Below are 144179 nucleotides of genomic sequence, written 5' to 3' on the forward strand. Positions count from 1 at the left end.
CGTGCAAATGATGCAAGATTCTTCCCTAGGCTGGGTGTACCATTTTATTCCCACCCTTGCTATACCCTTCCTCTTGAGTGTTGACCTCGAGGTGCAGACTCAATCATGCATTTTGCATTGAAGCTGCTTTTGATTTTCGGACATTTCACTATCTGCCTTAAGCTTTTTATCGAGATAAACTAAATCTTCATTGTAAACGTGCAGGTCCGTCCTCGTTGCTGTCATGAAGATTATGAGTTATGTGTGCAACTTTTTCTCTGCAGGATTGCTTCATTAACGTTTGATCTTGTAATTTTCTATTGCCTATGGTTGCCACCAGTTGCAGTCTGCATAGCATTTTTAAATTATCTAGGTATATATATCTTTTGTAATATTGACGACACCTGTGTCTATATTGGAAATGGAGTCATTGCAATGATGGTCATACATTTGAAGCGAGGGTTTTTTCTTAAGGATTATCAAAAAGTGTGCTTGCACACTACACTGAGCAAGGTTAATAATAAACAAAACTTATGTTGAATGCGACCTTGAATGTGGATGGATGTCAAGGGATGGTGTCGAAAGTAGTTGACCTTCTTCCAGAACATACTTGTCATTACTTATTATAATGCCTCTTGAAAGGTTATTTTCCTCATAGCTTCTCCGTGTAATTTCTCTAAGCTTCAATGTTTGTGACCCTCATGGTGCGCAAACAAGAGAGTTACTCCTTGCAATGCTTGAGAGCTATTGTCTCTGGTCCTTGAGCCCATAGAAAATATTTGCATCTTCGTTTTTATCATGAGAGATATATGCTTTCTCTAGCTCTGTAATTAGCCAAGACTTGCACTTCAAAAGCAAAGGCCTTGTTTAAGTGGCAACCACTAAGATATCCTTTTGTTTGAGCACATTCTAAGAAAATTTAATTCTCTTTATTATTTTTGATAGCCTCGCATTTAAAGTCAAACATGAAGGTTGCCCCAAAGATCATAGACATTGTTAAAAAGATATTAAATAATATCTTTCCTTGTGATATTATGGTGATCTTTCTATCTAATAATTCCATTCATGTCGGGTATATAAGTCTCAGCAAATTGAACTATTGTATACTTGCATTTTATGGTCATGCCTCCGAGTTTTCTTGCATCATTTTTTCTTTGGTATCCCTTGTGCTCAATGCAAGCGCAGTTCTAAGCTGGCAATTTGGGGATTGTAGACAAAAAGATTGCTACACTCTTGAACTATTCTAGGAGTTGTCTTGGATTGTGGGCATACCCTTGAACTACGAGAGTGGTGCACTAACTCCACCTTAAAGCTGTTGGAGCCATCATGGAGCTATGGGTTATTGGCACAACGAGAGCCACACAAGTGCAATGTTCTCCATGTGTGTGAGGCCTTTGAGGAGGGGTGTTGTAGCCTTGCCAAAGCACAGAGGAGGCGTAGAGCTTCTTGTAATAGTCATGCTGGGCATATCTTGCAATCAAGGTGCTTCGAGAGTTGACATTGCAAATAGAAAGCTCATGAATGACTTTTTTACGCTTTGTAAGGGCACCACATTTGGCTTACATATTGACCAAAGCATTTTTTATCAATGTTAGAGAAAAACACGGGTATAGTGTATTCTTACCGCGGCTAAAATCATAAAATCCCGGTTAGATTTTATATAATTGTCATGTGATAGCATGGTAGATTTGCTTTTCTACATGGTAATGTAGCTCTTTCTATATGGTAAAGTAGCAGTTTGTATGTCTTTATTTCTCCAAGTACCATTATTACAAGTGGAGATACTTTTAGATCTGCATTGTCGCTATACTTTTATTAACATCATAGGCCTTGGGTCTAGCAAGCAGTTGGGAGATCTTTAACATACGGGGCTTGCCTCTGAGCTAAGATTATTTACACAGCAAGACAATAGTAGAGTCTAATGCACATAATTGGAGGAGTTTAAACTGTGATGGGTCTCAGTTGAGGGAAGTATGTACGGAAGTTGTTAAGTGACTTTCATAAGGCTTGACTGGTCAATCAGTTTCAAGTGAGTAAATTTTCACAACCTATTTTAGGAAAAGAATATATACATGGGAGTCGAGCCATGACAGTACAAGCTTGCTATGTTGGGAGAAGAGGGGCAGATCGACCACTTAAACTATTCAACACAAGCTTCCAAGCATCACCATCAACCTGTCCACCTCTTCTTCCAATTTCCAAGCACACACACACTCACACCTAGACTATGACACACACACACACACATACTCACACACACACACACACACACACACACAGTAAACATAGAATTGACATAGACATGCTTGTAAGAGAGTGTAAGAGATGTGTAAGAGATGGAGACTAGATTAGAGAGTATACAGCAAAATAACCATAGTATAAGAGAGTAGAGAAGAGAATCTGCAAGAGAAAGGCCTAAATTTAGCCCCAAACTCCACGGTACCTCTCTTGTGGAGTTGGTATTTAATATATTATTTTTGAGTTTCAGGTGCCCAAAATTGAGGCCCCTCTTTTTACAACCACTTCACTTTTGTAAATGAGTGAAGCTCATTAGTTCTTGCATGACCCATAAGGGGAGTTTCCCCTACAACTATTTACAGAGCCATAGTGGCTTATTGAAATGATGTTTTAAGATACTGTGCAAATATAAAATGGCCAAGAGTAATTGCCGTTGCCTCTTCATCAACTCCCCGCATTCCACTCTACAAAATCATCATCAACTCAATTAGTAAAATAAATAGACAGCACATAATTAACCATTACGCAAGCTATCCCAATTGCAGCTAACCACTACAATAGGAGGGTGCCCAGTCTCGTAACATCCCTCCCACCAGGGATAGCAAATGTCCTCAGTTGCTCAATAGAGAAATCAACTGGACCGTGAGTGATGGAAAGTGTGGAGAAGGTCGGGGAAGTTGCAAAAAAACTTTTCAGGCATCCATTTGGCATCCTCTTTAGGGTGGCCCTTGAAAGTCAAAAGGTAAGCGTTATAAACCATTCCAGTGCGTGTAGTGGTGGTCTCATGGTCAACTATTTTATCAGGGATGAGTTGCTCTTCTTGGTCTACAAGTGAAGGGGTCTTCATAAATGTGGTGTGTAGGTAGGGGTCCTCGGAATGGGCGTAGAAGACTAATATTAAAGGCATTGTGAATGTGCCAATGTGCAGATAGGTGTAAACGGAAAGAAACATCATTAATGATAGCTGAAATTTTGAAAAGTCCATAAAAACGAGGAGCAAGCTTAACAAAGACATTAGTATTAACACTTTTGATCCTTCGTTTTTTGATGTGAAGTAAAACATGATCACCTTCTTTGAAGTGGTGTGCCTTGCGATGCTTGTTAGCATGCTTGGTGTAAATTTCTTGTGAATGTTTAATGGCAGAATGCACACTTGCATAAATATCATGAAAGTCAGTACTGGAATCATCAGCGGCAGGCACAACATTAGAAATACGTGAAGCAGGAGTAAGAAGAGAGTGACCATATACAAATTCAAATGGAGACTTACCCGTGGCAGTGTGAGTGGTGTTGTTGTATGCAAATTGCAAAATATGTAGGTAATCATCCCATTTCTTAGGTTGAGAAGAAACATAAGCCTTTAACAAGTCAATAATAGTACGGTTGGTGACTTCGATTTGACCATTAGATTCAGGATGAAATGCAGAAGTGAAGTCAAGTGTAGTGCCAAGATTTTCAAACACAGTAGTCCAAAAAGCACTACAAAATTTTGAATATCGACCCGAAATAAACATTTTAGGCAAACCATGATGTGAAAAATAGTCTTAAGAAGCAAAAGTGCAGCTTGATGTGCTATGAGTGTTTTCTTACAAGGAATGAAATATGCTTGTTTAGAGAAACGGTCAATAATAGTCCATATCATGTCATGTTTGTGCATTGTGAGTGGGAAACTAGTAACAAAATCCATTGAAATATGTTCCCAAGGTCTTTCAGGAATGGGGAGAGGATGTAAAAGTCCCAATTTCTTACCTGTAGCTGCTTTGATTTTTTGACAAAACAAACAAGTTGAAACATACTGTTTAACATCCAATCTCATAGTAGGCCAATAGAAATCACGATATAAATTTTGAAAAGTTGCAGCAAATCCTCTATGTCCAGCATAAGGTGGTTTGTGCAATTCTTCAATAATTAATGTAGGGAAATTTTTGTTTGAAATAAAGGAATAGTGTATTCGAGAAATGTGTGTACAGAATTGCCAAGCATGTGCAACCATGTCGTTTTGAAGTCATCATCATGTGCATAAGTGTCAGGCATAGTGTCAAATGAAGTTCCCGTAATGGTTGATAGATGATTAAGTGAGGGTCTTCTACTCAAAGCATTAGCTACAACCTTTTCTTTACCCAGGTTGGTATTGAATGTTGGGCTGAAAACTTTGAATAAAAGCGGCCCACTTAATATTTCTATCATCTATTAAGGGCTGAGAAAGTAAATATTTGATACTTTGTTGATTAGTTTTAATGATCAAGTCAGTACCCATTACATAGTGTTTCCAAATTTTCAATGCATGTACCACAGCAGTCAACTCTTTATCATAAGTACTGAACTTTGCTTCAGACGGTTTGAATTTACGACTTTCGAAAGCAATTGCATGGTTATCTTGCATAAGGACTGCACCGATACCTTTTCCACTAGCATCAGTGACTACCACAAAGAATGGTCTTTCAAAATCAGGCAATTGCAATACAGGTGCATTAGTCAAAGCATGTTTAAGTGCATTAAATGAGCTTTCTTGCAAATCAGTCCATTCATAAGGCGTCTTTTTTCTTCAACAAGAGAGTCAAATAATGTGATTTGTAAGCAAAATTACAAACAAATTTCCTGTAGTAGCTACAAAGACCGATGAAAGATCGTAGCTCATGCGAGTTTTTGGGTCTAGGCCATGATTGAATGGCTTCAATTTTCTTTGGATCGACATGTATTCCCTTATCCGATACAATGTGTCCCAAATATTCAATTTCAGATTGAAAAAATGAACTCTTTTCAGGGTTCAAATACAAGTGATTGTGTGCAAGCAGATCGAATACACGTGTTAAATGTTGTTTATGCTCTTCTTCAGATTTATTGAATACCAAAATGTCATCAAAAAATACAATCACAAAGTCTTGATGGTCAATGAAAATTCTATTCATCATGCTTGTGAAGGTAGCTCGTGCATTTGTCAAACCAAATGGCATGACAAGGAATTCATAGTGTCCAGTTTGGGTTCTAAAAGCAGTTTTGTAAACATCATGTTCAAACATTTTAACTTCATGATACCCTGATTTGAGGTCGATTTTGCTAAAGATGTTTGCCCCTTTCAGTTTCTCTAATAGATCATCCACTCGAGGAATAGGAAAACTGGTGATCTTGTTTAAAGCCCTGTAGTCGATACACATACGAAAGGTTCCATTTTTCTTCTTGACAAGAAGTATTGGAGCGTCGTATGGTGAACTACTAGGTCGGATTAGGCCTCGGTCAAGTAAATCAGTGATTTGAGTTTGTATCTCCCTGTGTGTAGTAGGATTTACACGATAAGGTGCTCTACAAGGAGGTTCACTACCCGGTATGATGTCAATTTTGTGGTCTTCTGGGCGTGATGTTGGAATTCCAAGTGGTAGACCATGCATGAAACAATCTTTAAATTGTGTGAAAATTTATCGTGTGTGGAGTTACGTGAAGTTTCAGTTTTAGTAGAAATTTGATTTACCAATACTAGATATGTTTTCTCCTGTTTTCGAATTGCTCTTTTTGCTTGAGTGTGAGAGAGGAGTGGAAATTTTTGATGTGCCAGTGTTTCTTGGATGGAGAGATTTTTGTTATTATGAGTGAGAGACATGTACGTGTTTTATAATTAATCAACGAGTCAAATTCATGACGAAATGGCATTCCCAAAATCATATCAAGACCATGCAATGGTGCTACCAAAAATGTACGTGCTTGTGTGAATTCACCAATGCAAACTTCAACAGTGACTTGAGTTTTACAATTGAAATGTTGATTATTAAAAATGGTTTTGACCTTGTGAGGTGATGAGATTTCAGAGAGTGATAGTTGATGTGCCAATCGTGTGTAAATGAAATCATGGATACTACCATCATCTAACAGAATGGTGACATTTTTACCCTTAACAGTGCCTTGCACTTTAAACAAAGTGTGAGGAGATATAGGAGTACCTGAGGATGGGTTGTCATCGTTATCATAATAAGGATCATATCCCTCACCGTAGTTAGCTTCCACTTCATTGTCGTCGGGTGTGGCATCTTCAATGAGGTTAAGAGTAGCTCCGTTGGGGCGGTTGTTGTTGAAGGGTTTTTTACTTGAATTTCTGTTGACTCCATTGGAATGGCCATTGGATTGACCATTGCCCTCAGCATGACCATTTGGGCACTTATCTGCATAGTGACCATACTGAAAGCATTTAAAACACTTCACCTTTTTGTTACCATTAGAATTTGGAGGAGAACGTTGGTTGAAAGAATTTTGGTTGCCTCATTGCTAGGTGTTGTTGTTGTTGTTGCTCGTATGAGGTTGAGCATTTGTAGGAGAATTGTCGAATCTACGTCTTTTGAAAAAAGCACGGCTTTGGTGTTTGTTTCTGTCAAAGTTAGTAGAGAAAGGAGGTCTCTTGTTGCGGTTATTGTTAGCAGGCTGATCAGTGTGAGAGGATTGTCCACCTTTCTTCTTTTCTGCGTTGAGAGCCAAATTAATAGCCTTTGACAGAGAATCTGGTTCGAACATATCTACCTCAGCACTAATTTGTAGTGCCAAGCCTGATATGTACTTTCGCTTCAACTTCCTGCGACTAACATGTTCAATAGCTTGCAATTGAATTAAACAATTCCAAAAACGATCAGTGTAACCCTGTACATCTTCATTTCGACCCTGTCGAATTAAATCCCATTGACGTCGTGCTTTAGCTTTGTACTGTGTGGGCAAAAATTGGGGTAAAAACACTTTTTTAAATGCATGCCAGGTGCGTGGTCTTCTTCCATGTTGTTTGGTGGCGTTCCACCACAATGCAGCGCTGCTAGTGAGATGATTTGATGCACATTTTACCATTTCACGCTCGGGAAAGTCTTCATCATGAAAATAGTCATCTAGTTGACTAACCCATGCTAGAACCGTGCTAGCATCTTTAGTGCCATCAAAATCCTTGAAAGTGAAGGCTTTTCTGCTAATTTTGTTTTTCTTGGGTGCCGGTGCAGATTCGGTGCGTGCAGAATGCAATAATTTATCTTCAAGTTCTTGCCTTCGCATGCGTTCATATGTGAGTGATTGTTGCAGATTTTGAAGTTGTTCCGCAATCGTGGGTGCCTGAGGAAGGTGTGCCATGATTGCGTGGTTTTTTTTTAAATATATATTTTAATAAATATTTAAATGGTAATGCTTAAAAAGGCTATTTGGTGATATTCACAGATGCAATATGTGGAATAAAGAATAAAATAAATAACAGAAATATAATGTACTTAGCTGAGAAATAGCGGTGGCATCCAGTCCGGAATGGAGATGCGCTAGGAAATTGCAAAGAAGTGGACGGTCTGATGGTGCGTCATCGAGCCAGTTGAATTTTGTACCATCCGGTCTCCCTTATCCTCCCGACAGAAGCCAACAATGTCAATTATAGAAGAGGAATCCGCAGGTTATTCAAGTGAATTGAGGAAATCTCCCGTGTCAGTACTAATCCATTGACTTGTAAGAGGGAGAAAGTCGAGCTTATTGATCTTACCCTCGGTGATTTTTGATATCTCTTGGAAAATGGTGACCGAATGGGGCATACCCGATTGGGTTGGTAAGTGGAGGCAGAGTGTGTGGCTCACTTGGTAAGGGACTTTGAGCAAACAGGGTGACTTGAAGTTAAGCAAGGTTTTTTTTTTTTTAAAGGCAAGGTGGATTTTGGGCGGCCGGCCAAAGGTTTTAAGCCACACCCTTTTTTTTTTGAAAGGTGTGTAAAGGCTTATTAAAGCCTTGCATGGCGTGCAAGCAGAACTGCCGACAGCGCGAGTAGAGAAAAGGACTCACAGAGCCGTGCAGGGTCACCTTCAGTCCGCGAGGAAGAACCGGTTATTACCCAGCAGTCCTAGGCAACCATGTTGGTGGCATCTGCAAGCGTTTTCGTGCAGGTCGATCTCATGGTTTGGCGGCCCTTCCCACGACAGCTTTGAGTCGGATATGGCAGAATTTCACCAAATCCTTTTGCATGCAAAGGAGGCTTCCCGCAATCGGCAGTGGCAGCCCTCCAAGAGAAATGAGTTCTTTTGTTCCTCAAATCACGGTTTGCAGGATTCGTTTGGTGGATTGCCAATGCAACTTCAAAAGCTCTCGCAAACTCTTCTTCTTTTAATCTTCTTCTTGATATTTAGTCTATTCCAAGATTTAGCCGTCCAAACTTCCTTCAGATTCCTCCGATGTTGGATTCGGCTCTTGTTTTGTCTCTTGCTATTCCTTTCCAACAATCCACAAGAGTTAACTAATATATTGAATTTTTTAAGCTTGCCATACCGAATTTGGATTGTCAGTAAGTGGAAATAACTAGCCGATTTGCCAATTAATCGTCACATAAGCCTTGATTTGCAAATTCGATGCTGCAAGTTTGAAAATTCCTCTTTAAAATTCGACAATCAGGTTGTCGGTTGCCACGAACCTTCGCTCTGATACCACTGCTGGGAGAAGAGGGGGAGATCGACCGCTTAAACTATTCAACACAAGCTTCCAAGCATCACCATCAACCTGTCCACCTCTTCTTCCAACTTCCAAGCACACACACTCACACCTAGACTATGACACACACATGCACAGTAAACATAGAATTGGCATAGACATGCTTGTAAGAGAGTGTAAGAGATGTGTAAGAGATGGAGACTAGATTAGAAAGTACACAGCAAAATAACCATAGTATAAGAGAGTAGAGAAGAGAATCTGCAAGAGAAAGGCCTAAATCTAGCCCCAAACTCCATGGCACCTCTCTTGTGGAGTTGGTATTTAATATATCATTTTTTAGTTTAAGGTGCCCAAAATTGAAGCCCCTCTTTTTACAACCACTTCACTTTTGTAAATGAGTGAAGCTCATTAGTTCTTGCATGACCCATAAGGGGAGTTTCCCCTACAACTATTTACAGAGCCATAGTGGCTTATTCAAATGATGTTTTAAGATACTGTGCAAATATAAAATGGCCAAGAGTAATTGTCGTTGCCTCTTCATCAACTCCCCGCATTCCACTCTACAAAATCATCATCAACTCAATTAGTAAAATAAATAGACAGCACATAATTAACCATTACGCCAGTTATCCCAATTGCAGCTAACCACTACAACAGGAGGGTGCCCAGTCTCGTAACATGATGGCTATAGCGTCTATCAATGCCACAAAGCTAAGAAGTCCTCTGCTTATTTCTCATCGGATGCACAATTATTACATGGTGTTTGTATGTTATTTTTCTAGAATTTTTATGTCAAATGTTTGTATGTTGCTTTTTGGAAGTTCTATAACAATGGTGGAATTCTTAGTCAGGCATGTCAAGATTCAACATTTACTTGGTACAGTTTAGGTGAAATCACTTTCATTTTGTGTGATATATGCGTAGAATTCCTTGTAATAAGCAAAAGTCTTGGATTGTAAAGTAGAGGTTGTTTAGCTGGTATAGCAGGCTCTAGGAAAAAGTTGATCTGTAAACTCGTGACATTGGCCATGGGTAAGTCTAAAGGAGGCCATTGGAAGTAGGATACATGGACACTTGGTTGTATCTATGAACCTTTAGCATATGTGATGTAGAAAACATCCCGTAGGTACTCATGAGCTATCCTATTAAATGCATTTGGATAGAAATTAGCAACAAAATTGTGCTTCTACACTCCGCCAATTTCTTGTTTTGTGGAAGCCTAGCAAGAAGCTGCATTATATGCAACACTTTGCACCCAAGCCAACACGGACACTTGGACGAGAAGCAAGACTTAGAGTGTCTATAGAAGAAAGGTGGACTCTTGAAAGGTGTAGTACAAAGGCTTAAAAGTTAAGAGCCATAGCCGTGTGGGAAACTCCAAAAGAGGGAGGGGTGGATCTACATCAATTATCGATGCCCATTCCTTTCCCCACACGCACAAAGTCTCTCTCTCTCTCTCTCTCTCTCTCTCTCTCTCTCTCTCTCTCTCTCTCCCCCCCCCCCTATATCCTCGCCTTTCTTTATCTCTTGTAAAATAAAATCTGCTAGCGGTAAGAAGCATGAGCTTTTCACTATTTGTAATTTTCAAGGCACACCAAAAGATTAAAAGAAGGAAGAGAGCGGAGCCTCCGGGCAGGTTCATACGAGCTCGTCGATAAAAGAGATACAAAAACTTTTCTTCCATCTTATTGTTCACATAAGGCGACACAGCACATCTATGCAGACCTCGCAAACAAGCTTTCAACTAATCAACGATAATGCAATGGTGAAGTGGATGGCATGATCAAGGCTTCCTACACTCAAGTTGCATGATTTTTCCATTCCTTTCCCCACACACACAAAGTCTCTCTCTCTCTCTCTCTCTCTCTCTCTCTCTCTCTCTCTCTCTCTCTCTCTCTCTCTCTCTCTCTCTCTCTCTCTCTCTCTCTCTCTCTCTCTCGCTCTCTCGCGCGCTGTTACCATATACATGTGGTAGTGATGTGTGTGAACACACTAGGACCGCCGGGGCATTTTTTCCCTGTTTAGGAGGTTTTTCCCCTCGTGCATTGTATATACGCCCATCACTCTATGGCTATCTATCTTTCCATTGCACACTAACTAACACACTCTCTATTGTGTGCCTTGAGCTTCCTTTGTCTTCTCCAAGCTGTGTGTGTTTCTCTGAAACCCTAATTCCAACAATTGGTATCAGAGCAGGTCATGTCCTCCGAGCTTAGTCGCCAGCTGCTCCAGCACACGCCTGTTCACTTCCTCCGATTCCACTACAGGCAGTACTGCACATGCTATTTTGTCATTTTGTGTAGAATTTCTATCAGTGCCGTTTTCTGCATAACAGGTGCCTTATAGTCTTCTACGGTTTGTGCTATATAGCACAGGTTGTTCCCGCTCCGTTTCTCCTATTTTCGGGCAGTTTTCACATCAGGTGCAACATTTACCATGATTGACAACAACAGTACAGATGTGTTCAAGATGTTTGCTGCTGAGGACAGGTTGGATGGGGACAACTACCCTATGTGGGCTTATATGATGCAACATGTTCTTGTGTCAAAGGGTGTCTAGAACATTGTGCAGGGCATTGATGTACATCGTGGTTCTGAGGATGTAGGCGATGTTGAGGATGTTGCAGGTCTTGTTGCAAGGATTGCAGCTGTTAGAGTTGTTTTGCCTACGGCAGAACAAGCTCGTTGGGATGTTAAGGATGCGCAGGCTCATGCATTGATTGCGTTGTCTGTGAAGCGCACCATTGTTCCTCACATCCGTTCAACAAAATCTGCAAAACAGGCTTGGGATATTCTAGCAGGTCTTTATGCAAGCCGCAATGAGGCTAAAATTGCTTTGCTGTGTAAAGAGCTGGAGTCAAAGATTATGCATGAGGAAGATGATATGGACACTTTCCGTGCCAGTGTCAAGGATATCAATGAGCAACTTATTTCTGCAGGTGAAGTTATTTCAGACAGTTCCCTTGTGCAGACTGTTCTTGATGCATTACCAGATTCTTACCAGACTTTTGCTAGTACTTGGAGACTTATGACCCAAGGAAATCCAGAAGTTGTCAAGTTTGATGCATTATGCACATTGTTGTTGCAAGAGTCACTTTCCAAAAAAAACAGGACTAGACAGCGTGCAGTTGAATAGGCTTTTATTGCTTCTCAAGAAAGGGTGGTAACATCAATGCAGCCACTTCTTATGGTTCTACTGCAAGTGGCAAAAATTATGTTCCTAATGCTTCTGCTGGTAGCAATTCGTCTGGAAATTCTGGTGATAAGGGCAAAAAGAAGATGCGTTGCCATTATCGTAAATCCAATGATCACTTGATCAAGTCGTGTCCTAAGTTCAAGGCCAAAGAGGCTAAGAAGAAAGACGGTGGTTCCACTGCAAATGCTGGTTCCACTACAAATGCAGCCATTGTTGAGTCTTCTGTGAAAGGAGACCGTGTTGCTGATGTTGATGCAGAATGGGCTTTTAGCAAAGAGTGCACTTACAATCCTGTTGTCCATGACGCTATCGTGCTGTGACACGTACATAGTGGGAACGCATGCTACAAAATCTATCTTGTATTTTTTTTAGATACATAATTATATTTCCTATAATGTACATATGCATATGTAAGTATAAAAATAAGCTTTCTATCTCATCTTATTATTTATCTCAAGGGTAATGTATTCTTACTTTACCATCAAAAAAATACTATGGGAAAAGTGTCAATAGCTCCGCCTCTTTAACTTGGGGCAAAAAGCATTGATTCTTTATTTCTACTATTTCATTATCATCTCACACCCTAGCTAGATCCTATATCTAGGGTAAACTCCAATATATATATATTCTATGTATTTTTTATACTTTTCTTATATTTCTTTTTAAATAGCTACTAGGAGAGAATCAAATCCTAGTGGGACACTAGGTGGCATGATTTCAAAGATACACTTATTTTAATGCATTATTGCAAGCATGATTACAAAACTTTGTCAAGGAGCAATGTCATGATTTCATATGGCATGAGGTGTCCTTTGGAATCAAATGAAAGTCTAAGCTAAGGGGACCACATGAAGACTTTTGCTGCCAGAAATGGACCCTATTTTGATGAATTTTTTACACAAGGTTCCAATCCGAATTGGAGAATGATTTTAAAATGAAAATCGTAGCTAATGAGCTGAAGTTTTTGCCCATATTTTTACTTTTTTATTTGGAGCTACGGTTGAGGAGATATGATCAAAATACTGGACCCCAGTCTGCCCACATCATGCAGGGACAGCTCATTTCCAACTTTTCCAATTCCTGTTCACACTGGCTCCTCTCTTCTTGTGTAAACCCTTGTGGGTTCCCTTCACCTATAAAAGGGGACCTCTTCTTCCTTGGAAGGAACTCAAGCATTCAAGCTATTGATGAGAGGAATTCTTGAGGGAGTGAGTAGTAATGCCTAATTGTACTTAGCCCCATTAACATAAGCCCAAGCCTACACTTTCTCCTAGAGGAAAACTAGCCATTCTTGTACGCCATCCTTGGAGGATCAACTCTAATCAAAGAAGGTGTTGTACTTGGCGTATCAATCAACGTTGAATTCTCCCCTCTTCTTCTCTCTCCCATCAATAATGGTGCCGAAGGGTTTCAAGTAAGATGTGTTCTACATTGATGTTTTCTTGATTTCTTGTTGTTTTCATTTTCATCTCTAATCCAACATACATATATGTATCTAATCTCATCTCCTTAACCAAACCTATCTCTCTCATTCTTAGTAATTCATCCTCTCTAGGTTCTCTTTGCTACAGGTACATCTCTCCCCGCAGTATCCTTATTGCCTACGGGCAAGAATAGGGCTTGGGAGGGAAACTTCTCATCTCTTCACTTCTCTCGTATCTACATTTCTCACATACTATCCTAGATGAATAACCCACATGATGATCATTTCTATCGCTTTCACTCTGTACGATCTATTAGAATTAACGTATGGATTAGCCGTAAAATACACTTTCAACAACGTATAGTGTTTCTCTTCGGCCCTGAAAGGCTCAATGAAATACTTCTATCACCGGATCCCATCATACTACCTCTCATAGACTATAATTTTTCTTTTGATGTAAGCGTAGTTATCTTGCTATGAACCAAGAGGATTTGTACACACAATTAATCCCAATCACTAGGCAAAATATATATATTATGGTAAGCACAAAACTACAATTCCAAAGAACAATTCGTAGCCTATTTGGTCAGCCAAGATTGAATGCCATTAACTCATCCATTAACCCTTTCATATTACCCATGATACGATATGACCATAGCCTTGATGTTTTCATCTTCGTATTGTTTTGACATTCTCTTTTGCGTTCTTTCTTTGTGTGTGTGTGAGTGCAAGAGAGAAAGAGTGAGTCTTCTTTAATTGCACTTCTTTCCAAACCCTAGTCTTCATGGCATCCATGGTTTAACTCCTTCATATAGTTTTTGTTGAGTTCTCTCACAAACTCTCACAGCCATAAGCCCGGTGCTTTCCTGGCAAGACCGCAAATTTCTCGACAACGCATGCTTGTCAATTGCTGCAGATTCACATGTGTGGTATTTCAACAGTGGTGCTACAAAGCACATTACCTCACATCGTGAATTGTTTACCTCTCTCGAGTCTGTCCCTCATGGGAATTCAGTCACTTGTGCCAACAACGCCTCTTATCCAGTTCAAGGAGTTGGAAAGATTGTGCTCACTGCTGCTAATGGCAGTTCCTTCACACTTGTTGATGCACTTTATGTACCTGGGATCAAGAAGAATATCTTGTCTGTATCCGAACTTGCTAGACTTGGACTTGTAGTCAAATTTGTGGATGACAGATGTACAGTCCATGATCTCAGTTTTGGTGATGCAATTGTTGCATCTGGGCTTTTGTGTCGTGGGCTATATAAGCTCACTTTGGATGACAAGTGTGGACAAAATTTTGCAAATGCTGTTGCAGATTCAAGGGCTATTTTAGATGCAAAACTTTGGCATGCACGTTTTGGTCATCTGAATTTTGCTAGTTTGCTGCGTTTGCAAAAATCTGATATGGTTGCTTCTTTGCTGCCTCTTGAAGCACCTGTCAAACATGTTTGTGAAGGCTGTATTTTGGGTAAGATGCAGCGTTCTAAATTTCCAAAGGATGGTTCAGTTCGGGCCACATGCAGGTTGCAGCTTGTGCATAGTGATGTTTGTGGGCCCATGCAAACTCCGTCCTTGGGCTACCTGTACTTCGTGACTTTCATTGATGATTACTCCGAGTATGCATGGGTATTTCCGCTTAAAAGCGAAGTCCGAAGTTTTTATGTGCTTCAAACAATTTCTGCCTATGGCTGAAAATGTCTCGAAATGTACTATGGGCACCCTCCGTTCCGATCGAGGGGGGGAGTATATGTCTCATGAATTTAATGCATTTTTGGCTAGTCGTGGGATAAAACACCAGTGTACACTGCCTTATACACCTCAGCAAAATGGTGTTGCTGAGAGGAAAAACAGGTCACTGACGGAAATGGCACGATGTATGGTCAAAAGTCAAGCGTTGCCGCATTCTTTTTGGCTTGAGGCCATCATGTGTGCCAATTATGTACTTAACAGGTGTCCTACGAAAGCTTTGCAATCTATTACTCCATATGAAGCATGGCATGATAGAAAGCCTTCTATTGAGCACATGCGTGTTTTTGGATGTTTGGCATATGCTTTGGTGCCACAAGTGCAATGCAGAAAATTGGATGATAGGGCTGTCAAATGTATTTTTGTTGGTTATAGTGCTGAAAGTAAAGGTTACATGTTGTATCATCCGCAAACAAAATGTATTCTGGTTTCTCGGGATGTAGTATTTGTGGAAGATTCTCTTCAGCCCTTGCTGTCATGTACTAGAGACAATAATGTAAGCTCACAGGACATTTATGACACTTTGTTGCCTCTTTTCAGTGGTGGAAATACGAATGTAAGTTCCAATGAGGCAAATGTACAGCCTATGGGGGTTTCTGAAAATGTTTTAGATCAGCCTATTACTGATGCGGATGTACATGATGTACTTGATGAGGAAAGGGTTGAAAATGAGTAGGCTAGAGGTATGCCAAAATGGTTGGTGCACACTTTGCGTGACAGTAAATTGGATGCACCTTTGTCTAGTCGTACTCGTTCAGGCTCTCGCCATGCATCTTATGCATCCGATTGTTATGCTTTGGCTGTGTCTAGTTTACATGATGTTGAGGAGCCTCTGTCTTTTGATGAAGCACAGAATTCAAAAAATTGGATGGCTGCCATGCAATCAGAATATGATGCACTTATAGAAAATGACACATGGACTTTATGTGATTTGCCTCCTGGCAAAAAGGTCATTGGTACGAAGTGGGTTTACAAGTTGAAACGTAAGCCAGATGGTGAGATCGATCGCCATAAGGCTCGACTTGTTGAAAAGGGTTATGCACAGCAAAAAGGCATAGATTATGAAGAGACTTTTGCTCCCACTTGTCGTATGACTACTGTGCATTTTCTATGTGCATTGGCAGCTCATTTTGGTTGGGATGTACATCAATCAAACATTGTTACTGCTTTCTTGAATGGTGACATATTTGAGGAAGTTTATGTAACGCAGCCTCGCGGTTTTGTCATAAAAGGACAAGAGGACAAAGTGTGCAGATGTAAGAAGGCTTTGTATGGGTTGAAGCAATCTCCTCGTGCTTGGTATGAGAAAGCTGACACTCATTTGGTGAAACGAGGCTTTCGTAACAGTCCAACAGAAAGCACATTGTATGTAAAGCGTGAGGATGATGTACTTCTCATTGTGGTTCTTTATGTCGATGATTTGCTGATCACTGGACCAAATGAGAGACATATTGCTGAATTTAAGGCTGATTTGAATGCTACTTTCAAGATGAAAGATTTGGGGCTGTGGCATCATTACTTGGGTATACAATTTAAGCAGTGTGATGGTGGTATTGCCTTGTGTCAAAAAAGTTACATAGAGACATTGCTATGCAAGTTTGGACTTGAGGATTGCAAACCTATTGCCACTCCCATGGAAACAGGTTTGAAGTTGAGTCTACATGATGCTAGCGATCCTGCTGATGTCACTCTTTATCAAATTGTTGTTGGCTGCCTCATTTATGTATGCAACACGAGGCCGGATATTCAGTTTTCAGTCTCACAGGTCAGCAGATTTATGCATAGCCCAGGGTCTAAGCATTGGCAGGCTGTCAAGAGGATTTTCCGCTACCTTAGTGGCACTTTACATCTTGGCTTGTTTTATCCCAAGGGGGGGTCATTGCCGCCGGATTTACATGCTTTTTCGGACTCAGATTGGGCTGGTTGTTTTGACACGCGAGTGTCCACGTGGTTTTTGTTTCATGCTTGGCAGTTCATGTATATCATGGTTGAGCAAGAAGCAACCTACTGTAGCCACTTCGAGTTGTGAGGCTGAGTACAGGGCAGTCTTCACAGCTACGGTTGAGTGTGTATGGCTCAGACGCCTTATGGCTGATTTGGGTGTTGGACAGGACACTGCCAACACTATCTACACTGACAGTCACAGCGCATTGGCAGTTGCGAGGAACCCAGTTTTTCATGCTCGCACAAAGCACATTGAGGTGCATTACCACTATGTCAGGGAGAGGCTCTCAGCAGGAGAGATCAACTTGGCTTATGTGCCAACACAGGACAACCTTGCAGATCCTTTCACAAAGGCATTGTCTCGTGAGAAGCTTGAAGCTTTCCGCAAAGCTTTGGGCTTACTCCCCTTTGTGGACTAATCCTGTCCTCAGGGCATGGCACTTCCCTTTACTCATGTGCCAGCTCTTGTTCACCGCATCACTCCAGGGGGGATTTGTTACCATATACATGTGGTAGTGATGTGTGTGAACACACTAGGACCCGGGGCATTTTTTCCCTCTTTAGGAGGTTTTTTCCCCCGTGCATTGTATATACGCCCATCACTCTAGGGCTATCTATCTTTCCATTGCACACTAAGTAACACACTCTCTATTGTGTGCCTTGAGCTTCCTTTGTCTTCTCCAAGCTGTGTGCGTTTCTCTGCAACCCTAATTCCAACACTCGCATCCTCGCCTATCTTTATCTCTTGTAAAATAATAACTGCTAACAGTAAGAAGTATAAGCTTTTCAGTACTTGTAATTTTCAAGGCACACCAAAAGATTAAAAGAAGGAAGAGAGTGACGTCTCGAGGCGGGTTCGTACAAGCTTGTTGGTAAAAGATATACAAAAACTTTTCTCCCATCTTATTGTTCACATAAGGCGACAACATCACATGTTTGCAGACCTCACAAACAAGCTTTCAACTAATCAACGATAATGCAATGGTGGATAGGATGGCATGATCAGGGCTTCTTACACTCAAGTTGCATGATGTTTTCATGCATGATGGCTTGCCACAATGTTAGATTACGTAAGCATAATGCCCCTGCTCTTGATATGTCATTATTTGTATATAGAGAACAATCCATTTTATGTGTGCTTTATATCCCATGTGGGAAGCCTACTGAGTAGGTAGCTAGTATCATTTGTTTTTGAGATTAACTTTTGTATCAGTTTACAAAGGAAATGTTGTTCGTTTTTTGACAAATTACATTGAATCAATTGGTTTATTTTAATCTAGTATTCATTTTATTTTGTTGTTTTTCATAGTGATTTGTTTTCTCAAATGAAAGAACACTACAATTTACACGTCTGATCATTTACAATTCAACATGTATTATTGCAAAGCATGTGCTGATAAAATTGTCATGTTACTAGTATACATAAAATAGTAGGTCATTACATTCCATACAAAATCCATATGGGGAAATGGCTCATTACAAGAACGTCCATATCTTGTTCGTATGTAGGGGAGTATGTTATAATTTTAGATACCGTGCATAGAGGGGGTTTCTCTAATTTGGATGAAAGTATGTGACATCCTCCCATTATTAATAGTGAATCCCCCGTGTCACTATGCTATACACTTTCTGACTAGTTTTACTCAGTTAGATCATGTGAGGCATAAATTTTATATGTAAGATACGGGTATGATAGTTTTCTTCATTGATTGTCGTATAAACATAGAAAGGGGGGTCATATTCCCTAGTATGAGTCATATATAAGGGTCTTATCAAAGTTGTCCACTCGAAGGTGGCGTCTCGTTTTGTACATAGAGTGAATCCTCCAGGACTTTTGATTACATTAGAAAAAGGGTAGGAGATTATAAACCTTATAACCAGATCTTGTCTTCCAATTAGGTGTAAATGACTACCCATTTCTTAGAAAGTTATGATTTAAAATTTTCCCTCTCACCCACCCTTTTGACTTATAATGCAAGAAGATTAATCTAATATATTGTCAACCATTTAATATAGGGTTTTTAATTTAACATGATGCAATAATCAATCATGTCTCCTAGAGGAAATGGAGTGGCGGATAATGCCAATGTCCCAATCACACCTACATGGATGATTACTTTGATTTGGCTCATTTCGTCAAGAACAAGACAATCATTGCTAAGTTCAAACTTGAAAAGATGGCCAAGGGTTGGTGGAGAGATCATTGTACTGAGAACAATGTCGACCCTAATGCATCAACTTGGGATTATCTTAAGGCACAATTAAAGAAGAATTATCAAAACAAGGTATATCATTCCGATCATACAATTGAGTTTCTTGATTGTAACCAAGGAAGCAGAGATATGGAATCATACTAACAACATTTATTGACCCTTGTTAAGTATGCTCTAGCGAGGATGACTCAGGAAGTCAAATTGGCACGATTTGTGTCAGGCCTACATAATCCTTTGAAGACTAAACCTCAAATGCAACAATCTCTACATCCCTTCCTTTAGCAAGTTGGCCATCAACATCCATTAGCAGGGCAAACCAACAACCAAAGCATATGCCTCAACAATTGGGAGCTTTAGTGTAATTACAATAGGACCTTCAATTTGATGGTCGAAGTGCGTGCATAGAGAGCAACAACGAGAGAGGAGAGAGAGGAGACATAGTTGAATGGATGTCCTACAATAGGATACATTATCCAACTCCCTTGTTCTTCATCTATTTGTGTGTATGAAGAATGAGTTAGTAAGTGAGCTAGTAAGGAAAGAGGACACATAGTTGAATGGATATTCTACAATAGAATACGTTATTTAGCTCCATCTATTTGTGTGTATGGATAATAAGTTAGTAAGTGAGTTAGTAGGCAAAAAGCACTGCATGTCCGACTAGGACACATTGGTGATTTAACCCCAATCATCTCCCGCTTAAATATTAATGTGCCTTGTATCAAGGTATGTAGAGTCTGAATATTTACTGATTGTCCATAAGCACTTGACACTATGCAAACTTCTCAAAGGATTGGCCTTTGGTTAGTAGAATAGTAGGATTATCATTTGTATGAATCTTGGCAAGCTCTATGTGCTTGTCCTCAAGTCTCTCCAGAATGAAGTGATACCTCACGCCAATGTGCTTTGTCTTTACATGAAACATTGGATTCTATGCTAGCTAAACAACACTCTATTTATTGCAATGTAAAATTCGGACCTGTAATGCCCAAATGTACCACTAGATGAGTAAGCCATATAACCTCGTTTTTGGCATTTCATCCTGCAACATACTTTGCTTATATGGTCGACTAAGACGTACAAACTTGTAAACAAGATCACGATAAATTTGTACGACCGATGAATGTAAAGACATAGCATATCTTAGACCTTCTAATGTCCACATTCCCTACATAATCTGCATTTGTGTAGCCAATTTCACATGAGTCTTTGCCTCCCAATGCTTCTTGCCAAGATTCTCCACATAATTGCCATTGCAACTACAATGTCTAATGAATCCCAATCATGGTGTACATTTAAGAACCAGATATAGATGCATAAATAATATTGGCCCTCAGCCTTTTCCTCATTATATTTGAGACATTTCTCCTAGCTTAATATCACATATGGAGGCAATGGAGTAGCTAACTGCTCCCCCCCCCCCCCCCCCCCCCCCCCCCCCCCCCTATTGAAAGACTTTAGTACACAACAAATATGTATTGTTGTGAAGTAATCCTCTTTAACATGTCTTGCTTAATGTGAATTTCAAGAATATAAATTGCTTGACCTAAATCTTCCATGTCAAAGTTCTCGAGCAAATTTGACTACAATGCCTCTACCTCAAGATTTTTCTTCCTAGCAATGAGTATATCATCCACATAAAGGATCAACAATTAAAAGACCACTATCTGCAGCTTCCTTTCTATAGAGGCAATGATCAATTTTTCTCTATCTATACCCTTGAGACTTTAGAAAAGCATCAAAATTATGTAACATTCTTATGGTGCCTCCTTCAAACCATAAAGGCTCCTCTTAAGCTTACACAACAACTTCTCTTTGTTGTTCTCCACAAAACCCTATGGTTATTGCATGTAAATGTCCTCATGAAGATCACCATGTAAAAATATTACCATCTATTTGTACCGAATTCAAGTCCTCTTTGGCAACCAAAGAAAGTACTTTTTGCAAGGTAGTCAGCTTGACAACTGACAAATCTATCCCTTTCTTTTGCTTGAAACTTTTGTCATCCCCTAACATAGCCTTGTCTTAACAAGAGGGCTCACCACAATCCATCATAATAATGTAATCTAAACTTGACAAAAATCTCTCAAGTGACGACGTAGAAACCCTTGTTGACCTTCTCAATGTAGGAGGTTTGTCATAAGGAGTAAGTTATACCCCTAGCATTTCACTACCACTCAATGTACCGCCATGCATGGTCAGAGCTCCTAGGAGCATCATTGTGCACACTTTGCTCACCTTGTGGTACATGGATACTTGTTGTCTTTGTTTATGAACAAGTGGCATAACATCTTGAAAAGATGAGTGAAAGTTATTAAAAGAAGCCAAAAGCTCTAAAAAGAGGGTCCAATGGTGTTTTTACATACAGAGGATTCTCTAGATCACAGACACAGGTTGCCACATGTGCATTCACAAAAACAGCCATAACTTGGAGCTCTAGTGGTCAAAATTGTGTAACTTAAGATCAAACGTAAGCTCTCTTTGAGCCCTATGCATCTATGGTATCACTTTTATGTTTTAACAATGTCTAATATTAATTGCCGTAGCATTCTTGCTCTCCATTTATTATCACTAGTTCAGCTACATGGACCAGTAGAAGTCGACAATGCAAAAGCGTACAATGAGAAGGGAGAGAATGCACAAAAGAGAGAGAGAGAGAGAGAGAGAGAGAGAGAGAGAGAGAGAGAGAGAGAGAGAGAGAGAGTTTTCTAAATCAACCAACTAGGCAATGAATCAATGATTATACAATGGGGGCTAGGTGTTTCTTGTATACTAGCCTGGGGGGCTTAAGTACCCCTCTCAAGAAATTGCCCTACCCAAGAATTTGACAAATAAGTAAAATAAATATCCAAATTGCCCTACCCAAGAATTTGACAAATAAGTAAAATAAATACCTAAAGGCAAAACAAATATTGGGATCACATTGGGCCATTCACTTGAGATGCTATAGCATTAACACCCTCTTTATAGCTTGGAAGACCAAGTCAATGAAGAAGCTAAAATGGACACCCCAACAGCCGATCACTCTATTGGATACACCTCAATTATGCTACCATTAACCTATTACATGAGAAAAATGCCATCTTAAGCACCGTTTGCCTTATAGAAATTGAATTGTCATAACATGTCCAAAACTTTCTAGACAATGAACTTTTGGAACACATCTTGTCCATAATCTGGCCAACAAAAATGTATTTTCTATAGCACATCCATAGTGTTTTGTATACGTTGCATTGGTTGAACTCCAACACATGGGTCCAAATAATTTGTAGGGAGCACTATTTTCCGCTCTCTTCCGCTCACAACCTCTCTCTGGCTTAAGCAAGTTGCACCAATGGCCATTGTGGCTACCACCACATGTGCCATGCCAATTTCCTCTATCAAATCTTTATCACCATTACCTCTATCAAGTGTCACATCTAAGGTAGGATTGGGTAGGCCAAGGGCCGAGACGCTCATGTGGTTCAATGGGCTATATTTAGCAAGCCAAGGGCCTATATATGGCATAGATCATTATAGAGATGCATGCATCCGTTTTGAGTCTCTCATATTGGTACTAGAGCCCATGGAGCAAGACATCCATGGAGGAATTCCCTGACGGGGGGTGATGCTTGCTCTCTTTCCTTCTCTCCTTATTGATCTCTCCCTCTTGCATGCAAGGCTATGGCTATGCCCAGGTAGAAAGGTCTTGGAGTTTTATGCTCTTAACCAAGTTGAACTAATTCATGGGACTTCATGAATCAACTAAAAGAGCTTCCAAGCAAGTAATCTCTTGTTTCAAACATCAAAGAAAATATACTATGATTATCTTTTTTGGGCTTTGGAAATCTTTCTCTTCTCTTCATGGGAAGATGTGATTATTCAAGATCCCAATTGTGAATAAGATTCTAGATTGAGAGGATCTGCTATTTAATTTATAACACTAATTGTGCCTATAGGAGTAGTATTTCCATGGGTATGACTTACCTAATGCCATATCAATCCAAGAGTGTTGATGGTGATTAATTGATCTCTTCACAGTTATACTTTTAAAAAAAGAGTCCTCAATGTGCCAAGAGATAGTGGATAAGTCCAACTTCACAAGTAGATTGCAATCACTATTGGACACAACAGACCGTGTTGGTCATCGTTAACTGATAGTTTAAGCAGTTTCCACGCAGATTCTAACCAAGGGGTTTGGATTGCCAAGGCAACACCCAAGGTTACTAGTTCAGTATTCGTTTATTTTCACTAATGCCTCATCTACTGTTTAAGAGGTCAAAGACATATTGGGTCTTTTGAGGCTGGATTTTTGGTAAGGTACCTTTTAGGTTTTGAAAGTGCACTTGACTCCGAGTAAGTGTAAGCTATTTTTCATTCCATGTAAGTATATGATTTGGTTTTGTTTATTTTTTAATATGCTTTGGTTGAGTTTTCCATGTGGGACGCATATGCTAGAAGACTTTCATCCATTTTGTTCTTCAGACACATGACAAGGTCATGAGTCTGGAGAACATGACAAGGTCATGTGAGAGCAAAGAATTTTGGACCAATAGTGTCCTAGATACATTTTTTCACCTTGCAGTTATCAACCTACATGGTAGGGTTTTGTTTGGCACATGTTGATAGTCACAAGGTGTGCAACATGGTCCAGGAACTCATGGAGTTCATTTTAGCTAGTGTGGAGCAAGATTTATGAGGGTCCCTCTCACTCATGTAGCTGAGTGTTTACAATTATCTCCACACACAAGTACATCTCATATTTATAGACATCATTATCTAAAACATATTCCACATGTGAAGCAAGGTTTATGAGTGTCCCTCTCACTTATGTCATTCAGTATTTACAATTATCTCCACACATAACTACATCTCATACTTGATGGGTGTCATATTTATACACATCATTATATGAGACATGTTCCACATGTGGAGAATATGAGTCTCTGGGACTGACATTGGAACATGTTATTTGAATTATGTGTCACAACAAAGTCCCTATGTGTTGGTCACATCTGTGTATTAGACCATTTTGAGCATGTTGTATTGGGAACAATTTCAGTGGCTAGAAATTGTCGGATACCTAGTAAGACTTGTCAAGCTTACAAAAGTAATGCTGAACAACATTCACAAATGGTTGTTTACGCATATAGCAAGGCTATGTATTGTTAATGAGCACACGCCTGCTCACTTTCTCCAATTTCAGTGAGGTTTGGCGAGCGTTCACAGGTCGACAAAAAATTCAGGAGTGAGCACACGCCTGCTCACTTTCTCCAATTTCAGTGAGGTTTGGCGAGCATTTGCAGGTCGAAAAAAATTTCGGGAGTGAGCACATGCCTGCTCACTTTCTCCGATTTCAATGAGGTCTGGCGAGCGTTCGCAGGTCGACAAAAAATTTCGGGAGTGAGCACACGTGTACTCACTTTCTTCGATTTTAGTGAGGTTTAGCGAGCGTTCACAGGTCGACAAAATTTTTGGGTATGCTCGTAGAGCTCAGTCTGCTCAGATTTCTAATTCGGGCTCATTTCGGCCTCCGTTTCCACTACAGGCAGGCATGCACATGCAATTTTGTCATTTTGTGCAGAATTTTTGTCAGTGACGTTTTCTGCATAACAGGTGCCTTACAATCTTCTATGGTTTGTGCTATATAGCACGTGTTGTTCCCACTTCGTTTCTCCTCTTTTTGGGCAGTTTTCACATCAGGTGGATCATTTACCATGGCTGACAACAACACAGATGTGTTCAAGATGTTTGTTGTTGAGGACAGGTTGGATGGGGACAATCACCCTATGTGGGCTTATATGATGCAACATGTTCTTGTGTCAAAGGGCGTCTGGAACATTGTGCAGGGCATTGATGTACGTCCTGGTTCTGAGGATGTAGGCGATGTTGAGGATGTTGCAGGTCTTGCTGCAAGGATTGCTGCCATTAGAGTTGTTTTGCCTACAACAGAACAAGCTCGTTGGGATGTAAAGGATGTGCATGCTCATGCATTGATTGTGTTGTTTGTGAAGCACACCATTGTTCCTCACATTCATTCAGCCAAATCTGCAAAACAGGCCTGGGATATTCTAGCAAGTCTTTATGCAAGCCGCAATGAGGCTAAAATTGCTTTGCTGCGTAAAGAGCTGGAATCGAAGATTATGCATGAGGAAGATGATAAGGACACTTTCCTTGCTGGTGTCAAGGATATCAATGAGAAACTTATTTTTGTAGGTGAAGTCATTTCAGACAGTTCCCTTGTGCAGACTGTTCTTGATGCCTTACCAGATTCATACTAGACTTTTTCTAGTACTTGGAGACTGATGACCCAAGGAAATCCTGAAGTTGTCAAGTTTGATGCATTATGCACATTGTTGTTGCAAGAGTCACTTTCCAGAAAAAACAGGACTAGGCAGCGTGCAGTTGAACAGGCTTTTATTGCTTCTCAAACAAAGGGTGGTAGCAACAATGCAGCCACTTCGTATGGTTCTGCTGCGAGTGGCAAAACTTCTGTTCCTAATGCTTCTGCTGGCAGCAATTCATCTGGAAAGTCTGGTAATAAGGGAAAAAAGAAGATGCGTTGCCATTATTGTAAAGCCAATGATCACTTGATCAAGCAGTGTCTTAAGTTGAAGGCCAAAGAGGCTAAGAAGAAAGAGGGTGGTTCCACTAAAAATGCAGCCATTGTTGAGTCTTCTGTGAAAGGAGACTATGTTGCTGATGTTGATGCAGAATGGCCTTTTAGCGCAGAGTGCACTTACAATCCTGCTGTCCATGATGCATGCTTGTCAGTTGCTGCAGATTCACATGTGTGGTATTTCAATAGTGGTGCTACAAAGCACATTACCTCACATCGTGAATTGTTCACCTCTCTCGAGTCTGTCCCTCATGGGAATTCAGTCACTTGTGCCAACAATGCCTCTTATCCGGTTCAAGGTGTTGGAAAGATTGTGCTTACTGCTGCAAATGGCAGTTCTTTCACACTTATTGATGCACTTTATGTACCTGGGATCAAAAAGAATCTTTTATCTATATCTGCACTTGCTAGACTTTGTTGCTTCTTTTTAGTGGTGGAAGTTTGAATGTAAATTCCAATGAGGCAAATGTGCAGCCTATGGGGGTTTCAAAAAATGTTATAGATCATCCTATTATTGATGCAGATGTACATGGTGTACTTGATGAGGAAAGGGCTGAAAATGAGCAGGCTAGAGGTATGCCAAAATGGCTGGTGCATACATTGTGTGATAGTAAATTGGATGCACCTTTGTCTAGTTGTACTCGTTCAGGCTCTCGCCATGCATCTTATGCATCAGATTGTTATGCTTTGGCTGTGTCTAGCTTACATGACGTTGAGGAACCTCTGACTTTTGATGAAGCACAAAATTCAAAAAATTGGATGGCTGCCATGCAATCAGAATATGATGCACTTATAGAAAATGACACATGGACTTTATGTGATTTGCCTCCTGGCAAAAAGGCCATTGGTACGAAGTGGGGATTATGAAGAGAATTTTCCTCCCACTTGTCGTATGAGTACTGTGTGTTTTCTATGTGCATTGGCAGCTCATCTTGGTTGGGATGTACATCAATCAGACATTGTTACCGCTTTCTTGAATGGTGACATATTTGAGGAAGTTTATGTAACGCAGCCTCGCGATTTTGTCATGAAAGGACAAGAGGACAAAGTGTGCAGATGTAAGAAGGCTTTGTATGGGTTGAAGCAATCTCCTCGTGCTTGGTATGAGAAAGTTGACACTCATTTGGTCAAACGAGGCTTTTGTAATAGTCCAACAGAAAGCACATTGTATGTAAAGCGTGAGGGTGATGTACTTCTCATTGTGGTTCTTTATGTAGATGATTTGCTGATCACTGGACCAAATGAGAGACATATTGTTGAATTTAAGGCTGATTTGAATGCTACTTTCAAGATGAAAGATTTGGGGCTGTTGCATCATTAGTTGGGCATACAGTTTAAGCAGTGTGATGGTGGTATTGCCTTGTGTCAGAAAAGTTACACAGAGACATTGCTATGTAAGTTTGGACTTGAGGATTGCAAACCTATTTCCACTCCCATGGAAACAGGTTTGAAGTTGAGTCTACATGAAAAGTTACACAGAGACATTGCTATGTAAGTTTGGACTTGAGGATTGCAAACCTATTTCCACTCCCATGGAAACAGGTTTGAAGTTGAGTCTACATGATGTTCCTGATCCTACTGATGTCACTCTTTACCAAACTGTTGTTGGCTACCTTATTTGTGTATGCAACACGAGGCAAGATATTCAGTTTGCAGTCTCATAGGTCAGTAGATTTATGCATAGCCCAGGGTCTAAGCATTGGCAGGCTGTCAAGAGGATTTTCCGCTCCCTTAGTGGCACTTTACATCTTGGCTTGTTTTATCCCAAAGGGGGATTTTCCGCTACCTTAGTGGCACTTTACATCTTGGCTTGTTTTATCCCAAGGGGGGATCATTGCCGCCAGACTTACATGCTTTTCCGGACTCAGATTGGGCTGGTTGTTTTGACACGCGAGTGTCCACAAGTGGTTTTTGTTTCATGCTTGGCAGTTCATGTATATCATGGTTGAGCAAGAAGAAACCTACTATGGCCAGTTCGAGTTGTGAGACTAAGTACAGGGCAGTCTTCACAGCTACAGTTGAGTGTGTATGGCCCAGACGCCTTATGGCTGATTTGGGTGTTGGACAGGACACTGCCAACACTATCTACACTGACAGTCAGAGCGCATTGGCAGTTGCGAGGAACCCAGTTTTTCATGCTCGCACAAAGCACATTGAGGTGCATTACCATTGTGTCAGGGAGAGGCTCTCAACATGAGAGATCAGTCTGGCTTATGTGCCAACACAGGACAACCTTGCAGATCTTTCACAAAGGCATTGTCTCATGAGAAGCTCAAAGCTTTCCGCAAAGCTTTGGGCTTACTCCCCTTTTTGGACTGATCATGTCCTCAGGGCATGGCACTTCCCTTTACTCATGTGCCATCTCTTGTTCACCGCATCACTCCAGGGGGGATTTGTTACCATATACATGTGGTAGTGAAGTGTGTGAACACACTAGGACCGCCGGGCCATTTTTTCTCTCTTTAGGAGTTTTTTTCCCACGTGCATTGTATATACGCCCATCACTCTAGGGCTATCTATCTTTCCATTACACACTAAGTAACACACTCTCAGTTGTGTGCCTTGAACTTCCTTCGTCTTCTACAAGTTGTGTGTGTTTCTCTGCAACCCTAATTCCAACAATCTCTCTAGTTGGATTTTGCTTACCATGAGGCAATGCATGTTGCGACTAGGTTTAGTCCCTTCATGATTAGCTCACGTTGTCAACCTCAATAACTAGTTGTGGTGAGGTTTTTTACTAATGAGAATTGATAGCAAGTCAAGGACTTAGGTTTTAGACTTTTTGAAGGTACTAGAATATCTCTTCTCAACTTTCCATTGGATTAAGCCCTTCGCCTAGTCATTCATTTAGAAACCTCTTAGTTGTGGTAACTCATTTAAAATATTCGAGTGAGCTATAAATAGAGCCTACACATTATGTTGGATATAGGCTGGTCACACCAAATGGTTGCAAAGGGACAACAATACGGAAAATCAAGATGTTTTTCTTGATTTCATTGAACCTCAAATTGAACCATGTATCGGTCAAATGGACAATTGGATCCTTGAGGGATGCCATCGTGGAACACATTAGTGTTCTTAAAAAGATATTATCACTTTTGTTTTTGAGGACGAAAACCATCTTCAAGGGGGGAGTAATGTTAGGCCTAAGGTAGGATTAAGTAGGCCAAGGATGGGGACGCTCATGCAGTTCAAGGGGCTATATTTAGTAGGCCAAGGGCCTATATATGGCATGAATGGGTGAAGAGATGCATGCGTCATTTCCTAGTCTCTCATATCGAGCTTGCCTTTGCCTTTGTCCTCTTGGGAGATCTTGCATTTGCCTTTGGCTTCACATTCCCAAGCCAAGCAAAATATCTTCATCTCCCTTGAGGACCTCCTAAGTGCGTTAGCTAAGTGAGTACTGGTCAATTCCATATCCATAGCCAAAGTTTTATATTGGTCTTGGTTCTTCGTTGATTGTGAGGCTATGCGGGGATAGCCCTCAAAGTTTAGCACAAGAGCGGCCTTCAAGACTACCCGAGGCCAAATGCCACAGCTACATGTCATAAAATCTAATATCTAGCTTTATCCAAATGATTTTCTCATATTAAACTAATCATTTAATATGGGGAAATAAAAGCAAAACAAGAGCTAGAACATAGATATGAGTTTTTAGGCCAAGCTCAACACGGGGCCAAAAGGGGATGGTTCCATCTCAACAAGGGCTCACAAGGAGTTGGTCTAATTGAAGAACAATGCTTGCATAATGGAGCTTGGAATACCTTAGGGTTAGCTTCATTAAAGACCTTCAATGGTTAGTGTAAAAGTCCTTAGACCTTAGGTTAAAGCTAGGACTATGCTTGAGGAGCTTGATAATTAAAAGTGCATGAGATGCTGGACAACTAAGGTGCAACTTAAGCTAGGCATGTGCTTGAAGGTCAAACTCAATCCCTACAAGGAGGGGGCGATCCCTTCAAGTTAGGGGGATGGTAGAGAGAGAGGCCATGCTTATGATATTTCCATGCATGATGACTAAGGTGCTTGAGGTGATTAAGCAACTAGGGGACCAAGCTGCTTAGGGGTAGAAAGTCAATACCTATGCCTACAAATAAATGGGCAAGCCCGATAAGGAGGGGATATGCATGGATGACCTTCCCCTGACCCAAAGGGCACCCCTTGCTCAAAGAGGCATATTGGACACATGTCAACCCCCTAGCTAAGTTGCCCCCATAGTGTGCTTAAATCCTATTGGTTGACCCTTAGAGAGGTCCAATGATAAATTAGTTAATTTAATTAATAGTTTAAAGCTTTTTCCAAGCCCTCTCTCTCAAAGGGGAAAGGAGGACACTTGTCCTAATGCTAGCATGGTTGCTTGATATACACTATGCATGTGATTGGCTAGAATTGCAGGGGTCCAATCAAATGCAAGCTTGCGCTGCAACGAGGGGTTGACCAAAGCAAGATGGGGGTGTGCTTGGGGGGTAATATACTCTCTCTCACACACACTCACAAGCTCATTCTCACTTGGTGAAAATGCAAGAGCTCTATCTCCTTCCCAAGCTTGTTGAGAAGTTGAGAGCCTACACCAACATCTTGGCTATGGAATGCAAATCCAACCAAGAGCCATGCTTCAATACTTAAGCTTTTCATCTTATTCATCATCATTATTATGCTATTATGCTATGCTATGCAACAAGAGTGATGATAAGTGAGGAACTATCTCATTCTCGTATGTACTTATTCTTCCTCTTCCCTACCCTCATTCCCTGCTAGCTCTCTCCACCTTCGAAGGTGTTTGAGGCCTTGGGACTGTGTCCGGGGATGGTTAATGCTTTTACAAAGGTTATGTTATGCTAGTGATGCATGAAGTTTTCCATCTTCATTGCATCACCTAGGTCTCAAGAAACCCAAAGATTGTATTGTATCTATAATACAAAAGCCTATCAGAGGGGGAACCGGCTCCACATAAATCCGATCCTCAATTGTTGTCAAGTTCTCTAAGTCTCTTTCTTGCAAAAATTATTGTTCATGCCAAGTTAATTAATTATAATGGTTATGTTGCTACCACTAATTAAGTTCACCCTCTATGTTCTCAAAGTAGTCTCATAAAAATGCTCACTATAGTTCTCTTAATTCCTCTATTCTCAATGTTCATAGGTCATTTCCATTACAACTACATATAAAAATGCTCATATCAAAGCTTGTCGTTGGCAAGGTGGCATCTCAAGATGCCCACTGAATGCCTCTCTTTAGAAATAGCGTTTAAAAATGGTTTCACAATGGGCAACATGTGTGTTGCAAGTGCCGTGGATAGTTTTCAAGCTTCAAGATTTTGCGTTTCAATGCAGACTAGTACTTGAATCCTTTGGCCACGTTGCACCATGCATTTCACAACATCATCAGTGCCAATGCCCCTCAAAGGTGCCTCCTTCGTGTTCCGTGTTTCAAAAGTCTATTGCCTTGAGATGTCGTCGTTGGGTAGCACTAGCAAATGCATGCCAAAAATGCCACGCCTAACGGCAAGAACTCCACCTCCCAGTGTTTCAAAATGACGCTAGTGAAGTCTCTAGGCATCACATTGAAAAACGCTCAAAGGAAGAAGGAACGCCTACTTGCTAGCATTTTTAAAGGCCATCGATGCAAGGTTCCTCTTCTTCATAGTGCCGATGGAGCCCTCCTTGTTGCCTTTGGATGCAACTCATCTGCTTCACATTGTACTTTTCTCATGCAATTTCTTCCAAGTCAAAGATGCGTGCATTCAGATACCATGTCAAAGTCGATGATGTAGAAGCGTACAATGAAAAGGGAGAGAATGCACAAAAGAGAGAAAAGGGAGGGAGGGATTCTGTTTGAACCAACCAATTGGGCAATGAATTAGTGATCATACAATGGGGGACTATGTGTTTCTTCTATATTAGCATGGGGGCCTTAAGTAGCCCTCTCATGAAATTGCCCTACCCATAACTTTGACAAACAAGTAAAATAGATACCTAAAGCCAAAAAAATATTGGGATCACATTTTGCCATTCACTTGAGATGCTATAAATTTAACAAGACCGTCCACGAAACTTTGTAAGTAAAACTCTTCTAACGAGAACCATACAAATGTTTTTCAAAGCTTTTTTGTATGTTTTTGTGATGCTTCTACACGATGAAGAAGAGATATTGAAGGAGGAAGAAGATGATGCATCTTCAATGAGATGAACCTTTGAGTAAATGTTTCTAATAAAAAAAGTCCATTATGTTGGCACGATGAAAAGATGACCATATTGGCAAGATGAGAGAACAAAGATCCCTTCTGAATCTTCATAGTGCATGTATGATAGCCACAATCATCTAGTTGTCCAACGGAAATCAAGGTCTTGATGAGATTAGGCACATGTGTCACATTCTAGTGCATCCATGTTTCACAACATCATAGGTAGAAAACCACTCTCTATGAGGTATAACATGAAAGGATGCACCAGAATCCAAGATCTAATTTTGGCTAAATGAGCCATCTTTGCTCGTCAAATAATATGCACATAAAGAAGAAGTAAATAGAATATCACTATCATGAAAGGATGCACTAGGATCCAAGATCTAATCTTGTCTAAATGAGCCATCTTTGCTCGTCAAATAACATGCAGGTAAAGAAGAAGTAAATAGAATATCATTATCATCGCTATTGATAACATGATTTTCTGTATCTTTGCTTTGTCCTTGTCCTCTTTCGTGCTGTCCTCACCCTTACTTTAGGGAACTATAGCCAGAGTAGAATTATTGACAAGAGTTACATATGTGTCCCATGACAAAGGCAATGAGCATAAAAGACACATGGCTTTTGACTTCCTTATCCAAATTCAACTTCATTGGTTAATGCCCAAAAATGCATCAAGCTTCACATAAAGAAAACCCGTCATAGTGGATGCTCACAATTTGACATTCATTGTTATAATCCAACAACATTGTCATAGCCATGTATAGGTCGTGTCCATAAATGCAAACTCGAGAAGAGGGAAAATCAACCCACCTTCATGCATCTAGATGCAGAGAAATCGCATCGAAAGAAAACGGCATCATATATACCTCACATGCCAAGATTGATCCAAAATAAGAGGCTAGTCAAGCACATTTAGTGCTTGTCAAAATCCCTACATTTGGCACACATATCAACAAACACATCTCATATATCATACACACCTCAAGAAAAGCAATATATCAACATCCATTGAAGACGGCATCACAAGTCGAAGCTGCCAAGATGACAAATTAAGACGCAAAACTTGTCAAGCATCCCTAATTGCTTCGAGTGATCCACCACAAAATGAGAGGAGAGGACACACAAGTTGTGGCTGCAACTTCACTGCCAGAACACGTCTTGCTATAGCTCCTTATTCTTCATCTATTTGTTTGTATAAATTATGAGTTAGTAACATGAGTGATCTAGTATGCGCTGACTCTTAACCCGCCTCCTAAAAAAAACATCAACATTCACTAAAGATAATATCTAGGTGTTATGTGATGGTTGACTAGGATCTTGAATTGATCAAATTTAAGATGACTCTTGAAGCACCTACTTAAACAAAGCAAACATCAACCCCTAGGGAATATATTTTTGATTGTTATGTGATGATTTAAGCTAGGCAGAGGTGCTATTTTGATGTCCCTCTACGACGGATTGATGTTAAAATGGGTAGTTAGAAATTGTTCTTTTTCAAACAAGGGAAGCTCTTCCTTGTCTAAATCCACCACAAAAACAACTTCTTGAGTTTTGGAGTACAAGGTGTGTCCTTTCTCATTGTTTATGTCTCCCCTGGTTAGTGTGTTGATTTAGTAGATGTGTTATACTCGAGCATTCAAAATAATCTATATTTTATGACATCAATTTTCTTTTTAGTAAATACGCTAAACAAAACAAAGATATTATTGAAAGTAATATTCCATAGTGCCATATGATTTTAACGATGTGCACGCACCTCCTCTCACATGCAAAGTATGCATAACATATATACAAGGATTGGGAATTACACCTTTGCACAAACAATACAATTTATTTAGTGTGCACATTTTATGTTAGGTAAAGGCGGTGTGCCTCACCGTGCTTTGTCGTGTACGTCGGCCAGTGTCCGACCGCCCACATTTATCTCCTTATTCTTTATACATACAAAGAATAAGGAGCTCTCACTCACACTCTCACATGGTGCTCACACTGTGAGATTTGGGAGCTCCACCCCACATCCTGTGTCATGCTCTCTCTCTCTCTCTCTCTCTCTCTCTCTCTCTCTCTCTCTCTCTCTCTCTCTCTCTCTCTCTCTCTCTCTCTCTCTCTCTCTCTCTCTCTCTCTCTCTCTCTCCCTCTCTCCCCTTTGCACTCTCTGCGCACGCGCACCGCATCCGCGCACTCACAACTGGTATCAGAGCTGGTTTCATTCCCGAAATCGCTTTCGCACGCGCGCACTTTCAAGAGTGCAAATAGGGTTTCGACTTCGGCATCGGCAAATTCAGCTTTCCGAGAGCGTTTCCACCAAGTGTCCTGGCGTTTAACCCCCCTTCGAAGCCATTCGAGCCATCAAAAACCTCATTCGAGCTACGGTTGAGGAGCTGCATTTTTCAGCCCTCTTTTGGCAGTTTATGCTGCGTTTTTGGGCCGAAACGAAGGTTTTTGGCATAGCTTTCACACCCGGACTCAGATACATGTGATCCAGGAGTCTACCTTGGGGTTTTGGCACACTCCGGACGCACTCGTCATATCAGAATTTTAAAATTATGAGCGCTGAATTTTCTACTGCAGCAGTTGTTTATTGTGTGTCGAGGATTCCACACATGGTTTGCTCTCAAATGTGAGAGTGATATTTGCTGCAAGTTTCCTCACAGGTGGGAGGATATGATGTATGCATTATGTGGTTTGATGCTCAGGGAGACTAATGTGATTGCATTTTGAGCTCGGCAATGTATGCCTCGAGCATGTTTTTTGGCAGTCACAGGTAGAGCAAGTGTTTGTGTACTAGATTTGCAGGTGTTTGCAATGATGTATGCAAAGTGTGGAGATTGGTGCATGCATTTGGAGTGCGGTTTGATGCGCTTTGGTTGCTCACGGTTTTGAGCGTGCAATCAGTTTGGTTACTGGTTTTGTAGCCGTTTTACTGATGAAACTCTGGTGAAATTTTCCCAGGAGTTTTATGCGCATTCTTGGTGCGATCGAGATTGCGATTGCTTATAGCGCTTAGGATTTGCATGCAGTGTTTTCCCTTTTGGGTGGTGCATTGCGAGCATGTTTTGCTCTGCTTTTTTGGTCTTGAGCTGTGTGTGCTCGGCCATTTGGAGCTTCCAGTTTTGACTACCAGCTACTACATGTTGAGTCTAGTACTCCCACAGGTGTTGCCATTTGCAGTTGAGGACATCTTCTGTAGTGTTTTGGCTTGCATACCGGTTTCGACACAACATGTGTCTTGAGCTTTTGCTTTGTGTATGCTTTTGTGGGATAGTGGTTGGCGATTACTCGCCATAGTTTATGATCGAGCTTGGCTCTCACATTGACATGTTTTGTCAGTTTGGACACAACTTGGTGTTCTTGTACCCACTCTCGTAGGAGTGAGGAGTTGTGTATGCTATGGTTATCTGGCACATTGGTCATTCATTGACACATTTTGGCAGCATTTTTTCACTCAGATATGTATGTCATTTGTAGCACCGTTGAGTGATACTCAAGCTAGAGCGGTTTGGCTCTGTGTATGACTTTGTGAGGTGATTCCGGATGAGTACATTCCCGGATTGGCCATTTGGGCATTTGTTGTTGTCTCCACTACGATTTACTGTTGAGTTTTTACTCCAGTTAGAGAGGAGACTTTGCCAAATTTGTATGCCTATTGTAGAGGCTAGTATGCTTGACCTCTTGGTCACCTTCTTTGCTTGAGACAATGGTTTGCTCTCGCGTGGGAGAGTCTTGTGATCTCGAGCATTGTTTGCCATAGTTTTGGCATGGATATAGAGACACTTCAGGTTAGAGGCGGTTCTCGTTTACGATTGCGACTGACATGTTGGCACTGCGGCCATGATGGGCATATTAGGCGTCGTTGCTTCATGCGTATGAGGCAGATGCATGGTGCTACTGGGAGGATAGATGCTAGAGTGTATGCATGTGACGGGCATGTCACTTTTGAGTCTAGCTTGCCTTCAGATTACTTTGTGTCTTGGGATAGCACATTGTCTATGTGTTTTCTACTAGACGAGCATGCAGTTTTCACGTGACGCCACGTCGTGATTTGTTTTGCTCTTTCTCTAGTGGGAGACTTAGTTGTGTGTAGTTTGCTGATGGTTCAGCATATGACATAGAGGGTGCTGGAGATGTATGCATGTCCTTACCTAGCTGTGCATTGCTTACGCTACGAGATGTACGTTATGTACCAGGACTCAGTCAGAGTCTCATTTCAATGCGTCTTGCAGAGTAATGGACATTGTGTACTGCTTAGAGAGCGGTCATTTCAGATGCATATGGGGATCACTGGTGATAGCCAGAGGTGCTAGGAGTGGTTTGGTATACACTTTGCATATTTCTGACACACGAGGCGGTGCAGTCTCTGTGTATTTGCAGCCATGTTTGGAGCGAGAGACGAGGCATGTCTCTTTTGCGGATGTGCTGCATGGAGAGGAGGTTGTGCATCTATCTTGTGGTGACATTCAATCAGACAGTGGTATCTCTGGGGATGCACACCTTGGTCAGTCATCCGTTGAGATGACATCAGTTGAGCCAGAGACCGATGCATTGTTCTATGATGCATCTGATACGTTTGAGGGCGACAGTGTCCTTCAGATAGCTGTGTGTGATTGTAGGGGTGCTGATTTTTCGGTTTTGCAGTCATTCTCAGCAGATATGCCTTTGCCAGATGATGCTGACATGGTGATGCATAGTCAGGTGGTTCCTGATGAGGATGCATATGGCAAGGAGGTTGCTGACAGGGATAGGTTGGCACACATAGTGCATGTTTCGTCAGCTTTCGGGTCTCTCATGTCTGACCTTTTGGTCTCGAGACGTGATCTTGCTTATACGGTTGGGGCATTTGCGGTGGGAGTTTTCAGTCGTGCGATGACTGACACTGGCATTGTGCATTGTGGAGCCATGTAGGTCATCACTCGATACCTGCATGAGGAGTGTCATCGTGGCTCTAGTCCTAGTAGTATGAGTGTTGCATCTACACTATAGCATGTTTGGAGTGAGCCAGTGGGCATATGTTGAGAGTCGTCTTCTCTCACCTCTTGTATATACTAGTTGTAGGCTAGTCTTCTCGCCACTTATCGGCACACAACCTTTAGTGGGAGATTGTTAGGTAAAGGCAGTGTGCCTCACCGTGCTTTGCCGTGTCCGACCGCCCACATTTATCTCCTTATTCTTTATGTGTATAAAGAATAAGAAGCTCTCACTCACACTCTCACATGGTGCTCACACTGTGAGATTTGGGAGCTCCACCTCACATCCTGTGTCGTGCTCTCTCTCTCCCTCTCTCCCCTTCACACTCTCTGCGCACGCGCACCGCATCCGCGCACTCACATTTTAAATTGACAAATGATAACTAGAGTAGTTTTTTAGTGTTGGTCCATGGACATTGAGGGGCATTTTTCTTGAGATTCCAAATTTTGTATAAAACTATGCCACCCTTCTCTAATTATCACAACCGTTGTAAAAGTAGCTGTTATGGAGCTTTATCATGTTAGCACATGCACCTGCACAATGAATTGTTACGTCCAAAGTTGCAAGCATTTTTTGTTCCAAAACCACCTTTACTTTTCATTTATCCCAATATGTAGTGCTACTTTTGAGAAATAAATTCTCTTTAAGAGTCGGGGGAGATTCTCTTGCAATAACTACAACAAGTGTATGATAGCCACAAAATCTCTTCCTCTAGTAAGGGACCCTCCAGTTTTCATTTGCTCCCCCCCATGTGGGGTTATTCCATTGCCACTTGGCACCATCCTCCCACCTCCCCAATTGAGCTAGTAAATTTCTTGTTTTGCTCCCAACACCGAGCAATCTTAGCGGAGGTGCTTGCATAGATATGGATTAGTGAATGATTTTCTTGAGAAGGAAACAATAGCAGGTTTGTGTGTTGTATAGAGGGGGGAGTAGTGTTTTTCACTTGCAATGTGTGCATGGTGTCAACATCCCTTATTACAAAAAACAAGAAACTAAAGTGTCATTTGGGGTTGGATAAGAAAATTAGTTATAATAACATTCTTTGTAGAGCCTTGAAATAGCAAAACATGCACACTTTTTAGTGGATGGTGGGGTATTGTTGAAAAGCTGAGGGAGAACCACACTTCTAGAAGCTCGTGCACAACATAATTGTAGACAACATAAGCGTGTCGAGCTATACAGTATGTATGGTGTTGACGGCCTCATGAACCGTGTTTGTCTCACACACAAAAATATATTGGATCGAGCCATTGTGTACTGGAACTTCAAGTTGCGAGATCTATTGAGGAACGACTTCTTGTCAACTTTCCATAGAATGATACGTAGTTGTAAGTACTATCTGTTGTCCTCTTGGACAACTCCATGCTAAGGTCGTTGAATGTACTTGAAGAAGATAAGAGCATTGTGAAGGGTGCATGGCTTTCCCATTGATAACAATGTACCACCATGTTGTATATATATGTATTCAACCACATGTATGTGACCACCACATCAATTGATTAAGGTCATGATAGAATGCCCTTGAGAGGTTGGTGGTTCATCTAAATCGTTTCTCATGCATATTCTCTATTTGTGTAAGAATGCTCTTCTGTGCATGCGAAGTAAGGAATTGATTGACACGACCATAAGGTGCAAAAATAAAATCGTCTATATCGATGGTGGGAACAATAAGATGGATGTTGTCATTAACAACAATAGTGATAAGCTTTGAGGAAGAGGGACCCAAGATAGTAGACGAGTACATGCCTCTTGTACACTATAGAGAGATCATTGTCTCTTTTTGAAATGTATAAGTGCAATGCCTCTTCTTTTGCATTTTCTTGGCCTCTCGTTTAACAATGCACCGCTCTATTTATTTGACTTTGCTATTTTGATAGGTGATAGTGGAGGAGGGGAGTCCATCCCACACCACACCAAATCTGGATGCAATTCTACGGTAGTGACAATGGAACCCTTAACTAATTCATTAAAAAATTAGTAGAATCAATAAAGTCCATAGTCCATGACTATCACATCAATGTCACAAACGCCCAGGGGTCTGAGTTGAAAGAGCGAATTTGATGCTTGTGCGAAAGAAGGTTACATCTTTAAAAGTGTAGCGAAATTAGATTAATGCTCTTGCAATTACATTACATAACATGTTGGGATGATTTAAGATGTATTTTATTTCATCAGTATTTTTTGGCACATAATCATGTCTATATTTGTGTTGCAATGTATTATTTTTTTGTCCCTCTCTTTTCCATGTATCTGTCCTCATATTTGTCTGTGTCTCTTGCTGTCTTCAGTCAATTCTCTCATTCTATAATGTTTATATGAGTTTTCAATAAGATTCCATGGAAACTTGAAAGATATGAATTTATTTTACATCTTACCAGGGTGGGACAATTCCCTCAGTGCTCTCGTCCATGCGCACATGTGTGTGTGTTCTTGCCTCATGTATTATGGACTGTAATGATCACACACACACACACACACACACACACACACACACATGAGCATGCACACTCAAAGATGACACACCCGATTGAAGGGGAGGATCAATCCATATATGTATTATGGAGTGTACTCCCTCAGTGTTCTCATCCATGTGCGCGTGTGCGTGCTCTCACCGCATGTATTATGGAGTGTAACAATCACACACACACACACACACACACACACACACATGCATGAACATGCACACTCAAAGATGACAGAATCCATTGAAAGTTCAAGGGGAGGATCATTTTTATGCATGGTAAGTCTCAAATCTTATTTCCTTGCGTAAAGAGAGCACACGCACCTATGCCTCGCACATGCACTTAGCTACGTGTACACATTGTAAGGCCATTGCATACCATGTGCCTATTTCATGTGTTGTGAAGGTAGGTGAGGCTAGGAGATAAAAAATGTGCCATGCCATGCCGGCATCCTTACAAAGCCCAGCCGGCATTTTCAGGCCGGCGAGACCGCTCCCCTCCGTCTACCGCTGTGCTCTCTCTCTCTCTCTCTCTCTCTCTCTCTCTCTCGTGTGTCGGCGCAACCTCGCAGAGGAGCACTCTTCCCTTCTTACACAGTTTTTGCCTCGCCATCGTTTCCTCACAAGGTCAGTTTCTTTCAGATCGCATTCCTCATCTCTCCATTCTGGTTTGGAGATGGAAACATTTATGTAAGCAGATATGGCTAGGGAAGGACGCGAGCAAAACGTGGCGATTTTCCTGCCGTAGGGTTTCTTCTGAATGTATCTTGTATCAGATCGCCTTCTCCCTTTTACCTCTCTAACCGATTGAGCTCTGTTTTCGGTTGGAGCTGCAAGCCCTTGGTTGCAAGTATTTGACTGCCGTCTGCTTCAACGTTTTGAACTTGATCAGCTGGAGATATTCCTCATTTGTCAGCATCTTGGCTCAGAAAGTCTTTGTTATCTAGCCATGCCCTTTTATGGCGTGTTCTGGCTAGGGCCGCCTGCTATAACGGTTGCAGATGCTTGAAAGCCGTTTTGGGTTTACGGTGTATGAAGAAGAGCAGGTATTTTCGGATGAGATGAGGTATGCCATCTCGGTTAACGAATCTTGTGGCATCTTGCTTGGGGTCAGTTCAACGGATCACAGATGTAGGTGATCACGAAGATTCACTGCTTTCATATGAAGACATTGGGCAGCATGCATATGGCAAGTTCTCGATGGCCATAGTGCAGGCCAACCAGCTACTTGAAGACCAGGGCCAGGTAGAATCTGGTCCCTTTGGCACTTTTATTGGTATCTACGATGGTCATAATGGTCCAGATGTTTCTAGGTACATCAGCCAGCATCTGTTCTCACATCTCTCAAGTAAGTGGCATGTCTCTCTGTTGGATTTGTAACTTCTAATTTCTCTAATTTGGCATTCCGAGGTGTTAATAATTAAGGACAGCAGTAACATTTGCATATATTCATTCTCTCTACTTGTAACTGTACATCTGTAGTGCTGATTACTAGTCAGTTTTTTTCATCCTCTCTCCTTTTTAATATTGTCCTTTGGGGATCATTTACCAGTTTTATGGACTTGTGGATTCTTCCCTAAGCACGTGTTGATCTCTCACTAATACATATTTTATCAAGAAGATTTAGGTTGTATGGCAAAGGGAGAGAAAAAATGAACAGAAAGAATTAGCAAGCATTGGCATGAATAGTGATACCTTTATATGTCTATCGACCGATTCATTATACATTATATGTACTCTGTCAAGTGCGCAGAACCTTGCGCTCTCAATCCCTGTGCCCCCCCTTTGCTTTCACCTAGCAACTTCCTTCACATTGTTTAATCCGTGCATTGCATAGCAGCCCCTTATGCCTCGGTCGCGTAGCAGCCCTTGTGTCAAACTTGAACCTGCGCCCTTCGCGTCTGAGGCCAAGTTGTCTTGCTACTACGCCCGTTGATATGAGTAGCAGCGGGGGCTGGGTGCGTGTTGCTAGAATAGTTGCAACAAGGGCACAACCTCTCTCTTCTCCGATGGTGGACAATAGCAACTTCTAAGGTCGAAGATCAATGGCAACATCCTGATAAGGATGCTCCTCCTCCTTCGCAACAAAAGAATCTGCTGATGCAACCGTTTTCTTGCCCAGCATGCAAAGATTTGGACTTACAAACACAAGATCACCGGCTTTTTTCACTCAGAGAGAATTCCTCTTCTTTGAGGCAGTGTGAGATTAAGAGCTCCATAGCTACCTCAAACAAGATGAACTCACCACGACTCAAAATTTGGATAGCCAGCTATTGAAGGTGTTAAAATTACGCATCTGAGGTGAATGCCCAATGCAATCCTATTTATTTATTTTGCCATGTCTGCCATATTTAGGCACTCACATAGGAATTGTCTCCCGTGGTACAGATTTAACAAACTGCCATTATGATGTGGCTGAGCTCGGAGATATGTTTGATCAAGTCTATGATGCAAGCGGTCACCCTTCTTGGACAATAAGTTTGAAGCTTGGACTTACTTCAGACAAAGGTCATTCATGATCAGCTCTCAGCTATGGACAATGCATTGACCAGTACTCAGGTAGTTGCTTTGGCACTCGAAGTTGCTTGAGGAGTATGAGATGGTTGCAAAGGCATTACGCTTGTAGATCACCGAAGGAAAAGCTGGATTTTGATGATCCTAGCTCTTTTCTCATTGGGGAGGAAGCCGTCTTAGTCTTCCAAGGCAAGGTTCTAGTTTTAAGAAGCGATGAATCGGCACACGCTACTTCAGAATCTAAAAGAAGGTCTCGAAGCCATTGTTACAACTGCGAAAAGAGTAGTCATTTGTCTCGGGATTGTAAATATTAAGGCAAAGATAAGAGCTTGCAAAAGGACAAAGGCAAGCTTGATGAGGACAATAGTCTACCAAGAGTTTGTTGGTACGGCACAGACTCCATTGGCAAAAGGTTCAACCTTCTAGTTCACTAGTGGGTGCGGCAACATGCTTCAATTAAAGAGGCAAGTGAGCGGTAGAAAGAGGTAAGTAGTGTTCCCGATACTTGATTTGGACATGTATGTTGGTCCGTCGGAGTTCAAAGCACATTGCATCTGGCAAGGAACCAACGTGACGAATACAAAACACTTCATGTTGTGCACACAAATCATTGTTGTTGGCAGGATTATGGAGAAGGTGTGTTCCAAAGTTCTTCGTCTTGAAAATCTTGGAGATGATGTACTCACAGTTCACGAATGGGGATTCTTAAACGCAGTGTGGTCTGCAGTTCAACGTTCTATGAGGCAACCGATGCTCAAGATGACATTCTTATCGGTGATAAGTAGGAGGTCGCAAATCGAAGTATATTTGGTAGTGAACGTACTACTGTGGTGTCCATTGTAGCTGCTTCTTCGACTTGCTCTTCCTACATAGCTTCACTATGAGCTGTAAAGTGGGTGTTACAATTATACATCTAAAGTGAATGTCCGATGTGATCCTATACATTTATTTTGTCAGTTTAGGAGTAAGAGAACTTAGCAAAGTATGGAAGGCTTTATGTACCCTCTTGAGATGTGAGGATAGTAAAACTCATCACAATTATATCCATAGCTCAGTTAATGAGAACTTTTCCCAAAAGATCTGTTATCACAGGCAAAATCAAACTCCATGTACAAAAACACAGACTTAATGGATGAAATTCAATATATTTTACAATATTTATTTATCTGTGGACTAGATAAATCAGCACAAATTTCGGTGTTCATATGTAAAAAACTCATTCAACTAGCAATAAGAAGAAGATTAGAAACCTCTGAATTTCGTCTTCTCTCCTCAAATGAAGAGAAAATTTGTCAAGCCATAAGGTCTTATACCCAAGAAAAGAACAGACTGAAGAGACTTTTAGCACTTCAATAACAACTGAACTGAGAGAGAGAGAGACGACACGCAACACGGAGTGGCGGAATTCCACCCCAGAGAGTATTGGCCCCAAACCTTGGTGCCCCTTTCAGTATTTCTTTATATTGCATCAACACTGTACAAGCCGGTACTCTAAACTTTGCACCTTCTCCAGGAAGCATGCCAGAGAATGAGCCCTTAGCACATATTTAAAGGCCCTAGGCCCCAAAAGCAGTTTACATGAAAAGCCTTCAAAACTCAAAAGCTTCTGGTCCAAAATCAATGCCAAAAAGCTGCCAGCGCAATTTGCGGAATTCCGTACAACTGCCACATCATCAGTAAGCGCAAAACGCGGAGCGTCTGTACAATTGTCACGTCATCAGTTTTGCGTGTGAAACCGGCCCGTGGGGCGGGGCGGTAGGCGTTGGCTTTCACCCGAAATTCTTTACTTTAATCACACACACAGAGCACTTTGCAAGAAGAACTTGCTACGGGAATTAACACTTAAGAACACACACGGCTCGGAAGCTAGAATGCTCCGAGCAGACAACGACAACCCGTTGGCCCCAAAGATTGGCGCCCCTTTCGGTATTTCTTTATTCTTATTATACTTGAGAAAAACCTGTAAACTTCCACAAGATGTTCCACTTTTATTGGGCTGAAATTCCTCTACTCCAACCCGATTTCGGCAACATAACCGCAGTAGAAGTCTCCACGGACAAAATCCCAAGCAAACATTGACTTTCCACGCACTTTAGAGCGCTTTGCAAAACCTGGCGAGAAAATGCAGCTCGCTGAATTCTCTGTTTTTGCGCTCCGATCTGCGTGCCGATCACTTTTATGGGTAGCCCTCGAGCTCTCGCACCTGTAGGGTCACTTGCCCCTTGAATTAGACAAGATTCCTCGTGGGAAATCTCTCCAAAATGGCCTGTACAAGCACCCAATGCTTTCCCGAGACTCCCTTGACAAATAAACGATCCGAACTCTTGCACCTAGCTCTCACCAAGCTGTCCAAACCTGTCCATGGCTGTAATTGCAGGTTTTTGACCCAATTTCGCCAGCATAACGGCGCAAATATCCCTGTAGGTCAAAAGTACACGTCAAGGACACTTTCCCTTGCGGTATGGAAGCTTTCCAGTGAGCTGTAGGTCAATTTCAGCGTGCTGTAATTTACTGTTTTGCCACTGTTTGGTGCCTACTATCCTGTACACGCATCACAAGGCCTTTCCGAGGCTACCCTGACAATTCCCAGCAGTTTAGGTGCGAAACCCTAAACCTGCTGAAAAACACAGCAGGCTGTAATTCTCTGTTTTGGACCGTTTCGAGCGGAGCGAGCATGCCTACGCGTGTCTCAAGTGCTCCCGCACGCAATGGGACAGTTCCCCTGTAAATCGGACGAGTTTTCACGCGAGAAAACTCTCCGTTTTCGCATTCCTTCGCGATGGAACTGTGCGTACTTGAAGGGGATTAGCTAATTGGGGATTAGCAATTAGCTAATCCGGTTCCTGTACAGAAGGCTCTTGCCTTGGCAAACGTGCATAAAACCCCCAAAACTGTACATGGTCATCTAAGAAGCCCAACTAGTGGGGCATTACCATATGTGCAAAGGGGAGAGAGAGATGCGCGAGAGCAAATCATCGCGCTACATAGAGCAAGGGAGAAGGCAAGCTTTCCATTAAATCTGTGATCACCTGCACCCACTACTCACACACACTGTAGCAACCTCTAATGGGCTGAAATCAGCCCCCTTTGTTGATATGCAGCTCGTTTTTGCCTCCCAGAGTGGCAGAATTGCTCACAGGTTGACACGTCGCCCAGTTTCCAAGTTTGGGCTTTCCCTGCTAAAAATATCTCAACTGGTGCGTCAGTTGACTTCGCGGTAGAGTTGTAAAGTGTTCCCCTAGTCATACCGAAGGTAATGACGCGAACACATTTCGTGGCCCAAAATAGCAGTTTCCTAAATTTTAGGAGATGCGCTCGTTGGGCTCCCTGTGGTCTTCTGACCATCTATCCTCATTGGGACCGTCTCTAAAAGTGCAATGTGGCCCAACTGTCGGATACTTTCTGTTGGTGATCCCACCTTGACTTTATGCCTTTATTGAGTTCACTTCCTAGTATCCACCAACTTGTTAAGTGCCACGGGGAACCTATATGATCTTGCTCTGAGCCTAGGCATCCTCTTACTATACGAATTCCAATGCCGACCACTTCCTGTCTGCGGGTGAAACTACCGTTCACATTGGCCATACAATGTCCGACCATTTGCAACTTCAAAAAGAGGGTCTCAAAAAGTAAACAAAAATCATTGGAAAGAAACCAACAACTAAGGTTAGCAGTTGCCACGTCCTCGTGACATACCCCCCTCTTGAAATCGCAATCGTCCTCGATTGCATACCATAAATACATGCCACTGATGATCTTGTGTTGTTAGCACTCATTTATCATCGCATGTATCCGCAAGAAAGACTGTCAAAACATGTGTGCAAATGACTTAATGAGACCTTCATACTTTTGTCAAACTGGACACTGCTATTGCACTGAATCCATGAGTACATTTGATGTGTTAGCTCTATCATTACCCCTCCTTTGCACACGTTGGGTTGGGGCATAAGTAGGCTGTAACCCAAAGGCCTCAAGGTAAAGCTGCAATACATTTGGTGACTATGACAGTTCATGCTCTTCCATCCACGTTGTATCCATAGGTGGATAGTTCTTGAACTTCACCACATAGCATCTTGCAACCTGTCCCTTAACTTTTTAACTTTGCAAGAGGCTCTTGCCTCTGCAAACGAGCATAATTCCACAACCTGTGACGTACCACCCATGACCAAGTAAGCTCAAATTTCAAGATGATTTACCAATGCGTCATAGAATCCAAGCAATCGCCTCAGAGAATCGGCGAGCAGCGTGTCACTTGGCAGACCCACATCACTCCCGTAGGAGATCAAGTGGCCAATCTACCACCATGAGACCTCTCCCTATCTCATCTTGGTTCATACTTGCAAACTCTAAAAACGCAGTAGAAAATCAGCCCTAATTTGACCACTTTTTGGCAGGGCGAACATGCGGAATTTCCAGTGCGTCCTGTGAAGAGGAACCCTCTTCCTTGGTGTCATCTGTCCTGTCAGCCATAGTCTAATTCCAAGTTCCTGTACTCTGTGTCTTTACCCAAAACAACCGAGGCTCACTTCTTGACGAAAAAGTGATTCAAATTCCGGCGATGGAACCATGAAACCGGCCCGTGGGGCGGGGCGGTAGGCGTTGGCTTTCACCCGAAATTCTTTACTTTAATCACACACACAGAGCACTTTGCAAGAAGAACCTGCTACGGGAATTAACACTTAAGAACACACACGGCTCGGAAGCTAGAATGCTCCGAGCAGACAATGACACCGTGTTGGCCCCAAAGATTGGCGCCCCTTTCGGTATTTCTTTATTCTTATTATACTTGAGAAAAACCTGTAAACTTCCACAAGATCTTCCACTTTTATTGGGCTGAAATTTCTCTACTCCAACCCGATTTCGGCAACATAACCGCAGTAGAAGTCTCCACGGACAAAATCCCAAGCAAACATTGACTTTCCACGCACTTTAGAGCGCTTTGCAAAACCTGGCGAGAAAATGCAGCTCGCTGAATTCTCTGTTTTTGCGCTCCGATCTGCGTGTCGATCACTTTTATGGGTAGCCCTCGAGCTCTCGCACCTGTGGGTCACTTGCCCCTTGAATTAGACGAGATTCCTCGTGGGAAATCTCTCCAAAATAGCATGTACAAGCACCCAATGCTTTCCCGAGACTCCCTTGACAAATAAACGATCCGAACTCTTGCACCTAGCTCTCACCAAGCTGTCCAAACCTGTCCATGGCTGTAATTGCAGGTTTTTGACCCAATTTCGCCAGCATAACGGCGCAAATATCCCTGTAGGTCAAAAGTACACGTCAAGGACACTTTCCCTTGCGGTATGGAAGCTTTCCAGTGAGCTGTAGGTCAATTTCAGCATGCTGTAATTTACTGTTTTGCCACTGTTTGGTGCCTACTATCCTGTACACGCATCACAAGGCCTTTCCGAGGCTACCCTGACAATTCCCAGCAGTTTAGGTGCGAAACCCTAAACCTGCAGAAAAACACAGCAGGCTGTAATTCTCTGTTTTGGACCGTTTCGAGGGGAGCGAGCACGCCTACGCGTGTCTCAAGTGCTCCCGCACGCAATGGGACAGTTCCCCTGTAAATCGGACGAGTTTTCACGCGAGAAAACTCTCCGTTTTCGCATTCCTTCGCGATGGAACTGTGCGTACTTGAAGGGGATTAGCAATTAGCTAATCCGGTTCCTGTACAGAAGGCTCTCGCCTTGGCAAACGTGCATAAAACCCCCAGAACTGTACATGGTCATCTGAGAAGCCCAACTAGTGGGGCATTACCATATGTGCAAAGGGGGGAGAGAGATGCGCGAGAGCAAATCATCGCGCTACATAGAGCACGGGAGAAGGCAAGCTTTCCATTAAAGCTGTGATCACCTGCACCCACTACTCACACACACTGTAGCAACCTCTAATGGGCTGAAATCAGTCCCCTTTGTTGATATGCAGCTCGTTTTTGCCTCCCAGAGTGACACAATCGCTCATAGGTTGACACGTCGCCCAGTTTCCGAGTTTGGGCTTTCCCTGCTAAAAATATCTCAACTGGTGCGTCAGTTGACTTCGCGGCACAATTGTAAAGTGTTCCCCTAGTCATACCGAAGGTAATGACGCGAACACATTTCGTGGCCCAAAATAGCAGTTCCCTAAATTTTAGGAGATGCTTTCGTTGGGCTCCCTGTGGTCTTCTGACCATCTATCCTCATTGGGACCGCATCCAAAAGTGCAATTTGGCCCAACTGTCGGATACTTTCTGTTGGTGATCCCACCTTGACTTTATGCCTTTATTGAGTTCACTTCCTAGTATCCACCAACTTGCTAAGTGCCACGGGGGAACCTATATGATCTTGCTCTGAGCCTAGACATCCTCTTACTATACGAATTCCAGTGCCGACCACTTCCTGTCTGCGGGTGAAACTACCGTTCACATTGGCCATACAATGTCCGACCATTTGCAACTTCAAAAAGAGGGTCTCAAAAAGTAAACAAAAATCATTGGAAAGAAACCAACAACTAAGGTTAGCAGTTGCCACGTCCTCGTGACAGCGTGAGTGTGAGTCCTGCTTTATTTTAATCCCTTGGTAGGACTTCTTGTTCTGCTACTTGTTCTTCATAGGGTTTAGACCCCTTGGCCGGCATCTACAAGTTGGCTCCATTCTTCAGGGCTTTGACACGTCAGCAGTTTGTTACATCGGAGCTCCACCCCGAGAGAGCATTGGCCCCAAACCTTGGCGCCCCTTTCAGTATTTCTTTATATTGCTTGAACAAGGTACAATACCGGTATTCTATCCTTTGCACCTCCATGCGGGAGCGTGCGAGAGAATGAGCGCTTGGCTCATATTTAAAGGCCCTTGGCCTCTCAAAAGTAGTTACATGAAAAGCTTCAAGTTCTAAATGGCCCTTGGTTCATATTTAAAGGCCCTTGGCCTCTCAAAAGCAGTGACATGAAAAGCTTCTAGTTCTAAAAGCATCTGGCATCTCAAAAGCAACTGGCACAAAACATGGAAAATCCGTACAGCCTACCACACCATTCGTCAGCAATGTAAAACGTGGAAGTCCGCACATGCTACCACGTTGCACTGTCAACGCAATTTGCAGGTGTTCGTACAATTGCCACGTCATGAGTTTCTATTGCTGTGTGTGTATTGGTCATGTTCTATTTTAGGGAAAATTACCAAAATCCGTACAGCCTACCACACCATTCGTCAGCAATGTAAAACGTGGAAGTCCGTACATGCTACCACATTGCACTGTCAACGCAATTTGCAGGTGTTCGTACAACTGCCACGTCATGAGTTTCTATTGCTGTGTGTGTATTGGTTATGTTCTATTTTAGGGAAAATTACCAAAATACCCCTCTTAATTTGTGGAAATTCCCAAAATACCCCTCAAATTTCAAAAATTACCAAAATACCCTTGTATCTATTGTGGTTGAATTGTTCAAGATTTTATAATCTCTATTCCTTTTGTGACAATTAAGATCCGTTTTTGAGTGCTTAGCATGTAAGTTGTCACAAATTACCTCGCAAAAAAGGGTAACTATGTGTAAAAATAGTGAAGAAATTCATCTCCAAAGCCTACGTGACAGGCCCAAATTGTAGTTTTAGCATCTTGTATTGATAGACAATTAGTCTTCTTATGAAACGCTACAAATTTTTTTGTCTTTCAAGAAATTTAATCTCACGACGAGGGGTATTTTGGGAATTTTGGAAAAATTGAAGGGCATTTTGGGAATTTGTGACAAAATATTGGGGGTGAATTGGGAATTTTTTAAATTTGAGTTGTATTTTGGGAATTTCCACAAATTAGAGTGGCATTTTGGTAATTTTCCCTTTATTTTAAGATCTTTAGGTCACTTGGGGCCATCGGACGGGGTCCCATAAGTTGGTGGGAACTCTTCTTTAAAAAATAGGCCACTCGGCAAGACTTTGCAAGTTGGTAAAACTTCTTCGGCTACTTCTTCTTCTTCTGCTACTTTTGCTTCTTCTAGGGTTTAGGCCCCTCAATTGGAATCTACAAGTTGGCTCCGTTCTCCGGTGGCGTGACACGTCAGCAGTTTGTGACATCCTGCCTTCTTGAAAAAAAGTAATGAGTCTGCGATTATAGAATATCTGCAAAACAACTCAAGTTAGCTCAAAAATTTCTGAGGGTCATTTCGACTCTCGAGGGACAATCAATTTTCTCATTCCAAATTCGAGCTCTTGATATCCTGGGTCGAAGAAAATTAGGGCTTTCAAGCCGTTGACTTTGCCATATGCTCAACACAATTCATTTGTACTTTCAAGGAGTATGCCATAAATGTCAGGTACAAGTCCAATGGCTGCTTTAGCTCGTTTGGCTGGAGATGGTCTCGGGGTTCTATCGATCGTCTGTGCGGGCGTCGGCTTTGTTGGTTTGTCAGTGCGTTGGGGACAACCAAAATAGTTATGCCCTATTTGAAAGCGTCCAAAGCATTGTCCTTGTAATAAGGTGTCTCGTTGTTGAGGCGTCAAACGAGGCAGTTGCTGTTGACTGTCATGAGAATCTCAAGAATTTGTTCGTTGTTGTTGGGAGTTCTGGTTATTGGCCGGAGTTACTTCTGTAGTAAACTCTAGCTTGCCTTTCATCAATTTGTAGCCGACTGCGGTATGGATTATAAGCTCTTGCATGGTTGACTTGCAGTTTGTGACATCCCCCCTTCTTGAAAAAAAGTAACTAGTGTGCGATTATAGCATATCTGCAAAACAACTCAAGTTAGCTCAAAAATTTCTGAGGGTCATTTCGAGGGACAATTAGTTTTCTCATTCCAAATTGGAGCTCTTGATATCTTGGGTCGAAGAAAATTAGGGCTTTCAAGCCGTTGACTTTGCCATGTGCTCAACACAATTCATTTGTACTTTCAAGGAGTATGCCATAAATGTCAGGTACAAGTCCAATGGCCGCTTTAGCTTGTGCGGTCTCGGGGTTCTATCGATCGTCTGTGCGGGCGTCGGCTCTGTTGGTCTGTCAGTGCGTTGGGGACAACCAAAATAGTTATGCCCTATTTGAAATTGTCCAAAGCATTGTCCTTGTAATAAGGTGTCTCGTTGTTGAGGTGTCAAACGAGGCTGTTGCGGTTGACTTTCATGAGAATCTCAAGAATTTGTTCATTGTTGTCGGGAGTTCTGGTTATTGGCCGGAGTTACTTCTGTAGTAAACTCTAGCTTGCTTTTCATCAATTTGTAGCCGACCGTGGTATGGTCCATAAGCTCTTTCATGGTTGAGACTTGCTTGTTTAGGCAATATTCTTGCAATGGTGATGGTAGTCCAATGGTGTATCGCTTGCACTGGTCCTCCAAGGAAATAAACTTAAAGGAAGACAACGCAAGGTAAATGTCGAGAAACCTTTGGTTATAGTAGAGAAGTCATAACTGTGTGCAAAGTGCAAATATTGTCTTGAAAGCTTGCTAGGTCCTTGGAGCATCTAGGTATATATATAAGTCATATTATTGCGTGCAAAGTGCAAATATTGTCTTGAAAGCTTGCTAGGTCCTTGGAGCACGCGGTTGTGTCTCGATTCAACTCCACCATTGCATGGCATTATCTTTAACAGTAGGGCTGTAACCGGCCTGTACAGCCACCGCCAAACATAGTGTGATAATCCTTCACATCTAGCTGCCCAACTGAAAGTAGACTTTTCTTGATTCCAGTATATACCTAACATCATGCAAAATCAGCTCTTGACCATTTTCAAGCGCCAAGTGTATAGTGCCAACGCCCTCAATCTCACATGCATGGTTATTGCCCAAGTAAACTTTACCCAGACTACCTGTAGTGTATGGAGCAAAAGACTCCAAAGATGGAGTAACATGAAACAAGGCACCACTGTCTACTATCCATGATTGTGACAAGCCATCCTGTGCTGAAAGTAATGCATCAATTACCTCTGGTTTTGTGATATACATATCATTGGCCATTGCCACACTATCATCATGAAGGCATGAGTGAACAACAAGTGCATCATCCGTATCAACAATTTCTTCAATGACAACACTCCAAGCAACTTTTGCCTTCGCAACTTCTTTGGAAGAAGAGTTATGATCATCACTTTTAGCATCACTAGAATCCTTCTTCTTCTTGCCCTGCTGCTTCTTTCTTTCAAGTTCTTGCTTGTAGTACCTGCAATCGGGCTTTTTATGCCCTTTGCGTCCACATTGATAGCATGTAACATCCTGGGACTTACCCCTGCTCTTACTCTTGTTCTTGTCTCTATTGTTCTTCTTTTGAGACCTGCCTCTTACGTTATACGATGACCCGTTGCTTTCATCGCTGGTCTTTCTTCTAATCTCTTCATTGAGAATAAAACCTCGTACACCATCAAATATCAAAGCAACATTGTTGCTCAAAGAGACAACCAAAGCTTCCCAACTGTCAGGCAAAGTAATCAATAAGAAGATAGCCTTGAGCTTATCACCAAAAGGCTGCAAAGCAGAGTCTTGCAATTGACTCAAGACACCTGTGCTTGCACTCAATTGTTCAAATGCAGGCTTGGACTCATCCAACTCCATGTTTACAAGCTTTCGCATAAGATGCACTTGATTCACAGGAGTTGAAACCGGCCCGAGGGGCGTAGGCTTTGGCTTTCACCCGAAATTCTTTACTTTATACACACATGGAGAGCACTTTACAAAGGTAACCTGCGAGCACTTAAGCGCACACATGGCTCGAAAGCTAGAATGCTCTGAGCAGACGCTGACAACCTGTAGGCCCCAAAATTGGCGCCCCTTTGGGTATTTATTTATTCTTTAAGAGGGTAATTACAAAGAAGAGTCCTGGGAATGGAATTCTTTGCCTATATCCAGCTAGATACCACCTATTCTGGCAAAATTTCGGCAGCATAACAGCCCCAAAACTTGTCGGAAACGAATTTCCTTGTTGGAACTCACTTCCACTGGCATAAACCCTTTGATTTCTGCCCAAAAACAGTAAAGTCAGCTCGCTGTATTTACTGGTTTTTTCCCTGTTTTCAGCCCTAAACAGTCCCGGAACTGTCCTCTATGAGTGGGGCACTGTTCCCAATGGTTCAGGCGTCCATATGGCTGAAAACCAGTCAAAATTCAGTGCATAACCAGCGCTAAAAACGCACCTGTACGGTGAGGTTATCACCCTCACAAGTGCGTGCTTTTGGAGTAGCAGTTAACTACTCTTGTTCCTGCTCAGAGAGGCTCTTGCCTCATCAAAAACGCATGTAACCACACAACTGTACATGAGTCAAATGAAGAGCCCTCTTGGGGGGCATCACATTACTGCACATAGGGAAGAGAGAGAGCAGTGTGAGGTGTGTGTGGCATGACTTCTTGCACCACACTGTACATGAGGGAAAGCTTGCAGTCAATAGTTCTTAATGTGTGACAGGAGCTTGCAAATGAAGCCTCACCACAATGTGCCACTTGGCACATTTATAAGCAATTTCCCATTTTGGGCTTCCCGGTTAAAAATCTCCCGATTGGTTGCCTAGTTGACTTTGCAGCAGAGTTCTAAAATGTTCCCCTTGTCATTCCGAAGGTGTAACAAACTTGGACACTCCAAGTCAAGATTCTACCGCAACACAACAGAGATTCACTTCAAAACAGTGCATAGTTCACAATTGATTCGACACGGCCCGACAGAGTTCCGTGCCTAGAGATATTGGCCCCAAAGACTGGCGTCCCTTTCAATATTTTTTTTTGTATTAATCTGTGTTCAAAGTACAAGAGAGTGGGAGGGGTCTCACTCTCAAACTTTGCGTCCAGATGCTCTGTAGAGTGGGAGTCCTACCCACACTTACAAAGGTTTACAAGGGATGCTAAAAGCAGAGCCACAAAAGCTGCCAATTAAAATTATTAAAAAAAAAAAGCAATTCATCAATCAAGCTTGCTTGGTAAAATAAAGCAACTTGCGTAGATTTTCAGCCAGCCTTGCATAGAAGAAAAAGCATCCGTACCGCTTCCGTAAAACGTGGAATTCTGTACAACCATGCCACATTAGCATTCCGGGTTTTCTGCCGCAAATTGCGGGCCTACCTTGTCAGCATTTTAGCGTGCATTTCTTTCCGGGACCGTCAAGTTTTGTGTGTGTGTATTGCTGGCTGCCACATCAGTGATTTGTGACATACCCCCCTCTTGAAAGCATTGTAATCGCCCTCGTTTACGCCTGCAAAACAGACAGAGGCCATAAAATGTCTTAGCAGACACTGACTGTTAGTACCGACGCATTACGAACACACATCTAGCACATGTACCGATCGACAGTCACATCACAGGACATCACTTGACATCACAGGACATCACATGACAAATCACATTCAAAAATGCATACGGATCTGAGACCATGATTAATCGGTAACGTATTTAGCAATCGCATCTAGATCCACTCAGGACCTCATAGATGTCTGATTAACTAATCCTTATTGCAATCACGTCTATCGAGATTTTTTTAATACGGAAATGGTGCAGTCATTTCGTCTATCAGTTCCTGCATTGTCAAGAACAAATCAGTATCATATTATCGGGAATTCCAGTTCATAAAGTCATACAACAGAATATTGTCAACTCGCAGTATCCCTGAAACTCAAAAGAGACATCAATGACTTTAGTATAAAAAATTAGGGCAATCTGTTGACAAAGGAGTGGAGCGACTCCCCTCTTGTGCATACCCGTTGCACCAAATTCCGCCCAGCTGAGTTCGTGGTTCAATTTGGAATGGACTATGCTAAACCAAATGCTTCAAGGTAAAGGTTCACAATCTGAGGAGTATCTGCCAGGTCCTCCTGCTCCATCCACTTCGCATCCAATGAGGGATAGTTCTTGAATTTAACCAAGAACCGCCTTATCATTGTACCTTTTATCTTTCTATCTTTATGTGCCAAAATCTGTTCTGGAACGAGTATCTCCTCGTTTTCCTCCACTTCGGGTTGCTCATTAGTCTCCCCATCATCGGACACATCGCCTTTAAAAGACTTCAATAAATCTAGTACCATTGAATTAGCAATCTCTGATTGCTCGTCAGTCTGCGGGTGGAACGATGACGAGAACTGCAACCGCGTGCCAGTGTTCTCCCAAATAGCCTTCCAAAACAAACTCGTGAATCTGGGCTCTCTGTCGGAGACAATCGTCTTAGGCATGCCATGTAATCTGAAGATCTGGGCCACAAACAGTCTCGCTAAGTGATCCGGCTTGAGTGTCTTCTTCACTGGAATGAAATGAGCTTGCTTGCTAAATTTGTCAATAACAGTCCAAATACCATCGTGCCCACTCTGTGTTCTCGGGAGATAAAAAATGAAATCCATTGCAATACTTTCCCAAGGGCGGGTGGGTATGGATAAAGGCTGTAATAATCCCTGTGCTTGCCTGTCAAAATTGACCTTCTGGCATACCAAGCAACTGCGTACAAAATCGTCCACGTCCTTCTTGAGTCTCGGCCAAAAGAAGTATCTCTCCACACCTTTCAAGGTGGTAGCAATGCTGCGGTGAATCGTAAAAGGTGGACAGTGGCATTCGGTTAAAACCTTTGCCCTCAACGGCTGTGTAACGCACAACATCGTTTTCTTTATCAAGTAGCCATCCCGAATAAAATATCCCGCTACTATCTCCCCATTCCGCATCCGAGTGAAAATATCTGCAAAATCTGTATCTGCGGCATAGTGATCGACCATATCCTCGAAGCTCCTATGATGAATTGTGGAAATAGCCAGAACCAACGGCTTCCGAGACAAAGCATCTGCCACCAAATTTTTCTGACCCTGTACATGGACAATCTGGAAGTGAAACTGTGACAAGATGTTCGCCCACCGCATCTGCTTTTCCGATAGTTGCTTCTGTGACATGAAATAGCGTAAACTCTGATGGTCTGTGAAGATAGTAAAAATCCGCTCCGAGTAGGTAACGTCGCCATTGAGTAAGAGCATGGATAACCGCCAAAAGCTCTTTCTCATAAATCTGTGCTGTCAATTCCGGCCTTGAGAACAATCAGCTCTCGTAGGCAATGACATGGCCTTCTTGCATTAAGACCGCACCCAGACTACGACCACAAGCATCACAATATACTTCGAATGACTTTTGCAAATATGGCAAAGTCAAAACGGGTCATGTAATCAATTTCTCTTTCAATGTCTGAAAGACAGTCACCGCTGTGGGTCCCTGCGAGAAATGGACTCCTTTCTGTGTCAAAATATGCAAAGGGGAAGCAACCTCTGCAAACTTTCTAATGAATCGTCGATAGTAAGAACATAAGCCCGAGAAGCTTCTAACTTCCGCGGACATTCTTCAAATCGGGCCAATCACGGATAGTCTCTATCTTGGCCGAGTCCATCTGCATTCATGCTGCTGAGAGGATGTGTCCCAAAAAAGTGTATCTCGGGTAGGAAAAATTCACTTTTCTTTGCATTCATCACCAACTTGTGATCTCGTAATGCTTGAAAGACCTGTAGTAGATGTTCTCTATGTTCTGCCTCATCCTTGGAGAAAACAATGATATCGTCAAAGAAAGTGCCAACTAAAAATCCTGTCCATCATTCGGTTAAATGTCGCTGGAGCATTGGTTAGGCCAAAAGGCATCACCAAAAACTCAAATAAACCAAAAGTCATCCGAAAAGTTGTCTTGTAGACATCTTCTGGCGCGATTTGGATCTAATGATATCCGCTCTTCAAATCGATCATGCTGAAACAAGAGGATCCCTGTAGTCGATCTAGAATATCATGGATCCTAGGAATCGAAAATCTGTTCTTGATGGTGATTTTGTTGAGAGCTCTACAGTCAATGCACATTCTCTAAGATCTGTCTTTCTTCAATACCAACAACATCGGAGAGCAGTAAGGTGAAGTACTCGGCTGGATAGGACCCTTTTCCAAGAGGTCTTTCACTTGGTTCATAATCTCTTCATTCTGAGCTCGACTCACACGGTAAGGTGGCCGGTTTGGTGGTGTGCTTCCAGGTATCAGATCAATGCTATGATTCTCAGGGACGAGCTGGTGACAACTCGCCTGACAGGCCCTCTGAAAAGCAATCGGCATGAGTGTGGAGAAAATCTTGGCATTTTGTATCAAATTTCAACATATTAGTCCTATGTTTATCATTCAACTCTTTCAAAAAGATCGAGTAAACAAAGAGACTGGATTTCATTAATTTTGAAACGGTTGAAGCCGATACAATAGGGATAGACTCGCACTTAAGTTTCACATCAAGTACAATGGTTCGGCCCTTTTTAGTAGTTAGTGTCGCTTTCTTCGCCTGATAATCGACCACGGCGTTGTTCTAATGGTACCAAGGGACTCCCAAGAGAACATCACAACCTTCCAAGGGCATTATGTAGAAGTCCTTGTGCCCCAAATGCCCCTGACAATGCAACCAAAGCTTGCCAATGACAGGTGTAATGGCCACGTCCTTGCCGGGTGCCGCTAGAACTGCCTCTGCTTGTGGTCCCATCCGATCGGGTGTAATCTCGAGCCGTGCCGCCAATTCAGGTGAAATGAAGTTGGCCTTGGCTCCTCCATCAAAGAAAATCAGGGCTTCTTGATCTTTCACTTTGCCCCAAGCTCGGCAAAGTTCTGTACTCTCATCAATCGTGCTTGGGTCAGTAACCATGCAATCGGGAAATAGTCCTGCTTTCATCTTGCCTTTCCGTCCACGTTCCTCAGCTGCTTTTGAACTTTTTGGCTTGTCTTCAGCTTGTTCTTTCTGTGCCGTTTTAGGGCACTTCGTGGAGATGTGTCCTTGTTCCCCGCATCCAAAACACTTCCCCTCTTTGATGGAGTTGGCTCTCTCCTGAGGAGTGAGCCGGGGTCGTGCATCCTTATCTTTCTGATCTTGGGGGCTCTTCTTCTTTCTACTTTCATTTTTAGAAGTCTGTTCTGTTTTCTGCGTCATGATCTCATCTGTAGGGTAAGCCAAACTGCTTGAGTGAATGGCAAAGCCCTGTTTTGCATGACTCATCAGTTCTTGAATAAAATTTGAATTTTGCTGTAAGTTGTGATCTCGGATCTCCGTAGGAAGACCCAAGGTAAACCGCTTAATCTGTTCTTTAAACGAGATCTTCTTAAATGAAGAAGCGGTAGAAAAGAGCTCCAAAATCTCTCGCAATATGCGATATCTTTCTTGGTCATCCGGAGATGGTTCCAAGCATTTCGTATGTCGGGTTCGTACTCTCGAGTCAACCAAGAAGAAATAAAAAGCCTTTTAAATTTCAGCCATTTAACTAGCGCTTTCTTGTTCAATAGAAGAGTGGACCACCATGTTCGAGCATTTCCCTCGAAGTAAGAGGTAGCCCTCCGAATCTCTGAGTAATGCCCTCCAAAGAAAGCTATGTCAAACTGTTGTATGAAGGCCAAAGCCCTCCAAGTGTCTCGGAATCGAGAAAAAGTGTCAAATTTTATTGACGGTCCACCTTCTTTAAATTCTCGAACTTTCTTGCTTTTATCCTCCAAAAAGTCACACTGGTTGGCTTTATAGAAGTTGTTCTTCTTTGCATAAAATCTGTGATCATCTATCTGAAGACGAGTCCTCTGTAGAACTGTCAGAAACTGGGTGAAACTTAGGCTTCTTTGCCTTTTTCTTGCCCTTTCCGAAGCTTTGTTTTTCCCCTTCGTGTCTTCTTCGCTCGAGTCAGAAGAGCTAGAAGAATTGTCAGAAGAAGAAGAAGAACTGGATACTCCTTCAAATTTCTCACGCTTCTTTTGTTTTCTTGCCGAGGCAGAAGCAGATTGACGACCCAAATAACCCAGGAAGTCAGTTCCTTTCTTTTGCTTTTTGTCGTGCTTTTTGGCTTTGTTGGTTGCGTCAAAAGCCTGTGTAATCCGTGTATCAACCACCTCTTCTAATTCTTACTCTGTAAGCATCCTCGGAGTGGGAGGTTTCTTGAGTGCCGGTTTGAGGGGTGGTTCTGTGGCCTGCCACCACTCAGAGTGCACTTCGTCGAAGAATGTCTGTGTCAAAAATTTTGCAAATTTGGGATCCTTCGCAATGTTGATCATCATGTTTGTCGCATCGTCAACCAATTGTCGACGCTTCATCTCTTCAATCTCCGCTTGAGTAGGCTGAGGCAGGCCATACTCCTCGTGAGAATCTTCTTCGTGATCTCTTCCCGCATCTATAAGTGTCACGAGAAAAAGGATCGGATATCTCGGTAGAAGAGAAATCGACCGCGCTCTGATACCACTGTAACAGACTTGGACACTCCAAGTCAAGATTCTACCGCAACACAACAGAGATTTCACTTCAAAACAGTTTACAGTTCACAATTGATGCGACACGGCCCGACGGAGTTCCGTGCCTAGAGATATTGGCCCCAAAGATTGGCGCCTCTTTCTGTATTTCTTTTTGTATTAATTTGCGTTCAAAGTACAAGAGAGTGGGAGGGGTCTCACTCTTAGACTTTGCATCCAGATGCTCTGCAGACTGGGAGCCTTGCCCATACTTACAAAGGTTTACAAGGGATGCTAAAAGCAGAGCCCCAAAAGCTGCCAATTAAAAGCATTAAAAAAAAAAAGCAATTCATCTCACAAGCTTGCTTGGTAAAATAAAGCAACTTGCGTAGATTTTCAGCCAGCCCTGTGTAGAAGAAAAAGCATCCGTATTGCTACCGTAAAATGCGGAATTCTATACAACCATGCCACGTCAGCATTTCGGGTTTTCTGTCGCAAATTGCGGGCCTGCCACGTCAGCATTTCAGTGTGCTTTTCTTTCCGGGACTGCCAGGGTGTGTGTGTGTGTGTGTCACGTCACTGGTTTGTGACAAAAGGTAATGACGCGAACAAATTTCATGGCTCAAAATAGCAATTCCCTACTTTTTAGAAGATGTTGCCGTTGGGCTCCCACTGGTCTTCTGACCACCATCTATCCCCATTGGGACCACATCCAAAAATGCAATGTGGCCCAACTGTCGGGTACTTTCGTTTGGTGACCCCACCTTGGCTTTATGCCTTTATTGAGTTCACTTCCTAGTATCCACCAACGTGCTAAGTGTGACGGGGGGACCTACATGATCTTGAACTCAGCCTAGACATCCTCTTACTATACAAATTCCAGTGCTGACCAACTTCCCGTCTGCAGGTGAAACTACCGTTCCCATTGGCCATACAATGTCCGACCATTTGCAACTTCAAAAAGAGGGTCTCAAAAATAAAACAGAAATCATTGGAAAAAAACCAACAACTAAGGTTAGGAGTTGCCATGTCCTCGTGACATAGTTAACAGTTGCCACGTCCTCGTGATATACCCCCCTCTTGAAATTGTATACATCCTCGATTGCATACCATAAATACATGCCATTGATGATCTTGTGTTGTTAGCAAGGTGGAACCAAACGTAAAAATACTGTACGTAAGGTACGCAGTCCTGTATGGATTGAGGTTTAAGGTACGTAAAAATACGCACCATTGGTAAAAAACCCTTAAAAATTAGAAAAAACATTTGAAATTTCACAAAAGAAGCCTACAAATATATAAACTATCAATCCATATGGCTAAATGAAAAGGCCTACCTGCATTAAACATCAATCAAGTGACCTACCATGGTCTATGATACGAACATGGGACACAATACCAAATTTCAGTAATAGTATGACAGACTCAATACCATAAACTTAAAAGTAACATAGCATTGTAAGGTAAGAGACAATGTACATCAATGATCATACAAGAGTGAAGATCCAAAGATTGACTACTAATGATTAAAATACTGCAAATACAAAACTCAACACTACAATCATCCCGGCATGAAAATGACATATCAATCATGACCAATGAGAATGACATATCAATCATGACCAATGTCTGATGCCAACTACAAAAGCTCATAAACCAGCAAGGTGCAAATGCCAAAAGTTAAAACTAATACATAGCATGAATAATACTAGAAAAAACCCAACGGAGTCCTCAGTCAAGAGACTCAAGTCTCTCTCTCTCTCTCTCTCTCTCTCTCTCTCTCTCTCTCTCTCTCTCTCTCTCTCTCCCAAGACAACTAGCCTAGAACTCATCATCGGATGAAGATGAGCTCTCTACAGAGGAGAGAATGTCTCCATGTGTCAAGACATTGCCCTCATTGTCGTACTCTGGCTCCGCAACCATAGACACATGTGGCTGCTCTGCAACATCCTCAAGATCCTCCTCCTCTGTAGCACGAATGAGACGAACAGCCTCATTTGCACGGCCTCATGCTTTGCGGACAGGAAGCTTTCCTTTGCGAATGCTCTCACGTCGTGCAATATCTAGATTTGGAACTCGCTCTAGGAGTGGAATGCTGTATGCCTGTGCTCGCGATTTGGTCACACGTCGATCCACAATCTCCAACTCTCTATGAAGGAGTCGAAGAATCTTCTCTTGCTCATCTCTCGTCTGCTCTCAATGTTCTCTATAGTGGGATCATGCACCATCTTGACCTGTGTGGGATCTACCCGCTCGTAGAAAAAACCGAACGTACGTTACATATCATAGAGTAAAATCGACGAGTTAACAAAACCACATATTTAATATTCCCTGCTTTGGTGTCCCCAAAGCATGGTAGGCTCGCACAAGCTTCATGTTGGCTCTACAGTAAACCAACCTCTCTAGTTGTGCAGTGGAACCAGCCTGTGGAGCAGTAGGCGTTGGCTTTCACCCGAAATTCTTTACTTTAGACACACATAGAGAGAATGTGCAAAGGAAACTTGCGACGGGAATTAACACTTCACACACGACTCGGAAGCTAGAATGCTCTGAGTAGATATGATAACCTGTAGGCACCCCAAAATTGGCGCCCCTTTCGGTATTTTTTTATTCTTTAGGAGGGTAAATTACAAAGAAGAGTCGTGGGAATCCTTTACGTTTATCCACCTAGATACCATCTGTTTTGGCCAAATTTCGGCAGCAAAGCAGCCCCAAAACTTGCGCGAAACCATTTCCCCTGCTAGAACTCACTTCTACTGGCATATACCCTCTGATTCCTGCCCAAAAACAGTAAAGTCAGCACGCTGTATTTACTGGTTTTTGCCCTGTTTTCAGCCCTAAACAGTCCCCTAGCTGTCTTCTGCCAATGGGGCACATTCCCAAGTGTTTTGGCCTCCGTATGGCTGAAAAACAGTCAATTTTCTGCGCATACACAGCGCTGAATTTGCACCTGTACGGTGAGGTTATGACCCTCACCGGTGCCTGCTTTGGAGTAGCAGTTAGCTACCCCTATTCCTACTCAAGGAGGCTCTTGCCTGAGCACAAAAGAATGAACCCACACAGATGTACATCAGTCAAATGAAGAGCCCTCTTGTGGGGCATCACATAACTGCACGTAGGGGGGAGAGAGAGTAGTGTGTAGTGTGTAGGGCATCACTCCTAGCACCACACTGTACATGAGAGGGAAAGAAAGCACTCCATAGCTCTTAACCTGTGACAAATTGCATAATGAAGCTTTTGCCCGTTTCGGGGTTACCGGTTGCTCAATTGACTTCGCGGCAGAGTTGTAAAATGTTCCCCTGGTCGTACCGGAGGTAATGATGCGAACACATTTCACGGCCCAAAATAGCAGTTCCCTAAATTTGAGGAGATGCTTTCGATGGGCTCCCACTGATCTTTTGACCATCTATCCTCATTGGGACCGCATCCAAAAGTGCAATGTGGCCCAAGTATCGGATACTTTTTGTTGGTAGTCCCACCTTGACTTCATGCCTTTATTGAGTTCACTTCCTAATATCCACCAACTTGCTAAGTGCGACGGGGGGACCTACATGATCTTGCTTTGAGCCTAGACATCCTCTTACTATACGAATTCCAGGCCGACCACTTCTCGTCTGCGGGTGAAACTACCGTTCACATTGGCCATACAATGTCCGACCGTTTGCTACTTCAAAAAGAGGATCTCAAAAATAAAACAAAAATCATTGGTAAGAAACCAACAACTAAGGTTGGCAGTTGCCACGTCCTCGTGACATAGTTAACAACTGCCACGTCCTCGTGACATACCCCCCTCTTGAAATCGCAAATGTCCTCGATTGCATACCATAAATACTCGCGACTGATGATTTTGTGTTGTTAGCACTCTTTTGTCATCGCGTGTATTCGCAAGAAAGGTCGTAAGACATAGATACAAATGACTTAATGAGACCTTCATACTTTTGTCATTTCCATCTATTACACTGAATTCATATGTACATTTGATGTACTAGCTCTATCATTACCCCTCTTTTGCACACGTTGGGTTGGGGCATAAGTAGGTTGTAACCCAAAGGCTTCAAGGTAAAGCTACAATACATTTGGTGACTCTGATAATTCATGCTCTTCCATCCACTTTGCATCCATAGCCTGCATCCATAGGCGGATAGCAGGCTAGTTTAGATTGATTGCATAGTTGGGCGGAGAAGTGGGGGATGAAGTTCGGCATAAAGAAATGCCAGGCGACCGTGTTCAACGGGGACCTTGAGGAACTTATTGCCTTCAAACCCCACATCGGACCTGAGGAGATTCAGGTAGCTTCGGAATATAGATACTTGGGCATCTTAATAGACAGCGAAGTCTCGATCGATACTATCCTTAAGGATAGGATTGAGAGCGCACGTAAGTCTTTATATGCCCATAAACATCTTCTATGCTCTAAGAAAATTCCGATGTGGTCAAGGTTGGCCTTTCTCAAGGCGTGCGTCTTCCCAGTGGCGACTTATGGAGCGGAGATTATGGGCTCACATGACATGAGGAAGTTGAACCCATTAGAGACGCTTATAGCAACTGGAATGAGGTGGGTAGTCGGTAAGGCCGCGAAGTCGAGTTCTGTGGCAGCAGCAACTCTTCACCGGGAGTTAGGGCTCCCCCCCGTACCAGCTTACTGTGCAGGACAGAGGGTACGAGCTTTTACCAAGTACGCAGGTCTAAAGACTTGGATTGCAGATTTGGTTAATAATATACCAGAATGGAACCAATTCAAGAAGTGGACCTGGTGTAAAAGGACAAAGTTTTGGGGGCAGAGGTATATCAACGGCGCTTCTGTTGAAACCGCAAGACAGGAGAGCTGGAAGCTCTGGGAACACTCACATCAATGTGTCTCCCTTGATCCTTATATCGAGAGGAAGTATGAGGACACGCGTGGATACCTCTATAGGCAGAGCATTGGGAAGAACCCCGGTGGGATGGAGGAGAAAGTCTTGTTACTAGCAAGAGTGGATGGCTTAAGGCTTAAGGATAAGATTGAACGGGCACAGTCGAGGACTTGCCCGTTATGCGGAATGGAAGAAGGTTCAAGGTCACTTACGCACTTGTTGGTACAGTGCCCTGAACTGGACAATCTCAAAAGCTCAATACGACCCTGTTTGGAGCATGCTAGACGGCTGTTAAACAATCCGAGCAGTGAAGATACCGAAGTGTTACTCCTGGGAGGGGAGATTAGCGGAAAGCGATTGCCAGGATGGGTTGTCCCCCGTGGGGCCCATAATGGTCGTCGTGGACCGCAGCTGAGGAGTGCCTATGCGGATAACGTTGCAGCATTCCTCTGCGGGGCCGTACCGCGATACTACAATGCTCTGGCCCGTGAGGGTGTTGAAAGCTCGTAGGGCTTGTAGTTATTGCGTACGGTGCGGTCCCGCCTAACATGGTCCTGGGGCTTTCCGAGCGGGCCTTGGTGACCATGGTTGGCCGGATCGGGATGCCTCCTTTGAGCCGACGCCCACCTTGGGTATGGCAGTCCTACCGGACATCCGCTGGACGGGGGCCTTTTTCTACCAGGCGAAAATCCTGGAGTACCTGGGCAAGATTCAGTACGGTCTGTGAGTTACAAGGGTTTGTCCCTCTCTCTCAGCCTTGGTCCTTAAATGCATCACTGAATTCGTTTGGTGATTTCCCGACGTTACCCTCGGGTGGCGTGACTAACAAGGGAACATGGACTGACTAACATGGCATGAAAAGACTTTTTACTCCCCCGAGGGGGAAACTTGCTTCCATTCCCCGTTGACATGCCACGATACGGCATGGAAGCGCTTTTTCCCTTTGTCGGCAAGTCCGCAAGGTAATTTGTCTTTGACTCGTTTGTGTGCACGCGAAGCAAAGGCAGTTCCTTGCTGGCTTGCCGGCTCTAGCCCAAAAAAGTAAAAAGTAAAAAAGTTCTTGAACTTCACCAAATAACGTCTTGCAACTTGTCCTTTAACTTTTCTGTCCTTATGTGCCAAAACTTGCTCAGGTACGAGGATCTCATTAAGTTCCTCAACTTCTGGCTGATCCTCATCTGGCATATCTTCCGGCACATCACCCACGAAGGGTCTTAGAAGACTCACGTGAAACGCATTATGAATCTTCCACGCATCAGGCAATTTCAGCTTGGAAGCCACATCGCTGATCTTGTCAAGCACTTGAAAAGGCTCATAGTAACGCATGCTGAGCGTAGGAAACAACCGTTCCTTGCTCTTCATTTTCTTTAACCTTGCCTTTTCGAACCTTAACAGAACCCAATCACCTGGTGATAACAACAATTCACGATAGTGATGATCAGCAGCCTTTTTCTGCTTTGCCTGAGTCTTCTCCAAGGCAACTTTAATTTTCTTATACATCTCATCCATGTTCTCAACATATCGATTTGCCTCAAAGATCTTGTCCTTTGTATGCAAAATGGGAGGAACTTTTTTGCTGCCTTCAACAATCTCAAAAGGTGCTTTGCCAGTCGACGAATGCACCGTATTATTGTACGCATACTCAAGCATAGGCAAATACTGTTCCCACTTGCCTTCATTATCTGACACATAACATTTCAGCAGATCTAAGACAATAGAATTAGCCTCTTCTGATTATCCATCCGTATGTGGATGAAACGAAGACAAGAACTTGAGCATAGTGCCCATGTTCTCAAACAATCCTCTCTAGAACAAACTGGTCATGCGAGGATCGTGATCACTGATAATCGATTGTGGCATACCATGGTACTTAAACACATTGTACACAGATAAGCGTGCCATCTGATCATATTTTATCTTCTTCTTGACAGGGATAAAATGGGCCTGCTTGCTGAACCTGCAGATAATGGCCCATATTTATCATTCCCTGTTGGCGTTCTTGGAAAATCAAATATAAAGTCTATAGCAATGCTTTCCCATGGCTTATGCGGAATCGGCAGTGGTTGTAACAACCCTGGTGCCTTTTGCCTATCAAAGTTGACCTTTTGGCAAATTATGCATGCTCGCACAAAGGCATCCACCTCTCTCCTCATGGTAGGCCAATAGAAGAATGTCTCTACCGCTTTAACTGTCGCATCAATACCACGATGCCCTGCACACGGTGGGACATGACTCTCTTCCATGACCTTATGTCTCAGTGGCCTTGTGACACAAAGTCTGCCATGCATCATCATAAAACCATCTCTGAGGAGGTAGTGCTCATGATGTTGCCCCTCTTGCAACTGTTCAAAGATCCTTGCAAAATCTTCATCAGTAGCATACTGTTCCTTCATGTCATCTAGCTCATGATGATAAGGAATTGACACAGCGGAAATTTTTGGCTTCCTTGATAACGCATCAGCCACAACATTGTTCTTGCCTTCCACATGCATAATCTGGAAGTGGAACATTGAAAGAATGTTTGCCCATCGCATATGCTTTTCGAATAACTTTGACCGTGTCAAGAAGTATCGCAAGGTCTGATGGTCTAATTGGACAACCAAATTAGCACCTAAGAGGTAGTGCTTCCAGCTAGAAAGCGCATGAATCACGGCCAAGAGCTCTTTCTCATAGACTTACATAGTCCTCTCTGGCCCTTGCAAAATTCGGCTTTCATAAGCTACTACCCGTCCATCTTGCATTAGCACTGCTCTGATGCTACTGCCACATGCGTCACACTGGACCACAAATGACTTCTTGAGATCTGACAAAACAATTATTGGATCTGAAGTCAACTTTTCCTTTAAGAGACTAAAAGTTGAAATCTCTTTTTGGGTCCATCTGAAAGTGACCTCTTTCTTTTGCAATGCGTGAAGAGGTGATGCTATCTTTGCAAAATTTCTGATGAACCTTTTATAGTAGGAACACAATCCCAAGAAGCTTCTGACATTGTGCACAGTCTTCAAGTCTGGCCACGTCTTAATAGCTTCGACCTTTGCGGGATCCATTCTAACACCATCCTTTGAGACTATGTGGCCAAGAAAGTGGATCTCTTTCAAGAAGAATTCACTTTTCTTAGGATTCACAAGTAGCCTGTGACTGCGCAGCTCTTCGAACACAATGGTCAAGTGACGCCTATACTCCTCTTCATTCTTCGAATACACTATCATGTCACCGAAGAACGTCCCAACAACCTATTGATGCGAACGGAAAACCCGGTCCATCATTCTGTTGAACATGGCAGGAGCATTATTTAGCCCAAATAGCATCACTAGAAACTCATAGAGACCAAATGTCGTTCTAAACGCAGTCTTGTGCACATCCTCTGGTCTTATACGAATCTGATGGTACCCACTCTTAAGGTCTATCCTGCTGAAAATTGCAGCACCCTCTAAACGATCGAGAATATCATCAATTCGAGGAATAGGAAACCTATTCTTGATGGTATTCTTATTCAACGCACGGTAATCAATACACATGCGCCATGAGCCATCCTTCTTCTGCACTAGGAGCACTGGGGAGCAAAAGGGTGAAGAACTAGGCTGAATCAGCCCTTTCTCTAATAACTCCTCAACGTGGCCCATAATCTCTTTCTGCTGCGCCGCACTAACCGTGTAGGGAGGTCTATTTGGTGGGCTACACCTTGGCACCAAATCTATCCGATGGTCCTCTAGCGGCAATTGCGACGGTAATGAATCAGAAAAACAGTCACTAAACTTTTGCAAAAATGTTGACTTTTCTTTATCTAACACAGATAAATTTGATTGATCATTATCTGAGACATCACGTGCAAAAATCAAGTACACAGAAAGATGATTCTTTATTACAGAAGTGATAGTATAAGCAGATACAATAGGGACAGACTCCTCTTTGAGCTTTACATCCAAAACATGAGTTTTGCCCCTATGCTGAGGGGTGATCGTCTTGCCGAAGACATCCAGCACACCATGCACTCTGAACATCCAGGGAATTCCAAGTAGCGCATCGCACCCTTCCAATGGCATGATATAGAACTCTTTTGTGTCCACATACGACTGAATATGCAGGCGCAACTTTCCAATAATGGGAGTAACACACTCTGAGTGGCCAGGGCATACCAACCCTGCCTCTGCGGTGTACCCCATCTCTTCAGCTCTGATGCCGAGCTTCATAGCTAACTCTGGTGAGATAAAGTTGGCCTTGGCACCTAGATCAAAGAAGATGAGTGCCGTCTGATCCCTAACTTTACCCCATGCCCTACATAACTCACTGGCATCTGTACTCGGCCTATCACCCACCATGTCTGGCACCAAACCTGCCTTGGGTTTAGGCTTCTTGCCTTTCTGGTCTTCTTTATCCTTTGAGTCAGTTGGTCTTTTCCTTTGTGGACAATTGGTAGTAAAGTGACCAGGCTGCTCGCATATAAAGCATTTGTTTTCAGCCATTAGGACCTTCTTTTCCTCGAGCGACTTACGCACAAAAGGCTTCCTTTTCTGTTTCTTTGCCTACGCTCCAGAAGTCTCGGCTGAGTCCTTGTCTTTAGTGGCCTTTTCCGACCCTTGTGACGCTTGAGGAGCCGTTTTCACAAAGGGCTTCTTCGCTGAATTTTTCTTTTGCTGCCCTCCTTTCTCGTTGCTCGAAAACCCACTGTCTTCTCCTTTCAACAAGGCAAGACCAGTGTTCACAACTTCCATAAGCTGAGTGAGGGTAGCCACTCTGTTCTTGGTACAGTAATCACGAAGCCGTTTAGGCAGCCCACAACAGTACTTCTCTATCTGCTCTGTCAATGGCACAAATCTGTAGGAGGTCACTGAGAGTAAGGCTTTACAAAACCTCCGATTGTACTCCAGCAAGCTCTTGCATGTAGCCGAAGTAAGCTGGTGCCAATCTGTCATGACGTTGGCTTCAAATTCATTTGACAGCCAAGCAGATGCAAACATTTGCTTGAAGTAAACCCAAGTGTCGGGTGCCTGTCCTTGCATTAACAATGTCGTCCACCATGTAAGCGTATCGTCCTTTAAGAAAGTGGCAGCTTTCCTGACCTTCGAGGCCCCTGTAAAATTCCCTCTTGCATAAGCTATATCAAACTACTGGAGGAAAGTGAGAGTCTTTGCTTTATCTTCGAAGCCATTGAAAGTACCAAACTTTACAGCTGCACCATCTTCTTTGTAAGCTTTCGGCTTCTCTAGTGCCCCCAAGTTGTCATAAGGAATGGTCTGCAACATGGGCACTGTAGTAGGCATGCTCGGCACATCTTGGCCATTCACATTTTGCGTCAAAGGTGCGATATTTGGCTGCTGTCCATAAAAACCAGCCATGCCAAAATGACCCTGTGGCACCCCAAACTGGCCCTGGTTGCACTGAAAACCCTGTTGCATGCCGATACTACCATACATGGGGTTTGGCATGATGCCTTGCATACCCCCAAACACTGTTCCTGGCATGTACGGTTGACTTCCAGGCGCATAACAAGCCATACTTTGGAACACTGATCCACCCCCGAAATACCCAGGATGTACTGTGGGTGGTGGAAAAACTGGGTGCGTAGCCTGGTATCCAGTTCCCTGTCCATTCAAGACAGCATGCGGCTCACTCTTTGAGGAAAAAGTGATTGATGTCCCGGCAATGGAACCTTGGAACCGGCCCGTGGGGCGGTAGTTGTTGGCTTTCACCCGAAATTCTTTACTTTAGACACACACAAAGAGAATGTGCAAAAAAAACCTGCTACGGAAATTAACACTTAAGTACACACACGACTTGGAAGCTAGAATGCTCCGACCAGACGCTGACAACATGTAGGCGTCCCAAAATTGGCGCCCCTTTCGGTATTTCTTTATTCTTTAGAAGGGTAAATTACAAAGAAGAGTCCTGGGAATCTTTTACGTGTAGCCACCTAGATACCATCTGTTTTGGCCAAATTTTGGCAGGATAGCAGCCCCAAAACTTGCGCGAAACCAATTCCCCTGCTAGAACTCACTTCTATTGACGTATACCCTTTGATTTTTGCCCAAAAACAGTAAATTCAGCCCGTCATATTTACTGGTTTTTGCCCTGTTTTCAGCCCCAAACAGTCCCTTAGCTGTCTTCTGCCAATGGGGCACGATTCCCAAGTGTTCTGGCGTCTGTATGGCTGAAAAACAGTCAATTTTTGCGCTTCATAGCGCTGAATTTGCACCTGTACGGTGAGGTTATGACCCTCACCGGTGCCTGCTTTGGAGTAGCAGTTAGCTACCCCTGTTCCTGTTGAAGGAGGCTCTTGCCTGAGCACAAAAGCATGAACCCACATAGCTGTATATCTTCAAATGAAGAGCCCTCTTGTGGGGCATCACATAATTGCACGTAGGGGGGAGAGAGCAGTGTGTAGCGTGTAGGACATCACTCCTAGCACCACACTGTACATGAGAGGGAAAGAAAGCACTCCATAGCTCTTAACCTGTGACAAATTGCATAATGAAGCCTGTCCCAACTTAAAAATCAGGGCCACTTTTCTTGAATGAGGCAAGTGCATAAAAAAGTGACACTTGGCGTGATTACAAGCTTTTGCCCATTTCGGGGTTGCCGCCTAAAAATCTCCCGATTGGTTGCTCAGTTGACTTCGCGGCAGAGTTGTAAAATGTTCCCCTAGTCATACCAGAGGTAATGACGCGAACACTTTTCACGGCCCAAAATAGCAGTTCCCTAAATTTTAGGAGATGATTTCGTTGGGCTCCCACTGATCTTCTGACCATATATCCTCATTGGGACCGCATCCAAAAGTGCAATGTGGCCCAACTGTCGGATACTTTCTGTTGGTAGTCCCACCTTGACTCTATGCCTTTATTGAGTTCACTTCCTAATATCCACCAACTTGCTAAGTGCGACGGGAGGACCTACATGATCTTGCTTTGAGCCTAGACATCCTCTTACTATACGAATTCCAGTGCCGACCACTTCCCGTCTGCGGGTGAAACTACCGTTCACATTTGCCATACAATGTCCGACCGCTGACTACTTCAAAAATAAAACAAAAATCATTGGTAAGAAACCAACAACTAAGGTTAGCAGTTGCCACGTCCTCGTGACATAGTTAACAGCTGCCACGTTGACGCGAACACTTTTCACGGCCCAAAATAGCAGTTCCCTAAATTTTAGGAGATGATTTCGTTGGGCTCCCACTGATCTTCTGACCATATATCCTTGTTGGGACCGCATCCAAAAGTGCAATGTGGCCCAACTGTCGGATACTTTCTGTTGGTAGTCCCACCTTGACTCTATGCCTTTATTGAGTTCACTTCCTAATATCCACCAACTTGCTAAGTGCGACGGGAGGACCTACATGATCTTGCTTTGAGCCTAGACATCCTCTTACTATACGAATTCCAGTGCCGACCACTTCCCGTCTGCGGGTGAAACTACCGTTCACATTTGCCATACAATGTCCGACCGTTTGCTACTTCAAAAATAAAACAAAAATCATTGGTAAGAAACCAACAACTAAGGTTAGCAGTTGCCACGTCCTCGTGACATAGTTAACAGCTGCCACGTCCTTGTGACATGCAGTGCTTAGCCTATTGCGTATTTTGGTGTGGATCAATGAGTAGGCACTCCAGTTGTGCTCATAAGCACCCGCAGAGCAATCGTTCAATTGAGAAATTACAATGATTCAGGGTTTAGTATTTACCTGCAAAAGTGGCAATGGTTTAGGTTTAGTATTTACCTGCGAAAGTAGACGTAATGCAAGATCTGTAAGCTTTGGAAGACCCTATCTCCCATAGCTCTGCCACCAAGTCAAAGGAAACTTTGTGGCCTCCTGTCTCAGTGTCACTGGCGGCACAAAGGAAGGGCCTAAGCGGTTGATGAAGCTCATTATCTCAGCATCAATCTCCAGTTGTGTGTCCTCGTCATACCTCAACGAGATGTATGAATCGCGCAGAGCAAGCAAATCTCTATCATGGAATAGTTCCGGCTTGTTGTAGAGAGGATGGAGACATGCAGCCATTCCATGTATAGGACGACTCATGAACGCCCACCGACTCCACACAATAGCCAGTATGTCATATGGTCTGCACACAGCCATATAAAAAGAAGCATCTGAGTGTAGCAAGCTGTAGCTCCGAGCTACCTAAAAAAAACAATTGCCAATAATTGTCAATGATGCAATCAAGGAAACATACCGCTGCTGAGACAAAGGACACTCTGCAATGTGGCTCTTCATCTGCAAGAACAAATGGTAAACCAGCACCAGTGTGGACCCCTCCATATCCGTGGCACGCAACAACACGTGAACAGACTGCAAAACCACTGTGAGAGACTGCACCTCTGTCCAAAAGCTCTCATCAAGAACATGCCTCTGGATGTACTTAGTGTTCTCCAGTTGGGAATTGTGCATGTCTCTCCATTTGGGATCCACCACTGCTTGCATCAGGGAATCCCTCAGCTTGAAGAGCCTATGGAGCACCAAATACATATAGGCAAACCTGGTTTTTGAAGGCCGTCGTACCATATCCAACTGGCTGTGGCTCCTGAAGATGGCAAGTGCTTGGTGCTTCTTGCGGAAGAAAGTGGTGATCTTTGTTGCATCAGACACAATAGGAAGCACCCAAGGGAGTTTCCTTATCCCCTCTATGAGTAAATCAAGGCAATGTGCAGCACAGGGGGTCCAAACTATGGATGGAAACTCTGCTGAAATCAAGTCACCCATTGCTTTGCAATTTGATGCATTATCAGTGACAACCTATACCACATTCTCTGCGCCAACGTCTTTAATGGCCTGCCGAATGTACGTGTAAATGAATTGACCTGTGATATGTTCCCCTGCCTTCCCTGCATCCACGGCTCGCAAAAAATAAGTGCCAAGGCAAGATGACACAAGAATGTTGATGATGTGTCGTCGACGTATGTCACTCCAACCATCTGAAATGATTGTGCACCCAAATTGTTTCCATCTTGCCTTCACTGGAACCAAAGCCCTGTCAATCAAAGCCTTTTGCTCATTAAGCATTGTCGTGCGCATTTTCTTGTACTCTAAGCCAGTCCATGTATCTGTGGGACCAACCTGAGCAATAGCCTTCACCATCCTTTTCCATTGGTCAGCCTCAATACATTGAAGGAGATGTTGCACTCAATAAGAGTGTGAGAAATCTCCATCTCCGCTACCTTTTCTCCATAGTCACAAGGGGACGCATTCCGGGACGGGGAACGGGGAACGGGGGACGGGTCTCAAATGGATTTTTAGTGTAAAAAGAGGGCGGGACTGCAAAAGGGGACGGAAAAGTGGGACGGGAAGCCCGAAAAAGGGAGTCCCCTGTGACTATGCTTTTCTCGCTCCTTGATCCAAGATTGAGTATGCACACGCGAGGGCAAGGTGGTCTGCCGAGGCCTTGTGACATCCTCCGTATCATTAATATCCTCAGAAAACACATCCTCAACATCTTGCATGACACGAGCCCTCTTCATGTTAGACTGAGCCTTTGCACTAGGTTCACTACTTCCCACCGTTTGATCTTGAGTGTCCGTGTCCCCAAGGTCTCCGAGAACGGCATCACGAAGAGCGTCTTGCGTAGATTGTTTTCCCCTACCTTTGTTTACTCCTGCCATTGCTGGGAATTTTTCTGCAATCAGCTGATCTTTTACAGTAGGAGGCACCTTCTTGCATGCCCCACAATTGGCTGTACATCCTATTCCCGTCAAGTGCTTGACAACATGAGTGACCGTGCTCGTCTTCTGCATCCCACAGTACTTGCATTGCCAACGTCGTGTACCTGATCCGGATTGCCCTCGAGTCTTCACAATCTCGATGACATTGGTGTGAATGTTCCAGAGGTGGTTGGCTTCGCGAGGCATGGTGTTTTCTTCGCAAGAAAGGCGCTCATAGACTTGCTCTGCACGTGCTCTGCAACTTGTACAGAAACGCACAACTCTCTGTAACGAATACAAAGAGTTTTGCCCAAAAACTAAAGCGCTATCCTATCGTACCATCGGACGCCTTACGCGCTACCAATTTTTTTTTTTCAATAAAAAATGCACCGTACGGATGCAATCTGTACGGTACGGATCCGTATTAAACAGACGTACCATATGGTACAACCTTGGTTGTTAGCACTCTTTTATTATCGCATGTATCCGCAACAAAGGTCGTAACTCATAGATACAAATGACTTCATGAGACCTTCATACTTCTGTCGTTACACTGAATTCATAAGTTGGGTTGGGGCATAAGTAGGTTGTAACCCAAAGGCTTCAAGGTAAAGCTACAATACATTTGGTGACTCTGATAGTTCATGCTCTTCCATCCACTTTGCATCCATAGGCGGATAGTTCTTGAACTTCACCAAGTAACATCTTGCAACTTGTCCTTTAACTTTTCTGTCCTTATGTGCCAAAACTTGCTCAGGTATCAGGATCTCATCAAGTTCCTCAACTTCTGGCTGATCCTCATCTGACATATCTTCCGTCACATCACCCACGAAGGGTCTTAGAAGACTCACGTGAAACGCATTATGAATCTTCCACGCATCAGACAATTTCAGCCTGTAAGCCACATCGCTGATCTTGTGAAGCACTTGAAAAGGCTCATAGTAATGCATGCTGAGCGTAGGAAACAACCGTTCCTTGCTCTTCACTTTCTTTAACCTTGCCTTTTCGAACCTTAACAGAACCCAATCACCAGGTGATAACTACAATTCACGACGGTCACGATCAGCAACCTTTTTCTGCTTTGCTTGAGTCTTCTCCAAGGCAACTTTAATTTTTTTATACATTTCATCCATGTTTTCAACATATCGATCTGCCTCAAGATCTTGTCCTTTGTATGCAAAATGGGAGGAACTTTTTTGCTGCCTTCAGCAATCTCAAAAGGTGCCTTGCTAGTCGATGAATGCACTGTATTATTGTATGCATACTCTAGCATATGCAAATACTGCTCCCACTTGCCCTTATTATCTGACACCCAGCATTTCAGCAGATCTAAGACAGTAGAATTAGCCTCTTCTGACTGTCCATCCGTTTGTGGATGAAATGAAGACGAGAACTTGAGCGTAGTGTCCATGTTCTCAAACAATTCTCTCCAGAACAAACTTGTCGTGCGAGCATCACGATCACTGATAATCGATTGTGGCATACAATGGTACTTAAACACATTGTACATGAACAAGCGTGCCATCTAATCAGATTTTATCTTCTTCCTAACAGGGATAAAATGGGCCTCCTTGCTGAACTTGCAGATAATGGTCCATATTCCATCATTCCCTGTTGGTGTTCTTGGAAGATCAAAGATAAAGTCCATAGCAATGCTTTCCCATGGCTTGTCCGGAATCGGCAGTGGTTGTAACAACCCTGGTGTCTTTTGCCTGTCAAACTTGACCTTTTGGCAAATCACGCATGCTCGCACAAAGGCATCCACATCTCTCGTGAAGGTAGGCCAATAGAAGAATTTCTCTACTGCTTTAACTGTCGCATCAATACCACGATACCCTGCATACGGTGGGACATGACTCTCTTCCATGATCTTATGTCGCAATGGCCTAGTGAATGAATCACGACCAAGAGCTCTTTCTCATAGACTTGCAGTGTCCTCTCTGGCTCTTGCAAAATTCGGCTTTCATAAGCTACTACCCATCCATCTTGCATTAGCACTGCTCCGATGCTATTGCCACACACGTCACATTGGACCACAAATGACTGCCTGAGATCTGACAAAACAATTACTGGATCCGAAGTCAACTTTTCCTTTAAGAGACTATAAGCTGAAATCTCTTTTTGGGTCCATCTGAAAGTGACCTCTTTCTTTTGCAAAGCGTGAAGAGGTGATGCAATCTCTGCAAAATTCTTGATAAACCTTCTATATAGGAACACAATCCCAAGAAGCTTCTGACATCGTGCACAGTCTTCAAGTCTGGCCATGTCTTAATAGCTTCGACCTTTGCGGGATCTATTTTGACACCATCATTTGAGACTATGTGGTTAAGAAAGTGAATCTCTTCTAGGATGAATTCACTTTTCTTAGGATTGACAAGTAGCCTGTGACTGCACAGCTCTTCAAACACAATGGTCAAGTGACGCCTATGCTCCTCTTCATTCTTCGAATAGACTATCATGTCATCGAAGAACGTTCCAACTTCCAACGAACTGTTGATGCAAGCGGAAAATCCGGTCCATCATTTTGTTGAATGTGGCATGAGCATTTGTTAGACTAAACGGCATCACTAAGAACTCATAAAGATCAAATGTCCTTCTAAACACAGTCTTGTGCACATCCTCTGGCCTTATACGAATCTGATAGTACCCACTCTTAAGGTCTATCCTACGGAAAATTGCAGCACCCTCTAAACGATCGAGAATATCATCAATTCTAGGAATAGGAAATCTATTCTTGATGGTATTCTTATTCAACGCACGGTAATCAATACACATACGCCATGAGCCATCCTTTTTCTTAACTAGGAGCACTGGGGAGCAAAAGGGTGAAGAACTAGGTTGAATCAGCCTTTTCTCTAATAACTCCTCAACCTAGTCCATAATCTCTTTCTGCTGCGTCACACCAACCCTGTTAGGAGGTCTATTTGTTGGGCTACACCCTGGCACCAAATCTATCCGATGATCCTCAGGTATCTCTGGCGGCAATTGCGACGATAATGAATCAGAAAAGCAGTCACTAAACTCTTGCGAAAATGCTAACCTTCCTTAATCTAACACAGATAAATTTGACTGATAGTTATCCGAGACATCACGTGCAAAAATCAAGTATACGGAAAGGCGATTCTTTATTACAGAAGTGATAGCCGAAGCAGATACAATAGGGACAGACTCCCCTTTGAGCTTTACATTCAAAACATGAGTTTTGCTCCTACGTTGAAGGGTGATCGTCTTGCCGAAGGCATCCAACACGCCATGTACTCTAAACATCCACGAAATTCCAAGTAGCACATCGCACCCTTCCAATGGCATGATATAAAATTCTTCTGTGTCTACATATGACTGGATATGCAGACACAACTTTCCAATAATGGGAGTAACACACTTTGAGTGGCCAGGACAGGCCAACCTTGCCTCACTCGTATACCCCATCTCTTTAGCTCTGATGCCCAACTTCATAGCTAACTCTGGTGGGATAAAGTTTGCTTCGGCACCTGGTGTCACGAGGGTGTGACTACTATCTATCCTTTTTGTTGATTTCTTTCTTATTATCTATTTACTTTCACTTTTTGGAAACACCCCTCGGGAAATCTAACTGCCCTGCATTGCATAGCTAGTGTGGAACTGTTCAGAGGGAGTCCAGACTTGAGGGCAAGAGAGCACTAAGGTTGGACAAGGACTATGGTTAGCCAAGTGGGCTCATTGACTAGCCAAACTGGAATCCTTTTGTTACAGAGGCTACATTTCAGTTTTGGGTGTGGCTGCAGTGTACAAAGAGGGTCGGATGACCTAGAAAGATACAATGGCAGCATCTCCTAAAATTTAGGGAACTGCTATTTTGGGACCTGAAAATGTCTTTGCGTCATTACGTGCAGTTTGACATCGGGATAATTTTGTTACTCTGTGGCCAAGTCAACAGAGGCTGCAGCAGTGCGGTGTTAGGAGTGATGCCCTGCACGCTACGCACTGCCCTCTCTCTCCCCTATGGCAGTATGTTATGTCCCACTAGTGGGCTTTTCAATTGACCAATGTACAGTTGTGTGGGTTCATGCGCGATTGCCGAGGCAAGAGCCTCTTGCCCAGGTATGGATTAGCTAGCGGCTAATCCCCCGCAGGTACAAGTGAATTCGGAGAGGTTTCACGTTAGAAATCTCGTCCGATTCAAAGGGCAAGTAGCCCTACAGGTGCGGGAGCTCGAGGACTTGCTACGGATGCGACCGGCACGCGAAACGGAGCTCGAAACAGTAAATTACAGCCTGCTGTGTATTTTTGCAAGTTTAGGGATTTGGCCCTAAATGGACCCTAATACCCCGAGGAGGTTCGGGGACGCGAGGGGACCGCTGTAAAGGTGATCTGGCGCATTTTCAGGGCTGAAAACAGAGAATTCAGCGTGCTGCAGATTCTCGCCAGGTCTTGCAAAGTGCCCGTATGTGTCGGGAAAGTCACTCAATGCGTGGGAATATTGACTGTGAAGGGTTCTAGTATAGTTATGCTACCGAAATCGGCTCAGAACAGTTGAAATTCAGCCAAGGTTGTACGGGGCAGCTTGTAAGGAACTACAGCGTTTATTCCCTCTTTTTAACAATAAAGAAATACCGAAAGGGGCGCCTAAGTTAGGGGCCAATCTGGTGTCGGTCTTCTCATACAGGTGCATTCTAGCAGCCTGTATCCTTTTCCCCTTTGTTATGTCATGAAAGTACAGGTGAAGTGGGCGACAAATTAAATGGGTGAAAGCAAATAAGTTTAAGTTTAAAGTCTACCGCCCTTTTTGGAATGAACAGGCCGGTTTCATGTTTCCATCGCCGGGATAAAAATCACTTTTTCCCATAGAAGTGAGCCTTGGTCAGTTTGGGCTTGAAGACATAGGGGATCATAGACCAGACACAGGGAATTGCAATTATGGCTGACAGACCAGAGGATGTGACTTAAGAGGTTTCCTCTTCACAGGTTTAACAGACACATGAAGTGGGTGAGTCTTCAAGACTACCACAGACGGATGATGATATATTCAGGACCCAATTGGCTACTGCTGTGACTATGTTCACACAAGTAATGCAGAACCCGAGGTTTTTAGCCTTTCTGCAACTTCCTCTTTCTTCGTAGCAAGTTGGGTCATTGGATCATACTCAAAAGCCTGTTAAGGCTCATGCATAGGTGATTCATGCTGCAAAGTCAATGGAAACACCTGTACACTTGACGGAGAACATGCAGTCTCCACAACCTGTGCCTAAGGTGCAAGAACAGGTGGCTCAAATGCCAGTCTTTCAAGCTGTACCAGTTCAGCCCGCCACCTTTCAGCAGCCTATAGTTGGTTCTAATGGGCAGGGAAGCAACCTACAGGCTATGCAACAAGTCTTCCCACCACCTTCAGTACACCCTGGCTATTTTGGAGGTGGATCGATATTCCAGAGCATGGCTGGTCATGCACTTGGGAATCAGTTTTACACGCTAGGAACAGTGTTTGGGGGTGCTCAAACGATGATGCCTAACCCCATGTACAGTGTCATGGGTATGCAACCAGGGTTTCAGAGCACTCAGGGCCAATTTGGGATGCCACAGGTAAATTTTGGTATGGTTGGAATTACAAATCAGCAGCCAAATATGGCATTTCCAGGTCAAGTTTATAGCGGCCAAGGAACACAGATGAACCTTAACAGTGTTCCCATGTTTCAGTCACTTCCATATGACAATTTAACTCCGCTGGAGAAGCCAACTCCGTACAAAGAAGGTGGCAAAGGTGTGACATTCACGACCTTTACAGGGTTTGATGACAGGAAGAAGGCTCTTTTATTCCTCTAGCAGTTTGACAAGGCCTATGCAGGGGGAAACTTTACAGAGGCTTCAAAGGTCCGCAAGCCTCAAGGCAGCCACTTTCTTGACAGGGAATGCGGGACAATGGTGGACAACTTTATTGCTTCAAGGGCAAGCTCTGTCCATATGGATTTACTTCAAGCAGATTTTTGCGGCAGCATGGTTATCTGATGACTTTGAAGCAGATGTCATGACAGAATGGCACCAGCTTAATGCTGCCACTTGCAGAAATCTGGATGATTACAATCGGAAGTTTTGAAAAGCTCTACTTCCAGTAACTTCCTACAGGTTTGTGCCATTGACAGAACAGATTGAAAAATATTGTTGTGGCCTACCCAAAGGATTGAGAAAGTACTGTACGAAGACAAAAGTCACTACTTTGACGCAGCTCATCGAGGTAGCAAACACTGGCAATGGTTTGCTCAAGGGAGAAGATTGTGAATTTAACACTGGCGTCAAAGCAGGATCAGCCAATAAAAATTCAGCCAAGAAGCACGTTCCCAATGAGGTTCCTAAAGGGACTCAGGAGCCAGCCAACGCAGGGAAAGATAAAGCTACGGCTGAATCAGAAAAGGGATCAGCAAAGAAATGGAAAAGACGTTTTCCTCGCAAGTCGGAAGAGCAAAAGGTCCTGAGATCAGAGAACAAATGTTTTATTTGTGAGCAGCTTGGCCACATTGCTTACAATTGTCCTACAAAGAAAAGGCCAGTTGATTCTGAAGAGAGAGAAGACAAGAAAGGAAAGAAGCCCATGGCTGGTCTAGTGCCAAATATGGTGGGCGACTGTTGCTAAATTGGCTTTATCTGACTGGGAAAATGAATTATTGGATTTATAAGTGAGAGGGTTTTCTCGCTTGGAACAACAGGAAAAATAATTCTAAATGAATTATTGGAATTTTAAGTGAGAGGGTTTTTCTCACTGGAGACATCCGAGTACAGAGTATTCCTAGTGCGTCATTCAAAGTAATGACGGGAGCACTGTGAACGGGAATATCTGTAAGGCCACCAGGAACGGGTACTTCTGATGCGTCACATCAGATGGGTGACAGGGAGCATCGGAAAGAAGTATCCGACCATCCGGGAACGGACATCTCTGATGCGTCATAGGATGGGTGACATAGAGCATCGCGAAGGAGATGGTACCGTAAGTTCGGTAGGAAGTGACTAGGTGATGGGTATTCTTGATGCGTCACAAGGTGGGTGACGGGTGCATCGGAAAGGGAATATCCATAGTCGAGAGGAAATTCCGAACTGTGTTAGAATTGTGCACAAGGAAAGGCAAGCACTTGAATGAAGATGGGTTCAGAGGAAACTTTGAGGAAAAACGGAAGCTTTTTGAGAAAGCGGAATTGCTTTTTGGGAAAGCAGATGCTTTCCCGCGAGGAAGTCTATGTCTGCATTGCAACTGTGCGTGTGATTGCATCCAGGGACGCCTGGCAAGTGCTGTGAAAGCATTGTTTTTAACTTATAAGGTTTTATTGAGTTTTTGGACAGGTTCAGACCATTTTTAAAGGTGACCGGCCGCCCACTTAGTAAGTGGGCAGCCATCTGATAAATAAGGCAACAAATCAGCCAGCGTTTTTCTCTCTCTCTTTTTCTGGCGGAATAGCAAAAAAAAAAAAAGAAAAGAAAAACGGCCGCAATCTCTACGCGAGTAGCTATTCGTGCTCGTGGCTGGGAGCTATAAAAGCATCTCATGCCCTCACTCAGAGGGGAGGATCGGTTTTTACAAGAAGGAGATGTTGCTGCAGAGTTCACCCGCAAAGAAGACGTTTGCCGGTGATGCCCATGGCTGCCCCAAGTGTACCAGATGTCGCCAAGACCAAGTGCGCGAGTTCCCTCGCGAAGAAGTGCCTACGGAGCGTGTTTCCATCGTGACAAGCTGCTGTTTTTCTCTGTTTTCAACCCATAAACGTCGTAGACGGGGCTGATTTACGAGAAGGATTCCGAGAACACACCTCTTTTGTGTCCAGGATATGAAGAGAGGATTTTCTATGTAGAGATCTCTTCTGGGGAATTGTTTTTTCGAGAACCGAGTTGTGTTTCGAGCGTCGAGCTTTTGAAGGTAACGATTTTCATGTTATGATCTCTGCCAGATCAGCCCAAGGGTTTCGTACGCGAGTTTGGGGAGTAGATCCACGGATCGGAGAGAGGTAGTCTCTCAAGTTGTGATCCGGAAGTTGGGATTCCCAAGTAAGGACTTCGTGTCCGGGAAAGCAGAGTTGTTCTGTGAGAAGAGGACTCTGGAAACAGAGTTGGAAAAGAGAGTTGCAGGGATGTCATGCCCTGAGTCTGGAAGGTGAGATCCAGAGGCGAGAACCTTGATTCTCGAGGAATTGGAATAAGGAACGGAAGTTTCTTGGAATAGGGTTTTGCCCTAGGAATCGGAAGCTGAGGCTTTTGGGAACCATCAAGTCTTATTCTAGAACGAACGTGGTAATACGTTCGGTTCAAGTGCTTGTATAGACTTCTCCTCAGTAATAAAGATACTATTACGGGGGGGGGGACCAGCCCATCTTCTGGTCCCCAGTACTGTGTCGATCTTCTCACTCTCTATTTCTCTCTCTCTCTCTCTCTCTATTTCTCTGTATATCCTCTGGCTTCAGTAATAAGTGATAAATCCTATTTATCCGAATGTATTTTATATTGTTATGCGCTCCCGTTTGTGACAGTGGTATCAGAGCATGGTCTCCTCTCTTTCTCTGTAAAGGAGGACGACTCTGGGAAGATATGGGAAGAAGCCACATGACAAGCCAAGAGAGAAGTAAGCAGGCGGAATCCTAAGTCCTGCAGGAAAAGCTCGCAGAGTTGGAATTTTTTTTTCTCTCTGCAAGAAGTGGACACAGGACTTGGGATTCTCTTAGAAGGCGACAAGAGCATGATGCTCAAGAACCTAGAGAATCCGAGGAGCGGAATGCTCAAGATACTTCAGAACCCAGAAGATATCCATGAATTTCAATCCAGAACCCCATGAAATCCCGTCATTCCGGGAAGGATATGAAGAAGGTCTTTAGACCTCAGAACATTCCGGTCAAGTTTGATACTTTTGACGGAAGGAAAGATGTCCCAAAAGCTACCGCTGTCATTCGAGAGTTTGAAGTTGCCTTTGCAAACGGCAATTTCTGAGAAGCGTGGAAGATGAGGCATGTGACCAAACACCTCAAGGGGATTGCAAGTACTTGGTGGTATTTGCAAGGAACTTACAACAAGACTTGGATTCAATTCAAGGCTGAATTTTTTGACAATTTTTTTTTCCTCTACGCTTTGAGGAAGGCATCAAAGAAGATTGGGATCGGTTTGCCCGATAGGAGCACGAGCGAGTCATGGATTATGTGAATCAGTATTCGTTCACTCTTTCCAAGGTGGCTCCATTACCTCTTTGAGGAAGAAACGATAAAGAAGTTTAACGAAGCACTTTTGCCTGAATTTTTTTAAAGGCATCCGCAAGATACTTTGCAGCGGATGGTGGACTCCGCAATACAAGCTGAAAGTATACATTCAGTGTACATAGAATCTAATCCCCGCAGTGGGACCGAAACCATTGAACACAGAAACAATGAATTTTTGTTACCTCTCCTCGAAGGATACGTTGCTATCCGGAGAAAGTGTGGAGTAAGGGAATTCAATCTAACTCCTGAGTTTTTGAATAGACGACCCTCAAACTTCAAGTGAGAGGGCATGTTTGATCAAAGTTAAATCTTTGAGGAATTCATAAACTGCGTATTGCTTTTATGCACGAGATATGCATGTGTCTAAGCAAAACAAGCACTCTCGAGTGTTTATGAGAGTAGAATTGAGTTGAAACATTGCTTTATGCGATGGATTGGTTTGCTCAAATATCCGGAAGGTCAACTATTGATCTCGTATCCGGTAGTTCACCAACAAATTATCTGCTATTGTTGGTAGAACTGCAGAAAGGAAGGAACCATTCCGAGATTTCAACTGAGAACAACTTTCATTAAGCTTGAGTACCTTATGAACCAACACCCCCTACCCGGTAAGGGAGGACATGGTAGTGCTTTTCGCACAAGTGAATGAACACTCTCTTTATGAGGCAAGGAACAAGCGGCGACTACGGACTGTGCTCGAGGAATCCAAGGATTGAAATCCTAGTTTATTTAATGAGCGGGTTTTGCTCTAAGATCGAGCCAAGGGATCGTCAGGTTGAGCGTCTTTGCTCTAAGGATCTTACGAAGGGAAGGTAATTTCCCAGGTTCACCAAAACTCTACAACAGCTTAAGAATTATGTACACTTTTAAGTACATGGATAACACACGAAGATGCAGACTTATGGCAAGGAACTGGACGAGAGCTTGTTATACTCTCTTGAGCGCCTTTTTGCACGCAAGGATATTCCGACACGAGAATCTCTATTTGAGATGTGTTCGGTAGAAGGATTCTCTACGGAGAAGAGGTTTTCTGATGGTCGTTGATTATTGAGTACGCTATGTGCTTTTACCATTACAGTAGCAACTTTTGGTTGTGGTATATGTTTCTCCATGAGCAGGTCAAGTAGCATTTACACGCTGCTGGAATAAATTCGAACTATTATGTTCGTAGGAGTAAAATTCGCCAACCGTTTTAAAATGGTAAGAATTATCTTAACCACATATGGGAGAACATCATTGAGGTCTAAAGCGGGTTCGCCCTTAAGTGGGCCGAGTTTGAACTTATGTTCACAGAATGGTATGGCTAGAATTTTATCTGCCTAAGATTTTGCAAGGAGTCCTAGATCCTTGCAAGGATGGCCTCTACAAGGAAGAGACGCTAATGGGCGTCAGGAAAACACTGCTGGTGGTAATAACTCGTAGGAGGAAAAGATTGGAAGGAAGTGCCGTCGTGCACAAGGAATCTTCGGATTGGAACCGTTCGCCTACGTTGAGCGATGGCCCGAAACAAGAACCTTCTTTAAGGTGATCGCAGACTTTGTTTGTGAAGGAAGACATCGAGATTAATACTCTTATGATTTGGGCATTCCCTATGTGGGAGGACACAAGAGGTTTAATACCCTTTGGACTAACAACGCAGGATTATGCACAAGGACAGATACCTCGATTGATTTCTAGGAGGATTATTCTTCTCGGGATTGAGAAGGTGGAATTGAGTTAACAGATTCTCGGATGAGAAAACTTCCGATCTCTTGAAAAGACGGGAATGACGAGTTCTTACATGGCTCGTAAGTTTGATGATTGGTGAAGGATATCCTCGAGATACTAGAGGAAGGACATGAACCGGTAAGGTGAGTATTGAATTATTGAATTTTTGAATATCTGTTTAATTTAATTTTTAAGTTCTCTTTTGAGAAAGGACGAGCTAAACTCACCATTGAGCAAGATTTGGAATTGTTCCGGTTTCTCCCCGGTAGTTCAGTTGGATCTCTACAGTTGAGGACAACTGTTTATAAGTGAGAGGGATGTTGCTAAATTGGCTTTATCTGACTGGGAAAATAATTCTAAATGAATTATTGGATTTATAAGTGAGAGGGTTTTCTCACTTGGAACAACAGGAAAAATAATTCTAAATGAATTATCGGATTTATAAGTGAGAGGGTTTTCTCGCTTGGAACAACAGGAAAAATAATTCTAAATGAATTATTGGAATTTTAAGTGAGAGGGTTTTTCTCACTGGAGACATCCGAGTACAGAGTATTCCTAGTGCGTCATTCAAAGTAATGACGGGAGCACTGTGAACGGGAATATCTGTAAGGCCACCAGGAACGGGTACTTCTGATGCGTCACATCGGATGGGTGACAGGGAGCATCGGGAAGAAGTATCCGACCATCCGGGAACGGACATCTCTAATGCGTCATAGGATGGGTGACATAGAGCATCGCGAAGGAGATTGTACCGTAAGTTCGGTAGGAAGTGACTAGGTGATGGGTATTCTTGATGCGTCACAAGGTGGGTGACGGGTGCATCGGAAAGGGAATATCCATAGTCGAGAGGAAATTCCGAACTGTGTTAGAATTGTGCACAAGGAAAGGCAAGCACTTGAATGAAGATGGGTTCAGAGGAAACTTTGAGGAAAAACGGAAGCTTTTTGAGAAAGCGGAATTGCTTTTTGGGAAAGCAGATGCTTTCCCACGAGGAAGTCTATGTCTGCATTGCAATTGTGCGTGTGATTGCATCCAGGGACGCTTGGCAAGTGCTGTGAAAGCATTGTTTTTAACTTATAAGGTTTTATTGAGTTTTTGGACAGGTTCAGACCATTTTTAAAGGTGACCGGCCGCCCACTTAATAAGTGGGCAACCATCTGATAAATAAGGCAACAAATCAGCCAGCGTTTTTCTCTCTCTCTCTTTTTCTGGCGGAATAGCAAAAAAACAAAAGAAAAAAGAAACGGCCGCGATCTCTACGCGAGCAGCTATTCATGCCCATGGCCGGGAGCTATAAAAGCATCTCATGCCCTCACTCAGAGGGGAGGATCGGTTTTTACAAGAAGGAGATGTTGCTGCAGAGTTCACCCGCAAAGAAGACGTTTGCCGGTGATGTCCATGACTGCCCTAAGTGTACCAGATGTCGCCAAGACCAAGTGCGCGAGTTCCCTCGCGAAGAAGTGCCTACGGAGCGTGTTTCCATCGTGACAAGCTGCTGTTTTTCTCTGTTTTCAGCCCATCTACGTAGTAGACGGGGCTGATTTACGAGAAGGATTCCGAGAACACACCTCTTTTGTGTGGAGGATTGGAAGAGAGGATTTTCTATGTAGAGATCTCTTCTGGGGAATTGTTTTTTCGAGAATCGAGTTGCGTTTCGAGCGTCGAGACTTTGAAGGTAACGATTTTCATGTTATGATCTCTGAGTATTTGATTGCAGGTGTACTTCCTCTTCGTGAGGGAGTAGGAGCAGAGGAAGGCATGAGCCTCTGCAGGAGAAAAGCGCTCTGAGGAACTAGAGCCAGATCAGCCCAAGGGTTTCGTACGCGAGTTTGGGAAGTAGATCCACGGATCGGAGAGAGGTAGTCTCTCAAGTTGTGATCCGGAAGTTGGGATTCCCAAGTAAGGACTTCGTGTCCGGGAAAGCAGAGTTGTTCTGCGAGAAGAGGACTCTGGAAATAGAGTTGGAAAAGAGAGTTGCAGGGATGTCATGCCCTGAGTCTGGAAGGTGAGATCCAGAGGCGAGAACCTTGATTCTCGAGGAATTGGAATAAGGAACGGAAGTTCCTTGGAAAAGGATTTTGCCCTAGGAATCGGAAGCTGAGGCTTCCGAGAACCATCAAGTCTTATTCTAGAACGAACGTGGTAATATGTTCGGTTCAAGTGCTTGTATAGACTTCTCCTCAGTAATAAAGATACTATTACGGGGGGGGGGGGACCAGCCCATCTTCTGGTCCCCAGTACTGTGTCGATCTTCTCACTCTCTATCTCTCTCTCTATCTATTTCTCTGTATATCCTCTGGCTGCAGTAATAAGTGATAAATCCTATTTATCCGAATGTATTTTATATTGTTATGCGCTCCCGTTCGTGACAGGCTACAAGCCAAATTCAGATGCAAGTGAGCTTTACAGAGCATGGGGAAAGGTCAGGGATCAAACAGTGCTTATCTTCTTTGATCCAGGGGCTAAAGCCAACTTTATTTCCCCTGAATTGGCTTCAAAGTTGGGAATCAGACCTGAAGAGATGGGCTATATAGCAGAGGCAGGTTTGGCATGTCCTGGCCATACAGAGGCTGTGACACCCATCATCGGAAAGTTGTGTCTACATATCCAGTCCTATGTAGACGCTGAAGAATTTTACATCATGCCGCTGGACGGATGTGATGTGTTGCTAGGTATTCCTTGGTTGTTTCGTGTACAGGGAATCATGGATGCCTACAACAAAAAGATCAATGTACAGAGCAGGGGAAAGACTCACTCTGGATGTAAAGCTTAAAGGGGAGTCTATTCCCACTGTATCAGCTTCTGCTATTACTTCTGTAATGAAAAAGCCTCTTTCTGCGTACTTGGTTTTTGCACGTGAAGTGTCAGATTGTGATGAATCAAATTTATCTGTGTTAGATAAAGAAAGGTCAATGTTTTTACAACAGAATAGTGACTGTTTTTCCGATTCATTACCGTCTCAATTACCGCCAGAGAGACCCGAGGACCATGCGATAGATTTGGTGCCAGGCAGTAGCCCACCAAATAAGCCTCCGTACAGGGTTAGTGCGGCTCAACAGAAAGAGATAATGAGCCAAGTACAGGAGTTGTTAGACAAGGGGCTGATTCAGCCCAATTCATCTCCATTCTGTTCTCCAGTGTTGTTGATGTAGAAAAAGGATGGCTCATGGCGTATGTGCATCGACTACCGTGCACTGAACAAGAATACCATCAAGAATAGGTTCCCTATACCTAGAATTGATGATATTATTGACAAATTAGAAGCAACAACTATGTTTAGCAGGACAGATCTAAAGAGTGGGTACCATCAGATCCGCATTAGATCAGAGGATGTGCACAAGACTGCTTTTAGAACAATGTTTGGCCTTTACGAATTTTTAGTGATGCCCTTTGGTCTCACAAATGCTCTTGCTACGTTCAATAGGATGATGGACAGAATTTTCCGTCCACACCAGCAGTTTGTTGGTACATTCTTTGATGACATGATAGTCTACTCAAAGAATGAAGAGGAGCATAGGCATCACTTGGCCATTGTATTCAAAGAGCTATGCAGTCATAGGTTGCTCGTCAATGCAAAGAAAAGTGAATTTTTTTTGGAAGAGATTCACTTTCTGGGACACATTGTCTCAAAGGATGGTGTCAGAATGGATCCTGCAAAAGTTGAAGCGATCAAGTCATGGCCAGATTTGAAGACGGTGCATGATGTCCGAAGCTTCTTGGGACTATGCTCCTATTACAGAAGGTTTATCCGAAATTTCGCCGAGATTGCTTCACCTTTACATGCTCTTCAAAAGAAGGCAGTCACCTTTAGATGACACAGAAAGAGATTTCAGCTTTTAATCTCTTAAAGGAAAAGATGACTTCAGATCCAGTCATTGTGTTGCCAGATCTTAGGAAGTCATTTGTGGTCCAGTGCGACGCCTGTGGTAGTAACATTGGTGGAGTGCTAATGCAGGATGGCAGGGTAGTAGCCTATGAGAGCAGAATTTTGCAAGGGTTGGAGATGACCATGCAGGTCTATGAGAAAGAATTACTGGCTGTGATTCATGCGCTCTTAAGTTGGAAACACTACCTGCGAGGTGCAGACTTTGTTGTCCAAACGGACCATCAGACCTTGTGATACTTCTTGACACAGGCAAAGTTATCTGAGAAGCATATGCGATGGGCAAATATCTTGTCCATGTTCCACTTTCAGATTGTGCATGTGGAAGGCAAGAAGAACGTTGTGGCTGATGCCTTGTCAAGGAAGCCACAAATTTCAGCTGTCAATTCCTTATCATCATGCACTTGATGATATGAGGGAACAGAATGAAAATGATGAAGATTTTGCAAGGGTCTTCGAGCAGCTAATGGATGGACAACGTCATGAACACTATCTTCTCAAAGATGGGTTCATGATGATGCATGGCAGATTGTGTGTCACAAAGCCATTGCGACGCAAAGTTATGGAAGAGAGTCATGTCCCACCGTATGCAGGGCATCGTGGTATCGATGCTACAGTTAAAGCGGTTGAGACATTCTTCTACTGGCCTACATTGAGAAGAGATGTGGATGCCTTTGTGCGGGAATGCCTAATATGCCAGAAGGTGAAGTTTGACAGGCAACAGGCACCAGGATTATGGCAACCACTCCAGATAAACCATGGGAAAATATTGCTATGGATTTTATCTTTGATCTTTCGAGAACGCAGACAGGAAACGATGGTATTTGGACCATCATTTGCAGATTCAACAAGCAGGCTCATTTTATTCCTGTCAGGAAGAAGATAAAGCCAGATCAGATGGCACGCTTGTTTATGAGTAATATTTTCAAGTATCATGGCATGCCACAGTCGATTGTTAGCGATCGTGATCCACGCATGACAAGTTTGTTCTGGAGAGGCTTGTTTGAGAATATGGGCACCACGCTCAAAGTCTCTTCGTCATTTCATCCTCAAACAGATGGGCAGTCAGAAGAGGCAAATTCTACTCTCCTAGATCTGTTGAAGTGCTATGTGTCAGAGCATAAAGGAAAGTGGGAGCAGTATTTGCCATTGGTGGAGTATGCATACAATAATACAGTGCATTCATCAACTGGCAAGGCACCTTTTGAGATAGTTGAAGGTGGGAAGAAAGTTCCTCCCATACTGCATGCAAAGGACAAGATATTTGAAGCAGACAAGTATGTTCAAGACATGGATGAAATGTACAAGAAGGTCAAAGTGGCCTTAGAAAAGACTCAGGCAAAGCAAAAGAAAGCAGCTGATCGTCACCGTCGTGAACTGGTATTTTCACTTGGTGATTGGGTGCTTCTACGCTTTGAAAAGGCAAGGTTAAAGAAGATGAAGGGCAAGGAAAGACTGTTTCCAAAGCTCAGCATGCGTTACTATGGGCCTTTTCAAGTGTGCGACATAATCAGTGATGTTGCATATAGGCTGAAATTGCCTGAGAGTTGGAAGATTCACAATGCGTTTCATGTGAGTCTTCTCAGACCCTATGTGGGTGATGTGCGAGAAGATATGCCAGCTGAAGATCAGTCGGAAGTCGAGGAACTTGACGAAATCTTGGTCCCGGAACAGATTTTGGCACATAAAGAAAGAAAAGTGAAAGGCAAGGTTTCTAGGCGTTACTTGGTGAAGTTCAGAAACTATCCACCAATGGATGCTAAGTGGATGGAAGAAGGTGAACTTGCAGAGTCACCAATTGTGTTATCACTTTACCTTGAAGCCTTCGATTTGCAACCTACCTTGACCCCATGAGTTTCAAAGCTACATGGATTGTCAGTGTGACAATGGCTTCTGAAACAAATGATGTACATGGTATTTAAAGTGAGCTCAAATCAAATACCTGTTACATGAATGTTAGAGCTGTACAGATTGTTAGTTTGGCAATTGCTCTTATGGAATGTCCAAAAGTGTGCTTGGTGCTATGGAAGTGAGTATTTCTTGTCAGTTTGTCAAGGATACAGTAATTGCTTCTATTAAAGGGGTACATGTGTAACTGCATTCTTAAACTGTCGGTTTGGGTACGCTCGAAAGTGTTTCTGGATCCAACGTGTACTATAAGACAGTGGAAAAATGCGTAGCTACCATTTTGTCGCTGGAAAGTTAATGACTCAAAGCAATGGCAGAGTGTGAAGCTACCACTATGTCATTGGGACAGGGTTCACACGCAGGCAATACATGTGTCGACGAGGTGTTGAATACACCAGGGTTGACAATGAGCATGTATGTGTCGTATATGTGTCGACAGGTGTTGAATACATCAGTGTTGACTATGAGCATGTACGGCATAGATGCAAACGAGGACGTTTGAGATTTCAAGAGGGGGGTATGTCACCAACGTGTGACTACTATCTATCCTTTTTGTTGATTTCTTTCTTATTATCTATTTACTTTCACTTTTTGGAAACACCCCTCGGGAAATCTAACTGCCCTGCATTGCATAGCTAGTGTGGAACTGTTCAGAGGGAGTCCAGACCTGAGGGCAAGAGAGCACTAAGGTTGGACAAGGACTATGGTTAGCCAAGTGGGGTCATTGACTAGCCAAACTGGAATCCTTTGTTACAGAGGCTACATTTCAGTTTTGGGTGTGGCTGCAGTGTACAAAGAGGGTCGGATGACCTAGAAAGATACAATGGCAGCATCTCCTAAAATTTAGGGAACTGCTATTTTGGGACCTGAAAATGTCTTCGTGTCATTACGTGCAGTTTGACATGGGGGTAATTTTGTTACTCTGTGGCCAAGTCAACAGAGGTTGCAGGTGAGATATTTTTAGACCCGAAGGTCTAAAGCGGGAAAATGCACAAATGAGTGACACTTGGCACTCTGAGGCCAGTTTACTACTTATAGAGATAGAGAAGGCAAAAACGTGATTTTCAGCTGTGAGCTCATTTTGCAAGTTCCTGTCACAGGTTAAGAGCTATGGAGTGCTTGCTTTCCCTCTTATGCATAGTGCGGTGTTAGGAGTGATGCCCTGCACGCTACGCACTGTCCTCTCTCTCCCCTATGGCAGTATGTTATGCCCCACTAGTGGGCTTTTCAATTGACCAATGTACAGTTGTGTGGGTTCATGCGCGATTGCCGAGGCAAGAGCCTCTTGCACAGGTACTGGATTAGCTAGCGGTTAATCCCCCGCAGGTACAGGTGAATTCGGAGAGGTTTCACGTTAGAAATCTCGTTCGATTCAAAGGGCAAGTAGCCCTACAGGTGCGGGAGCTCGAGGACTTGCTACGGATGCAACCGGCACGCGAAACGGAGCCCGAAACAGTAAATTACAGCTTGCTGTGTATTTTTGCAGGTTTAGGGTTTTGGCCCTAAACGGACCCTCATACCCCCAGGAGGTTCGGGGACGCGAGGGGACCGCTGTACGGGTGATCTGACGCATTTTCGGGGCTGAAAACAGAGAATTCAGCGTGCTGCAGATTCTCGCCAGGTCTTGCAAAGTGCCCGTATGCGTCGGGAAAGTCACTCAATGCGTGGGAATACTGACTGTGAAGGGTTCTAGTACAGTTATGTTGCCGAAATCGGCTCAGAACAATTGAAATTCAGCCAAGGTTGTACGGGGCAGCTTGTAAGGAATTACAGCGTTTATTCCCTCTTTTTAACAATAAAGAAATATCGAAAGGGGCGCCTAAGTTAGGGGCCAATTTGGTGTCGGTCTTCTCATACAGGTGCATTCTAGCAGCCTGTATCCCTTTCCCCTTTGTTATGTCATGAAAGTACAGGTGAAGTGGGCGACAGATTAAATGGGTGAAAGCAAATAAGTTTAAGTTTAAAGTCTACCGCCCTTTTTGGAATGAACAGGCCGGTTTCACTTGGATCAAAGAAGATGAGTGCCGTCTGATCTCTAACTTTACCCCATGCTCTGCATAACTCGCTGGCATCTGTACTGGGCCTGTCACCCACCATATCTGGCACCAAACCTGCCTTGGGTTTAGGCTTCTTGCCTTTCTGGTCTTCTTTATCATCCGAGTCAGCTGGTCTTTTCCTTTGTGGACAAGTGGTAGCAAAGTGACCAGGCTGCTCGCACATAAAGCATTTGTTTTCAGCCATTGGGACCTTCTTTTCCTCGAGCGACTTACGCACAAAAGGCTTTCTTTTCTGTTTCTTTGCTTGCGCTCCAGAAGTCCCGGCTGATTCCTTGTCTTTGGTGGCCTTTTCTGACCCATGTGACACCTTAGGAGCCGTTTTCATAAAGGGCTTCTTTGCTGAATTTTTCTTTTGCTGCCCTCCTTTCTCGTTGCTCGGAAACCCACTCTCCTCTCTTTTCAACAAGGCAAGACCAGTGTTAGCAACTTCCATGAGCTGGGTGAGGGTAGCCACTCTATTCTTGGTACAGTAGTCCCGAAGCCCTTTATGCAGCCCACAAGAGTACTTCTGTAACCGGCCTGTTCACTTCGAAAAGGGCGGGTAGACTTTAGACTTAAACCTTATTTGCTTTCACCCATTTAATTTGTCGCCCACTTAACCTGTAGTTTCAAGACACAACCAAGGGGGAAAGGGATACAGGCTCCTAGATTGCACTTGTATGAGAAGACCGACACCAGACTGGCCCCTAACTTAGGCGCCCCTTTCGGTATTTCTTTATTGTTTAAAAGAGGGAATAAACTCTGTGGTTCCTTACAAGCTGCCCTGCACAACCTTGGCTGAATTTCAACTGTTCTGGCCCGATTTCGGCAACATAACTGTACTAGGACCCTTCACAGTTAGTATTCCCACGCATTGAATGACTTTCCCGACGCATACGGGCACTTTGCAAGACCTGGCGAGAATCTGCAGCACGCTGAATTCTCTGTTTTCAGCCCCGAAAATGCGCCAGATCACCTTTACAGCGGTCCCCTCGCGTCCCCGAACCTCCTGGGGGTATTAGGGTCCGTTTAGGGCCAACCCTAAACCTGCAAAAATACACAGCAGGCTGTAATTTACTGTTTCGGGCTCCGTTTCGCGTGCCGGTCGCATCCGTAGCAAGTCCTTGAGCTCCCGCACCTGTAGGGCTACTTGCCCTTTGAATCGGACGAGATTTCTGACGTGAAACCTCTCCGAATTCACCTGTACTTGCGGGGGATTAGCCGCTAGCTAATCCAGTAACTGTGCAAGAGGCTCTTGCCTCGGCAATCGCGCATGAACCCACACAACTGTACATTGGTCAATTGAAAAGCCCACTAGTGGGGCATAACATACTGCCATAGGGGAGAGAGAGGGCAGTGCGTAGCGTGCAGGGCATCACTCCTGGCACCACACTGTACATAAGAGGGAAAGGAAGCACTCCATAGCTCTTAAACTGTGACAGGAAACTTGAAAATGAGCCTCCCAGCTATAAATTCAGCGCCACTTCTTCTTGCATGAGGAAAGTGCACAGGAATGTGCCACTTGGCACATTTACAAGCTATTTCCCGCTTCGGGGTTGCCGCCTAAAAATCTCCCGACCGGTTGCCCGGTTGACTTCACGGCAGAGTAATAAAATGTTTCCCTTGTCATTCCGGAGGTAACGACGCGAACACATTTTCACGTCCCAAAATAGCAGTTCCCTAAATTTTAGGAGATGCTGCCATTGTATCTTTCTAGGTCATCCGACCCTCTTTGTACTCTGCAGCCACACCCAAAACTGTAATGTAGCCTCTGTAGCAAAGGATTCCAGTTTGGCTAGTCAATGACCCCACTTGGCTAACCATAGTCCTTGTCCAACCTTAGTGCTCTCTTGCCCTCAGACCTGGACTCCCTCTGAACAGTTCCACACTAGGTATGCAATGCAGGGCAGTTAGATTTCCCGAGGGGTGTTTCCAAAAAGTGTGAATGAATAAATACTAAGAAAGAAATCAACAAAAGGAATAGATAGTAGTCACACGCTGGTGACAACTTCTCTATCCGTTCTCTCAATATCCGTTCTCTCAATGGCACAAATCTGTAAGAGGTTATTGAGAGTAACGCTTTACAAAACCTCCGATTATACTCCAACAAGCTCTTGCATGTAGCCGAAGTAAGCTGGTGCCAATCTGTCATGATGTCGGTTGCAAATTCATTTGACAGCCAAGCAGATGCAAACATTTGTTTGAAGTAGACCCAAGTGGCGGGTGCCTGTCCTTGCATTAACAATGTCGTTTACCATGTAAGTGCATTGTCCTTCGAGAAAGTGGTAGCTTTCATGACCTTAGAGGCCCCTGTAAAATTCCTTCCTACATAAGCTGTATCAAATTGCTGGAGGAAAGTGAGAGTCTTTGCTTTACCCTCGAAGCCGCTGAAAGTACTAAACTTTACAGCTGCACCACCTTCTTTATAAGCTTTCGGCTTTTCCAGTGCTCCCAAATTGTCATAAGGAATGGTATGCAACATCGGCACTGTAGTAGACATCATCGGCACATCTTGGCCAGTAACATTTTGCGTCAGAGGTGCCAGATAAGAGGTGCCATATCTGGCTGTTGTCCAGAAAAACCAGCCAAGCCAAAATGAGCATGTGGCACCCCAAACTGGCCCTGGTTGCGCTGAAAACCTTGTTGCATGGCGATGCTACCACACATGGGGTTTGGCATCATGCCTTGCATACCCCCAAACACTATTCTTGGCATGTACGGCTGACTTCCAGGCGCATAACCAACCATACTCTGGAACACAGATCCACCCCCAAAATACCTAGGATCTACCATGGGTGGTGGAAAAAGTGGGTGCATTGCCTGGTAACCAGTTCCGTGTTCATTCAAGACAGCATGCGGACTCTGAAAGGTGGCGGGTTGAACTGGCATAGCCTGTGGAATAGGCGTCCAAACCACCTGTTCAAGGACGGGAGGAACCTGTTTTGGAGCCCCTGACTCCACAACATGCGAGTGTTCCCTATCCTGCTGAGACCAGAGTTACCGGGGAACGCCCCTAGCAAGGCCTGGAACGCGGGAACGGCGTTCCGACTGGTTGTAGGTGCCCGGAACGGCCAGGTGTTCCGACAGACCAGTGAATACCGGAACGGCAGGGGGGAACGGGCTTGGAATGGCCCGGAACGCCGGAACGGCAGCAATGGTAAGAAAGCATAAAGGGGTAGATTTTGGGTGTGTGTTTTTCCTTATAAATTGCTCCCTCCTCACCCCTTTCCTTCCCAAATGCAACAAGCCTCAAGACTCTCTCTCTCTTCCTCTAGCCTCGTGCTCGGGCCTCAAGCTCTCAAGCTCTCTCTCTTGGGCTTGCCCTCAATTTTCAAGGCTTCAAGCTCTCTCTCCCTTCGTCTCAAGAAGTGAAGCCTCTCTCAAGCTCTCTATCTCAAGCATGCATTGTGTCTGTTGTGAACGTACTATGACCGCGCATCACCACACGATGCAATCAAGCCATAATAAGGTGGAATGGTATGTTTTTTGTGAGTATTAGAGTCAAAGGACTCTTAACACTACTTGTATTCAAAGTTCAAACACATAACGCTAAAAATTGCATTTTTGGGTGTTTTTTAATGCCTCCCGTTCCGCGCCGTTCCCGTTCCGGACCCCTTGCCGTTCCCCCGTTCTGCAGGGAGGCCCGTTGCCGTTCCCGTTCCACGTTCCGGGTAACTATGGCTGAGACGCATGAAGTACTTGGGCTTGAGCCTCAACAAGCTCTGTTCGCGGTGTAGGTTGCCTATTTTTCTGTGGCACCGGTGGCGCTTGCAAGAACTCCATAAACCTTGGGTTTTGTACCAATTGCGAAAACACATTCATCGCGGTAACTAACTGAGTCTTGAACGCATCATCCTCACGTTGCCCAGTCATAAAGCCCTGTACTGGAGGGACATTCACATCAACAGGAGGTACAAACAGGCGTGGCTGTGAGCTCTCTCCAATTTTGAAGACCATAGGAATTTCCTGTCTCTCCTTCGAAGAGGAAGCCTCTTCCATAATGCCCTTCCCTTTGTCGGTCATAGTGTAATCTTGGGTTCCTGTACTTTGTCTTTACCCAAAACAACTGAGGCTCACTTCTTGAGGAAAAAGTGATTGATGTCTCGGCAACGGAACCTTGAAACCGGCCCGAGGGGCGGTAGGCTTTCACCTGAAATTGTTCACGTTAGACACACACAGAGAGCACTTTACAAAGGTAACCTGCGACGGGAATTAGCAGTTAAGCGCACACACGGTTCGGAAGCTAAAATGCTCCGAGCAGACGCTGACAACATATACAATGTCCGACCATTTGCAACTTCAAAAAGAGGGTCTCAAAAATAAAACAAAAATTATTGGAAAAAAACCAACAACTAAGCTTAGCAGTTGCCACGTCCTCGTGACATAGTTAACAGTTGCTACGTCCTCGTGACAGGAGTTGTGTTCTCATACGTATCTGTCAATTTCTTCCAGATAGCATAAGCAGTGTCAAGATGCTTAATGTCCGTGAGCACATCATCAGACACCGCCATATTGATGTAAGCAATTGCTTTCTTGTTAAGCCGAGCCCAATCTTCATCTGACAAAGTTGCAGGCTTCACTTCCAAAAGTGCATCATCGCAATCTTTCAGGAATAGGATTCCCTGCATTCTATATTTCCACAAGTCAAAGCCAGAGCCGTCAAACCTTTTGATTTCAAGGAGAGAACTTCGACTCACTACTTGTAAGACGCATTAGAGGCCATTTCGGTGCAAAAAGACTCAAAAATTCACTGTTGTATTTTTATGACAGCAGGCTGAAAACTGAGATTTTAGTCTCTTACGGACTCAATACTAAGTGTAGAAGAGCAAGAAATGGTAATGTTGTGTTATCGGCACTTTACCACAAGTGTATAGCAGTAATGAAGGACGAATTTCAGCAGTAAAAGCTGAAATTTCAGCACACAAATAGAAAATACAATCCTTGCATGAATACTCCCACTTCAGGAGTATAACCAAAATGCATATGCATCAACCTCAAATCTGCAAATAGATTAAAAGTTGCTGCAAAATGTATTTTCAGCAATATATCAACTCAATGGTGAGCATCCCACATCTAAAATACATAAATGCGCGCCACATAGATTTCATGGTTTGGATGTAGATCATATCACAGGCACAATACAAGGGATTCATTGTCCCTTGGAATACATGAGGTCCCCACACTTTCCAAGTGTATGGGTTGTAGTAGTGTGTCGTCATGGCACATAAAGTCGATGTCCACATGATAAATAGAAAACATTTTTTTGACCTGGTGAAGAGCATTCCTCCCGTGATAAAGCACAAAAAGTGCGAAAAGCTCGTCAAAGGATTTCTTCTTTTTAAAAATGAGTTTTTCTTGTTGAAAGCCAATTTTCTTTTTGAAGGTTTTTATTTGAAAAGCAATTGAGAAGCATGTCTTGAAAACATTACTCGTAACAAAATAAAAGAGAACCATAAGCTTACACCTTCTAATTGGACGGATCTTCACAAAGTTGTACATAACTGGAAATGTTTTCATCATTAAATGATTCAAATTCTCGTCTTGATACTCCATATGCCACCCTTTACATGCTCTTCCATCTCAATGAAAGGGAAATTTAATTTTCAAATTTAGGCTGAGTTGTAGTTGTCAGATGTCTGCGCTCCAGCATACATAATGGGATGCCTCTAGATGTTGGCGAGATGACAAAATGAGTGTAGGATGAATTTTAGCAGCAGGAGGTGTCCAAGTGCAAACCAACCAAGCAACACTGAGTGTGGTCAAAAGGTTAATTTGCATGCAAAATGCTATAGACAGCTAAACACAAGACATGCTTGCAGGTCCGTATAATAGAGGCAATGATCTTAGGTGTTTAAGTGAAGCTCTTCTTTATGATATAAGTGAAGGCCTTAGCCAACACTTAGAAATCAGGTGTGGTTGGCGGTCTAAGTTTGCTAGTATAGGATGATTTTGATACCATTATTGTTTTGAGTAGAAAAGCAAATCTTAACATGTGTAAGACACAAATAGAAGCACAGAAGTGTTGCAGATGCTGGGAAGTATACCTTACTGGATGGGTACACTATCCTTTCTGTTACTGTCCACTTGTCAAGCCCTGATCATTCTTTCAAGAGCAACCAATTGTAGATATTTTTGTAGGAAATTTTGATCATTGCAAGTGCGGTCGATGGATGTGACATTCTTGATTGCCTTCACTTGAGATCCTGTTTTACACTTATGATATCAATCTGTCTAATGATAGTCGTAACGACAGGGTTTGCATCTGAGAAGGGAGGGATGTCTGTGGAGGTCTTGCAAATGGCATTTAGTGCTACTGAGCAGGGCTTTGAGTCGTTAGTTGTGGAGGCATGGCCAACGGCTCCACAGATCGCTACAGTAGGCTCTTGCTGTTTGGTTGGTGTCATTTGCGAGGGAACAGTTTACATTGCTAATGCTGGAGATTCTCGAGCTGTATTGGGAAGCATTTTTCGAGCTACTGGAGAGATTACTCCTGTGCAGTTGACAACTGAACACAATGCAGCTGTTGAGGCTGTGCGACAAGAACTTAGAGCCCTGCATCCTGATGATTCGCGCATAGTCATGCAAAAACATGGTGTATGGCGGGTGAAAGGCATCATACAGGTATGCCTAAATGTCTTATATGTAGTTGCTTTGTGCTGTTTTATGCTGTTTTCAAGATATGCTTTTGCAAGCTATGAGTTATCAAATCCAATCGATCTTTATTTGAGCCTTGAGTATGCGTAAGAGCATTTCAAGGTTAGTGGTGATTGTTGACTTGCCTGAAAGATTGATTTCTGTGTGCTGATTATAGTACTTGATGTATTTTGACTGTGGCGACTATTTTTGTATGTCATCCTCTGGTTTTGTATTTTGAGGCCTTTTGTCATCTTTTCATTCACCTGCCCTAGACATGAGTGACTTGCAATCCGTTTTATGCTGTTAGCATTCTTAGTTTTGCTGATTTTTAGAGACTTAGAACATGACTGACAAGGGTTGTATGTTAGAGAATAAGACTGTGCTCTGCTAATCAGAGGGCTTGTTCAGAGTAAACATGCTAGGTTCTGAACATCTATAAGGGTTTATGAAGAAGGTAAACAGAGAGTGGCCGTTCGTCCTTTTATTTTCTGAATGGACTGTCTCCTAGTTGGGAAAGTAGAATAAGCGAGCTTAGTTGTCACATGGTAAAGAAAAAAATCAGTGTCATGTATATTGTGAGTGGTGAAATCACTTATCAGCTAGATAGGCTAGTGGAGTTTCACAAGTTTGTGTCAAGTTTTTTTTTTTTTTTTTTTTTGGGAGGTGTGGGGGAGGGGGGTTTTATATGTGGGGATCAGAGCACGTGTTTATTTGCCTTTCTTTTTTTTTTGGCTAAATTGCTTCAAAACAATATTTGCATACATCAAATTAACTTGTGATGTAGGTATCTAGAGCCATAGGGGACGTGTACCTGAAGAAGCAAGAGTTCAATAGAGAGCCAATTTGTGCACAATTTCGTCTCTCAGAACCTCTTCTACGGCCTGTTCTCACCGCGGAGCCGGATTTATGTGTGCATAAACTTCAGCCTCAGGACAGATTTCTGATTTTTGCTTCTGATGGACTCTGGGAACATTTAAGCAATGAAGATGCTGTTGGACTTGTTAGTAGGCATCCACAAAGGGTATGTTCTTGAGGTTCAAGGCTTGTTTGTTGTGCATTCATGCATGCATGCATGTGTGTGTGCGCGTGTGCGTGTGTGCTTGCTTACAGACGGGGACAAAAGTGAATGAAGAAATATCCTTTTAATGGGTAAATTTTGCCAAGGAGACAAACTTGATGTACAAGATGGAACAAAAAATTTAAAATAGTAACCATAAGTCAAAAATAGGTGCCTACAAGGCACTTCCATGTTTATTTAAATCAAAGAGAGGGGATGCTACATTGCTTCAGTAGTGGCGTTGGATCGCTTTCCTCCCTTTTGCATAGAAGATCCTGGTTAGTATGATCAGCGCACGCTTGCGACCCTTTCTACCAGATCTGATATATGCTTTGTAGACAAGTTTTGTACAGCATAGATGCATTTTGAACAATATTTTCACCTTATATGAGGTTTTTGACTGGGCCAGACCGTCTGGATGGCCTTCTAAAATTTCCTCTTCTTTTAGAAGGCCTATGATAGGGTGGATCGGGGTTTCCTTGAGGTGAGTCTACAGAGGAGGGGGTTTCCTACTGGATGGATTGTGTGGAGCTGTGCTTTGCATTGACCAGCTAGCAGCATTTTGAGCTTTCCAGGTCTTGAGACAGGGTTGTTCTTTTTGAGATGGTCTGCAGATTCCTGTGTCAGAGGGCGATGGGCCAAATTTGCTAGATCGGACGAATGCTCATGACATTATGCTTTTTATGGTGTATTTTATATGGATATTAGATGCCTTGAGAGCTGTATCAAGACTTTTTTGCCTGGGCATTGGTACTTGTATAAAATACGAGCACTCTCATGGGTTCAGGCTTGGGGCTGAGGATGACACACCGGTTGCGAGTTTCTACTGGATTCACATGGTTGTTTTTGGGTCAGATATGTAATTGTCTGGGGTTTTAGACTGGTTTTGATGTATCCTTACAACAGCAATTCACTTCAGTTTTACTATCTGTTCTCTGCAAGGTTTACCATTGATCATCTTCTCATTGTCATCGGGGGGTAGAACGTTGGTTGCAAACCAGGTGCCTTTGGCAACAGGTACATAGCTTTTTTTTGGATGTTTCCCTCTGGAGTCATGGCGCAGTTATTAGGAACTACTTTTGGGGAGGTTCTGATGGGACTTGTGAAACCAGGTTACGAGTCGCGTGGTGCATTGTCATTATGCGCCTACAAGAGGGTGGTTTAGGTATCATGGATTTAGAGATGGAGACTCGTGCTTTTATTTCCAAGGTCATTGTCTGAGGTGTTTTTCTAGGACATCAGCCTTGGAAACCTTTTTGCATCATGCTATTGCTAGTGCTATACCTAGACATGGAGAGGTGGCTCCTAGCTGATGGCGACGCTCGTTGTTGGGCCTTTCTAGCAACTCCTCTACGACTCTCAAAATGCTCACCTCTTGTTTGATCAGTTTTGACGATATGGCCAGTCATGCAGCGAGGCAGGATACGCGAGTGGCCAAAGATAGCAGAGAAGATAATACCAACCCTTGATATGGAATTCTTTTTGTTTGAGATGATGAGGGTAAACAGCATGGGGAGCGGATTGCTTGTTGGGATGCGGGATCTGCTTCTTTGTTGTCTGAGTGGGGAAGGGCTATCATGTGGATTTATTGCATAGCGTTTCTCCATTTGTAGAGAGTGAACCTTTCGGATAGCAGTGTTTGGGGAAGTCCCAGATGATTGGTGCAAGTTGTTTCTCCCCAATAATTAAAGATACTCTGTAGGGGAGGGTGGAGGGCAACTCATCTTTTGGTCCATAGTACGGTGTCGATTCTCTCTCTCTCTCTCTCTCTCTCTCTCTCTCTCTCTCTCTCTCTCTCTCTCTCTCTCTCTCTCTCTCTCTCTCTCTCAGTTTGGCTTCTTCTTAAGTGATAAAGTCGATTATCTGATTTGATATTGTTATGTGCTCCCGTTTGTGACGTGTCTTCGCAGGCTGTATCGTGTGCAGTGTACTGATCCATACCGTACGGATAGGATCTGTGTTTACGTTTTTAATTTTTTTTTTTTCCCACAAGCCCAGCTGTCTGCATGAGGTCGATTAAGTGGGGCGAGGATTTTTTAGCCCTTTCACTATAATTTACCAGTTTGAGTCTGCATCATTCTAAAGAGTCTCTATAATTGCTGGTTGCATTGAGTCTCTTATCGTTGTTTTGCTTCTTTAGTCTTTCATTACTTCTAAGTTCTTGTAGTCTTGGCAACGAGCCTTGATCAGTTGTCACTTTGTGGTATTGATCATCATACAGGTCACATATATTGTGTTTGAAGTAGGTGGAAACGGTAATAGGTATTGTGCAATTGCCAACATACAGATGGCAAGTGACAAGTCACTTGTTTGATGTTTGGGGCAGGCAGGTCTCTCCAAGAAGCTATATAGATTGATAGTTTATATGTTTGTAGGTTTCTATCGTGAAATTCTTATTTTTCCTTTATTTTTAAAATTGTTGAACCAATAGTGCCTATTTTTACTTACCTTAAACCTCAATCCATACACAAGACCATGTACCTTATGTACCGAATACGTAGTGTAGTCTGTACTTTACGTATGGCTCGACCTTGCGCATTCTTCTTTCTCTTGCTCAGTTCTGGATGTTCAAGGGAACACAGGAGAAGAGAAGGGAAAGTGCCAACTCTTCAAAGGTTCAGTCCGAAGTAAAAAATGGGCAGTGAGTCTTGATCTTGTATGATCTAGGCTCAATACACGACTTCATCTCTCTATGCACAGCAAAGCGTCCCAACCCTTGTTCGGAGAAGATGGTTTTGTAGTTGGGGGCAACATATGTGGTCTAATATATGAAACATGAACCTCGGGATTTCTCCCAAGTGGTGATTGTTGTAAAAAAGCTGCATTCACCTGGAGTCTATCGAGGCATCTTGAAGCAAGTGTAATGCATCCCATCTTCCAAATCACTTCTCTTGCATCCATCCTGAACTTAATATCTTGCTTTTGTGTGCCTTTTGGACTTTTTTTTTTGGCTCCCATGCAATTCTTGGAAGTCGACATCAAGGTTTTACCGCATTTTAACCACGTACTCAAGTTTCAACAACTCCCTTGATACTCATAACCTCAATGGGCAATAATCCAGACTCCAGAAGTAACAGCATGCATGGTGTTTGGACTAAACATATATCCTTCTTGTAAATAGGAGAAATTGCATGCGAACATTCACTTGGCCCTTAAGTTCCTCCATGCGCGCGCTCGTGTGTATGTGTGTGTGTGAGAGAGAGAGAGAGAGAGAGAGAGAGAGAGAGAGAGAGAGAGAGAGAGAGAGAGAGAGAGAGAGAGAGAGAGAGAGAGAGAGAGAGAGAGAGAGAGAGAGAGAGAGAGAGAGAGATGAAATGAAATGAAATGTTATATTAACGTCTTCAAAAGGCCAAAGTGACCTATGAGACCAGAAAGTTACAATGTGGTGGATCTGATACAAAAAGAGAGAGAGAGAGAGAGAGAGAGAGAGAGAGAGAGAGAGAGAGAGAGAGAGAGAGAGAGAGAAATGAAATGAAATGAAATGTTATATTAACGTCTTCAAAAGGCCAAAGTGACCTATGAGACCAAAAAGTTACAATGTGGTGGATCTGTTACAGAGAGAGAGAGAGAGAGAGAGAGAGAGAGAGAGAGAGAGAGAGAGAGAGAGAGAGAGAGAGAGAGAGAGAGAGAGAGAGAGAGAGAGAGAGAGAGAGAGAAGACAGCAGGGAAGATTATTAGAGAGACTTGATCGTTTTTACATTGGCCCTTGGGCAGCAGCTCTAGGTGGATTTATTACTATTTGGCGAGGGACCAGCCTCTCATATCATTTACCCATCTCATTGTTTATCTCTTTCACTAGATCCTCTGCACAGAGACGAGGCTGCCGCATCCCTGACAGTGTTCTCACCACTGAAGTTTTGCAGCAGCAGATTCGTGAGTTGTGGTCCACGGGTACTTCTTATTGTGGTCCCCTTGGAGAGTTCCTTGCCCATTGCATTACTCAGTCTAGTATTTACTGCCGTGATCAGACTACTAATATTCATCGTCAGTTGAGAGCACGCGAGTCTGACCTCCACATTCCTCTTGGTTCCACACAGCGCTTGCTTGAGGAGTGGCCTCAGGATGCTTATCTCGCTGCTAGACAGACAGAGCTCACACAAGAAATTCGTCGCTTACAGGAGGCTAGGTCTGAGTTCACTCATCATGCTTCAGTATCTCATTGGATAGCTAAAGGTGATCGAATGAATAAGGACTTCTTCGTTGCGCATAAAGAGCGCCCTCCTGGCACCACCCTCAGGACTTTGTGCGATGCTCAGGGAACACTTCATATGCATCCTGATGTTATTCTTGATATGTCTGCAGATTATTTTGAGTCATTGTTCACTGCTGATGTATGCACTCCTGAGGTTTTACTTGCCCGTGAGCAGATCTGGCATCACACCCGACGTCGTTGTACAGACACTATGGCAGAGATCTTGTTGGCTCCATTCACACTTGCAGAGCTTCAGGCTGCTATCGAGAGCCTGGATCCATCTTCCTGTCCAGGCGAGGATGGCCTCACTAGAGCTTTCTTTTTGACCTATTGGGATGTATTGCATATACCACTGCTTCGTGGTTGTCAGGATATCTTTGCATCAGGATATATGCATCCGGATCTTTGTTCAGGTCTCATATCTCTTATTCCGAAAGGGGACGACACCACTCAGCTCCGCCAGTGGAGACCTATTACCCTCCTCCCTTCGGTCTATAAGATATTAGCGTTACTGATCAGCCATCGCTTGCGACCGTTCTTACCAGATATTATTCATACTTCTCAGACAGGCTTTGTCATGGATCGATGCATACTGGATAATATCTTCACTTTTTATGAGGCAGTAGAGTGGGCCAGATCATCTTCTGAACCTCTCGCTTTTTTCATCCTTGACTTCGAGAAAGCATACGATCGTGTTGAGTGGGAGTTTCTCGAAGGATCATTAGCCAGGATGGGTTTCCCTTCGAGATGGATCTCAGGCATTTCCGCTCTCTTCAGGACTGTTAGCAGTGCTATCACTATTGGTGGTCGTGTCAGTCGCAGTTTTGAGCTCTCTCGATCTGTCCGTCAGGGATGTCCTTTAGCAGCATATCTGTATCTGTTAGTAGGAGAGACTATGTCCGACTTTCTTCGTGCTCAGAGTCATGCATTTCGTGGCTTGACCATGCCAGTACCTTCAGCTCCGGACCTTATCGATCAGGAGTTTGCTGATGACACTATGCTGATGTTGCGCTATTTGCTAGCAGCTCTTGATGCCATGCGGGGAGCCCTGGAGGTTTTTTGCATTGCCAGTGGTGTACGCATTAACTGGCATAAATCCTATGGGTTACTGGTTGGCAATGATGACATACCTACTTGGGGGGTAACTGATGGTTTCACATGGCTGCAGCCAGGTCAGACATGTAGATATCTGGGCTTTCAGGTTGGATTTGACGTTTCCTCACAGCAGCAGTTTGCACCCGTACTACAGTCTATTCGCAGGAAGCTATGTCATTGGTCTTCATGTCATCTGTCGTTGGCTGGCCGTGCATTGGTCGCCAACCAGGTCATTCTGGCTACAGTATGGTATACGGCCTCCTGTTGGATGCTACATTCTGGTGTGATAGCTCAGCTACGCAGACTTGTGCGGAACTTTTTATGGAGTGGCACAGATGGGACTACTGATACTCGTGCCAGAGTTCGTTGGTCTACGATTATTCGTCCTAGGTCAACGGGTGGCCTCGGCATTATCGATCCAGAATTACAGAGCCGCGCCCTTCTTACCAAGCTTATTGTTCGGGGTCTTTTTCCCGGCCATGAACCTTGGAAGATGCTTCTTCAGGCGGCTCTTTCTATAGCGATTCCACGCCTCGGCACTAGAGATGGCCATACTTGGCAAACAGGGTATCGTTTTCTCTTTACGGATGCCCCCTTGTGCACCAGCACTCTCACCTTTCATCCGATCGCTCCTTCAGATTTGGGTATCCATGCGACGAGCTATCATACGCTCACCTCCCTCATGCCGTGAGGAGATTGAACGCCAGCCTCTCATTTGGAATGATGCAGTTCTTGATTCTTCGGTTAATCCACCCTGTCAGCTTGGACAGAGGACTCGCATTGATTGGGTTGCTTGGGACACTGGCCCTGCTGCCTCTATGCGGTTGTTTCATGAGACACGTATGCTGGATGCAGATTTTGTGGCAAAACATTATGACATTGGTCGCGGGGTAACAGACAGACTGTTTGAGATTGACTCTGCCATTCCTTCACACTGGGACGCAGTCATGCGAGGCACGGTTCAGATGCCTCCACATTGTGGTTGGGAAGGCCTCTTTGCTCAGAGCACTCTCTTATTAGTTCGTTTAGACACCATGCTGTTCACAGTTGATACTGACTACTCTCCGGGGATGCATGCTAGATTGACATATGCTACTACCTCTCCGCACCTTGTCTACCCCGGCGCTCGATGGGAGGCCATACGAGTAGTTGGCTTCCGCGGGAAGCATCGTTGTGCTGACCCCCGTTTCGCTTCCGCTGATGTTGCACTTTGGAGGCTTTGGGTGTGGGAGGGTCGTGCCCTATCTCAGCTTTATTGGGACCTAGGAGAGTGGCATTGGCCTCACTCTAACCCCACCGGTTCACATGTATCATTCTTTGAGTACACAGTCAGAATTGGAAGATTTGCATTGATGAGACAGCACCCAGAGCAGCCCACTCGTATGCGATCCTGGTTACATTCAGGTCTCTCCCATGCCTATCTACAGCAGTTTTGGTCAGCCATCTGGGATTTACATGTGGCTCGTCGTATTTCTTTTTTCCTGTGGATGATTGCACATGCAGGACTTCCAGTTGGGACTTGGTTAGCTTCTATGGGTCATGATCCGTTATGTACTCGCTGCTCTTTGCGCCTACCTGAGTCAGCTGCACACTGTCTTTGGTCATGCTCGTCTTCTCATGCAGTGTGGCTAGCAGTTTGCTTTTTACCTAGCAGAGCTGGTGTTCAGCATGGATTTCTCACTTGGGGATCTGTCTCCTGGTTGATGCCGATGCCCGGACCGCATCTTTTCTGCGAGGGCTCAGAGACAGTTCCAGCTCTTATGCTTACCTCGACTGGTTACCGGCGAGGGACTTTGGCTATGTTACCACAGATTGCTTGGGAGGGGGATCCTCAGACACGTGATGAAATCTTCTCAGTCATCACTAGCATTGCACTCTGGAATGTTTGGAGAGCTCGTTGTCTTCACATTCTCAGTGCGACTCCACAGCTCCTTCCGGATACCCTCACTGCCATTTGGCTGGACATCATTCACACCCTCATTTGGTAGTGGGATTCTTCCTCAGGTACATCTAGAGCAGCCGAGGCTCGTCGATTTGACTTCCTTCGGCGTTGGGCCCGATCTCCACTCTTCTTCACACTTACAGGTGGACAGATTACATGGCATTATGCACCTCCTCAGTGGTTTCTCCTCCACTCATCATACAGACCACCATGAGATTGTTCTAGTCGAGTTGTCACTGTAGTGGCTCTCAACCTTACATTCAGCTTGTACACCCCACGTGATAGGCTATTTTGGCATCCGCTGGGGATTATATTGTACTCAGTAATATACAGCCCTGATTTTTCCAAAAAAAAAAAAAAAAGAGAGAGAGAGAGAGAGAGAGAGAGAGAGAGAGAGAGAGATTACTATTGGCAGGGCATAGCAAGAAGGCTGATCAAAGTGGCCTTGGAAGAGGCTGCCAAGAAGCGGGAAATGAGGTACAGTGATTTGAAACGGATTCAGCGAGGAATTAGGCGACATTTTCATGATGACATTACTGTGATCGTGGTGTTCTTGGACCATGAGACGACGAGCCACAGTCAAAGAAATAGCCACAGTTTGAGGAATGGTTCAGGTCGTCTCATAAGGGTTGATAGTCATTCAATTGTGCAGGACAGAAGTGGCACCCCGAGGGTTTTCAGATCGTTCTAAGAAGCGAGCACTGGATGTTTACACTTGATTGGGGGTTGTTGCGTAGGAATTTCAAATCCTTTCAGAGGGCTTTTCAAATGCTTTTTGCAAAGGGCTTTGCAGTTGAAGGGTGCATCCTATGCTCATGTCTGTAGGCCTGCTCTGCAGCAGTTGTATACTAGTGCTGGTAAGGAAACGACTGCATGGCTCGGATGTTTGCTCACAGCTCACTGCCCCTTGCGACCTCTTTTTGGCGGATACTGCGTTTTTTTCGATAGCTGCAGTTCTCTCTCTCTCTCTCTCTCTCTCTCTCTCTCTCTCTCTCTCTCTCTCAACCATCCCCCCCCCCCGCCCTTAAAGCCACCCCCAACCCCAAAAACCTTCCCCTCTTCTCTCCTTTGTCTTTAACCTTTTCCTTTTCTGTTGGATTTTTGCCCTGTAGTCACCTCTTTGCAGTTATGTGGGTACCCATCATGCTTGCTATCTTTTACTGCTCAAAGTTCTGCAATAAACTCGTTGTGGTGAGTGTTATCCACACAGTCAAAGATTGATTCATACCAACCTTGAAAAAATATGATCTTGTCATTCGTATCATTAATTGAGATACCATGAAGATCTGAGTGTAAAAGGTGTGACCTGGCATTTTGTCTTGCGGTAAGAAGTGGCCTGTCATGTTTATTGCTTGTATCCAAAAAATTCAAATTGCTTCTGATGTGGTTCTTTTTTAACTCTTAGGATAAAGATTAAAGTCGAGTGTTACTGGCCATGTAAATGGACATAGTTGTGTGTCGGGCGCAGCCATGATTGGTATTTAGTTTCTTTACTAGGGCGCTATAGGACTGTCAAATTCAAACCAATTGAGGGTGAGAAATATGGTTATGACTGGCGGGCGTGATTGTTGGCAGCTATACTAGACCAAAATCGTGATTGTGTACTTGATAATCATGGGGACTCCATGCTTGTTGCGAGGAGATATAGGAACAGAAAAAACTCGAAAAATGGTTTGTAAGATGTGGGATGGGGGTTCTTGAACCTTGAGAAAGTGACAAGCGAAGAGTTTCTCTTCAGGTGCCTGCACGAGTAGCATTTGCTAGGTCCTTTTTGTCTCACTTCGCACTTTGTGTTGATATAAGTCTGCTTCAATACATTGAATAGATAGGAGCCATCTGGGTTGTCTACCTCCTTACATTGTGATGCAGATACAAACCAAGATACCTCCCCTGTGGTCTGCTTGCAATGTACTCAACACACGCATTGTGAAAAATACCATGGTCTGGGGATTACTGTTTCATTGACAGATGATTTATTCTAGAAGTTTCGATATTCATATCAAAATGACAAGGATAAAACTCGTCAGACTTTTAACGAATTTATAAGAGTCTCATCGAATGATTGCGATGTCGCTATTCAGCAGATGGATGAATTGTCTTAGATTCAAGTTTGAATACGAAGTTCACATGGTTTGGAACTATTTTTTAGGTCGTCTTCTCATTGCAGCTTGGTAACCAATAAATAGTTATTCTGTCTGTAAAGCCATGGTGGGGGATCTACACATCTTGCGTGCAAGTGATTTATATGTGGAAGCTGGATTACTGTCATTCGCGTGGCTTACATGCATCTATGCAGAGAAACATATTAGTGAGCCACCTCTCCGTGTTGCCGTAAAGGTGCCACATTCACTTTTGCCAGTAGGCTATCTTTCCTTCCGTACCTCTTTTCATTTGGGGAGTAAATCGTAGGCTTTCTAGGATTCAGATGCAAATAATTCCCTTTGGCGGTTGTTTGGAAGAAGGGACCTCAGCACGTAGTACTATTCATACTGAGGGCAGCAAAGACGCAACAATTGACTGAATGAAACAGAGCTCCCATGATGAAAAATTCGAGATGGACCTTGGCTGCAGATTTTCACAAGTAGTATCTTGAAAGTTTTGATCCAGGACATTGAAATTCTTGTAGCGGCAGGAGCATTTCGGCTCGCATGAAACAAAGCACATCTGTGAGCGCTATTAGGGTCCCTTGGCCGCATTTGAACCCATGACCCAGGTCATGGCAGACGAAGGGTGCTAGCTCCTTTGGACTTCACTGGATTAATGATGAATCTTAACGCTGTCAGTGGCTTGATTGTGCTTGCCATGATAGCAACACAATTGCAAGTATTCTATTGTATTATTGTATGTTCCTGATCTTATAAGGCACTGATAGATCCCTTCTTAAAAAAGGTATTTGCGGTTGATGTTCCTCCAATTTGTGTATCCCTTTAAAGGGTCAACGAGTTGAACCAGTTCCGATGGCATGCCTTAAATTTTAAGGCTATTAGTGGCGACACTGAGATTGTACTTGTGTATCATTGTCTATTAATGATCTTATAAAAGACACTGATTGATCTCTTCTTATAGAAGGTATTGACTGAGTGAGAGTCGAGGAGGGAAGGCGTGCCACCATGGACCCACCTCAGAGGAACCACGCCCCCGATCATCAAGGCAAGCAAAATGAACAGATCTCCGGACAATCACTGGACCAACTGAAGTTGGACCAAGCATTGAATTGGGAGGGAATTGCAGGCAGCCAAGCCCATATCGGGAAAGGCTACCAAGGTTGCAAGAAGAAGCGCAGTTGCCACCACATCTACGGCCAAGGCAAAGCGACACCGGTCCACCAAGATCTCGCTCTGAGGAGAGGAGGGACGGTGGGCTTGCTCTCTTTGCCCAAAATTAGAAGGTCAAGGGAGCCGCTTGGAAGAGAAGCTTGAGTAGCAGTGGGGTGCCCCTTCCCAAGGTGATCACTTGCGCCTTTGAACGATGTCGGTTCTGCCATCTCTACAACGACCGACTTCTCCTACAGGTGTGCGTCCAGCAACACTAACACCTCGGAGAAAAACAACTGAATTTTCCAAGGCAAACTATGAGAGCTGAACTTTGTTTTTCATTTATATACAAAAACCGCTTGTTGACTAGAGAGGTTGATATCCAATGTTGCAATCAATGTTGATGATTGTTATGCCTTTCCTCGGAGGTCAAATATGACCTATGGGACCAAAGATACATGTCATGTACTATAGGTGGGGTTGATAAGTGATTCTTGATGCCCAAGGATCTTGGTGATGAGAATTGCAATTGAGAGCCCACATTGTGGCTGGGAGAGGAAAGTGTGTGTTTAAATCATGTGGGAGGGAAGAGGGTTCGAACGGGAGCAAAAGCTTAACACTAATGTGCATGGTTAGTAGGACTCTCCTTTGTTGCCCCAGCATCCCGTCTTGCATTGAAGGGAGTGGAACCTAAGCCGAATGGATGCGATAGTGCGTATCTCCCCCAAGGGTATAGGCCCAAGCAAACAAGGGAGAGTACGGTTTGCTCTTTCGGCGAAGTATGTGGTTTTGTAGTTGGTGGAAATATGGATGGTGTAATCTATGAAGCGTGATTCAATCGGTTGATTTGATGTGCACTATTGTAATAGTCCGCACCAAACCAAACGCCTCAAGGTAAAGCTCTAATAGTTGAGGAGTATTTGCCAATTCCTCCTCTTCCATCCACTTTGCATCAAGAGCTGGGTAGTTTTTGAACTTGACTGAATATTTGTGGAGCATCTTGCCCTTCACTTTCCTTGTGTGCTAGGACTTGTTTAGGTAGAAGCTCATCTATTTCTTCACTTAGTAGTACACAGTCTGTATGTGTTGTCTCTAATATTATGGTTTGCAAAAAATTAGTTAATTAACGCTCTCGGTTTGGACTGTGGGCGCCCGTTAGAGCATATTGTACTTTTGTGTAGCATGCCCATGTATGCTAATTAGACCACTGAAAGATTTAGTATCATATTGTGCTTTTTCTTGTAGTGTTACTTAGCACTCTTTGCTATAACCTGTGGTGCAAGAAATCCCAAAGACGAAACAATTATTTTTGATCAAGCCAAAAACCGTACAAAATCAACCAATGGAAGGGAGGTGATAACCTTTTTGACTCAATCAATATGATCCACCCAATTCTACGATTAAAATTAGTTGGTGAGACCTTTGTGATGTAACACCAAGGTTGAGGGTTCAAGGCTCATGGGTTGCGTTCTCTAGGATGTATTCTCCTTCTCTATTGGGGAGATGGATCCCATGGTCGCCCCTCGAGTGTGTAATGTACAATTATAAATACATGAAATGTGTTAAGTTTCTCCCTACTACCTTCACTGTGCTAATGGTAAAAAAGAAAAAGGTAGTGTTACAGCAAACAATGGGAGCTTTACTAAATTGTGAGCACCCAGGTCAACGAGAGAGAGAGAGAGAGAGAGAGAGAGCCTTGCACACAATGCAATACGCATGGGCAAACCTAGGTAGGCAATGCAATTCCATGAGAGATAAACCTAGGCAAGGATGGAGTGGACTAAATGCAAGGGGTTTACCACAATTGTGGAGGCAGTACAAGATTCCACCTATTCTTGTGGTCTTTTAACTTGAAGCTTGAGCCGGTTTGGCGAACCAACAAGAGCTAGGGCAACGTCATCATCGTCAAGTTCCCTTTTCACCTATGAACATGCAAGGCATCATAGCTTGAAACATGTCTCAAAATGATAGTGCAAGGCCAGAAGAACCAAGGCCCTTGCCCTTGCCCTTGCCTTGAGCCTTTCTTCACAACAGCCTTATCCTTCGGCCCCTTTTGCACATGCATTTCCCCCTTATTCTTCAGACTATCTTTACTTGGTGAGCCAAAGACCTTTTTTGCTTCTTGAGCGCACAAGCGACCATGTGGATCTTCTTTGAGCGCATAAGCGACTGCATTAAAAAAAGTGTGGATGCGCAAGTAATTGCGTTAATTTATTGTATCGCGCGATGTAAAACCAGTGCTTGGTCTTCGCTACAGTCTGTGCACTTTTTGTCCATACCAAGCCATCGCACCACACAAGATGCGCAAGCGGAGCCTCAACACTATCTCACACGGGCATGGCTTGGATGGGATCAATGGCCCACGCCTATTTCCCAGAGCGGGTGCATCATGGGCTGTGTTGCGGCGCGCTCGAATTTACCAATTTTGTCGAATTTACTAAACTGACCTGAATTTACACAGCGACAGGTTCATCATAACAGAAGCCCTTCTTCCAATGCTTTCAACAAGCATGCATAGGTGAGGTGGTTAAAATGATAGGCTTGCAAAGGTGATGTTCTGGGTTCGATCCTGACGGAGGAGAGTGGGGGAGGGAGGAGGAGTGCCCGAATTTACAAGTTTTCTTGCACTCGAATTTACCTATTTTCTCGAATTTACACAAACCGCATCGAACGACTCAGATCGCACCCACTCCGGAAAATAGACATGGGCCATTGATCCCATCCAGCGCATGCACGTGTGAGATATTGAGGAGGCTAGCGGAGTGCAACAGATAAACGGCTCAACCTTCAGGTATATGCGTATGTAGATGCAAAAGGAACAATTGGCATCATTGTTGAGCGCACAAGCGACCACATGGATCTTCTTTAGGTGCACAAGAGACTGCGTTAAAAACAACATGGATGTGGAAACAACTGCGTTAATTTATCATATCACACGACATAAAACCAGTGCTTAGTCTTTGCTACAACCTGTGCGTGGTTTTTGTCCTTACCAAGCCATCACACGACACAGATTCGTAAGCGGAGTGCAACAGAACAAGTATATGGACAAATATTTTTTCCTTTTTGGCTTTCTAAAAGAAATTCTTAGTGTTGTGTTGGGTTAGGGAGACTTTCATTATTTTGAGTGCATGATAGAGACTTATCTTTCATTTCACATTAGAATGCTAAAGTGAAGCTTCACCTTGCATACTTTACTAAATTTTACACACACACACACACATGTTTTTTTTTCATTCTATTGTTTTAAATGCTAAAATGAAGCTTCACCTTGCATAATTCTAATAAATTCTATGCACACACATATATTAATTAGTTCTTTTTATTTCACCTTTCATTTCACAACTTCACATGGTTTTACATTTCTTGCATTTTATAGCTTGATTTCAGTCAATGTTAACGTTCGAGAAAGTCTCGTTTATTAAGCAGCTGTTGGTCGAGTTTCCTCCTCACAAAGAAGAAAACCAGGAATACTAGCAATTTTTTTGAGATTTGTAGAATTTTTAGACGCATATTTCATCGATTTTTCTTCCGTTTACCATGGTTTGCAGCTAGCTAGTCTCGATTTTCAATTGGCTTAACACTAGAATGGTAACAGGACACTTTTATGTCCTTGGACACTTTTGTGTCCTGTTAAGTGACCATTTTGCTTGAATTATTTGAAGAGTATGAAAATGAATTTCTAGCTGCTATATATCCACAAAGTTTCCTTATGAGCTGAAAAAAACTTAGCATTTTTTTTTAGTATCAATCTCACCATTAACCTTACTCTTGCACAACATTTTTGAACCTAAACTGTGTGAAAAAACGGGTCCTGTTTTTGGCTTTTTTTTTTCAATTTTTGGCAACTATACAACTCTAAACTTCATGTTTGTGAGGGTTAGATGGCTAGAGGTTAGGCCTTCATAGTTCTCAACATGTTTTGATGCTTGTAGGGAGAGCTAAGTGTTAAAATTGAAAGTTATGAGCAATTTACAAGAATTGCATAACCTTGTTTTTTGGCCAAAATTAGCACTTTCATGATTTTTTTGGTGGCTTTCTTGATATCCAAATTCAATTTTGATTGTGTAAGTGTAATGTATAACATAAAGCTAATCTTCCTCGAGTTTTGGGGGACCTAATATGCTATATAGCATAGTATATGATGATGGTTGAGTTTTTTGATTGCTGAAGAATACGATACATTTTAGAGTAGCAAGTATAACTTTCTCAATATTGCTAGTTTCTTATGCCAATTGTGTGTATTTTGTAGGTAGTAACCATATCTAATCATAGACTACAAACTTGGCTAGATATTGAGTAGTTTCTATGGGTTTCTAGAGGTCATAATGCTAAACCCAATTTTTCATGTTTGTTGTATTTAGCACTTAATCATTGCCCCCAAGGTTCCAATTGTAAGAGATCCATTATTCTTTTGACATGCTCCATGGCTCCTTTTGAATCCAAAGGCCCAAAGGGAACTAAGAAAACATGTATATAGTATATGTATTGAGTGTGACTATAGAAACTTTGATGATAGGTCCGCAGAATGGCAAAAATGTAACTTTTTTGTACCTTTTTTTTTGCCCCAAAAAAAATTAGTGAGGTAAAAGAAACCATATGTTTTGGTCACCAACCCATTGAAGTCAACGGGGCATTTTATCTCATGTCCTACAAAAATCCCCACTCTTATTTATATGCAATCAACCGTAAGAAATTGCTGTTTTGGGCAAAATGCACTGGTCCATCAACTTTGGAGGCTTGTAGTGACCAAGGGATGAGAAAAAAATACAAGTTTCTCATTTTTTCCATATGTAGTATTTATTGAACTATAAGCTCATGAAAGGATTTTTCAAAATGAGTGGATCTACTATGGTTTTGGATTTTTTTCCCAAAACCCTGAAAGGACACTTTTATGTCCTGTTAGGTTACCATTCTAGTGTTAAGACGAAGCTGAAGAAATCCTTTCCCAAACACTGATATCACTTTAATTCAACCTAACAATTTTATCACTTTCTTATTGTTTTTGAAAGCCGTCGTGACCCTTTCACTTGTTTACTTGTAGCAAAGTCGCTTCGAAGGAGAGGATGCCAATTGTTCCTTTTGCATATACATACGCCTTGGATACCTTGAGAAAAGGTCTCTCTCTCTCTCTCTCTCTCTCTCTCTCTCTCTCTCTCTCTCTCCATCCAAACACAATCATGTATGCTTGCACTTTCAGGTGTCTTGCCTAAGACAAGACCTTCTTACGGATGATAGCATTCACGATGACATTGCTAAACAGGGCCCTTATGAAAGTACATGAAGTTCTTAACAATCTTTTTGTTTGAGATATAGTATGTCGGGAATGTGCTGATTGCAAGATATGCCATGACAAGGAAGCTCTTTGTTTATAGGTTATGTGCAACATGGCTGTGGGTTGTTGGAGAAACTTGGCAATGCCATGGTCGATATGTATATCAACTGTGGTGCCTTTATGAAAGCACATAAATATGGCCTTAAGCAAGACCTTCTTATGGGTGATAGAAGTTGTGATAACATTGCTAGGTGGTGGCAGTTAGAGAAACAAGTTGTGCTTGGCAATGCTTTGTTCAAAATGGTGATTGTAGGATATGCCTTTCAGCGCTAAAAAGCAGTGTCATGTGCTGAAAGTTTTATGCAACACTTTTGATAAGACCAAACATGTGTCAGAGAACAAAAAGAAGCAATTAGCTAGAAGAGAAAATACATGTTATTGAAGGATAAGCAAACAAAACAGCGTGGAAGGCCACATGCAAAGAAAGAAAACACCAAGCAATGATATTCTTGACATGGAGCTCCTCCTATGGTCCATATCCATGCACATACGAGCTACAAATCATGCATATCGTGGAAATCAAACAAAATCAAAACATGAGAACCTACGAAAAACGGTATTGATGGGATTCATGGCGACCTAGTTCATGGCGACCTCTCAGCGTGGCTCAATTTCCTTGTCGTTGGCGATCATTTCCACACGATCACGATGCCACATACCTGCACAGGAGTATGTGGACCTGCTCAAGATTGAGCCAAGTGGCTTAATGTTGTGGGCCGATTAAAAAAAAACACCTATGCTTACCAAGTAAAACATTCAAATCGTGCATGTCCCGCTGTACTGGCTAACACCCCTCAAAATCGGCTATGGCAAAGGAAGGTCCCGCTATTGGCATCGACCTAGTTGAATAAAAAAGTTAATCCAATGGTGTAGAGACAAGCCTTACAACACTGTCCCAAGTAAGCAAAAGCACCGCCATCAACCCTGTTGTCGTTGAAAAAAGGAAATACTCTGATCTCTCCATACAATCTGGCTGCCAACAGGCGGCAACTGGTGCAATATATGAAAGCCCTGTGCTACATATACTCTATCGGACGTACAAGAAGCACACTCAATTCAACTATCCTATGTAACACACACTCGATTATGCTGAATGATGCCACCGAAGTCTGTGGGATCCCCTTACCAGCTGCCTCAATTCTGTTGAATGATACCACCGTTGTTTGTGGCATCCCCTTACCAACTGTTATACTGGGTCTATAGGACCCAACTTGCCTCCACCACCTCTGATACAACCTGTGACAATAGGTTGAAAGCTTTAAACCTCAGTCTCTATAGCTGGTCGGAAGGAGACGACGAGCATGGTGGAGGTGCTGCCAAAGCGCTCAAAACATTCGCCCGCCTAATTTGGACAAGTCCGATACTTGAAATGTTTAACTATTCATATTGTTTTTATGTAGCTTGATTCAAACATTGTCCTTTGGCTTGCACAATTAGATGACACCCGTACACGATTACCAAGTCACTATATTTCAATTTTTAGTATGTTGATGCTTTCTGTATTTTTTGAGTTTGTCAATGCTTCCTTAAGTTTATTTTAGCCACATGTTTTTTTTTCACTAGTGTATGGTCAATATCGATAATTGAATCAATATATAAAAATAAACACATACTTCTTTTCTCACAGTTTGGCAATTCAAGTTATGTATCACAATACTCAATGAACTCTGCACATGTTTACTTTATTTCTAGGTGGTTGATGTGAATCTACGTATGCCTTGGTTTGACAATGCATCTTATATATTGCATCCCAACGTTCTCCTTTGCATAACCGTTCTGTAGCATAAGGACAACCCTTTTGTCCTAGCATTTTCCTCCTCAGATATGTTTTGCACTAGATTGTGTGATCGACAACCAACTCCCTTCGACTGCGACAACACGTATAAAACACACACACACACACATACTCTGTCTCTCTCTCTCTCTCTCTCTCTCTCTCTCTCTCTCTCTCTCTCTCTCTCTCTCTCTCTCTCAGGTTCTATAACAAATAAGAGAAAATTGAATGCGCTTGACTTGGAGAATAAATCACATGCATTTCATTTTTAAAAGTTCGTCAATGCCGTGAAATTCAACCATTTTACAGACAGATATAGAAGTAATTAGTCATCATATATGCAATTCTTTAAAAAAAAATTGTGAATGTGCTTTGTACTTTGTTTACTTCAGCTAGATGCTTGATGTCAACCTGCGTATGTCTTGTTAGGTTCTATAGCAACACCCACCAAACAAAACTAGTTCTTCACAAGAGCCTTATTCTCCGGCCCCTTCTCCACTTGCCCTTATCCACGTGCTTTCCCCCCTTATTCTTCACCTTAATCTAGACATTTCATCAAACAAGAGGAAGACCATGAAAAGGAAGGATAAAGGTGATTTAGCCTCCTGTATAACACTTGATTATCTTACCTCATCAATAGGAAGATGTCACTTGAGCTTCACTTCATGAACCCCCACTTCTTTTTCCTTCTTCAACTTCTTCAAATTTTGTTGTCGAGGGACCGTTGGGCCTTCTTCCTCTTTGTCCTCGGCCCTTTTCTTGTTCACCTATGACATAACTCTCATGCATAAACCTGGGCACAAGGACACAACACTTGCAAGGAAAACAAAATACATGCAAAGCCTTCATAAACCCGGGCTTTGTTCTATGCATGTCTTAATCGTAGTCACACACAAACTTGTGCATTGATAGATAGACCTGAGCATTGACATGTAAACTAGATATGATAGATAAACCTCGACAGTAGCAAAGCGTATCTATTTCTTTGGTTGATAAGGGACCATCGTGCTTTCTCCTTTGTCTATGTTGAGATTTTTGGCTCTTTTCTTATTGATTTTTTAAATAACACATGCAAGTAAACTGGGCACAAGGAGACAATACTTGGGAATCTTGCATATTCAATGCAAAACATGGGGCACATGATCTTACATCACCAGGCAAGGGCTTTGTCCTCCTCGCTTGGGCCTTTAGTGTCCTCATGCCACGGTCTTCTTGCACAAGGAGAAAAAATGCGAAAACCACATATGAATGGCTTGTATACTTGTCGACAGACAAACTCGGGTACTAACAAATAGCCCCGGGCATTGACAGGTAAACTAGGATGGTACAAAAGCTCCCACCACCTTGGAGAATTTGATACCCCGTGTCACATAGTGTTGAATCCATCTCCCCCTCGTTCGATGAAGGTGTCATGCATCCATGCAATTATAAAAGATGTATGGCCACTCTCCAATCTCTCTTGCCCGCGCGTATTGGGGTCCCCGCCACCCCCCCCCCGCGGGGCGATTAGAATTCCGGAGGACATCTTGGGTAGAATGCATGGCAATGGTTGCACCCGGCCACTTTAACTCTGCCAGGACCCTCCCATTGCAGCCTGCAACAAAGCATCAGTTTCGTCCATGAGCTATGACGCGGACGGGAGTCGTCCCCCTTCATCGTTGGGTCCTCCTTCAATGCACACTCCTCCACGAGCACCTGCTTCACTTCGTGCAATGGCAATGGCACCTCCTTCACCTCTTGCGTGGGAGGCACCTCCCGCTCAACCGGCGTTGGCGCTGCCCTAGCCCGTGTGGCTCTCATTGCAGGCGACGCTTTGGCCCCCCTCCTAGCCGTTTCAATAGATGACCCGCCCTTGGGTGGAGGTGTGGAGTAAGCGCCCCTCATCCCTCGCCCGCTGCCACCTTCCTCGCCTTGCTCGCCATACCTACATCCACTACAAAGTTTGCATGCCATCCGCCCTCCACCACGAGGCCCCTCCTCAATCACCCTGCGCAGCCGTGAGATGGTGTGCAGAGGCATCCCTTAATATGATTTGCAATTCCTTTCGCAGACCCTTCTCGCCCAGCGAGCCTTGCTTAATGTGACCAGCGATATGCCCAGGTTTACTAAACCCGACCCCTTGATGCCCATCACCACACGTGGACAGCTGAGATGGCATCACGATTCACACCTCACTTCCCCACTATCAATCCCATCGCTCGGCTTCATTTAAAGATATTTGTATATAATTCTGAGGCATTGCGAGTCTCATTTAACAATTTTTTGTGTAGAGGACGTTCCATGTGGAAGCTTGGGGCACTGTAGATCACATATTTTCCTTTAGAGAGAGAAAAGTAGATGATTGAATCTCTGTTCTCTCTATCTCTATATACTAAAGGATGGGATCTCACTATTCATGGTGAATCCCCCCCTTCTCCTCTTTTCAACACTTCTTGACACTGTATCTTAAATGAAATCTAGGCGGTGGGATCGACGACGAAGAAGCTCACCAGATTTAAACCACATGTGGTTAGCTCACCAGGCTTCCATCCTCGAGCTGCTAGGTTCGAGTCTCAGATCGCCGCCACCCTCTGCTGTTGATCCCACCACCTTGGGGCATTTAGTACCCTGTGTCCAATAGTGCAAAGCACCTCTCTCCCCGGGTCCGGTGCACATTTCATGCATCCATGCAATTAAAAGATGTAAGGCCACTCTGCAATCTCTCTTTCTCATATGCATCAGTAAACGTCTTTGTCCCCCCCCCCCCCCCCCCCATTTCTCTTTCTAGATATTAAGGTGACAAGACCTCGCTCTTGAGTGCATAACAAGCATCAATGCAGAGTGGTAAAGGTGAGCATCTTGTTGAACCGCATTTCTTCACGATGTAAATGCTAGGGGTTAATGACAATGAGCCAGATCAATTAAAACAACCAATGAGTAAAGAGGTTGTAACACAAGCAAAATAAAATGATGCTAGGCCATGGTGGGCATGACAAGAGTAGACAAGTAGAGTGAGGGAGTTGGAGGTTTTAAGGGGTTTGCAAGAGTTGCATTGAAGCAAAACATGGCAGTGCAATTGGTAGAGACTCCTTGTTGAGGGACAAGATGTTGGAACTAACGTAATGGCGATCATGAAGCATCATTTGAGAATCCCCCATCGTAGATGAGCTCTTAGGTCATCTGCAAGGATGATAGGGCCATGAGTGCTCCTGTGGTGGCCACAAATGGTGACTATTGCAAACCCATTGGAACAAAAATCGTTTCAAATCCATAATGTGGTTAGGAGAGAAAGGAAAAGAAAAAATATAAGCAAAATAGTGTAAAATGTGAAAAAATAGCTATAAGTGTTAAAATTTCAAGTTTGAAAACGTCCTACAGACGGAAGCAGCTTCTATATAGAAGGACAAGAGAGATGAACGGTTGAACGGTAGCACCTTTGCTGGGTGCCCATTCTCCCACTAAAACTTTGAGAACTATCAAAATTTGAGATGGTTTACTGACGTTTGCAATGTTTTCTTGTTGATCCCTTGTTTGAAATATTAAGAATAATCCTTCATTATGCATATATTGTAATGGTATGTCTTGCATTTCATGTAGAATTTGTACTTCTTGATATGAAGCTCAGCCTAGATCGGTGCTCAGTTCGCCCTTCATTTGCACTTGGACCCAGTCTCATGCTTCTAGTGATATCCTTTGTCTTGATCTTATGGACATTATCTGCCTTGGAGAATGTAATGGAATTGGCCTATTTAACTTGAGAGTAGCGGAAATTAATGAGAATACTTTTGAGTAATGACTTTGTGAGCATAGCGGGTGAACATAATTGAAGATAGCAACATTATCATAGCAATTAGTTAACTTGGCATGAACAATACTTTTGCAAGAGAGAGAATTTAGAGAACATGACAACAGTTGAGGACCGGATTTATGTGGAGCCGGTCCCCCCTCCAATAGGCATTTGTATTATGATTTCTCCCATGAAGAGAGACTTGTTACAATACAATCTTTGTGTTCCTTGTGACCTAGGTGATGTAATGAAGATGGAAAGCTTCATGCATCACAAACATAGCATAACATAAACTTGAAGAAAGCTTTAACCATGCCAAGCCTCAGTCCCAAGACCTCAAACACCTTCGAAGGTGGAGAGAGCTAGCAGGGAATGAGGGTAGGGAAGAGGAAGAAGAAACATTTCATAGGAGAAAGAAGTAGTTCCTCACTTATCATACTCTTATTGCTAGCATACATAATAGCATAGTAATGAAGAAGAAGGAGATGGCAAGCTCAAGCATTGAAGCATGGATCTTGGTTGGATTCGCACTCCATAGCCAAGAGTGTTGGTGTAGGCTCTCAACCTCTACTTGCTTGGAGAAGGAGAGGGAGCTCTTGAACTTTGCCCAGCACACAATGAGAGTGATTGTGAGTGTGTGTGGGTGAGTATACCCCTTAAGCAACCCCCTAGCTTGCATGGTCGACCCCCCCTTGTAGCTCATGATGGAAGCTCATTGGACCCCTCCAGGCGTAGCCAATCACAAGCAGGAGCCATTACAAGCAACTAGGGTAGCCTTGGGACAAGTGTCCCCCTTTCCCCTTTGAGAGAGAGGACTTGATAAATGCAAAATCAATTAATTAAATATCCTAAATTATCATTGGACCCCTTGGGTGGCCAACCAATAGGCTTCAGGCACACCATGAGGGCAACATGAGGAGGAACTTGACAAGTGTCCTTGCTGCCTCTTCAAGCTGGGGCTTCCCTTGTGTGTGTGTGTGTGTGTGTGTGTGTGTGTGTGTGTGTTCTCTCTCATCCCCCCCCCCTTGTAGGCTCGCCCCCCTCCTTGTAGGGATGCTTTTGACTTTAGGTGCTCAAGCATCTTACTCACCAAGCATGACAAAGCACTTGAACTAGGGGGTGTTCCCACAAGAATCTCAGGCAAGCATCTCAAGGCACCTCAAGCACCTTAATCATGTAGCAAGTCCAACACCTCAAGCATGGAGCCACTCAAGCACCTCAAGCATCTTAATCAAGCACCTCAAGCATGACAACCACCTCAAGCACGACAAGCACATCAAGCAGGACAAGCACCTCGAGCTTGGGCTGGGTTCCCACCTCAAGCTCAGCCCTAGCTTACCTAAGGTCAAAGGAATTTTACACACATTATTGGAGGTCTTCAATGAAGCTAACCCTAAGGTCTTATGCTCCATTGGTTAGCCTTGCTCTTTGATAGACCATCTCTCATTTGGGCCCCTTTACCATTGGCCCCGTGTTGAGATAGATCTATAAGCACATATCTATATCTTAACACTTGTTCCTGTTTATTCTCCCACATTAAGTGATGAATTTAATATGAGAGAATCATTTGGGTTGGTTAGATATTAGATTTTATGACATTACCTCTCTCTTGAAATCATAGTTGTCCTCGACTATGAGGTAGAAGAGATAAAGCCTTAGTCATTAGTCAATTTTACTTAGCGGGTAGAGGATCCCTTTTTACCCTACGACATCTTTCGAGGATGGATGACTAATCCATTTGGTGCTTGGGAGACATAGCTGCCGTAAGCATGTCTGCTTTTTAGTCCATTTCATTCTCCCTAAGTAGAGTGACAAATTCTACTTGGTGTTTGAGAGACGTCGTCATCACAAACATGATTCTAAGCATGCATACTAGTTAAATTTGTGCACAATTAAAAAGAGGACTAGTCGTATAAGACAAAAACATGAGTCATTTTAAAAGAAATTCGTACAGTTGCTTACTCTAATGTAGCATTGTAAGCATTGACAAGGTTCATACTATCCTTAAGCTGTATTCCTTGCATCCATCTAGCATCTTCAAAAGGATAATTTTTGAACTTAATAAGATACCGTCGGATAATCTTACCATGTCGTAGTACCTTGTCTTCATGCCGAAGGATAGCTTCGGGTTGTAGCACCTCTTCTTGGTCTTCAACTTCGGGAGGGTCTTCAATAATTGGTTCAGTTGGTGGCTCTCCTTTATAGGGCTTAAGTAGGCCTACATGAAAGGCATTGTGTATAAGCCAATGGTTGGGCAACTTGAGTTGATAAGCCGTATCATTGATGGGCTTCAAGATTTGGAAAGGACCATAGTATCTTTTTGCTAGTTTAGCATAATACTTTTGATGGCCCGTAGGATTTTTGCCCGTCGTTTGCCTTAATCGAGCCTTAGGAAATTTGAGTAAGACCCAATCATTTTCTTTGAACATTAAAGGTCTTTTGTGCTTGTCAACAGCAGCTTTTTGCCTTTGTTGAGAGATGGATATAGCCTCCTTAATCTTTTGAAAAGATTCTTGTAGGTCACGGCTATACTCATCGGTGGTGAAGATCTTCCCATGTACTTTGAGTAGCAAGGGACTTTTTGGTCTTCCCTCAATGATCTCAAAAGGTGCTTTTCCCATAGAAGTATGTACAGTATTGTTGTAGGCATACTCTACAAGAGGTAAGTACTTTTCCCATTGTGAGCGTTGATCTACTTCAGTAACATAAGTCTTGAGTAGATCGAGTATCGTAAGATTGGCTATCTCACTTTGGCCATCCGTTTGTGGGTGATAGGCCGAAGAGAAATTCAATCTTGTTCCTAGATTTTCAAAGAGACCTTTCCAGAAATTACTGGTCATTCTAGGATCTCTATCTGACACTATGGATGTGGGTAATCCATGGTGCTTGAAAATCTGAGATATGAAGAGAGTTGCCATTTGATGTGCCTTAATAGTCTTTTTGACAGGAATAAAATGTGCTTGCTTGCTAAACCTGTCGACTATTGTCCATATTCCAGTATTCCCATGGATAGACTTGGGTAATCCAAAGATGAAATCCATGGATATACTCTCCCATGGTGAATTTGGAATAGGCAATGGCTGGAGTAATCCAGGTTGCTTCCCTCTATCATACTTGGTCTTTTGGCATACTACACATTTTGAAACATACTCTTGTATGTCCACTTTCATTGTAGGCCAATAGAAATACGTCTCTACTCCCCGGAGAGTAGGTTGAATATCTCTATGCCCCGCATATGGAGGAGCATGGGATTCATACATAACTTTCTCACGAAGGTAATGGGTAACACATAGCCTATTGCCGTGGAGAAGATAACCATCTTGCAAGGTGAATGGTTCCTCTTTCTTCCCCAAAGCAAGGGTTGACATTATGTCTCTAAAGTCAGGGTAAGTAGCATACTCATCTATCATAAAGGATAGATCATTGTGAGTAGCTATAGACACCGCATTAACCTTTGGTCATCGTGAAAGTGCATCGGCCACTTGATTGTGCTTACCAGCTATGTGAGCAATATGGAAATTAAATTGCGAAAGAAAATTTTCCCACCTCATTTGTTTGTTGGAAAGCTTGGTTTGCGTCATGAAGTACTTGAGACTTTGGTGGTCGGTTCGTAGGATAAATGGAGTCCCCAATAGGTAGTGCTTCCATGTGTCTAGGGCATGTAGAACAGCTAAAAGCTCTTTCTCATAAATGCCCGAGACTCGTTCATCGGTATTGAGCCTTCGGCTCTCATATGCTATGGCATGCCCTTCTTGAAGCAAAACTGCTCCAAGGCAACCACCACAAGCATCACATTGGACCTCAAATGGCTTTGAGAGATCCGGAAGCACGAGGACTGGTTGGGAAGTAAGCTTCTCTTTGAGCTTTTCAAACGCATTTTTCTCCTTAGCAGTCCATACGTACTTAACGTTTTTCTTAGTTAAGTCGTGTAGTGGTCCTGCTACTTGAGAGAATTTTGCTATGAAGCGTCTATAGTATGCACACATACCAATAAAGCTTCTTAGCTCATGTAGATTCCTTGGGTTAGGCCATGATTTTATTACCTCTAACTTTGATGGATCCATACGGATACCATCGTGAGAGATAATATGACCTAAGTATTGAATCTCTTGAAGGAAGAATTCACTTTTCTTTTGGTTGAGAAAAAGCTTATTCTCCCTCAACGCTTGAAAAATCACTTGGAGATGTTGCTTATGTTCCTCCAAAGACTTGGAGTAGATGATGATATCATCAAAGAACACTCCAGTGAATTTGCGATATGGTCTAAAATTTTTCTCCATGAGACGATTGAAAGTAGCTGGTGCATTAGTCAAGCCAAAAGGCATGACTAGATATTCATAAAGACCAAATGTTGTGCGAAACGCGGTCTTTGGGATATCTTCATCCACTATCCTTATTTGATGATAGCCACTCTTAAGGTCAATCCTACTGAAGTAGGTAGAGCCTTGTAGCTTATCAAACAGATCTTCTACCCAAGGCACGGGAAATCTGTTTTTGATAGTGATATGGTTGAGTGCTCGATAGTCCACACACATACGATATGTACCATCTTTCTTTTGCACTAAAAGGACTGGAGAACAAAAGGGAGAGGAACTAGGCCTCACCATCCCTTTGTCTACCAATTCCTGTACTTGCCTCATAATCTCCTCTTGTTGAGCTTGTGAGACTCGATAAGGAGGTTTGTTAGGCGGTGAGCTTCCAGGAAGGAGCTCAATACGATGGTCATCATCCCCTCGTTTTGGAGGTAGGTCCATAGGGATATCATCGATGAACACGTCTTGGAATCCTTTTAGAAAAGTAGACAAGTCTAACTCTTCTTGATTCCTATCATTTACATTTGATGAAACATTATTAGCTTTTAGAGACTCTTTGACATAAATCATGTACGCAGAAACTGAGCTCTTCATTGACTTATCAAAAGAAAGAGGATTTACAAGTGGAATAGTGTGACCACGCTCACTAGCATCTATATACATGTTCTTTCCCCTGTAGGTGAAGTTGATTTTCCTTTCAGGGAACTTCATGTTGGCTGCCATGCGATCAAACCATGGCGCCCCTAGGATGACATTCTCATGTTGGAGAGGAGAGATGAAGAAGTCTTCTTTATCGACATAGCTTTGGACATGAAGCCTCAACTTCCCAATCAAGGGAGTAACGGAGGCTTGCTGTCCCTTGAAAGCTGCGTCAGCTGTTACTATATCTCCCATCTCAAAATCTTGAATGCCCAACTTGGTGGCCAAATCCATTGATATGAAGTTTAGAGAAGAGCCAGGGTCAAACAAGATGAAGGCATCATGCTCTCTTACCTTTCCCCAAGCATAGGAAAGTGATGATCCTTTGCAATGAGCATCCTCTTTTGGAGCTTCGATGATGGAAGCTCTAGGAGTCTCATTGCGAGTATTCCTCTTGGGGCAAGAACGATATCCATGTCCTTGCTCCCCACACTTGAAACACTTGTGGTCCTTGCGAAAAGCTTCAAGCTCTTCAGGAGAGAGTTTGTTTTTACCTTTGTAAACTCCCTTCTCCTTGGATCGATTGTTGTTGTTGTTGTTGTTATTGTTGGAAGTGCCTTGGGAATTATTTTGAGCATTGGATTTCCCCTTTGCATCATTTTTATCTTTGTTTTCCATGGGCTTGACATTACGTCTAGCCCCTTGATGGAAATTGATGCGTGAAGAGACCATGGTGTGATGGATTACTTCGGTAATAGTACCAGGCCGTTGAGAGTTGATGTATTCGGCCATCTCTTCAGGTAATCCCGCACAGAATTGCTGTCTTTGCTCAACAAATTCTATCTTTTGAAAGACAGTAGCTTTGAGACGTAAATCCCAAAACTTGTCTACATACTTGTTGATAGACTCATGAGAGAGAATCTTCAAGCCACGCCATTCGGTAAGAACTTTATCCATAGTATCGTTTGGAAGGAATTGATGCATGATGGAAACTCGTAGAGTTTTCCATGTCTTTGGGGCTTCTCCATTGCCACGAAGGCTAGCCCACCATTGACGAGCTGATTTTTGGAAGTGCATAGCTACATGGCGTAGCTTGGAGGACTCTGTGAAGCCCTTGTCCCCAAAGGCCGCATCAAATTGCTGGATGAAGGCCAACACTTTGTCGGTAGCACCAAAGGTGCCATCATAGGTGAGAAAAGAGATACTCTTTCCTCCCTCCTTGAACTTCTTTAGCTTTTGTGACCTTCGCCATGCACGAAATGATTTGCGATGTCCTCCCCTCTTGTATTCTCTAGGAGAATAGCCATAACTTTCATCGGAAGAGGAGGAAGGTGAAGAAGAAGGAGAAGAGGGTGACCTCTTCCTTTCCCTTTTCTTCCTTTGTTTCCTCTCTCGCCTTTGAGAGTGATGAGGAGAAGGACTATGGGTTGATCTTTTCCTCTTGGGAGGAGTAGGCGATCGTTTAGACCGCCGTCTTCGTGGAGCCACATCTTCAGAGGAACTTAGACTTTCATTGCTTTCTTTCTCTTTGGATTCCTCCTCTCTAATTGGAGAGAGTCTTCTTTTGGGGGTCTCATTAAGAGGCCTCCTAAGCTCTCTCTCCTCTTGAAGAGGAAGGGAAATTCCATAAGCACGAAGTTGTTGAGTAACTTCGGCTTGCAAAGCAGGGTTGCCCATAGCTTGCTGCAACCTAGTAACGAGATAATTCACAAACATGGGAGCATCATCATTAGCACCTTCATGTGCAAAATCAAAGCTATCAATGTTCATTCTACTCTCTTGATTATTGTCAGCCATGTTAAAAGGCTACTTAAGGACCTCTCTTCTTAAGCAAGAAAAGAGAAACCAAATGCTCTGATACCAATGTAATGGAATTGGACTATTTAACTTGAGAGTAGCGGAAATTAATGAGAATACTTTTGAGTAATGACTTTGTGAGCATAGCGGGTGAACATAATTGAAGATAGCAACATTATCATAGCAATTAGTTAACTTGGCATGAACAATACTTTTGCAAGAGAGAGAATTTAGAGAACATGACAACAGTTGAGGACCGGATTTATGTGGAGCCGGTCCCCCCTCCAATAGGCATTTGTATTATGATTTCTCCCATGAAGAGAGACTTGTTACAATACAATCTTTGTGTTCCTTGTGACCTAGTTGATGCAATGAAGATGGAAAGCTTCATGCATCACAAACATAGCATAACATAAACTTGAAGAAAGCTTTAACCATGCCAAGCCTCAGTCCCAAGACCTCAAACACCTTCGAAGGTGGAGAGAGCTAGCAGGGAATGAGGGTAGGGAAGAGGAAGAAGAAACATTTCATAGGAGAAAGAAGTAGTTCCTCACTTATCATACTCTTATTGCTAGCATACATAATAGCATAGTAATGAAGAAGAAGGAGATGGCAAGCTCAAGCATTGAAGCATGGATCTTGGTTGGATTTGCACTCCATAGCCAAGAGTGTTGGTGTAGGCTCTCAACCTCTACTTGCTTGGAGAAGGAGAGGGAGCTCTTGAACTTTGCCTAGCACACAATGAGAGTGATTGTGAGTGTGTGTGGGTGAGTATACCCCCTAAGCAACCCCCTAGCTTGCATGGTCGACCCCCCCTTGTAGCTCATGATGGAAGCTCATTGGACCCCTCCAGGCCTAGCCAATCACAAGCAGGAGCCATTACAAGCAACAAGGGTAGCCTTGGGACAAGTGTCCCCCTTTCCCCTTTGAGAGAGAGGACTTGATAAATGAAATATCAATTAAATAAATATCCTAAATTATCATTGGACCCCTTGGGTGGCCAACCAATAGGCTTCAGGCACACCATGAGGGCAACATGAGGAGGAACTTGACAAGTGTCCTTGCTGCCTCTTCAAGCTGGGGCTTCCCTTGTGTGTGTGTGTGTGTGTGTGTGTGTGTGTGTGTGTGTGTGTGTGTGTGTTCTCTCTCATCCCCCCCCCCTTGTAGGCTCGCCCCCCTCCTTGTAGGGATGCTTTTGACTTTAGGTGCTCAAGCATCTTACTCACCAAGCATGACAAAGCACTTGAACTAGGGGGTGTTCCCACAAGCATCTCAGACAAGCATTTCAAGGCACCTCAAGCACCTTAATCATGTAGCAAGTCCAGCACCTCAAGCATGGAGCCACTCAAGCACCTCAAGCATCTTAATCAAGCACCTCAAGCATGAAAAGCACCTCAAGCACGACAAGAACCTCAAGCAGGACAAGCACCTCGAGCTTGGGCCGGGTTCCCACCTCAAGCTCAGCCCTAGCTTACCTAAGGTCAAAGGACTTTTACACACATTATTGGAGGTCTTCAATGAAGCTAACCCTAAGGTCTTATGCTCCATTGGTTAGCCTTGCTCTTTGATAGACCATCTCTCATTTGGGCCCCTTTACCATTGGCCCCGTGTTGAGATAGATCTATAAGCACATATCTATATCTTAACACTTGTTCCCGTTTATTCTCCCACATTAAGTGATCAATTTAATACGAGAGAATCATTTGGGTTGGTTAGATATTAGATTTTATGACAGAGAAACACAAAACTAGGTTGCATTTTGCTCCATCCTCACCTCTATACTTCCTTTGACGCGATTTCCCTATAATGTTTACGTCAAAGCTATTATCCAATGCATTCCTTGTGGGTAGCTCTCTAAGGTAGGGTCTACCTTGATGGTCAATGTCTGTCATACCCAATGTTTGCCTACCAATTTAGCATGAGCTTGCTCAAGAATTGGCATATATTCACTTTGTATGGCACATATTTACAAATGGCTATCATTTTGTTTCTTATAGAGGTCGTCCTCAATTATCACGTAGCTTTTTGCTTCATCACCTGAATGGATTTTCTCATGAATTTACTCATCCCCTCGGGCAAGACACCTTTTTTCAGGTAATCCACAATGTACGAACTCCACTTTGGTGCAATTGCTACTCTAAATAGTGTTGCATGTTCTGCAGGTGCTTGGTTTGTACAAATGCCACATAAACTAATATAGCCATGAACACTTTGTTGTATATTATACCAATATACAACAAGGCTCATCAATCACTTAAATGTTTGCAATTTCCTATTGTGAATTTCCGTTTTTTTCACATGAGCTTGGCTCAAGCACACATTCTTATTTGTTGGCTCTATACATAGCTCTAATAGTCCATCATTCCCTTTGCTTATATAGCCTTCTAGCAATTAGCACAAGTGTGAGTCTGCTCAATGACTAATGAGTGCCTCTCAATCTGTAATGAACCAATGGTGAGCAAAGGTATAACATGTTCTCTACACCTCAATATATCTCGATATTGAATAGATAGGAGTCGAGCAGGTCATTGTCAACTCCCTTCAGTGATTCCCCATGAGTCAATCTAGACAAATGGTCATGTCTCTTTCTTGACTACTACATTGAAATCAAACTCAAGCAACATAATAAACCATCAAACAATAATTCATGTATTGCATGGTTTATTCACCAAGTATAATAGTACCTACCGATGATCCACAATGAAAGTAGTGTCTAAAATTATTCGCGATATAGACCATTCTTAATTCTTCTCTTGCCATGGTCATGTAATTTCTTTTCACACTATTAAGTTTGTCTGTTAGAGTAATAGATGGGAAAATCCATGTTGTTTTCTCCAGGTTGTACTAAGATGCATCCGATAGCATAAGTTGATGAATCAATGTGGACATGAAATATCTTATTTCAATAAGGAGCTTTCAAAATTAGAGCAGAAATCAATGTTTACTTCAATTTGCTGGAATGATTTCTCACACTCATAGGTCCACTCGAACTTTGCGATGAGAGCATAGAGAGGTTTGGCAATGATTGCGTACATATAAATGAATCTTCTATAGTAACCACAATGGCTCATAAAGGCTTGTACCTCTCTGATTTTTATGGTTCTTGAAAGAGAGGTAATCACTTGTATTTTTTCAAGACCTATGGAAATGCCATTTTTAGATACAATGTGCCCTAAAATCTTTCCTTGTTTTACCATAAAGACACATTTCTCTGGATTTAAGTATATGCAATAAGTTCTGTATTTCTCAATGACCTTTTTCATATGTTCTTGTTTCTCAGGAGAGAATGCACACATAATTCATCCATGTTGATTTCTAAGAATTGTCTTAGATATTCTTTAAACGCACCACTCATCAACCTTTGGAATGTGATAGGTCCATTGATTAAGCCAAACGGCATCACTCTAGAAGCAAATATACCCCATTCTATTGCAAAGGTTGTCTTATGACAATTCTCTAGCTTTATGACAAGCTAATTGTAGCTTGAAAAGCCATCAAGAAAGTTGTAAGCTTCCTTGTTTGCAACCCTCTCAATCACATGATCAATAATCAAAAGGGGATAATTATCTGTGATGGTGACAACGTTTACTTGTTTGAGATCAACATAAACTCGCAATTTATCATTTTCCTTGGACACTACCACGATCGATAATACCCAATTTGTGTGTTCAATCTCATAGATAAACTCTGCTTTTTTAAGCTTGTCTATCTCCTCTTTGATCTTTTTTGCGAATATTTCATTGTACATATAGGGATAATGTCTGCGATGTTTTGGATCACTCTTAAAGAGTATCGTATGCTGAAAAATTCTCGAATCAACTCTCGTAAGTTCCTTGTATGACCAAGTAAATACATCTCTATACTGTTTAAGAGTAGCTATTAATAGCTGCTCTTCTTCCTCATTGAGGTCCGTGGCAATATATGCTGGCTTTGATTCTTCTCCCGCTTTAGTTAGGTCAATGCGTTTGGCATTTTCAGATCCATCATAGGATGTTCCAGGTTCCTTAACTTCCATTATTGGATGCTGAACTATGATCCTTCTATCTTGTATCATGTATTTTTTGTAGTGAGAGGACGTGTCAAATTGTCGATGTCAGATCGCTCTTCACTTTACATTTATGTGGTCCAAATATCTTTCAAGGTTTGCTTCAGCTTTTGGTATTCACATTTTTGCTCAATTTGGTCATTTTTTATGATGTTTCAGTTGTGTCTTTGGATTTCCCTTTGTTTCGTTTCTTTAGAGTAGTCTTTGTAGAAGCTAGTTTCACAGGTTTTTGTGTAATTTTTTCCCTGACACAGTCACTTGATCTCACAAGCATCAATTATTGTGTTTTGCTTATCAAAAGAGGCATATATTTTCCTTGTATGTTTTTCTCTTTTCTCTCTCATTTTGCTCGATACCTCTGCTATCTTCTAGAATTTTGGTTGAGGAAATCATAGAAGAACATATTGTGCTGCTTTGGTTTAGTTTCGGTTTTAGAGCCGTTCGATAGCTCATCCTCAACTTCAATCTCTATTTCATCGTCTCGCAAATCTTGGAACTCTTTATTACTTTTGTCGCTCATACCTTAGATGGAATCCTCATTCACTATACATTTGCATTCAAATCATTTCTTGAGTTTTTGTCTTCTCATTTCTAACCCCGATTCCAAGATAACACTTACCATATGAAAGGTCATTTTGTCAAAACCCTCTTTGTCACAGAATCTTGTTGGAGTTATCTCGTTCACGCACACCTCTAGAATTGCCATTATTTGGTCCCATCCAAAAGGTTCAAACAATTATTATGGAGATGGATCTCAAACAAATCCCTTATCCTCTATTGATCTCTCTAGGATGCAATCTTCTTTCCTCAAGCTCCCACATTCGAATGCTCCGCACATCCAAATATGTGTTTTTTTGTGCACGTATGTAGGTATTTGTTTTTATGGATTGTAGTTGAGTCAAATTTCTCTATAGGAGTTTGGATGACATCTCTACAAGTACGATCCTTGATGTTGATCCTCGTGGTGGTATCCTTATGCCAAAAATAGTGGTGTCGTAGCCCCAATTTTGCATCATTTTTAATTGATGCATGAATGGTTGCCCAAAGATGATGTCAAAGTTGTTGCTCTTTCCAAAGTACACTATGGGAAAAATATGCTTGTACTCAACTCCGCATGAGGATACGATGATCTGCTCTAGCATACCCAAAGGTATTTCTACAAATCCGTCTACAAGTGGCAACTTCATTCATATATTCCTGAGAGCTGGTCTTTTCCACTTTTCCCAGATTTCTTTTGTAGCTATGGCCACTCCAACCCTGCTATCAAGTATAGCTATGGTTTTCACTCCCTGGTTCTCTAATGGTCAGGTGGTGTTCTCCTCTTCTCCTTCGCAATAGTAATTGCCCACCTTGTTTACAGGCACAGGTTTTGCCTTTGGTTTCTTTGGTAGAGTTTTACCCATGTTTTCCTCTACATGAATGTCATGAGGAGGGAGATTCAACCCCATATTTTCCAAGTTTTTTCCCACCTCAGCGCATAAATGGGGTCTAATTTGCAAAATTTTTGAGAGAGTTATTGTATATTGTATAGGAGTTGACATTAGCTCATGGAGGCTCTTTGTGTCCATCATCTTTGGAACCGGCTTCCATTGAGAGGGCATAATCTTGACCTCTCATTTCGTTTCATGCTCTCCTATAGAAGGCGGTAGAGTCATGTTTTAGGCTTTCTCTTTGTAGATACTTCAGTTCTTGCATCACCATATAACGATTATATATCCCCAGGATAAAAATCACGATCCATATTGATCTATGTGATAGGTGCAGACTTACAAGTAGCACTACCATCTTTAATATTTTAGATTGTTTACCACAAGACTTGAGACCATGGCTCTTCCACTTATGGAATGGGTATCATTCCTTTTGGCTTGGCATCATCCGTGGTGTTTGTCACTACCCTTGTATCCAATGGTGTTTCAATTTCAGGTCTCGTTTGATCAATAGCTTTGTTTTTCTTGTGCTCATTGTCCATCTGCTTTTGGTGTATCAATACTTCTTAAATGGAGATTTTTGTTTTTTCTTGCTGCATTAGAGCTTAAGTGGTCTCTATGAGCTACTTACACATCTCCAATCTTTTTGTTTCAACTTCAGGATGCGAATATGTCAACGATCTATGCTCCAAAGTGTGGTTGGTCTTCATTGTTTCCTTGTAGGCTTACAACAGAACCTCTAAGGATTATAGCACTTTTGTCCACTAAGATTGAACCTCTTGATGAAATTTTGAAAGACTCCACTCCTACCTTTTCCCTATTTTCTTTTTTGTGTTTAAGCTTCTCTCTAGTTTGTTGTAGCTTTGTCTCCAAGGCAATCTTTTTCTTTAGCCTTTTAGCTTTATTTTGTCTCTTTTTGCTTTCCAAGATTTTTCTCTGAGTCTCTCAATTCAGTTTGATCTGGTAGTTTTGCTCAATCAGCATGTTTCTTGCGACTTCCTGAGCTTGAGCTCTAGTTACCATACTGATAGGAGTTGTTGGTTCGGTTTCGAATCCACTCGAATAAGGCAAAACTCCAATGACATTCATCATCACTTTTCCTTTGTTTTCAGGATTCTTGGGGCAGTTTAGAAGTACATGATCTATCCCCAAAAATCTTTGTTCGCTCACCCTCATGTGGACAAACCCGTGGCCAATGACTACCACTACATTCATAGCAAGGACCTTCTGGCTAAGTGGCTTGTTGTGCTTCCATTGGCTTTCCTACCCTAGGATGATAACTTCTAGGTTTGTAGTTTTGGTTCGCTATGAATGTGAGCGTATTTTTGTCCATCATATAATAATTTTTTGTTGGTTGAGCAATGTACAAGAAAGGATATCCCTCGTAAGCATATGGTATTCCTTCCAGCTCTCTCTTGTAGGTTTCCAATGGCTCTTCATAACACAAAGTTTGGTGGTGACATTTGTTGACCTTCAAAGACTTTTACTGGTTGTGTATATCTAAAAATTGTCCTATTATCTTGATGTAAAGGAGGTTGTTGGCCCATTATAGGTAGTGTCTTATCGCCCCCATTGTGATGCATTATTTGGGCCTATTTGGTACCTCAGTGGTGGTGACGAAAAAGGTTGCACCCCCAGAGGTCCATATGGCCTTTTCCTCATGTAATTTTTGTTTTAAAAACATTCATTGTTCTCATGGTTAGTGTATTTTTGCTCAATTGCACACCACTTCAAGGCTCACAATACATTTAATGTTTGTGGCTATTATTGTCATAAATTTGAATTTTGTCGATATCTCTAGCTCATTCTTCTAATCACTTCCTCAACCATCTACTCAACATTTGATGTATTTGAACCAGGAACACTCTGCTTCATTGATGGATCACTTGCGGTTGAAGAGGCACTGTTGGTAGTAGTGTTCACATCTTTTGATACCTCTTCGTAAATCTTGCAATTGTCAACTAGATACAACGCTTCTTTAGTGACCTGCTCAAATGTGATACACACCTTTAAAAGTAAATAATTTTTGAGAGTTTTGTTTCTTAAGAACTCTATAAAGAGGACTAGAAACCTCTCGTCTTGTGGTATCTCTCTAACATGACATCTCTTGATGTATTGCTTGAAGCAAAGAGAAGCTTCTTTCACCTTTTCATTTTCTTTCTACTTAAAGGTGTAGATTTGGAAAACTGTGTTATGCTTGATTCCTCTTTTTGAGAATTCCTCTACAAACTCTTGTAGGAGTTGCTTGATAATGGATGGAACCATGTCAATGCTGTTTCTTCGAAAGTTAACCCAATCCCCTGAACTGAGTGTGAAAATCTGCTCCTTGTTCAACTCTCAAGACTTGATTAAAGAGTGAAACATGTGCATATGGATCCCCTGACCCATTGTACTTTTTGGCAACACACTTTGCCACTTGAGATGGTCGCATCCATTGTGTTTCCCCTAAAAAAACACATATAGCTTCATATCCACCACTATGAACTCTAGTTGTAGTTCTCTCAATAACTCTCTCTTCTAATCGCACACATCCCTTACTTCAGTCCAGGTATCTGGGAGTCTCATTGTAAGGATTTTTTCTGAAGCATCACTGTCCCGATGCATGGTCATTGGAACCCTCAAACTCAAGGATCCCATTGGTCTTGGTAAGAAAATTTTGGTCGACTAAACGAGTCTTCCACTTTGGTTCTAACATGACTTAATCTTTCTGTTTCTAGCCTCGTCTCTGAGACAATAAGTCTAAACAAGTTGGGAGTGATATAATACTAATGGAGTGGTCCTCCAAAGGATGTATATATCTCTAGCTCCTTATGGTCTATAACAAAATATCTTCGCCCATACTTATCAAGCATGATCACATGAGTATCTCTGCATTCTATGTATATAAAAACATACAAGCATTCTTTCTCTATCAACTCTGCACTGTAGGGCTCTTCACATTTATAATAGAGAATTTTCTCTCCATTTTCATACTTATACAATCCCACATGAGTGTTATCCGTGTTGACTTGGGTCTTGCCTCATTCACTTGTCTTAACTTCACATTAAAAATGTCTAGCTTCGATGGCTTGTCTTCAGACTCCACGTCATCTTTGTCCTTGGTGTCTATCAATACCAATTTGTCCACAATGTAGGCATTTTGCTTAACTAAATACATTGTATCCTTGTCATCAAAGTATCGTTCACCACTGTAGTCCACAGGCACTATGTCCTTGAACTCACCAGGTCTTTCTTTTAACTTTACACAATAGCGATCCATACCGTCTTTGTAAATTTTTGTACTCTATTCATTTTCAAACTAATATTTTAAGTGCAATAGTTTCATGGTTGGTGCGGCTTTGGATGGTCCTGCCTCCATATTGGCTCCCTCTTTGAAACTCACACTCTTGAAATCTTCAGCCATATAGGTGTAAGATCTCTCGAAAGAAGTATCATATAGATTTTCTTCAAGAATTGGTTGTAAAGCCAGCAACGGTCCTTGATTCGCACTCTCTTCCATGGAAATGTGACTAACTTGGTCTCTTACAATAGGGTTCCTATTGTGATATAATCTTCTTGATCGCAAATACATCAAGAAAAATACCATTGCAAAACCCTGAACTATTATCTTGTTTGCTTCCAAGTCATCGAATACAAAGCACTTTGAGCTGCACACTCTAGCCTTCACAAATTTGTACAAAAAACACATGGTGTCTATGAGTTTACAACCGCTTTGTTAGTCAAAATCCGATGACAACAAAATTTATCGTGCTTTTGGCAAAAAAATCAATTTTGACAAAACCACTAGGCTCCTTGTGACTAGTTCTAGCTATGGTGCAAATCTAATCTCAATCTATGATAAAGGAGCATGGTAATATAGGTTCTGTTCAAAAACTCAGACAAGGTACATGGATCATGATCCATGTTTCATCAGATATGAACCTAGAATTTGTCGTGCTGGTTACTTATGTTGCTAATAGTCTACTCCTAAAAACGTTTTGGATTTGATCACTTTTTGTCAACCAAAAGGGAAATTTTATGTCTGTTTCTGACGTTTTGCTCTTTTGACCAACTTCTTTCAAATTTTTGCTAATGTATCTTTTGGGAAAGTTTTTTCAAATGGTCTCAGGTACATGTTGCTCCAATCTCATCTAAAAATAATAAAAAGATACATGGATTGTGATCCATGTTTGGCAACATTTTGGTATTAAACTTGGCTAGCTAGTTGTCTATGTCGTGTAGATGCCAATTCCCAAACTTTTTTGAATTTGGATCACTAAAAGTTGGAAAACCCATCGGTACCATGTTTTTAGGTTTTGATCAGCTTTTATGCTGTGACCATAAAATGTTCTATTTTTTAGAGTTATGGTCTCTTTTGCCAAAATATGGTTTTTGATATTTCCCCCCCGAACTTTCAGACCAAATTTGATGGTGGTAGTTGCTACTTACCCTACTCCTAGGTACTGAAAGGAATCTACAAAAAAAAACAATGCAATTTGAAAGTGAAATGGATTGTGAAATAATACTATTAAAGCTTCAAGAAAACTAAAGAATGAAATGATTTTTGTATCTCAATCACAACTCTCTTTGTCTCTTGAGAGTAGATCTAACAAGTCCTCGATTTTTAGCCTCTACCAAAGCACTAAACCTTGAGTCTAGCTGCTTCACTGCTAAGGTGTAAACAAAATGGATAACAAAATCTCTAGAAAGGAAGGATACAAATAGTACTAGGTCACTCACCACCTAAGAATCATATCCCAGGCAATAGGTGCCAATGTTAGCGGGTCACCGCCACGATCGGACGTCTGCAACATAGCTGTCTTGCACTAACATAATGTCAATACTCAAGGAAGTGACTCGGATGGGGAACGAAGACTCTTTGAGGGTGTCAACCTCAAGAAGAGAATCTAGTGAATTAAGCTATCATCACCACTAGAAAACTATCACCCTCTAATAGGAAAATTCCATCTATGTCCTATCTCACCGCTCTAGGTCATTACGCCATTTCGTCGACCAAATGAACTCGGATTGCAACAAAACTTTAGGAGGAGCTATAATAGGCCTTAGGGCACTATCCTACAAAATATGGAGGGCATACAACAAGGTATAAAAATTCCAATCCATCATGGTTCATGTCTTGAAAATTACAAGAGAACATTCCAGATAGGTTGGCCTAGGATCTAGGAACACTCCTTTATGGTCAAAATGCAAAAAAATCATTTTAGCCCTCAAATATGCCAATTTAGGTCACAAATAGGTAGTCACAAACCACATTGAAACTAAGAATAATTATATTTAAATAAAAGAGCACAAGACAGGGAACACAATGCAATTCTTCAAATAAAATTTGCTTACCAAATTAAGACAAAAATCAGTTACAAGGTGCTACTGAGTTTCCACTTACAGTCATATATATAAAGCTCTTCAAAATCTTCGGAAATGTTACAATGTGTGTTCAAACTAAGGGTTTTAAGATTTATACGTAGGACTTTTCATATGGCCATTGGCCGACTTACAAGGCTTTTGGGCTCAAGATAAAATAATACATCTCCAAATATACAGAACATGGCTCAAAAATTATAATGTCTCTTTTACAAGGCTTTTTGGGAAGAAGATATAGATTACATCAAAATTGTGGGCTCGAAGAAGGTGTGGTCGACTAGGAGGGCACCCGTCAGCTGCATCACGTGCTCCTGGATTTTTGTTAGTCCTACACTTGAACTTTGTTTATCCACTTTAGCCTCAACCATGGTAAGTAAGGTGCCCCTTATTCCCTCAATGTCTCTACATGTCTATACTATAGCAATGCCCATATGCACTTCTTAAAGCAAGGGTCTCAATTTATGAACCAAACCCACTAGCCTCTGCCTCTTCTAAGCGGCATGTAATTTGCCATTGTTTCTAATGAATTTTTGAATTTCAAAGTAGTAGTCCAAGTTCTGATAGGGTCAAGATGCATAGCACTTACATTCTCAGTGATGGACAAACCATCATCTTGAATTTTTTTTTGTACTACCACAATTCTCGTTGCACTTGTCTAATGCTGGGCTGATTAGTCATAACTCTTACGGTTTTTTTTTATCATTCCAAATCTTATATAAGCTCATGGTCTAGGCTAGAGAGAATTTACTTCATGAGAAGAGACTAGCTACCTATCGACTATAAAATGCAAGTGTAGGTGGAGGTAAGTTTGTTTGATTTTCTTCTTTGTCTATGGAATTGTCTCATGCTATTGAAATGGATGTAACCTACAGAATTTGGTGGATTTTGGAGTCCATTTGGTATTTTTCCTGCAAAAAATGTTTGTCAAGGGTCAAAACATGCCAAAAATGGGCCCAAAAAAGTAAAAAATGATAAAAAAGGTGTGAAAAGGCTAAAAATTGACACATCACTCATAGTGCTGTAACATTTAATGTTCTAATAACTTGTGTGTAGCGGAAAATGGCATGAACATAGTGAGCATTTCATCAGAATAGTTTCCTAATGAGAATAACAAGAGTGCTTGGGTGGAGAGAGCAACAAAAAGCATAACACCTAGTTAGATAGCATGAACAATACTTTCAAAAGAGAGAGAAATTAAGCTATTGACAACAATTGAGGACCGGATTTGCATGGAGCCGGTCCCCCCTCCAAAAGGCTTTGTATTATGGTTTCTCCCATCAAGAGAGACATTGTACAATACAATTCTTTGTGTTCCTTCAAGACTAGCTAGTGCAATGAACATGGAAACTTCATGCACTTAGCAAAACACTTATCAAACACAACATCAATTCCCTCACGGTCTCAGACCCAAGACCTCACACACCTTCAAAGACGGTGAGAGCTAGCAGGGTATGAGAGTAGATTGAGAGGAAGAAGGAGTATTCTTACGAGAAAGATGTACATCTCCTCACATAATCACTCATATTAGCATAGCTTAGCTTAGTAATTAGCATGGTAGAGGAGATGAGCATGCATTGAAGCTTGGCTCTTGGTTGGATTTGCATCACAAAGCCAAGAGTTGTTGGTGTAGGCCTCCCTTCTCACAAGCTTGGAGTAGGTGATAAGCTTTCCATTAAAGCTTGAGAAGAGAGAGAGAGTCTTCTTACTTCCACACATGAGTTGTGTGTGTGTGAGAGGCAACAATGCCTTTGAAAATTCAGCCCCCTCTCTCTCTTGGTCGACCCCTCTTGCTATTTGCTCATGCTACAGCCTCATTGGACCTCCCCAGGGGTAGCCAATGGTAATTAAGTAGTATAAGTGATAGTCTTCTGACATGTGTCCCCCTTTCCCCTTTTGTGAGATCTTTAGGTAATTAATAAATGCAACTAAACTCTCATTGGACCCCTTTGCCTCCTGGCCAATAGGAATTAGGCAAGCCATTGGGCTGCTGAATGCTCATTGGTCCCCTTGGGAGACTGTCCAATAGTCTTCTAGAGAGCTTAATTCTCATTGGTTCTTTTATTAAGTGTTTTTAAATTAATTAAACTAGATTTACTCTAGCTAATTCTCATTGGTCCACCTCCAAGGCCATCCAATAGGAATTGGGTACACCTTGTGGGCATCTGGGCTAGGGAGCTGACATGTGTCCCTCATTCCCTTTGTGTAAAGGAAGCTTGTGTGTGTGTGTGTGTGTGTGTGTGTGTGTGTGTGTGTGAATTTCTCTCTCATCCCCTACAAGCAAGGCTCACCCCCTCCTATGTAGGGATTTGTAAAGACTTTTGGGACACACACAAAGCATCCAATTCCCCCATGGTTAACCTTTGGACACAACCTATGAATTTTGGAACCTTAGCATTTTGGAAGTCTTAATGGGATGAACCTTAGGGTCTTTTTAGCCCATTGTTGCACATGGCTCTTTTGTAGATGGCCCCCCCTTTGGATCCCTACTGTGGCCGGTCTGCTAGCTTAACCAATATTCTAGCTTTTCCTCCCCTCGCACTTCCCCATATTAAATGATCAATTTAACATAAGAAAATCATTTAGGAGAATTAGATATTGATTATTATGACAAGTGACGTGCATGTTTAGGTTGAAGGAGTGCTTGTGAAGCTCATTATCATCACTTTCACCTCTCTGTCTATGGGAGGAAGCAAGGTTTCTATTGGTGGTCCAATGCAATCTTGTCTTGTTCACATCTTGTTTTTGAGTGTGTGGAGGAGTGAATGAGAGTATCATCTCTTCAATTTTTCACTTGGGAGAGTCTATGAAATTTCTAAGGTTCCATGGATGTGTGTGTGCAAGGAATTGAGGAAAGAAGGTGCAACTATCTACAAGACTATGTGACCTTGGATCGGTGCCATTAGGGTTGAGGCTACACCAAAGATTCCAACAAAGTGAAGGTTGGTGAAGATTTTGCAATGGTTTGAGAGAGGCCTTTTGTGTCTAGAGTTTTTTGAGTTTTTGATGGTTTTTCTTGTGTCTTTTGGTCGCCATCAAGTGTGATTCCAAGCCTTGATCATGTCGACTCACCGTGTAGTGTCTGTGGGCAGGTAAGGGCTTGAAGGTTTCATGGAGCTCTTGAGTGTTTGTGTGTGTGGTGAGGAAATCAAGTGAATTTCTTGTGTTTTGTTAAGGTGTGAGGGTGGGTGAGTGTGTGTGCGGTGTCTTTTGCTCCATCATCCTTTGGCGATCCTGTTGGGGAGCAAGATTTGGTGGTTGTGCACTCAGAAGTTGGATTTCAAGTAGTGATGTTTCCACATGTTGGGTTTTGAAGGTAACTTCATGATGGTGGTGCCATTAAAAACATCTATTTTCACAGATTTCAAGGATGCAAATGATTGTCTTGCATCTTATGAGTTTGACTTGACATGTTTATGCTTTGCGGTTCCAAGTGAGACACAAAAGCTTACAGGTTTCAATTTGGTGGTTAGAGGTAATGGAAGAGACTGGTTTGAGGGCTTGTCACGGGATGAAAAAGGGAATTGGGACAGGTTTAAGAGATGCTTTTTAAAGAAATTCAGGAAGATGATCCCTCACCAAGATGCATTAGGTGACTAGTTTGTTTATGTAAGAACATGAATATGTTGCAGAGTTTTGCTCAAGATTTGATGATGCTTAGAGAGTTTGGAAGGATGGAGTGCTACATGTGGAAGCCATGTCTAAAGAGAAGCTCTATTTTGCTTTTACAAATAGCCAAAGGATAGAGGTATTCACAAGTTTCGTGCAACCAAACCTTAGGATGAAAGTGCAAGAGAAAGAGCCCAGATCCATGTGTGAAGTATTAAAGATTGCATTGCAAAAAGAGAGGAAGTTGTGTGTTGCTATAGGCATGGAGTGCGCTTTGTCTATACTTGGTATGGATAGTGTGGATGAACTTTATGCGCATAAAGTCACAATTTCAGATGTTCATGCTAGCAAGGATAATAGTTTGGAGACCTATGAAAATGACCATATGCTTTGAGCAAGTGTAAATGAAGTATGTAAAGCAGCTTTGGTGACCATACACATGCCTATGGTGCAAAATGCCAAGGACATAGTAGATGAATGTGAAAGTTTGAGCACTAGCATAGAAAGTGAAAATGATGAGAGTGAAGTTAAGGAGGATGACGCGACTTACAATGGTGACACATCTGGTGCTAATGAGAGTTGGTGTGGTAATGGCATAGAGTTGCAAGATTCATCAATGAAGGATATGGTAGCCTTGCAAAAATAATAGTGTATGTTTTGGGAAGGAGCCTTGCAGCAGCAAGACATGGATGGCTGATATGAAGATCAGATGGTGGGCTATGGCCAAGGATTTTCTACACCAACTGAAGATGATGTGGAAGGTATGATGGTTGACTTGACATTGGGTCCATGTGTTTTAACAAAGCTGGGGGTTGGGAAAACCTCTAGTGGTTGTGTTGCAAAGGTATTGGGCCATGAAGGTGATAGGAATGAATTCTATGTGTGCAAGGATTTGATGCTAGTGCCATCTCCAAGGATTGTGGGCAATGATACATACCCTGTGGTTTGCTGGTATAAACATCTTGAGGATGCAATAGTAAGGAAGTTAGACGGTGATATTTTGCTTGCATGATGATCTTGTGGATGCATTCAGGTGATTTATATGCATGTTTCTAGATTTTTAGGTGGCACATTCCTTATGTGGAAGAAGATGATGCAAGTGAAAGCGTTTCTCAGGTGGTTTTTAAAACTTGGAATGGAGTTATTAGTGTTTGGGGTGATGGTGTCTTTTATGTGAGAATCGAAGAGCCATTGGTGCACCAAGAAGATTTGAAATTTATGGTTATCAATGGAATGAGATCTAGTCATGAGATGCATTTTAAGGTAGATATGGTTTTGATAGATTGTGATGGCTTATGGTATTAGATGGCATGTTCCAACCATGAAGGAGATTCATATCAAGCTTGGGATCCAGGTGGATGGTGGTGTCCTGGACAAAAAATAGATGCTTTTCCCTTTGATGTGGCTGGCATGCTTGGGTACTTAGGTGGTGTTATGCAAGTTGATGAGTTTCCATACGATCCATGAGTAATTGGGGTCACTTTTGAGGTTTTATGTCACTATTTGATGCAAGAGTTGAGCATAAACGCTTAATTTGGGGTTGGAAAATGATGATAGAAAACTTTTTGCGTGTACAAAGTAGCGCGTATATGCATGGGCATGTGTACATAAAAATGTGAATACATGTATTTGGAAGCTTTTCTAATGTGATGCTAGGTTTCAAATATGGTGGACAATGGCAGATAGTCATGTTGCATCCAACAATCAGGCACATGTACATGCCTGGATAGGGTGT

General features: G+C 42.8%; 1 protein-coding gene and 1 pseudogene across 2 annotated transcripts; both read left to right on the forward strand.

The window, feature by feature from the left end:
- The window catches only part of LOC147417662 (uncharacterized), a 918-nt pseudogene extending 466 nt beyond the window's left edge, over positions 1-452 (forward strand).
- Positions 453-39813: 39361 nt separating this feature from the next.
- On the forward strand, positions 39814-108506 carry LOC147417663 (putative protein phosphatase 2C 46). Of its 2 annotated transcripts, none has more exons than XM_086506869.1 (4): positions 39814-40717; positions 98459-98826; positions 99626-99862; positions 100513-103370. In XM_086506869.1, the coding sequence occupies exons 1-4, from the start codon at positions 40438-40440 to the stop codon at positions 100759-100761; spliced, it is 1134 nt and encodes a 377-aa protein (XP_086362995.1). In that variant the 5' UTR covers positions 39814-40437; the 3' UTR covers positions 100762-103370. The 2 variants fall into 2 exon arrangements, with proteins under 2 accessions (XP_086362995.1, XP_086362994.1); XM_086506868.1 differs by lacking the exon at positions 100513-103370 and adding an exon at positions 107543-108506 and having other exon boundaries at positions 39823-40717.
- Positions 108507-144179: the final 35673 nt, after the last annotated feature.

The sequence above is a fragment of the Adiantum capillus-veneris genome, chromosome 30 (assembly GCF_014529385.1).
Source record: "Adiantum capillus-veneris isolate H3 chromosome 30, ASM1452938v2, whole genome shotgun sequence".
In the NCBI taxonomy this organism is placed as follows: Eukaryota; Viridiplantae; Streptophyta; class Polypodiopsida; order Polypodiales; family Pteridaceae; genus Adiantum; species Adiantum capillus-veneris.

Coding starts and splice junctions, on each gene's coding strand:
- LOC147417663 (XM_086506868.1), top strand. CDS start 40,438: ATGCCATCTCGGTTAACGAATCTTGTGGCATCTTGCTTGGGGTCAGTT. Junction 98,827..99,625: donor GGGTGAAAGGCATCATACAG/GTATGCCTAAAT, acceptor CTTGTGATGTAG/GTATCTAGAGCCATAGGGGA. Junction 99,863..107,542: donor TTAGTAGGCATCCACAAAGG/GTATGTTCTTGA, acceptor TACTATTGGCAG/GGCATAGCAAGAAGGCTGAT.